Source organism: Benincasa hispida, chromosome 7 (assembly GCF_027475165.1).
Source record: "Benincasa hispida cultivar pf3 chromosome 7, pf3_genome.v1.1, whole genome shotgun sequence".
Classification (NCBI taxonomy): domain Eukaryota; kingdom Viridiplantae; phylum Streptophyta; class Magnoliopsida; order Cucurbitales; family Cucurbitaceae; genus Benincasa; species Benincasa hispida.
Window position 1 is genome coordinate 20,385,742 of NC_143484.1, and position 144,179 is coordinate 20,529,920.

Here is a 144,179-nt window from a genome sequence, read left to right on the forward strand (position 1 = left end):
AGCTCATAACGTCTTGTGGGTTGGCCGGAAACATCAAAATATCAAGACTGGCCCAGCTTACCCGACAGCTCGACCCCTTTGTGTTGTCCTCATTCTTCAGCCCGATTCCTTGAAGCTTATTCTCCAGCAGCCATACCCTGAAAACTAGACTCTTTTAGCTTTCAGATGGCTTTAAAATCACACCAAATGCACGAGTATTCTGGGAGAACTCCTCGTCCCAAGTTTATACTACTTTCTGACCTTTCAGTCCGACAGCATCTCCCCTCTTGGAATCTCTTGACCAACGCATGGTCTGGCTACCAACGCATGTGTTCCTCCATCAACGCATAGTCTTCTCCCAATTAGTCCTCACACACTCTCTTTTATGTCCTTTGAAGAGAATTTGCGTTCTCATTTGAAGTCCTTGCCCCTATTTATAGGCTTCTAAGATTGCTCCACGGCCGACACTTCCTACTTGGCCGCATGTCCAAGTGTCTTTTCCTCACACCATCAACGCATTCTTATGCAAGCCAAGGTGTCTTTTTCTCCTTTCACCAATGCATAGCCCTCAACTTTGCATGTCTTCTTATGCATCTACCTCTTTTACTTAAGGCTTACGAATTCCTCCTAACAAGCCACATGTTAGGACGACGATCTTGCATGCGTCTATCAACTCTCATATGCGTTAATCATAAAGGCGCCCATCCATTGCTATACCCTACCTATGTCCGGACACCATCAACCGGCGCATGCATCCACAAACCCTTGGATGACCAACGCATAGCACATCACCAACACATAGTGCATCACCAACGCATAGTATTGTACTATCGTGTCCAACGCATCCAACGCATCCAATGCATCCAATGCGTCCAATGCATCCAACGCCTCCAACGCCTCCAACACGTCCAACGCATCCAATGCATCCATCATACAACGCATCCAACGCATCCAACGCATCCATCATCCAACGCATCCAACACATCCATCATCCAACGCATCCAACACATCCAACGTGTCCAACGCATCCAATGCATCCAACGCATCAAACGTGTCCAACACATCCAATGCATCCATCATCTAACACATCCAACGCATCCAACGCATCCATCATCCAACGAATCCAACACATCCAACACATCCAACGCATCCTGTCCAATGCATCCAACGCATCCAACGCATCCAATGTATCAAACGTGTCCAACGCATCCATTGCATCCAACACATCCAATGCATCTAACACATACAACTCTTGGCAATGCCTTTTGCCAATACTTCGGCCAATCATGCGTCCAACCTTACAAATGCATGGCTGTCTTTTCAACTTATGTGTAGTCTTCTAACTCTTAACGAATGGGTCTTTTTGACCTTACACTTAGCCAAATTTCATCAATTAAAGTTTAACTCAAAATTACTCAAGGAAAAATCTATTCAACACTTAGAAATTTCCTTCACTTCAACATAGGATTTAACTTTCACTTAGTTAATTTCCTTAATCACCTGCTTAAGTAGGGAAAATGGAAATCCGGGTTTCACAGTTAGACCAAGAAGCGGGCCTCAAGCTTCGACTGTTTCCCTGCTAGGACCGTCATCCTCAGAAATTCCAGTAGAATATACGGCTATGGCTGCAGCTATTGGGAACGTCGTCACACAGGCCATGGTGGGATAGCTAAGGGGCATGGTGGCCGAGTAGATAGCCCAGCATGTACAGTCACAGCAGGCGCCATCCTCGTCAGTCCTGTTACCACCAGTTCAAAATCAAGATAAGGCCACGAGTCGGACTGTTTCAGGCCCTTCTTTAGAAGCTAGATACCTGCGAGATTTCAAGAAGTATGATCCTCCGACATTTCACGGGTCCCTAAAAGACCCCACAAATGCAGAATTGTGGTTGTCCACTATTGAGGGGATCTTTTAGTACATGAGGTGTCCAGAGGAGCAAAAGCTACAGTGTGCCACTTTCCTTCTCATCAACAATGCCAACCACTGGTGGCACTCGACTAAGAGAATGATAGAAGCCAGTGGAGGCCAAGCCACGTGGGATCAGTTTAAGGAGCGATTTTATAAGAAGTACTTCTCTGCTCATGTGAGGTACAACAAGCAGGTTGAGTTCAAAAACTTGAAGTAAGGGACCATGACAGTAGAAGAGTATGAAAAGAAGTTTGACAAATTGTCTTGCTTCGCCCCTGATCTAGTGCCTACCGAAGCAAATAGGGTTTGTGCAAGGACTCCGAGATGGGGTGCAAGGCATTGTGCAAGCTTTGGAGCCTCCCACCTACGTCGCAGACTTTCGAGCAACAGCACGCGTGGGTTGTCCTTCAGGGATAGAATTCCTGAAGTCCCTAACGGAGGAACCGACCCCCGGCCAGAAAAGGAAAGTTGAGCAGAAAGCTCCGAGACCTCCATAGAAGGTCCAAAGTACAAGCAGGTCAGTAGGGCATGCCTAACGGCAGGCTACTACTTCAGGAGGAGTTTGAAGGGAAAGGCCGGTGTGCAAGTCATGTGAGAAGCGTCATTGGGGACACTGTCTGATTGGCATAGAGACTTGCTTCAGATGTAAGCAGATAGGGCATGTGGCAGACCAATGCCCTAGTAGTGGTTCCAGAAGTACGGGGGGTCAACCCCCGAGTTCGCATCAGGGTAGTTCAAACCGACAACAGTAGCAGGGTCAGGTCTATGCCACCAGTCGTCGGGAAGCTGAGCACTCGGGAACAGTGGTGATAGGTACGCTCCCAATCTTGGGGCACTATGCCTTGATGTTTTTTGACTCTGGCTCATCCCACTCTTTCATTTCTTCATTGTTCGTAAAGCATGCTATGTTAGTTTTGGAGCCTTTGGGTTATTTTTTGTCAGTGTCTACACCGTCAAGAGAAATTATGATAACAAGTGAAAAGATAAAAGCATATCAGTTAGAAATAGCAAACCGCACCCTTGATGTGACTCTGATAGTATTAGACATGCGTTATTTCGATGTAATTATGGGCATGGATTGGTTGGCTGCCAACCATTCTAGTATTGACTGTGCTTGTAAGGAGGTGAATTTTAACCCCCCTAGAGAAGCCAGCTTTAAGTTCAATGGGGCCGGTACAGTAATTTTGCCCAAGGTGATTCAACGGTTAAGGCCAAGAGATTGATTAACCAAGGTGTCTGAAGTATCTTGACTAGCTAGTTGACATAGGAGAAACCGAGGTTGCACTAACCTCTGAACCAGTTTTGAGAGATTATCCCGGTGTATTTCCAAAAGAACTTCCAGGATTGCCTCCACCAAGGGAGATTGATTTTACGATTGAACTAGAGCCAGACACTATTCCTATATCTAAAGCTTCGTACAGAATGACTCCAGCCGAATTGAAAGAACTGAAGGTTCAATTGTAGGAACTGCTTGATAAAGGGTTCATACGACCCAGTGTTTCTCCATGGGGTGCACCAATGTTGTTTGTGAAAAAAAAGGATGGGTCGTTACGTTTATGCATAGACTACAGGGACTTGAATAAGGTGACCATCAAGAATAAGTACCCGCTTCGTAGAATCAATGACCTGTTTAACCAGCTACAAGATGCTACCTTATTTTCCAAGATTGACCTACGATCAGGTTACCATCAACTGAGGATCAGAAACAGCGATATCCCAAAGACTGCATTCCGATCCAGGTACGGGCATTACGAGTTCATTGTAATGTCTTTTGGTCTAACCAATGCTCCAACGGTATTCATGTATTTGATGAACTGGGTGTTCAGAGACTTCTTAGACGCCTTTGTAATTGTTTTTACTGATGAAATTTTGGTATACTCCAAGACAGAGACGGAACACGAGGAACATCTTAGGAAGGACCTAGGAACACTGAGGGAAAACAAACTGTATGCAAAGTTTTCTAAGTGCGAGTTCTGGCTATGGAAGGTGTCCTTCCTTGGGCACGTGGTGTCAAAGGATGGGGTTTCAGTGGATCCAGTTAAGATTGAGGCCGTTACTAGTTGGTCCCACCCTACAATGGTCAGTGAGGTGCGTAACTTCCTGAGATTGGCTGGATACTATCGTAGGTTTGTAGAGAATTTCTCCAGCATGGCCATGTCGTTGACTCAGCTAACAAGGAAGGGAGCTTTGTTTGTTTGAAGCAAAGCTTGTAAGGACAGTTTTCAGGACCTCAATCAGAGGTTGGTTTTAGCCCCAGTTCTCACCGTTCCAGACGGCTCTGGGAACTTCGTGATCTACAGTGATGCTTCTAAGAAGGGTTTGGGTTGTGTGCTTATGCAAAATGGTAGGGTGGTCACCTACACCTCCTGCCAGTTGAAGAACCATGAACGCAACTATCCTATCCATGACTTGGAATTGGCAGCGGTAGTGTTTGCCCTGAAGATCTGGAGGCACTACTTATATGGGGAAAAGATCCAAGTTTTCACCGACCACAAGAGTCTGAAATACTTCTTCACCTAGAAAGAGTTAAACATGAGGCAGCACAGGTGGCTCGAGTTAGTAAAGGATTACGACCGCGAGATCCTCTACCACCCAGGTAAGGCGAATGTGGTAGCCAATGCCCTAAGTCGAAATGTATTTCATTTGGTCGCCTTGATCAATAAGCAGGTTCAGTTGTGTAAAGATCTAGAACGAGCAAAGATTGCGGTGGCAGTGGGGGAAGTCACTTCACAACTAGCCCAGTTGACAGTGCAACCAACCTTGAGGTAAAGGATTATTGTTTCACAGTAAGGTGATCCCGACCTGGTTCAGAAGTGTAGTCAAGTAGGATCGAGTCAGGCAAGTGAATTTTCTATGTCAATGGACAAGGGTCTTTTGTATCAGAGACGGTTGTGCATCCCAGCAGATGATGCCTTGAAAGGGGAACTATTGGCAGAAGCTCATAACTCTCCATTCTCAATGCACCCAGGTAGTACCAAAATGTACCAAGATGTGAAGCGGTATTACTGGTGGCCCAATATGAAAAGGGAGATAGCTGACTATGTCAGTAGATGTTTAGTCTGTCAGAAAGTGAAGGCCCCGAGGAAGAAGATAGTAGGCTTGTGCCAGAATAAAAATGGGAGAGTGTGGCTATGGATTTTATTACGGGTTTGCCCAGGACAACGAAGGGTTTCTCGGTGATTTGGGTCGTGATAGGCAGACTCACCAAGGTAGCACATTTTATTCCAGGAAAGCCCACGTACGCGGTAAGTAAGTGGGTTCAGTTATATATGAAGGAGATAGTAAGGTCGCATGGTGTGGCAGTATCAATTGTGTCCAACAGGGACTCTCGTTTCACCTCCAGTTTTTAGAAGAGGCTCTAGGCAGCTTTAGAGTCGCAGTTGAACTTCAATATAGCTTTTCACCCCAAAACTGCCGGGCAAACAGAACGTCTAAATCAGACATTGGAGGACATGTTGCGCGCTAATGCGTTGGAATTCTAAGGGGGTTGAGACTCCCATTTACATTTGGCAAAGTTTGCTTATAATAATAGCTATCAGACAACCATTGGCATGTCGCCATTTGAAGCTCTTTATGGCAGAGGTTACAGGTCTCCTGTTTGCTGGGGTGAGATTGGGGAGAGGAAACTGGTGGGAACTGATGTAACGACCCGACCCCTAGGACTTAAGTTAGGCCGTTACTAAATACATGCATGCATGGAACTCAAAACGACACTCGGTTATGGTGAAATAAAAGCTAATTAAATAAGGTAAGTTCAAAAGACTTTCATTAAATTCAAATACTAAATCAATAGTAGGTTACCCATAAATCATAAAGGATAATAAATAAATCGGAAAAACGATTCTTAAAAGTAAGTTTTAAACATCAAAACTAAAAATTAAAATAAACATGAAAAGAACTCTAAATCTAATGATGCGGAAGCGTAAAAACTAGTCCCAGTGGCTCGATCACGAATTTTGCTTGTCCATCGCTGGTGTATCTCTACCCTTACCTGAAACAACAACATGAGAAAAAATGAGTATAAAATACTCAGTAAGTAACCACGCTACTAGGGTCAGGCTGGGCATCTATGTCCTCTAGATATCCACCTCTGGTGAAACATATAAACTGCTCTAGTCCTCATGAGACACATATGCACATGAAACAAGAAGGAGACTAAGTCCTATCCTACTATAGTTAAGTATGCTGGTGAATCCCGAAGGAGACACAAACTGGTGAATCCCGAAGGAGACACAAACTGGTGAATCTCGAAGGAGACACAAACTAGTGAATCCTGAAGGAGACACAAACTGGTGAATCCCGAAGGAGACACAAACTAGTGAATCCCGAAGGAGACATAAACTGGTGAATCCCGAAGGAGACACGAACTGATGAATCCCGAAGGAAACACAAAATTTAATGGGCATCTAACTAATCAGTAAGGACATTTGCACAGTCTCAACATCATAATCATCACTGTACGAATCTATGACATACATATAAACCTCAACATCATGGCTCTACAACATACACATATACCTCAACATCATGGTTCTACAACATACATGTGTACCTCAACATCATCAGATCAAATACAACCATATGGAAGAACATACCATCTCATACTAGCATTTAAGTGTCTATGTGCATAAATAAATAATTCAGATCTTGTACAGAATATACTTTGATCATATTATACTATCAATCTTTCATGCTGTCATTCTGCCATAACCTTCATTTAACATGCTAGCATACATCTAATGCGTGGCTTGTGGGCAGTTCCAGTAGTAAGATTACTTACATTGATATTAGGTCGAACCAAAAAGCAATTGAATCTTTGTGAAATTCTTGAATCCTTAATCAAGCCTAAACATAAACCAAGCTTTAAAATTAATAGTTAAGGCCAAATTCCAAACAACCAAATATTACAAAATATTTACAAATAACCTTACCTAAGGTGTGGTCCAATTCGAATTTACCTTCCAAACCTCCAATTTTAAGCCCAAATAATTAGCAAACCAAACTCTTCTTCATCTTGAATGAAATTCTTGAATCAACCCCCTAATCATAATTTGAAATTAGGCTTACATGATTAAAGCTTGAATCAAATACATACTTCACTACCAATGTCTCAAATAAATTATCCATATATAGTTTCGTCAAAAAAATCACTTCTAAATGACTTTACCAAAATTTCTCAACAACCAAAACTAATCCACAAGAGGCTAATCAAAGCATAAAACTTACCAAAACTCGCTAAAACAAACTCCAACTTCACTGAACAACACCTCAATACCTTCACAAACTTGAATCCAAAGTTGAAACACAATGGGTATTAACCAATTGATACCAAAAGTAAATGAGTATTCAGGAATCAACCGAAAACAAACCTAAATGACAGAAATCTTACCCAAATCGATAGATCCAGTGATGGCAAAAGCGAACGACGCTTGAGCAGTGGTGGACGAAGGTCATGAAGAAGAAACTGACGCGGCGACTTTGGGCGACGTCGAACGGGCTCACGAACGTGAGGAAGAAAACAAGGTGGGGTTTGACTTTTTATAATAATAATAATAATAATAAAACAAAAAAGGAAATAAATATAATTACATTTAATTCCTTTCCATTTTATACTCTTAAATTCTTTTCCATTTCAAAAGAAAATTAATTCCTGCCATTAATTTCTAATTTGAATAATTTTACGCCAACAATTAAATTCCCGCACTTACACTTGAAGTCCAAAATTCCAAAAATGCCCTCCAACTAATAACAATTACTGAAATTCCAAATAATAAAGTTAATGAAATTATATTATTACTAAAAAAATGTGCGGGGTGTTACATTCTTCCCTCCTCAAAGAACTTTCGTCCTCGAAAGTTCATTCTTGAAAAAAACTCTAAGTACTAGGCCTTCATCTCATCCTCTTGCTCCCAGGTAGCCTCCTTGAACTAGTGATTCTACCACAGGACTTTCACAAAAGCAATTTCCCGGCAGCACAATGTTTTTACCTCTCTGGCGAGGATCTCTATAGACTTCTCCTTATAGCTCAAGTTGTCATTCAACTGTAAGGGCTCAAAGTCAACTACATGGGACAGGTCTATTACATACTTTCCCAGCATCGAAACATGGAAGACATTATGAATTGAAGAAAGTGATGGAGTCAATGCCAATTGGTAAGCTCCAAGAACAATTCGCTCCAAGACCTCGAAGGTCCAATGAACCTCGGGCTCAACTTCCCTTCCCTTCCAAACCTCAAAACACCCTTCATAGGTGCCACCTTTAACAACACTTTATCATTAGTCTCAAATTCTAGGTCCTTACGTCTCACGTCGACGTAGCTTTTCTGTCTGCTCTGAGCTGTTTGCATACGAGCCTTGATCTTCTATATTGCCCCATTCATGGCTTGCACTAGCTCAAGTCCTAGAAATTTCCTCTTTTCTACCTCATCCCAACACACAAGAGACCTGCAACTCTTCCCATAGAGGACTTCAAACGGTGACATGCCAATGGTAGCTGGATAATTGTAATTATGCTAATTCCATCAAATGCAAGTGAGAGTCTCAATTCCCTGAAAACTCTAATGCACAAGTGCACAACATATTCTCCAATGTCTGGTTCAAACATTCTTTCTGACCATCAGTCTGTGGGTGAAAAATGTATTAAAATCTAATCGAGTACCCAATGCTAACTGGAGACTCTTCCAAAAACTAGATGTAAAACGAGAGTCACTGTTTGACATAGCTGAAACTAGTATCAAAAGAGGTGTGACAACCCCTTCCATATATAACTATGAAACTTAAGATGCTGAAAACCAACAATACTTTAACATGCTCAAGTTGAGAACTATGAAAACTGTCATGAGCTTAAGAAAGACTTAACCACTAAAAACATATATCTGAGCTAACCATTCTGTCATAGGGAAAACTTCATATGTGTAGTGGAGAAACTGGTCATGCTATATAATGCATCATCTGAAGATACGTATCAGAACAAATTTGCTTAACTGAATACTGCTTCTACTCTAGAAGCGCCGACTGTGATGTCTCTCTTAGGGTCTACTTTTCTGAGAATAACTCGGTCTAATTAAGTCTCACATTCATGAGAAACTCATTATGAGGCTCTATACTGTCATGGGCTATAAAACTTGCTTGAGTCAATCCTCATATTATTCTTTAGCCTTAAAACAATCACATATCATTACTTAGACCCCGTTGCGGATGAGTCTAAAATTCCCTCTGAAAATGAGGTTTTGAAGTCCCTAAATGCTAAAGCATCAGTCAATTGATAACACATTTCCATAACCTCGTAATAACTGTAATTGATCCTTGAAGTCATTTTTTTAAGGATAAAACCTTCTTGATTCATAAATCCTAGCTTGGATTACTCGCACTCCCTAACGCTAGTTAACTCATTGCCCATGCAAGAGAATACATACTATCTTGTAATGCTTCAAACCCACTTTTAGTAACTTCTTACTATCAACTCAACTTTATTGCCAAGTCTATCCCTTATACTAATGGTTATATTGGAAGATCCAACTTAATTACTTTTGTGCATATACCATTATTGTCTACCTCGAGTTGGATTATTTTCTTTTCTCAATCAAATTGATGGTCTTGCTAGTTCATGTTTCCAACACTTGCACACAAAGTCAAAATCCTTTAAATCTTACTAATGCCCTCAATGTTTTACATCTTAACTAATGAAGCCTCAACATACCATATCAATAGTTCTCGAACATCTATTGTTACTAGTAACTCCATTTTAACTTATCCCTTTTCAACCTTCTGTTTCGGTAACAGATTCTTGTGTTAAAATAAAGTTCCATACCAATCATCTAAATAAGCTATCTTTCCATCTAACACATATTGTCCTAAAGTCTCACATGATAATGAGGTATTCTTATTTTACACCAAAACAAATACCTTGTAAACCCTCTTATCAAGCCTTCAAACCATACTTAGCTAGGAGTTTCGAACACATTAAATTTCTTTCTCTTTCCAAAAGAGTAAACTTTCTTGGATACTTTTCTCTCATTCACACTTATCTCTGATCAAACCACTAAATTCAAGACACCTCCTTTTTTTTTCCACTTTCCATTTGGAACATAATCTCTTTACTAAATTATATTTTACTTAACTCCTCTATAAATCTTATCTCTCTCACTAAGAATTCCATCTGATAGAATTCCTCTTTGCCAATTTGCATACGTTTAAACTCCAAAAGACTTTTGTTCTTCAAATCTGTCTAACTTGGATCTCCTTAACACAATAAAGCTTTGGGTTTAGTCTAGGTATACTAAAATAATTCTTCAACCTAAACAAATAACACCGTGCTTTAACCCCTTTAAGTCCAAGGTCATGTCCAACTATTTTAGCTTCCTTTAGTGACATCTACCTAGCTAGATATTCCAAAAGAATTCTTTATATCACTACACATACTTTACCTAGTTCATCAAGTTGTAGTATTACCCAAATGATTATGACTTATGAATCCTTTCTAAAATTCTTCTCGAAGTGTTGGGTTTTTAATATCTCAAAACCTTTAATAAATCTATAGACTCTTCTTCTTTTCCTCCTTATTCATAAAACAACTTTTAACCTTATACTTGAGCACTGGCCTGTGTATTTATCCTACCACCGATTGCACTATCCAACACAAAACATAACACTAGTCCTTGATCGATTCTTGTCTTGAAAATTTTATTCTTTGGCTTAAACATTTAAATACCTTCATTCCTAAATTATCATAACTCTACATAGTTTCATCAACCTTTAACATTGCTGAACTAAGGTATATATTTGTTCGTTTCTAACATAATTTCCATGAGATTAACTAGTGCCAAGTGACCTCATAATTTACTCTATTTTATTTTTCTCCTTTTGTAGTGTCGTACCTGATAATCCTCTTATAATAACTTCTAACGAGTCACTAACCTAGCATTAGAACATAACTGATGCATTTAAGCTAAACAAATATTTTAATGCACAACTATCATAAAACTGGTAATTGATAAGACGTACCTAGTGATGACGAGGAATCCATTACTGGGCCACAGGGACTATCTAGACTTACGTAGTAAGTCAGTCTACAAAACTCAAAACATGAGCTCTGATACCAACTATAACGACCCGATCCCCTAGAACTTAAGTTAGGCCGTTACTAAATACATGCATGCATGGAACTCAAAACGACACTCGGTTATGGTGAAATAAATGCTAATTAAATAAGGTAAGTTCAAAAGACTTTCATTAAATTCAAATACTAAATCAATAGTAGGGTACCCATAAATCATAGAGGATAATAAATAAATCTGAAAAACGATTCTTAAAAGTAAGTTTTAAACATTAAAACTAAAACTTAAAAGAAACATGAAAAGAACTCTAAATCTCATGATGCGGAAGCGTAAAAACTAGTCCCAGTGACTCGATCACGAATTCCGCTTGTTCATCGTCGGTGCATCTCTACCCTTATCTGAAATAACAACATGAGAAAGAATGAGTATAAAATACTCAGTAAGTAACCCCACTACTGGGGTCATGCTGGTCATCTATGTCCTCTAGATACACACCTCTGGTGAAACATATAAACTGCTGCTCTAGTCCTCATGGGAAACATATGCACATGAAACAAGAAGGAGACTGAGTCCTATCCTACTATAGTTAAGTATGCCCACTACCTCCAGTGAATCTCGAAGGAGACACAAACTGGTGAATCCCGAAGGAGACATAAACTGGTGAATCTCGAAGGAGACACAGACTGATGAATCCCGAAGGAAACACAAAATCTAATGGACATCTAACTAATCAGTAAGGACATTTGCACAGTCTCAACATCATAATCATCACTGTACGAATCTATGACATACATATAAACCTCAACATTGGCTTTACAACATACAATACACCTCAACATTATGGCTCTACAACATACAATATACCTCAACATCATGGTTCTACAACATACATGTGTACCTCAACATCATCAGATCAAATACAACCATATGGAAGCACATACCATCTCATACTAGCATTCAAGTGTCTATGTGCATAAATAAATAATTCAGATCTCGTACCAGAATATACTTTGATCATATTATACTATCAATCTTTCATGTTGTCATTATGCCATAACCTTCATTTAACATGCTAGCATACATATAATGCGTGGCCTGTGGGTAGTTCCAGTAGTAAGATTACTTACTTTGATATTAGGTCTAACCAAAAAGCAATTGAATCTTTGTGAAATTCTTGAATCCTTAATCAAGCCTAAACATAAAACAAGCTTTAAAATTAATAGTTAAGGCCAAATTTCAAACACCCAAATATTACAAAATATTTCCAGATAACCTTACTTAAGGTGTGGTCCAATTCGAATTCACCTTCCAAACCTCCAATTTTAAGCCCAAATAATTAGCAAACCAAACTCTTCTTCATCTTGAATGAAATTCTTGAATCAACTCCCTAATCATAATTTGAAATTAGGCTTACATGATTAAAGCTTGAATCAAATACATACTTCACTACCAATGTCTCAAATAAATTATCCATATGTAGCTTCGTCAAAAAAATCACTTCCAAATGACTTTACCAAAATTTCTCAACAACCAAAATTAATCCACAAGAGGGTAATCAAAGCATAAAACTTACCAAAACTCGCTAAAACAAACTCCAACTTCACTAAACAACACCTCAATACCTTCACAAACTTGAATCCAAAGTTGAAACACAATGGGTATCAACCAATTGATGCCAAAAGTAAATGAGTATTCAAGAATCAACCGAAAACAAACCTAAATGACAGAAATCTTACCCAAATCAATATATCCAGTGACAGAAAAAGCAAACGACGCTTGAGCAGTGGTGGACGAAGGTCATGAAGAAGAAACTGACGCGGCGGCTTTGGGCGGCGTCGAACGAGCTCACGAACATGAGGAAGAAAACGGGGGTGGGGTTTGACTTTTTATAAAAAAAAAAAACAATAATAATAATAATAATAAGGAAATAAATATAATTACATTTAATTCCTTTTCGTTTTATACTATTAAATTCCTTTCCATTTCAAAAGATAATTAATTCCTGCCATTAATTTCCAATTTGAATAATTTCACGCCAACAATTAAATTCCCGCACTTACACTTGAAGTCCAAATTTTCAAAAATTCCCTCCAACTAATAACAATTACTGAAATTCCTAATAATAAAGTTACTGAAATTACATTATTACTAAAAAGTTATGCGGGGTGTTACAACTGAGTTAGTGGAGTTGACAAATGAAGCCATGCAGAAGATCGGGGCTAGAATGATAGCAGCGCAAAGTAGACGGAAAAGTTACGCAGATGTTAGCGTAAAGATCTGGAGTTCGAAGCATGTGACAAAGTGTTCCTGAAAGTAGCGCCGATGAAGGGTGTCCTGAGATTCGAGAAGAAGTGCAAGCTAAGTTCGCGTTTTATAGGGCCATTCGAGAATTTTGGAGCGGGTCGGCTCTGTGGTTTATTGTTTGGCCTTGCCACTGTCTCTCTTTGCGGTCCATAATGTATTTCATGTCTCCATGCTGAGGAAGTATCTAATGGACCCATCTCATGTGGTGGACTTTGAGCCCTTGCAACTAAATGAAAACTTGAGTTACGAGGAGAAGCCTACGCAAATTGTGGCCAGGGAGGTGAAAGTTTTGCACAGCAAGAAGTACCACTGGTGAAGGTTCTGTGGCAGAACCATCAGTTTGAGGAAGCAACTTGGGAGGGAGAGGACCAGATGAGAGCACTGCATCCAGAGCTCTTCGAGGATTAGAACTTTCGAGGACGAAAGTTTATTAGGGGGGAAGAGTGTGACACCCCAAAGATTTGTTCTTGTTAAAAAAAGAAAAAAAGAAAAAAGAAAAGATTGATGGTTAATTTAGGAAAAAAAGAGAAGGCAATTAGGGTTATAAAGGATTTTTTGGGGCCTCGAGTTGCATGCAAAAAAAAAAAGAAAGAGAGAATTTTTTTTTCTTTTCCCTTCTTCTTCCTCCTCCAACCGCACGCCCCCTCCCTCTCACCCCCAACTGTGCAGTCGCCACCCAGAAGCCATCTCCTTGTCCGTCGAACCGAAGTGTCCAACGATGAGCCGATCACAAAGCTTCGTCTGCCGCCCGCCTCCTCGCGCCTCAGCCCAGCGCGTTTCGACCATGAGTCTTCAACTGCTCGACCGTGAGTCTCCAGCCGCCTCTGTTCATCCATCGCGCGTCAGACCGTCGATAGCCGAAGCCCAGCGTGCGTCGGTTTTTCCATCAATAGTTGAAGCCCAGCGCGTGTCAGATCGCACACCTTGTTCGATCGCACACCAGAACAGTGCTGGTTGTTGCCGAATCGTGGTTGGTTCTGCCTAATTCTTCTGTTCGAGGTAAGTTTTGGTTCCCTTTGGTAGCCCACTGTCTTTTGAGATTCTTGGGCCTAAGCTAACCTTCACCCATGGAAATTGTGATTGGTTTCAGGAACGTGTGGCAGTGAAGGAAGTTTTCAAGTAGAGTAAGGTTTCGTTTTGGGACAGTTCGTTATCCTGAGGTAAGTGGTTTACTACCAGTTTCGCCCTAAGATTTTGATAAGCCTGCTGAAAATTTTTTATGTCATATATGAGTAAACTGTGATGAAATCTGTTATGGGCAATTGTGCTGAAGTTGACGTATGAGAATACTGTGATAAAGTTGGACGTAAGGGTAGACTGGGATACTGTGATAAGGTTTGATGCATGAGTAGGCTGGGGATAGTGTGCTAATGTTGATGTATGAATAGACTGTGATAAGACTTGATGTATGAGTAGACTGTGATAAAGTTGATGTATGGGTAACAGTGTTAAAGTTTGATGCTGATTCATGGCCTTGATTACATAGTTCTAGGATTCATGTTTGTATACTTATGTCTGAGATTTTAATGACTGTTAGTCCTTGTGCATTTTGGTCCAATGGAAAGACTAGCAGATCACTGAGTGGGTCCAATAATGGGCTGCTTACTGAGTATATTTTTATATTCGCTTTCTTTCTCACCCTTTTCTTTCCCTATTTTTCAGATAAGAGTAATGAGCGCATGGCAAGAGAGATCCGTGACCTGGCCATTAGGACGATTTACTGCTTCCGCACTTAGTATCATGTTTAGAAGTTTGGTTTAGGAGTTAAGCGTTTTACACTCTCATGAAAAATTTATTAATTTTATTATTTGACTATTCAATTGTCTTCATTTTAAAGTTGGGTTTAGGGGTACCCCGAACGATAAATCTTTATTTTAATTTATTTTTGTTTTAGTTTATTTATTATTATTTAATTATATTTTCTTATCTTTACTCATTTGAGCATTATTAAATAAAATTCGACTTTTATTTGATGATTTAAAAGAAAAAATACGATTAAGCCTATGCATGCATGAAGTAACGTCCTAGAATTAAGTAGGAAACTGAGGTCGTTACATATCAACATGTTGATTGGTTTCTAATTCCATTAAAGTCTATCAACATGTTTGTTTAGAAGGATATCTATCAACGGTCGATTTAAGGTCGAAAGATAAAACAAGTCAAAAATCGAGATCTCAATTTATAAGAGTGTATGTTTGACCGTAGAGAAATGAATAGTTACAAAATATACATCAAAGTTGCAAATATTACATGATCGTGGATATGAATAACACAACATTTCAACAGTAACAAGTAAAGATCAAAATGTCAAGTATCTTGTACTAAAAGAATGTCATTCAAATTAAATATCCTTCTAAACAAACATGATTATCTAAAGATTTTGATTGTCTATATTCTCGAAAAGTAGACCATAAAATTAAATTACATTTTTGTAAGTGCTAATAGGTTAAGATGCTTAGAGGATCAACAATGAAACAAGAAAGAAGAATGATGCCAATAAATAAAAATTTTATTCCCATTCAATTGAGGATTCTTGTACAAAAAATTTCACCTCACTGTAAATCAATAAATTAATCTTATGATCATCAACAACAAAGAGATTACAAAAGTTATGGCAGATAAAAACCACCACCAATAATATTACAAAATTCTAGATTCCACCGACAACAAAGGGAATACAGTGAATTACACAACAAACAATAAACAACAATGTCAATGTAAAATAATAATAATAATAATAAATCAAAAGTGTTCCAAATTATATGGTTTAGTCAGATCCTGTAAGCAAAAGAAATAGCTCCTCATCGGTTATTGCTCCCATTTCCATTGCTCTTTCTAACGCACTTAATCCTCCACAATCTTTGATTGATGGTTTTGCACCTCTGTTTATAAAGTTAAAAAGAGGTAAAAACACAGGCAATAAATTTGTATAAGAACACCAATATCAATGCAATTCATATTTATTGATAGTTCTTTGTTTCGAACTATACCGATTTTCAAGACCGGAGCTATCAACCACCCGGCCATCTCCGAAAGATAATTTCTATTTGATTTATACTCCATCCCATCGGATAGAACATTGACATATAAGTTGCTGTCATTATTGTCTATACTATAGACAAAAGTCTATCTATATATATATAGATATATATGATCCAGTATACCCCTTTTTGTGAAGTAAAAAAAGCTTACCCTCAATCCATCAAATGGTATATTTTGTTGGTAGATTGGAGGATTAGAAACATGACTATTGCTTTCCAATTGGCTGTTTTTGCATTAATTGTTACTTCATCAATCTTACTGATTAGTGTGCCATATACACTTCTAGTTTGATTCAAGCCACTATATCATCAATTTTCACCTTATTTTATAGTATTTTTTAAGATCCCATTTGGTAACCATCAGATTTTCGATTTTTAGTTTTTGAAAATTAAGCCAAAAATTACTTTCTTGCTTTTGTTATCTATTTTCTACCAATGTTTTCAAATACCAAATCAAGTGTTAAAAACTAAAATAATTAGTTTTTAAAAACTTGTTTTGATTTTTGAAATTTGGCTAAGAGTTCAACTCCTTTACTTAAAAAAGATGAAAACCGCCCTAAGAAATTGAAAAGTAATAAACTTCATTTTCAAGGGAACCTATTTGAGTTAATAGTCGTGTAAAGTAGTTCTGGGAGTACCAATGTCGACATCAGAAAACATTCTAACCACATGCCAACTGCCCAAGTCATAAAAAATTGAGTACGTTAAAACTTTGTTTATTATATGATGGAAAAAATGAAGAGTTAGTCCTCCATGTTTATGAGAAATTTCTAACTTCATCCTGTGCTAGATAAAAGTTGAGCCTTATGCTAATGAATATTGATAACTAATTGTTAAGCCTTATGCTAATTTTCAAGTCCAAAGTACAGGAGAGTGTTAAGAGTATTGATATAATTTATAAGATTAAATTTATTGGGACCTATAAGCTAACTGGGTTGAGTGGGGTGATCTAATACCTATGTGTTTTGAACAAAAGGGTGTTTCTTCAAGGTAGCAACAGCACCCCCACTAAACCCCCCACCACCACAAATACCAAACAGTATCAACATAAAGAAAAAAAATAATATATAAATAAAATAAATGTAACAGACAGAGAACATAGTGTACCTTCTAAGTAGCAACTTAGCCAACTTGTTGTTTTCCTGGGAGATGCATTGGTGCAAAGGCGTCCTTCCATGAGAGTCGCACACATTTATATCGGCACCAAATTGCAATAATAGTTCAAGCATCACTTGATTGCCATTTTGACAAGCGAGATGCAATAGTGAGCAACCTTGAAGACTATTCCTTGACTCATTAGAATCCCAACCTCTCCTGAACGATGATGGATTATGTGATTCTCGATTTCCCAAGGGTTCCTCGTCCAAATGTGGGCTTGAACTCACACTGACTACATTATCATAAGTTGTGTTGACAATCGACACGGTTGAAACTGCAATGAGACGGTATGCTTCCCGCAAGTCATTTGTTTTGACAGCTTCCCAGATACTTTTTGCATAAGAAATGTTGCCGGGTGCTTCATTATCCTTACCCACAAACTGTTTCTCTACATACTATTTAAGGAACAGAAGCTAAAAGTCATACACTTGAATGAAAAAACTTGTGAAAAAGAACTGTAAGCTAGGTGAGAAAATTACAGTATGAAAATACAAACATATCCCAAGAATAAATCCATGGATGTAAGTAGTCTTAAATGGCCAATAATCACAATAATGTTGTGCGGTTGCTGGCAAGGAATTATGAATAATTAAATTAAAATATATATGAAAAATAGGAAATGGATTTCAGACCTTATATATCAAAAGCAAATGTGAAAAACGCAGAGGAAAAGTCTCTTCTACCTTAGCCTGAATGTATCTCTCCCTAAGCTGAATGGCATCCTTGGGACTTGGTTTCGGAATTGAAGTGGCTACGGCATGTTGTGTATTATTGCTGCAAAAGTTCTTGCTTTTAGAATTCGATTGTAAATACTTGAAATTTCCTTATCAGTCAGCAGCCTATAAAACGGTGTAAATATCTACTATCTTGAGAATAAAGATAAATTGTAGGAATATTTTGCTATATTCTGTAAAATATGTACGAACAATCAAATTTTAAAATAAACTCAAAGCACCAAATGACCAATACTCAAGGAAATATTACCTTCCCGTATCTGCAAGAAACAATCCCTCCCAAATAGAGTTACAATAAGCATTGCCCAAGTTCCTAAACAAGTCCAGTATTGAAGGCTCCCAGACTTTGACATCTAATATTATTGATCTCACCTGCAAGAGCAGGAAGATAAGCCCATCAGTTTTTCTTTTCACATGATTAGGTTAATATTCTTTTCCAGACTCACACAAGTTACAATGGTCGTAATTCATTTTCTTAGAAAAATTGGCTATAGATCCTGAAGGGAAAAAAATTTACATCTGGCTATATTTGTTACTGGAGAGAGATTCTTTCAATTCTCTTTTTTTCTTAAGAAGAAATAATTTTATCACTAATTTAAACTAATAGGTGACTTTTAGAAGATATTTTTTAGTTCACTTTTCAAGAGCATGTTGTTAATTAAATTAATCATCCTTGAGCTCTCAAATAATCCAATTTAAGTACTTGCAGTTAGATTCATTCTCCTACTTCATAATGCATAAAAGAACCTCAACTCCTGCCTCGACTCCCGGTTGAAAAGTACCACATTCCTTGTATGTATATAAAACAGATTCCCCCCCTCCAAAATGAAAAAGAGACCTCTAATTTGATCCATTTATGAAACCCGACAAATGTGTGTAGAATAATAAATAACAAATAATAACAGCAAATATAAGAGTAGATGCAATGTATATAGGAATATATAGATGTCTCAAGAAGGAAGGAAAGATAAACAAGTAGCTTTTACTGCTCAATGGGAAAAGAGCACAATCTCATTTCCTAAAATTTCTAGAATTGTTTCGGGCGAGTGCCCAAAGTTCCCCACCATTTAATAGTACAAGGACATTAACATTCTCATTTCCTACAATTTGTACAATTGTTTCGGGAGGATGTTCAAAGTTCCTGTTAGGAACCAAGGTAGTATAGGATGTCTTTGTCCCACATTAGTTAGAATGGGATGACCAATGTGGTATTTAAGTTGCTTGGCTCTTCCACTCCAATAACTGGCTTGTAGAGTGTGGGTCTCCAAGGTACTTATGTACCTAACAATGGTATGTGGTATCAAAGCTAGTTGTACACGTTCTGGACTGGAACTGGCAAAGGGTTTTGACCGGATGTGGCTGAGTGAAGTACCGCCATAGTAGTCAATAGAACATCTACTTTCTGGGATGGGATATTGTTAGGAACCAAGGGAGTATGGGATGCCTTTGTCCCACATTGGTTAGAATAGGATGATCAATGTGGTACTTAAGTGGCTTGGTTCTTCCATCCAATAGCTGGCTTTGGGGTTTGGTTCTTCAAGGTGCTTAAGTACCTAACAGTTACCCTCCATGTGTTTCATGTAGATATTGGGCATGACATTTATTTTACTAATATTTCTGTCACAAACATGTTCCAAACTTTAGAATTTAAATATAATATTGCTGTATTATTAAGCAATATTTTCCAAACCTAGAAAAATATATAAGTAGGAAAGCCCAAACCCACCAGCACAAAAATCAAAATCCATAATGATAACAAGATTAAGCTTGATTCGAATACCTTCGAAATATGGACACCAAGATTACGGTGAACACCAGAGCATTCTATGCACAATAAAATGCCAAGGTTCAGAGATGCCCATTCAGGTTCTGGAGTGCCGCACTCTGCACATAGATTATTTCCAGCGATTTCTCTTAGTATCTTAGAAACAGAATCTACTTGGCTGCCATCTTCTAATCTTTTTTCAGGTAGTGTCTGAACATTATAATCGTCGCAATTTTTTTTGTCACACTCGGGATGTTTTGCTTCCAGGAATGGCTGCAGAAGATTCAAAAGGCTATCAAAAGCATCCATGCTTTGATCCTTTGTCACTCACACACATATACACACGCTAAATAAAAGTAAATAAATAAATAAACAATTATTGGGACCAAACCTGTTGAAGAAAGTAAAAATTGAAAAGAGATGCAATAGCCCCCGTGATTTTATTGATCCAGTCCATCCTATCTGCCTCATTTTCGGCCTAGCCCAAAGAATAAGACAGTATCAATAAAGTTTTTGTTGAACCAAATGGTGTTCCATTCATTAAGAGAGCCCAAGAGTTTAAATAATAAGTACAAGTGGAAAAACTGAACTCCAATTTTTTTTTTCTTTTCTTTTTTTTTTTTTTTTTGTTTAATTTACCCTCCAGGTAAGATAGAGAATTGAAGAAAGCTTGGTATTGGGAACAGAAAATTCAAAATCCTCCCAGAAGGGTTGCGAAGATAAAACCGTCCGCAATATTTGGGTTTTACGCCAATACTGTTTTGAAATGTTTATTCGAAACAAAAAGTAGGAAATTTACTTCTAACATTTGCATGTCTACAGGTGTAAAATTGCTTCTTCAATGCATTATGTCCATACTTCTTAATGATGCAGCATACTACCCAAAAAATATGATCCGATCATGTGACAGTAAAGTACAACACTTCTCCCTAAAATTTCATATTCATATTTGATGTTTTAGCAGAAAGAAAACTTTTCACTATTTTCTACTAAAGTCTACCAGTTTCTATATTATAAAAAGGAGACTAAAAATAAAAGGTAAACTACCAAATTTAACCCCTAAACTTTAAGGAACAATGAATGTATTAAAAGGATATTATATCTAACACTTTTATAATGTTATTTACACTAGAAAGAGCAAGGCATGGTTGCATGCGGTCCCTTTCTCTCTTAAAAATTCTGTGGGATACACGAAAAGCTAAGCCACTAATATCGTGGTGATGGTTATACCTCAAAAAGCCAGTAAAGCTAAGATTTTCGGTGTTTATTATATCCTTCCAATCAAGAAATAACTTATAAGGGCCGTCCTACATTCAACTTTGAAAGAAGTTGAAGAGAAAAAAGAGCGATAAGGAAGTGAGAGAAGCTTGCAGAAGTGCTTCTAGATCTCTTGGAATAAGGCAAAATTTTGAACTAAACTTTCTTGTTTTCATAGGGGAAGAATTGTGGAGATGAAATCCTTATTACATTTAACGCATACAAAATTGGAAGAAAAGAAGGATAGTGTTGAAAATAAGGGGATGTTATGTATTAGCCCTAAGGGCTTTTAAGTATTTTTACTTTGCCCTATTTTTCCTTTTCTGTATTAGGGTTTTCTACAACCTATTTATATCTTGGTCCTGTCTAGTACGAGTGCAAGTAAAAACAATAATAAAAAGAGTTTTCAGTCGTGATTTTTTCTCCCTGTTCTAGGATTTTCCACGTAAATCTTGTATTTTCTTCTTCTATCTTTCAATATGGTATTAGAGCATGGTGACGAAACCCTAGCCGTTCTTTGACGAAAATCAACCTCAGCCGTCGTTCCATAATCATCACCAACGACCTTAGCCGACAACAGGACCACTGCCGAAACAGTTGCTGCCGCTGCTGGTGTCACTGACGATGTCGCCGCCAACATCACCTCTACCGCTGTTCAAGCGACTGTCAATAGATACCTTCAATTGCTCCACCTCGGCTCGACGCAGACACCGCCCTCACATGGAATCCAACCACCCAACAGCGCTGACGCACGGAGACACTGACGCTGATGCTTCCTTCCTCGGTGCTGTTGCCGGCGCCTTCTAGTGTGCCAAACCCCATCACTGGTGCTGCTGTCGGCGCTTTCAACCTTCCCAACATCGGCCACCCGAGCAACGCTAATGTCGACGGCTAGAAGTACGTGTTTGAAACGGGAGAGTCGTCATCTTATCCTAGTGGACAGCAACCAGCCGCATTAGCCACGGTCCGTCACGTGCAATTACCTCCAAGCCTTTCTCAACATGTGCCAACCAGCCATGGTGCTTCGGGTTTGATGGGTCTATCTCCAATGGTGGTCCAACAACAATTAGCCAATCTACAACAACAAATTGCTGCTCTCAGGGCAGCCCTTGGGACTACCACAAATCTCTAATCGAACCCCGAAAATTCAGATTTATCTTTTGGTCTACCGATGTATTCAGAGAATCGGGTAACCGCCTTCTCTACTTTACCTACGACAAATTTTTTATCTGGATCTACAGGAAACTCTACAGGTTTCTTAACAGGGGAGAAGCTAAATGCCCAGAATTATCTCTTGGTCTCAATCCATCGAGATGACCCTCGAGGGGCGTCACAAGTTTAGGTATCTAACTGGTGAGATACCGAGACCTAGACCCGGAGATCCTCAAGAGCACATTTGGAAAGGAGAAGACTCCTTGCTTCGCTCTTTGTTAATTAACAATATGGAACCAGAGATAAGAAAACTCTTACTGTATGCTGCAACTGCTCGAGATATTTGGGATGCAGTATAGAAATTGTACTCTAAGAGGCAGAACGCGTCACGTTTGTACACTTTGCGCAAACAGGTTCATAAGTGCAAACAGAGAACAATGGATGTTACTTCCGATTTCAATAAACTGTCTCTAATCTGGTAGGAGATGGATGTATGTCGTAAAATTGTCTGGGATTGTCCATGTGGTGGAGTTCAGTATTCAAAAATTGAAGAAGTTGATCGCGTTTATGACTTTCTTGCTGGTCTGAATTTCAAATTTGATATAGTGCACAATCGAATACTTGGACAGAGACCGATACCGTCTCTCATGGAAGTTTGCTCTAAGGTTCATTTAGAGGAAGATAGATCGAGTGCTATGAACAATCCTATTGTCTTTACCATTGATTCTGCTGCGTTTGGTGTAAAATCATCTGGGCTTGATGGTGACAAGCAGAATGGTAAACCACCTCCAATGTGTGAACATTACAAAAAACTTTAGCATACTAAAGATCAGTGTTGGAAGTTATATGGTCAACCTCCAAATGGCAGACATCATCCCCCAAACGATAAGTCAAACCTTGGCCAAGCACTTGTGAGTGATTCTACGAATGGTGCTTCACAATCTCAATCTCAAGTGAATAACCAGAATGACCGTGGTATTGTTGGGGTCGGTGCTATTGCCCAATCAAGTACTTCTTAGTCCTTCAGTCTCCTTAGTATTAATGATAAGAAACCATGGATACTAGACTCAGGAGCTACAGATCATTTAACTAGCTCGTCTGATCAGTTTCTCTCATATTTTCAAGCACTGATAATGAGAAAATTCGGATTGCAGATGGGTCCTTTGCTCCTATTGCGGGAAAGAGTCATCTCTCTCCTTTTGAGGGCTTAATTTTACAGAATGTGTTGCATGTCCCGAAAATATCTTCCAATTTACTATATATTAATAAGATAACTAGAGATTTGGACTGTCAAGTTATTTTCTCACCTGATACTATTTTCTTTCAGGACTTGAGGTCAGAAATGACGATTGGCACTGCCCGACACGATAGGGGACTCTATTTCCTTAATGATGATGCTTCCTCTAGGAACTATTCTAGGACTAGTTTGTTATCTTCTTGTTTTTCAACTTCTAAAAAAAATTATATGTTATGACACTTTTGTCTTGGCATCTAAATTTTCAATATATGAAGTATTTATTTCTTCATTTATTTCATAATGTTGATATCTCTTCTTTGTCTTGTGATGTGTGTATTCGTGCAAAACAACATCGGGTCACCTTTCTATCCCAACCCTACAAACCTTTCCAACCATTTACTCTTATCCATAGTGATGTTTGTGGTCCTTCAAACATGACTACCTCTTCTGGGAAACGTTGGTTTGTGACATTTATTGATGATCATACTCGTCTTACATGGGTGTTTCTTCTCACTGATAAACTGGAGATACCTTCGATATTCCAACAATTTTATACTACAGTGGACTCAGTTTAACACCAAAATTGTCATCCTTCGTACTGATAATGGCCATGAGTTCTTTAATCACTCTTTTCATGAGTTTTTGGCTTCTCAAGGCATTGTCCATCAAAGCTCTTGTGCTTATACCCTCAATAGAATGGGGTGGTTGAACAGAAAAATTGTCACTTTATTAAGGTTGCATGGTCCCTCATACTTTCTACTTCTCTTCCCTCTTATTTATGGGGGATTTCGTTCTGACTGCAGCCCATCTTATCAATCGGATGTCTTCCCGTGTTCTTCAACTCCAAACACCTCTTGAATGCTTCAAAGAGTCTTATCCAACCACGTGTCTTATTCCCGATCTTCCCCTTCGGGTGTTTGGGTACACTGCCTTTGTCCATAGTCATGGTCCTAACCACAATAAATTTATCCCTCATGCTCAGAAATGTGTCTTTTTCGGGTATCCTCTTCACCAACGAGGTTTTAAGTGTTTTCATCTGTCTTCACGGAAGTACTTTGTTTCTATTGATGTAACGAGATAAACCTTTCTTTCCTATTAGTCCTCTTCAGGGGGAGAATACTAGTGAAGATACTAATTGGTCCACATATCCGATTCCTACAGACTTTCTTCCTGAACCTATCTTGGGCACGAATGATACTGTCCTACCTACCAAACAAGTTTCATGGATAGTACTACAAGAAGAATCTCAAAAAGGAAACAGTGCGACCTGTTGCTCCCCCGGCTACAATCCATGAATCGGAACCAGCACCAGCTCAAGCTCAAGATACTCATATTTCTGATAATAATGATGTTTGTGTTGAGGGTGATGTGTGATGTGGTTGAGAGTGACAAAACTGATATGATAATTCCAAAGAATGACAAAGTTGTAGGTAGCAATGAGTCATTAGGAGAAACACAGGAGGGTGAGACTTTGCCGCAAGTAACTGAGTGTGACCACCGTTCTCTTACTGATGAGGGGTCAGGCAGAACAAGGAGTTATGATGCTTCTCTTCATATACCCATTGCTTTGAGAAAGGGTGCCAGGTCATGCATTAAGTATCCCATGCATAGTTTTCTATCTTACTATAATTTGTCTTCTGAGTTCAGGGCTTTCACTACTAACCTGGATACAGTAACAGTACCAAACAATATACATATGGCCACAGAAGTTCCTGAATGGAAGGTTGCGGTCATGGAAGAGATGAAAGCTCTTGAAAAGAATAATACGTGGGATCGTATGGCTCTTCCTAAAGGGCATAAAACAGTTGGGTGCAAGTGGGTGTTCATCATAAAGTAAGTCTAATGGAACTCTTGATAAGTACAAGGCCAAATTGGTAGCTAAAGGGTTTAATCAGATTTATGGAATAGACTACTCAGAAACTTCTTCTCCTGTAGCGAAGCTACATACAGTTCGAGTCCTTTCTTTTAGTGGCAATTAACAAAGACTGACCTCTCCACCAACTTGATGTAAAACATGCTTTTCTAAATGGTGAATTAGAGGAAGAGGTTTATATGAGTCCTCCTGGTTTTGAAGCTCAATTTGACCATCAAGTTTGTAAACTCTAGAAGTCTCTGTATGGTTTGAAACAGTCTCCAAGAGCTTGGTTTGACAAGTTCACTACCTTTGTTAAGTCCCAAAGTTTTACTCATGGGCACTCTGATCACACCTTATTCACAAAAAAGGTCAGTATCAGGGAAAATAGTTGTTCTAATTGTGGACGTAGATGATATTGTTTTTTCAGGAGATGATGTTGCTGAAATTATCAAGCTCAAAAAGAAAATGGTCGATGAATTTGAGATTAAGGAACTCTTGGAATGGAGGTGGCAAGATCAACAGAGGGGGTTTCTGTTTCTCAACGGAAATACACACTTGATTTGTTGAAAGAGACAGGTATGAGTAGATGTAGACCTGTTGATACCCCTGTAGAATTCAATGCTAAGCTGGGAGATTCTATTGACAAAGTTCATGTTGATAAAGAGAGATACCAGCGTCTGGTGGAAAAATTGATTTACTTATCTCATACTAGACCAGATATATCTTACGTTGTCAGTGTAGTTTGTCAGTTTATGCAGACACCTTACAAGGAACATATGGAAGCTGTAAATCGGATTCTGAGATATTTGATAACTACTTCAGGTAAAGGTCTGATGTTCAAGAAAACTGATAGAAGATGCATTTGAGGCTCACATCGACTCCGATTGGGCAAGATCTGTTATAGACAGAAAGTCAACTTTTGGATACTGTATGTTTGTGTGGGGTAATCTTGTTACTTCGAGAAGTAGCAAGGTGTGGTTGCTAGAAGCAGTACTGAAGCAGAATACAAAGCTATGAGTCTAGGAATATGTGAAGAAATCTGGTTGAAGAAAGTTCTATCTGATCTTCATCAAGACAGTGATCTATTTATGAAGCTCTGTTATGATAACAAAGCACCTATAAGCATAGCCAACAATCCTGTGCAACATGATAGAACAAAACATATGGAGATCGATAGACACTTCATCAAAGAAAAACTGGACAGTGGCAATGTTTGTATTCCTTACAACCCTTCTAGTCAACAAGTTGCTGATATTATCACCAAAGGATTACTCAAGCAAAGTTTTGATTCTTGCTTTAGCAAGTTGGGTCTAATTGACATCTACGCCCCAACTTGAGGGGGAGTGTTGAAAATAAGAGGCTGTTATGTATTAGCCCTAAAGGCTTTTTAGTACTTTTACTTTGCCCTATTTTTCCTTTTCTGTATTAGGGTTTTCTATAGCCTATTTATATCTTAGTCCTGTCTTGTATGAGTGCAAGTAAAAACAATAATAAAAAGAATTCTTCTGTCGTGGTTTTTCTCCCTATTTTAGAGTTTTCCACGTAAATCTTGTGTTTTCTTCTTCTATCTTTCAATAGATAGAAAAAGGCAACATAACAAAGGGCCAAGCATACCTTTCATTCAAGAACAGGATGAGGCAACAGTACTTGTTGCACATACTAGTGCCAATTAGAAAAAACTACTCAACTCTATGTATGCCTTTGGTTAAATGGGTTAACAGAGTAAAGGTCAACACACCTCTGGTCCTTCTATTAGAGTGATAACGATATTGAAGATGTCCAATTAGTCAACGAGGAAAGGATGGGCCTCAAGGTGGATAAAACCATTTAACACTTCTGCTTTTTCGGGGAATGTACACAAAAAAATCATGCAACGAGCACTCGTGCGGGTCCCAAGAAAATCAGAGGGGGAATGAGACCACGATTTGAAAAATCAAGGTCAAACTGGAGAGGGAACCTTGAAGGGCACCCAACAACATCGATATCAACTTCTCGTATTAGATTATCTTCTTTAAAGTTACAACCTAAATAAGACCTCAACAAAGCAAAACCAAATTCGACAAAAACCAACAAATGGGTGAGGAGAGAAGAAGGGAGTATGGGCTACGAAATATTTCATCTAGCGGCTCAAAGAGATGACTCAACATTTCCATGAGGAACAGGTAGCTAGAATCCAGAAAATAAAATCTCGATACTATAAGACAAAAGGAAAAACCTCCAACTCAACTACATCCATTCCATTTAGTTATAGTTTCACTAATGAAAAGAAATAATATTAAAAAAATAATAATAATACCAAGATGTAGGAATTAGATTCCAGTTAGCTATGTGATTGCCATTGAAGAAAGAAAATATAGGTCAGGAATCTGTCAACAAGAAACATAAACCACATTCTTTTATCTATTACTATTCCTTTGACTTTTTTACTTTTCCTCTTGTTGTTGCAAAAATCAAAGTATTCATTTATATTGCATTCAACTATCTGTTACGCAGAAAATAATGTGATTTATGGTCTCCGACATTCAAGCGTAGATGCTAGAAACAAAAATAGCTGAGAAGAAAACTGAAAAGCTAGGATGAACAAAGCTAATTTGAGAGCTTAAAAAAAAGAAAGTCACCAGGATAGCTAAGTCAACTAATTACCTGCAAAGTGAAGGTCTTAGAGGGAGAAATTATTCTGAAGCAAAGTCGTAGATCTGAATCCTCTGCATCCATCTTTATTGTAGACGTATGCAGGTTAACTGTAGAACAACGCAAAATTTCTTCATTGAATGACAATGCCCTATTGTGCCTCGCACGGAATCTACCAAACATACTGTTGTTGTGTTCATCTGGACGATTGAAACTATGAGACTGTTGGCCCTGAAAGAGATATTAAACACGTTAAATTTACCAAAATCCATAGATCAGTTCTCAAGGATTTATTTACTTTTATAATTATTTATATTTATGTCATCATAATCATTGTCTAGCGTACTGCAAATATAAATCATACACAGGGAAATGCTCTAGTAAAAGGTTTCCACCTAGAGCAGAAATAAAACGACAAAATAAAAGGGCAATTTGAATTCATAAAGTCCCTAAGATAGTAAGCATATAATCCACAGATTGACCTTTCAAGCAAAAATAATAGCACATAATAACATCACACCAGCAGTTGAAAATACGAGAACACTTACAAATACCCAAGGAATCACCTCCAAACACGTCTCAAAAGATATTTTTATTTATTTCAACAACAAATTTTATGATTAAGCACAGCAACAAAAATGAAGAAGTTTTATCTCCACGAAATTTGAGCTTCTTAATACAAATCCCATTAAAAAAGGATGTCCAAAATAGAGTTCCAAAAGAGAATCTCATCCATTTCATTTTTCCTTAATTCACAGTAACTTGGAATTTCATCCCACATAGATGATAAATTGTAAATTCTCCAATCATACCATAATATCATTTTTTTTATGAGAAGGCATACCATGATATCATTAGTGACACTTCCCTTGGTTTCTTACAAAATCTTGGTAGGGTACCATGGTTCAATGACAGAACAAAGAAGTCAAGGCCGAGAAACCCAAGCAACCACCCCCCCTACATGCTGAACTTTGAGCTATAAATTGATCCATCATCCACAACCAAAGTGGTAACTTTGGAGATTTTTTATCCATACCAAATTCCAAATTGGAATATTTTTTTAAATGGAAACAATTCATTAATTTAAGAGAATATCGAGCAAAAGCCCAAAGTACAAGAGGATTATACAATGAGCTAAATAACAACTGAAAGCCAAAACGGGCTAGCGCACCCGGACATCTCAACTAGGTTGACACCCCCTTAGTGCCCTCATCATATCGAATAATTATCTAAGATTAGCTTAAAGCAGAAGCATAACTTCTTTACATTCCCAGAAGGACAAACAACGGGGATAATAATTAAATAATCATTCTGAAAAAAACAATGAAAAACTAAGAAAACCACTGGATGCTGAAGAGACTAAATCCCGTCACTTGGGAGGGAGGCAAACACCCTCCAATTAAGATTAAACTCTGATAAACTGTAGGCATTGAAGTGCTTGGAGAGGATACAACAAGAAGAAGCTAGCCGACGGGTTGATTCGAACCGATCTTGACATCCAAGCACCTTATCATGGAACACCCTCTGATTTCTTTCAAACCAAAGGTCAGCCAGCAGTGCCTTTACTGCATTCAACCATAGAAAATTGCTGGGTTCGTGAAGGTTTATACCAACTAACAGCTGCTGCAAGTTGCCCTTAAAGTCATTACACATAACCCATGAGATGTTGAAGAAGGACAGCAACTTATTCCAACACCAAGCTGAATAGGAACAATGAAAGAAAAAGGTGGAGGGAGTCTTCTGACCAATTTAGACACGAAGGACAAATTGAAGGAGAGATATTGTTGGCTGCCATCTTACTTTGCAACACCGAGGCTACGTTCAACTGCCCACTAAGCATTATCTAGACAAGAATATTAACTCTTCTTGGGCTACAAGTCTTCCATAGGGCCGAGAATAGAGATTTATCCATTGGGGAGGAGTGGGAGAGGTATGTTCTAAGTGAGTTGACCGTAAAGAGATCTGAGGCTGAGATAGACCATACCTTGCTATCAACAAATTCTGAAACTTTCCTTGTTGCAATGACCCCAAGCAAATCTTGAAAGGAGGTGATTTCATCATCTTTAAGCAATCGGCGGAAGGTGATTGACGCTGCCAAATTAGTGTCCCAATGGTCAGCAACCGAACCGTTTGGTAACAAAGATATTCGGAAGAGATTTGGGAATAAGGAACAGAAAGGAGTCGCACCCACCCAAGGGTCCAGCCAAAAAGCAATTCTTCTACCATTTCCAAGCTTAAGAGTAGCCAACGATTCAACTTTTAGCCAAGATTTAGAAATACTAATCCAAGGGCTTCTTAGACTTCTACCCCCTTTACCTGCCGTGTGCCAATTGAAAGGGTCCGTGCCATGGATGCTTCTGATAACTTGCCCCCAAAATGAGCCTTCTTCTTTGAAGAACCTCCAGCCCCATTTAGCAAGTAGGGCTTGGTTCATAAGTTTGAATCCACCAAGGCCGAGGCCTCCATCTATCAATGGTTTTTGAACCATAGCCCACTTCACCAAATGATTTAGCTTGCTGCCATTGTGCCCTTCCCAAAAGAAATTTCTTGTGATTCTCTCCAATTTCAAAGCAACTCCTTCCGGCAATATAAATATGGACATGAAGTGTGTTGGGAGGTTGGATAGAACTGACTTGCATAATGTGACTCTACCTCCTCTAGAAAGATTGAAACGCTTCCATTTATCCAATTTAGCTTGGAAGTTGTCCAAAACTGGTTGCCAAAAAGATAGCTTCTTCGGTTACCCTCCTAGAGGCAGCCCAAGATAGAGGATTGGAAGCTGATCAGCCTTACAATTTAATGCAGCAGCCATTGAAAGCAACTCTTTTTCATCCACATTTACACCGTAAAGGGCTGATTTATCCCAATTTACCTTCTGCCCTGAGCACCATTCGAAAAACTCCACCGTTTGCTTTAGTTTTGCAAGTATACTGCTGTCATACTTACAAAACAAGAGCATATCATCCGCAAATTGAAGGATGGAGATCTGGATTTTATCTTTGCCAACCACAAAACCTTCATATAGACCGGCTTGAATGATCTCAGTCACCAAAGCACTTAAAACTTCACTTACTAGAAGGAAAAGGAAAGGTGAGAGGGGATCACCTTGCCTAATGCCTCTAGTGGCAGCCACTCTTCCCCTTGGTTTTCCGTTGATGAATACAGAAAACATTGGATTTTTAACACAGCCCAGAATCCAATCAATCCATTTCTGATCAAAGTTTTTACTTTTCAACACCTTTTCTAGGAAATCCCAATCCACACGGTCAAAGGCCTTCTCCAAATCAAGTTTGAGGATCCATCCTTTCTTCTTTTTCACTCTATACTCTTCTACAACTTCGTTAGCAATGAGAATGGGGTCTAAAATTTGCCTTCCTTCAATAAAAGCACTTTAGGAAGAGACTATAATGCTAGGCATTACCAATTTTAATCTTTCAACCAGCACCTTTGCAACAACCTTATATATCACTGTAGTTAAGCTAATTGGCCTGAAATCACTTACTTTGACTGCTATTTTCTTCTTTTGAATAAGACAAATGAAGTTTTCCTTTATGCATGCATTTAGCTTACCATTCTTATAAAAAATCTTCAAAGGTGGAATGCAGATTATCCTTGATCAAGTGCCAAAATTTCAGCAGAAACTCCACTGTGAAGCCATCGGGTCCTGGTGCTTTACCTTTTCCTAGTTTCCTTACAGCAACCTTGATTTCTTCAGGAGAGAACTTGGCTTGTAAGCTTATGTTCTGAGTAGCCTTGATACAAAACCAATCAAGGTTCAATGGAAGATGCCTTAAACCCGGAGACTTCAGGAATATGTTGTTGTAAAAATTCAAGATTAGATGTTCAATCTCTTGAAAAGAAGTTGTTGGCACCCCTTGATCATCTATTAATTCAGCAATGAAATTTCTTCTCTTTTTTGCAGCTAAATACTTATGAAAAAACTTGTATTTTCATCTCCCAACTTCAACCAATTCAGCTTACTTTTCTGAATTAAATTAATTTCCTCCAGTCTGTAAAGAGACATTAAATCTGACTTTAAAGTGGATCTAAGTGCCAATTCACTGTTATCAAGGGTAGAGCAATCAGCAAGAGCATCCCATTTTTCAATTTCTTTTAACAGCCCCTCTTCTTTGCTTCTTTGATCTTCCTGAAATTTAGTGTACCACTCCTTTACTGATGCCTTTACACCTTTCAATTTCTGATTAAGGGAAAAACCAGCCCACCTTTGAATGCTGCTACTAGACCAAGCTGATTCGATGATTTTGGCGCACTCCTTATTAAACAACCAGCTGTTACAAAATCTAAAAGGGGAAGGACCCCAGCTGAACAACCCTGCTTCTAGCAAAATTGGAAAGTGATCCGAGAAGGATCTTACTTGTCTGTTGGCTCTAGAGTTCTCAAACAACTCATCCCACGTTTTGGTGATGAAAAATCGATCTTGAAGCTGAAACTCCTTCCCTAGACCAAGTGAAGCTGCCATTTCCCAACCGTATCTCCAAAAGATTGGCTTGGTCTATAAAGTTGTTAAACTTCCTCATTCCTTTAGTGCTTCTACCCAATGGATATCTTTCATGTGCCCATCTTGTGATATTAAAATCTCCCCCGATGCACCATGCTTCTACACAATAAAATAAAAGAGATAAAAGCTCTGGCCACATGAATTTTCTCTCTTTGTAATCATTTGGTCCATAGACATTAGTGATCTAGCAAGTCTTATTGCAAGCAGTGATGCATTTTACTGATAACGAATACCCCCCTTCAAAGTTTCAACCACCGAGATCAAATTCTTATCCCATAGAGTCAATAATCCACCTGAATAACCATAAGATTCCACAAATTCCCAGCCAATATCTTTAGAACTCCACAAGCTTTTGATGACACTCACTTCAAAGCTGTCTTTTTTTGACTCTTGAATTAGAACTACTATAGGGTTAATTTTCTTTAGAAAACGCTTGAGAGCTAACCTTTTGTTAACATCTTTCAGGCCTCTAGTATTCCATGACACAATTCTCATGATTGAGACTTAAAACAAGGATTGTAGCCTCAATTTTTAAACATTAATCGAGGATGAGATGGCAATCCTTGACAATTGAGGTTAAATGAGCTGGAAGATCACAAGGAATGGTTGGAAAAATTGAACCAACAGCCTCTAAAATAGTGTCATCCTCCGTCTGAAACAGGGGGTTCAAATCTTGAACTATAGGGTCCTCTTTACTTTTTTCTTCTGAAAAACCAACTGATTTTGCCCAAACCTCTTCTTCACTACTCACACTGAAAGGAAAATCAATGAGGACCTCCCCTTTATCTGCTGGAAACTCCCCCGGATGGGTTGTGGAACCTCTCAAGAATGTAAGCTCTGTATTAGGTACTGAAAAAACAGAGTGTACAAAGAGAGTTGGGAGAGGAGAAAGGGAGCCTAACCTGGAGCATTGAGGCTGTCCTTGAATTTGGGTGCATTGGGCTTCTAATAAATTCGAGTTGTGAATTGCCACTGACTTGGCTTTAAAGCTTGGTTTCTTGGATGAGTCCTTGCCTAACTTTCTTCTGATGAAATGATTAGGGAATGATTTAAAAAGGCAGGGGAATGCTTGAATTTTTGCTGACGTCTAGCCCCTGTTTTGCTTGCCTTTGGCGCTTGTTTACTGCAGGGAGGGAGGAGGAGTGCCAAGGAGGGGGCATGGACTTTTGGGGCTAGCTCAGGGGCCGGCTGAAGTAGAGGAGCCGGATTTTTAGTGAAAACAGGAGAGGGAGACTTACTCGGACTGGAACAGAGGAGCAGAGCAGCATCCTTGGAAAACGAAGTGTCAAATTTGCTGCTTGAGAAAATTACTGTTGATTGCTTCGAAATACAATTAACTTTATTTCCTATTGACTTTTCATTTTTTTAAATAGGTGACTGTTCAGATTCCTTGGCCAAGGGGCTGGATACCCCATTAAAGGCTCCCTTCTCTCTCTTCTTAAAGGCTCTAGGCACCTTTTCAACTTTTTCATTAAAGTGCAATGACTCTTCAATTTCTTGCACACTAAACTTCTCACTTGCAAAGGGCTGGCCAACTTCCTCGACAGTAAAGAAGGTAGGGGTGGTTGGACTCTTTGTAATTAAACTCCTTGCAAGGGGGGAGTGAGACTTTTCGACTTCCTCTGTGTAAATTTCATCTCTTTACAGGGGTTCTTGAACCGGATTTGGGTTCCTTGAAAAGGTGGGTTTGGAATGTGAAGAGACAAGGAAATTCCATTCCGAAATATCTAATTTGAAATTAACTCCTTCATCTTTAATTACATCATTTAACCTAATAAGGTCAATAGGATTAAAGAAGTCCTTAAATAATAAATTCCCCACTGCCTTAGAAGGACCTTCTAAACATTCGACATCTCCAAAATTTAGAAAAAAATTCCCACGAATTGCATCCTTTATTTCGATTGTGGCTGGCATAAATCCACATAGGTTTCTTCTAACTTGAATTTTGGCTTCCAAACAATTAGTTAGGTTACGAGTTTCTAAGGCAATTGATTCCAAACCCCCAAAATAAGCACCTATGGCTTCAAAGGTCTTTCTGCCCCAAAAATCCAGTGGAAGATTCTTGATTGAAATCCAACCACCAAAACCTTTCATCACAGAGGCTCTTCCATGCATTTTGGGATTCCACTTTTCGAACAGCAAGTGAAAAGGACCAAACGACTGCCATTTGCACGGATTTGATATCAAAGTGGCCAAATCACCATTGCTGACTTTGATTAAAGCTTTATCTGCAAACAGAGGATTGATAATGACACTGGTTTTAAAGGCCTCACTCAATACCTTCGAGATATCCTTCCAATCATTGAAGACTAAAATCCTTGAGATGAGCCATAAACTACTAAAATCTTCTTTGAGAACTTCATGATCTTTTTGAATCCAATAAGAACCCTTTTCTTGATTTAATTGACCTTGACTACAAGATTTTTGAACTGTAACATTCTTAAACTTTGAAGGCTTAAGATAGGGTTGAGAGAACCTACCTTTCACCACTTCTAAGAAACTCTTCACTTGAGGGGCTTGCTGAGCTGAATTATCTTTGAAGATATGGATGTTGGCTTCAATCATTTCCTTGAACTCTTACCAGCCTGAACATCCAACCCCATAAGGAACATGAATATTCTTTCTTCCCCCTGTGGTAGGCCACACTGCACATTCTACAAACCAATTGTCTTTGACTCTAAATTTGGCTAGACGTATGAAACTCTCATCTACTCTTTCTTTTAACAAAAAGAACTTGACCATTGAGGCAAACAAAAGTCTTTTGAAGCTTTCTTTTAGCCAAATGGCTGCTGCTAAAGAGAGGAACAAGGACCGTCCTTTTTTCAAATCTTCCACTATGAATCCTAGACCCTCTTGCCACATACAAAAGAAATGACCCAATATGTTGCAGCTTTTAATCTCCATGACCGGAAAGCACTCCTATCAAGGAGTCGAAAGCTCTTTACACAAAATGCTCCCTTTTACTCGAAGCAGCAAGGGTTAAAGACAGGGCTGGAAACAGGGCAAGAAACAAGGAAAGAAAGGGGATCGGGGGAAGTGAAAGAGCCGGAAGAGGGGCCGAGGGAGGGGGGTAGAGGGAGAGAGGTGGGAGAGGTGGTTAGAGGAAAGGAAGGCTAGGGAGAGCATGGTGAGCTCCGGTGGGGTGGTCGGGAGGGGGGGGGGGGGCAGGGGAAGGGAGAAAAGGAGGAGAGAGGGGAGAGCAATTGGAATATTGGTTCAACAAAAAATAGAATCAATTATTTTTTACTTTTGTTTTATTTTTTAGGGGAACTTTTTTATATTTTATTTGTTGTAATCTTTTTTAACAAGGAACAATCTAAGCATTAATAGGTGCAAAGATAGAAAAATGTTCAAGCGTACAAACTTTCTATATTTTGATTTTTTTCCCCCATTCTATTACACTGACCACTCTTTTACACGCTACAATTGTTTAGTATTTCATATGACTCCCTTTGCATAACATTAGTTATAAACAAAAAGGCCGCAGATCGTATTCTATAAAAACTTAAACCACCAAAAATGGCCCATTTATTATGCTACAAAGAATTATTTAATTTACAAAACAAGTGCACAGGATCCACAACAAAGGAGATTGATGAGATACTGTTAAGTCTTTTTTATCTTAAAAAGATTATGAGGGTTAACGCTTCCTTGGCCAATAACCAAATAAAAAGATTGATAATAGATAGAAGCCCTTAAAAAAAATCACTGAAACTAATATTTTTCTATTGGAGAAATGTGAAAGGAGATCTTTTTTTCTTTCTTGTTTTTTGTTTTTTGTGTTGTTTTTTTTTTTTAATTTTAATTTTATTTTATTTTTTTATTTTTTTTGTGTTTGTGTGAAAACTTTCCAGCTAATAAGTAAAAAGTTCACACACAAAGTGCATTACAGCAACAAACCTTGGGACTTAAGCAGGAAGCACAAAAGAACATGGGGACTTTTCCTGTGAAGCGCTTTTGTATATATAAACACATATTCTACTAAAACGTAATTCCTAGGACAATTTGTTTAGTCATGCCTTGCTGGATGTCAAGGTGCTGAAGGTGCTATGTTTGATAATTTGATTTATATAGAAGATCCCTAACAATTCTACCAATGTAACAAATAAACATACCACATATTTGCTTGCCTTGTTCTTATAATAATAGAGAGCACCTTGACTATCAAGTACAAAAAACATCCTTTTCCAATCCCCCCTCGAACCTGAAGATCGTTTCAAGAGATAACCTTGTTTTATTGTTTCGACCTACAATACAAAGATGGCAAGAGAATGGTTAAATGATATTGCTGGAGAGATGAAATCTTTTTAAATTATTGTCACAAGAACGAAGTAAACACAAAATGCTTATGAAGCAACAACTTATTTATGATAGCCTTATTAGTTATTACTTTATTTAGAGTATATTAGTTTTCTTTTTTCAATTAACATATATTCATGTTTATTGTCCTCATCTGGAACACCATATGAATTATAATGTCCAATTTGTTGCCCGTTAATGTCCTCCAGCATGCACATCTATTACAATATTTTGCTTTGGCAAAGTGTGTGTTTTTTTCTTAATTTAATAGAAACAACTACTTTCATTCAGAAATAATGAAAGAACACAAGAGCATACAAAAACCAATCCCAAAAAGACCCTACACTGAAGTGAGGACCTCCAACTAGGAGTAAAGTTACCTAGTGATATCGAATTCTAAAGAGAAACTTGAAATTTCACCAAGGACCAAATAGCATTAGGGTCCCTCTCCATTCCCCTAGAAACTTTGTTATTCCACTCCCCTAAATATCCAATAATAGAGCATACCCCCTTGCAGGTCACAAAAAGCGGCCCAATCGAAATATCCTATTGACGCGATAACACATAACCGAACTCTTGAAAAAAGCAATTTCCCACAAATCTCGCTACCTCACAACTCCAGAGTAAGTAATCCAAGGTATGAGAGCCTTCTGGCAAAGAATAAAGTAAGAAGGACCATGAGGTTAACCTCCTTGACATTCGATCCAACGTGTTCACCCAGCCTAGAAGAACTTATCAAGTAAAGAACTTCACTTTCTTAGGGATCTTAATACTCCCAAGGATATCACGGACCTATTCGCTTGGGGCAAGGGTTCAATAAGTGCCAAAAAAAGGTCTAGAAAGAAAGGCCCCTCCAGGTGCGAAAGTCCCTTCTCCATATCCTAAAAGTAACCTGTTGGATAAAAGACAAGAGAGAAATCACCTACATTGTTTTCCTATCAGACAAAGGACAACGAAAACCAAACAGAAATGAAACAGAGTTCAAGACCACACCAAAAAATCATAGATCAAACGGTTTTAAGAGGAGAAAATATGGCATGAACGAGGAAACACAAAGCATAAGAGACTATCCTCCCCAAAAGTTTGTTTCCTTACCTTCCCTACCACACAACGAGCAAGATGGGAGAAAGAGGAGAGCTCAAGAAAAATATCCTTCCAAGGATTCCAATATGTGCCTTTAACCCCATTCGAATACCACTCTAAGGGATGAGAGTCGTACTTACTCACAATGATCCTATGCTGAAAACATTCGGGCTCAGAGGGGAAATGCCAAAGCCACTTAGCCATCAGAGCTTTGTTCTTGATTCCCCTATCCCCCACGGGTTTCCTTCACTAGGTAAGAACCTTGAGATAAAAGGAGAATTCTCTCCAAGAATCAAGATTGTTGATCTTTTATTAGAATGAATAATGTGTTTCATACAAGAGGGGAAAGTTCCTATTTATAGAGTTATACTACAAGTAGAGGTAAAAAGGGAATTAACCTAGAATATTACTATTGGAATTTCTACATTTGAATAGGAATATCTTTTCCTTTATTGTCTTTATGTTTATTTTTCCCTTTATTGTCTTCATTCTTTCCATATTTATAAAAGGTCTATCTCCTATATAAGAAGACCTAATCTGCACATATTGAATAAGAAATAAAGGAGATTAATATTTCTATTCCTCCAATTTCTACATGGTATCAAAGCAAGGAAATCTTAAAAACCCTAATTTTTTTCCTTAAACCTAAATAAAAAATAAAACTGCAAAGCCTAGCCGCCGCATCATTTGTTAGTAACCGGCGAAATCCATCAATTTCTGGCAAAATAGGTCTGTCCCTGACCAAGTCTTTCGTGTGTGGGTTCCAAACCACGCGTCCATCTTCGACTAAATCCCTCGCGTGTGGGTTTCAAACTGCGTTTTTTTGTTAACGTGAGTAGATCTGTATCACCGCATGTCCAGTCGATTCCAAAGATCTCGGTTCGCGTAACGTCGTTCGCGTTCCCTCGCCTGAATTTATGCAGCCGTGAGTTGAAGTTGGAGCCGCCATAGGGTCTGTGTTTTGCAGCAGTGTGCATCGTCGGTCTCCGGTTTGCAGGAGGGCGTTTCGGGTGCTTTAGCTTCCACTTCAGCGTTCTTTCTAACAATTGGTTCAAATTCTGGTTTGGTTTCACCCTAAAAGGCCTCATACCAATGAAGATAGTTGTCCTTCCTTATATACCCATGATCCTCCTCTTATCTAACCAATGTGGGACTTTGGTCACATTCCCAACAATCCTCCCCTCGAACAAAAGACTACTAAGCCTCCCCTCAAGTAATCATCCAACTGTCTAACTCATATCTAGGCTAGCTCCTCTTCACCCAAGCACACACCGCCTATCCAATAGAGTTCAACCACGGATCATACCATGACTACTTCCAAGGCTCCATTATACATCTTTGTTCACTCCTGGTTTGGGTTGCTTCTATTGGATTTGGTTTAAAACCCTTTTTTTTTTTTTTTTTTTTTTTGTGGATTTCTACTATTTGCTAAATCTTCTACCATGTTACAAAAGCAAATTCATCAAATCCTACCATGGTCAACCACCAATTTTTCATCTAATAGTTCATGCGTTTCTTTGACTCACACAGGTCCCAATACATTCTCGTGTAGTAATTCATCTCCGTGGATTATTGATTCCGGAGCTTCAGATCACATGACTAGTTCTTCGTCTTCTTTTAATTCGTACTCTCCATTATATTGCAATGAGAAAATTGGAATTGATGATGGTAGTTTTTCTTCTGTTGCTGGAAAAGGAACTATTAAATTGACTAAAAAAATCTCTCCAATCTGTCTTACATGTTCCAAAATTAGCCTGTAATCTTTTATCCGTTTCTAAACTTTCCAAAGATTCTAATTGTCGTGTTACATTCTTTGAGTCTCGTTGTATTTTTCAAGATCAGGATTCGGGGAGGATGATTGGGAGTGCTAGGATGCTTGATGGTCTCTACTACTTTGATGAAGGTTCTTTTAGCAATAAAATAACTCAAGGTCTTAGTAGTATAAGTTCTCTTTCCGTTTATACCATGGCATCATAAACTAGGGCATCCTAATTTTCCATCATAGACTAGGGCATCCCAGTTTTGCCTATCTGAAATATTTATTTCCAGATTTATTTAAGGGAATTGATTGTTCATTTCTTAATTGTGAAAGTTGCATTTTCGTAAAGAATCATCAGTCCACATATTTTCCAAAACCTTACAAGGCTTCAAAACCTTTTTATTTAATTCATACCGATGTTTGGGGTCCTAAAATTACGACTCATAGTGGAAAAAGATGGTTTGTTACTTGTATTGATGATCATACTCGTTTATCTTGGGTTTATTTAATACAGAAAAAATCTGAGGTGAAAGACATTTTTAAACATTTTTACAATTTGATTGAAACTCAATTTAAAACCAAAATCTGCATTTTACACTCTGATAATGGAACTAAGTACTTTAATGAGTTTTTTGACGATTTTTTGAAAAACAAAGGTATCATTCATCAGTTTACATGTTGAGATACTCCTCAACAAAATGGGATTGCTAAAAGAAAAATAGGCATTTACTTGAAGTGGCACGTGCTATAATGTTTTCTATGCAAATTCCAAAATATCAATGGGGGGAAGCAATCCTTACAGCTACGTATTTAATAAATGGAATGCCTAGTAAGATCTTGAATTTTAAGTCTCCCATCGACTGCCTTAAAAAAGAATTTCTAACATCCCGCATATATTTTGAATTCCCCTTAAAAGTTTTTGGGTGAACTACTTATGTTTACATACCCGATCAATTTCGGTCCAAACTTGATCATAGGGCTGTTAAATGCATTTTTGTGGGTTACTCTTTAAATAAAAAGGTTATAAATGTTTTAATTCTCTAACAAAAAAAAAAAAAAAAACTGTTTGTGAGTATGGATGTGTCTTTCTTAGAAAATCAACCATATTTTCCCCAAAATTCTCTTCAGTATTACGTCTAGGGTTTTGTGGAGGGGCGAGTTTACACTTTTACTAATAGTCGCAGCCATCATTTCTTCTTGCATCTCCAACAACACTAATTCTAGCCTCTGACCATGATCCATAGCAGAAACAATACTCCCAAGAAAGAACGGCTCTGATTCTTCTCTTCCTTCATCCACCCCTTCCCAAAGGAAAAGCCTTGTAAGCTTTGCACTTCTTTTACATCCTATGAGCTATAACTTATAAGTTCCTTGATCCACGGTGTGATGATTAGGTGATTGTCTTGTGAGACCAAGTATAAGTGAGCATAATTTACAGTTATTGTTAAAAGAAGTATCCATAACTCAATTAGTTCCCAAGTGAAATATGGTTAAGAATATTTGAGGAGTTGGGTAGATGGTATTGTGAAGAAACTGAAAAGAAAAAAAAAACGTTATTTACCTTCCCATTGACAATCGACTGAGGAGCTGTTTCAACACTTCTGTAGGAGCTAATACCACTACCATGAATGCCATCAGAAACCAAAGAAGGATCTAGGCTATTGGAAGCTTGCAAATTGTCCAGCTGTGCCTGTGTCCTGAATTCCTGAATCCTTTTTGCAAGTTTATCTTGTTCAATGTTGGCCAGTTCTTTAGATTGTTGTGCATATGTTAGAACCTTGAACAAGATGAAAAAGGTTACAAGGAAAAAGCAATTTAACTTGTGCAAGATTTTTCATATAGGTGGATATAGCTTATATTAGGAAATACTTCCGGTTCTACTACAGCACAGAAATCTTCTATATACGCCATTAGTTTTTAGCCATGCCACAGAGATTAAAAGTTATGTAAAACCTACTAAATAAGAAAATAAAATTTGGTCATGTATATATGAACTGAAATAGTTCAGAAGTTGGATTCATGGAACAATTTTTTGTAAATTTCTGCCGCCAATTCAGATTAGAATAAGGTTGACTACAGATTTCAGAAAAGAGAGGAGGAAATTTGTCCCAGCCGATAGTGACGGACAGACTTAGACTCCCAAGAAAACAAATGAATTAACCAGCAAATCATGATATTGGTCAGTTGGGTCGTATGCATACTAGAGTAAGTGGAATACAGTGTTAGCATTCGGAAGTGGTTGAGATATATCCGTGGCGTACAATATTGATATTGGTATTTCAATTTTATGGACATAGACGACAGATATATTGATAAAATATTGGTCTTGATGAATATTTTTTAAAAATTATAAAAGTTATTTAAATTAATAATTAAGTTGTTTTCACTTTCAAACTAAACTATACTATACATCTTGAAAATGTATTCATATAAGGATTAATAGATAGAGATATTTTTTTATTTATATGTATATAAAGGAGATATTGATTAATCTTTTATATCGAATCAAACCCTAAAATTTATAGATATATCGGCTTGACAAATATTTTCAGTCCTTGGATATACCTATAAACCATATACAAAATAATGCAACAACTCCAACAGAAATTCAATCTCTACCGTGAATATTTTTACACAAGAATGATTTGAAGCCCATCAAAAGGATACTTGATGCAAAAACATGTCAGATAATCAAATGAAATATTATTTTACCCCAATCTATGGCCCACTCTATCATCTCAAATGTCCCACCAGAGGTAGATTAAACTCGATGCGCTCTATCATCTCAAATGTCCCACCAGAGGCAGATTAAACTAGATGATTGCGTTAATAATGTCTACATCTCTAATTATATTGATTTATGACACAATTCCTCACTCAAGAAATTTCAATGTTTTGGATATATAGGAGCGTACCTGATGAATGAAAGGTTCCATCTGGCCAAATAAGTCAAATCCCTAGCTCATAAATAAATAAACACTGCTTAGTCCACATAATAGTAAAAATATTCAATCATGAAGTAACATCATTAAATAATTTAAAGATCATACTAGCTTAAAATATCTCAAATGAGCATCCATCAGAGCACTTATAGATTCTAAGAACTCATACTTCTTCTTTGCTTCAACGTTCATGAGCGCATTCACCTACCACCCTCAAAACAGTAAAAAAGTTAGTTAGCAAAAAGCCTAAAAGAGATCAGAACAGCTAAAAGCAATGTAATAGTTAACCTACTAGATTGAAGCGGCTTTTCTCAAATGCGGACTTTGAATTCAGGAGGTTCTGAAATAAGACTGGGAGGTCATCAATAAAATACTTCAAAAATATTATATAAAACTCATAAGAAAATAGATCTTCATTCTCCAAAAATGAATAAGAAATTCCAACAAGGTAACAGGGAAGATATCAATGACACACTTAAAAGTGGCTGCATATGTATTCTTTTTTCCCCTTGTGTGTCAGTATAACTATTGAATGCACGACTTTTGAAATCATGGTTCGACTTAACCAAGCCATTAACAACTCCGCAAAGTTAATTGACAATTTTTTTTTCTTTTTTTTTTTGGGAAAAGAAACAAATTTTATCAATGAATGAAATAGGAGCATAAAAGACTTCCTAATGCAATCAAAGTCATCCTATCCGAAATTTAGTTAGGAAGGACTTTACATATTTTTCCTTTTGTAATAGTTGTTGAACTTCGGATATTGGCTATTTTGGATGTTTTGTTTTGTTTGTATTTCTGATTATGGACATAATGAGGGTGCTAAGAGCATGCCAACCTAGTTGAGATGCCTGGATGCACCTCCTGATCCGCTAGATATATATATTTTGTACCTTGAGAGACTTTGTCTCTTTTCATTAATTCAATGAAAAGTGTGTTTCCTTTTATTTATTAAAAAAAGAAAGAAAGAAAGAAAGAAAAAAGGCCTTCACATATTTTCAAGATGAGTTTCTATCTTGGTCCGAACGTAATAAAATTGCTTGTGCTAAAACTTCTTCTTGGTGCTCAAATCTCCAAATTATTTGCAGATTTTTTCATCCAAGATATTTGTTTAAACTGGACATCTCTTCACACCAAGTTATTTTTTAGCTTGGTTTTGTTTAGTTTCAAGTGTATCTAGCAAGCTTTATTTGTTTCAACATTTGTACTTTGAGCATTAGTCTCTTTCATTATTTCAATGAAATTATTGTTTCCGTTTAAAAAAAAAAAAAAGTATAAAACACTTCCTACATCAAAAGTTAACTTACCAAAGGTTCATCCAATTGGAAATCAAAGAAGAAAGACTAATATATACAAGGGTGTTTTTGTTTACACCAATACAAAACATGAAATAAAATTAAATCTAAAAAGTAATCAAATCCTCCACAATTTGGAGGCTATGATGCCTTTCTCTCGGGGGAGGGGTTCCTTACCTCTCTGCCCTTCGGCAGTTGGTGCAATACCAAAAGACTAATTCTTGAATGAAAATATTCTCTCTCAAAATACGAGAGAATGATCTTATTTATAGAGGAAATTAGTTACAAAATGTTTAACTAACTATCATAACAACTAACAATTAGCAATTAACTAACTTCTATCATTTTTAACTAGTTATTTACAAAAGGGCCCTTTTTGCCTTACACCAATCCACCCCTCCCAAAATCAAACTCATCCTCGGGTGAGCTAAGAAGCTAAATGAAAGTCATTTGAGGCATAATATGGCTTCAAATCTGCAATATTGAAGACTGGATTAATATGTAGGTCATAAGGCAACTCAATGCAGTAACTTGGTTTGGCCATCAATCTGCGAATGAGAAGTAGGGCATAAATGCAATCTTCCACTCATCCTCGGCCTTATTCGAATTTGGTGGTATTCACTCTTCAAGTCCACTTTCGAAAAAATCAAGGCTCTTCCAAATTGATCAAGTAAATCACCTATTCTAGGGATTGGGAAGCTATACTTCACTACAATCCGGTTGATAGCTCTACTATCAACCTACATACTCCAACTACCAACTTTTTTAGTCGTGAGTAGGGCTAGCATTGCACATGGGCTAAGAATTTAGGTTGAATATGTCCCTTTTTAACAATTCTTCAATATGTCGGTGGAGGATCTCATACTCCTTAGGGCTCATCCTATAGTGAGGAAGATGAGGGTTTGTAGCACCCGGAACCAAGTCAATATGGTGTTGAATATCTTCACAGTGTTTTCTGTCTTTTCAGCAACTACAAGGCCCAATATATCGGTCTCTCGCTCTAACAAACATTTTGCAATGTATTTGAGCATTAAAATCTCCTTTGGGAGCAATCGACACCATTTGGAGAACACAAGACACCCTATCACCTTCATCCATCTCAATATAATTGGCTTCTTCCTCATCATGTTCACTGCATCCAGCCGACGAATCCTCTTCCTCATCCACATATACTACTGTTTTTGGTTGGGGACACTCATTAGACAAATGATCCACTTGACCACACCTAAAACACTTGTCCAATGTAGGCCAGTTACAAGGATTTTGAACTTTCTTCTTGTAAACAGCCTTTGTTTCCTTCTCACCAACCTCTTCTTGCTTTTCTTTTTCCTTTTCCTCAGTTGCAGTTGGTGGGGAAGAGTGATTAGTAGAAGCATAATTTGAAGTACTAGCTTTTCTATTAAGGGAAGCATCCCAAGGAACATTTTTTGAAATTTTCTTGGAGCGAATTTCATTTAACTTTTCTATTGTTTCAGCATAAGAAATTGCATCAGCTAACCAATGAAACTGTTGAAGCTTTACCTTCTCTTTGATGTCCATTCTTAGCCCGCCAATGGACCATGCAATTAGGTTTTGCTCGTTTTTGGCCAAATTAGTTCTAGCTCCCAAATGGTGGAATTCTTCCACAAAATCAGCTATTGTTTGAGGCCTTGCCTACAGTTTTGATATTGATTATACAATGTTTGCTCATAATTGGGAGGAAGGAACCTTTTTTTCATCAACCTCTACATTTTTTCCCACGTTCGGATAGGCCTTTGGCCTTGTCTTTGCTGATTGACCTCCAATTTGTCCCACCAAGCGGAAGCTCCCCTTTTCAACTTAAATGCTACCAAACGTCCTTCTTGTGATCCAGCGTGTCCATGTAATCGAAAAAATTCTAAGTGTTTTTTATCCAATCAAGAAATGATTTGATGTCGCTTACCATTGTAGAATGGTAAGTCAATCTTCATTTTGTAGTTGTGTGGATCACCTCTAGCTTCATATCTTCCATCTCGTCCTCTTCTTGGAGCATAAAACTTTTCTTCTTGATCATACTCACTTGAAGAATCCCAATCTTGGAATTCTTGTTGCCATTCTTGCCTATTCAAACGTCTTCTTGGATTTTCTTGGAGCTGCCTACGCAATCTTAGAGCCCTTTCTTGATGAATTTCTTGCTGGAATTGGAAATTTCTTGGCTGTCCAACACCATGTCTACCTCTTCTTCCCTAAACTTGATTGAATGTCGGGGCATTTTCATCATGTTGAGGCGGTAGTCAATACATCCAACCTTCTTACAAGCGTTGCCACCGTTTCTTGAAGGCTGTTCAATGATCCATGAATTCCCTCCAAAGAATCTTCAACGGACAGCAAGCGAATCGTTGTAGTTCTTGGAGAGAGGGTGGGGGTTTCTTCCACCTCTTTGTCTTGCACTTGAACATCTCCTCCTCTCGGTGGGCAACCCTTCTTCCAGCCATCAGTTCGGAATCTTGGAGTGCTATGATACCAAATTTGGTGCAATACCAAAAGACTAATTCTTGAATGAAATGATTCTCTATCAAAATGGGAGAGAAGATCTTATTTATAGAGAAAATTAGTTACAAGATGTTTAACTAACTATCATAACAACTAACAGTTAGCTAATAATTAACAATTAACTAACTTCTATCCTTTTTAATTAGTTATTTACAAAAGGGCCCTTTCGGCCTTACCCCAGCAGCTCTTTTTTTGTAATTAATATAGTTTCATGTTTCCTAAAATTAAAAAGAGGAGAAAAAAAAACCTTGTTTTTCTTGTTATCTACTCCGTTTCTAAATATTATACTATATACAAAAGAAATGAAATACCTTGCTTGTCTTGTTATTCTACTTACCGTTTTAAATATATATATATATATATATATATATATATATAAAAGTACATCAAAACAACTGAAAATTAATTTAAAGGTCCAGTTGCAGAAGTTTGTATATCAACGACCTAGGAAGTGTGGAAGTGTGAAAGACTATCTTGGAGAAACTATTTAAAATTCAATATATAGAAAAGCATACCTCTTCAAAATCTGCAACAATGTCCCCTCGTGTGTTCTTTTTCAATGACACAAATTTTTCCCGAGCCTAGCAATGAAGTTATGTTTCGAAAATTAAAGACAAACACGGAAAAATTACATTTATATATTGTACACACATATTTAAGGCTTAGGCTCCATCCAATCTCAAAATCCCTCCTATAAGGATTTCAGTTTACGGGGAAAACCACCAATTCTACCAATTTTCAGAAACATGCATGCGTCATCTGGGAAGAAGGCTTCAAGCTAAGGACAAACCACGAAAGCAAGTATATACAAATATAATACTCGATCATCAATTGTTATTGTGAATGATATGCAACACCTGATCATACTCATGCATAGCTTTATCGAAGCGTTGACGAGAGTCCTGCAAAGCCAGAAGAATATTTTAAGAACAAACTCAATAATCCTAAAAAGAAGAGTCTCGAATGCTTACAAGCCCGCTGAGAATAGGCCTCCATGGTCCATTCAACGGTTCTAGGGGAATTCTACAATTAACAAATCTAGAGCATATGGTCATGGCCAAGCTCCTCAAATGCCTATTTATGAAAAACGTACCATGGAGAAAAAAAGTACTAGAAATAAGACTTCCAGTTCTTTTTTTTTTATAAGAAATCAAGTGTTCATTAAAAGAAGCGGAAGGAATGTACAATTACAAGAACATACTAAAGTAAAAGCCCAAAAAAAAAAAATATTCCAAAAAACTATAGAAAATGACTCCAAAGGTCCAAAGTCATAAAGAGGCATTAAACCTGTTAGATGATATAATATTAAACTGACTTTCACCCATCAACTTAAGCTTTTGGGTCAATCGACGATTTAAGATAGTATTAGAGCAGGTGATTTGAGGGAGGTCTTATGTCCAAACCCCTACAATGTTATTTCCTCCCCAATTAATATTGATTTCCACTGGTTGGGCATCATTTTTCAAGCCCCATAAGAAAGGGGGTTGTTAGATGATATAATATTAAATTTAACCTCAACTTAAGCTTTTGGGTCAATCAAAGATTTAAGAAAACCTAATAACCTCCCGTTGCTCCCGTTTAGATCTATCCACACATCTAAAAAGTCTAGCATTCTTCTCAAGCCAAATACCCAAAAAAGAATGAGAAAAAACAGACTGACTAGAGAGAAGGGCATGCGAAGGGCTAGCAAAACCTCCATCATCACCTAGCAAATCCTTATTGTAGACCAACGAGAATCCAAACGCATTCAAGAATCTGGATCATATTAAATGAGCATAACGGCCACTCCAAAGCATAAGGTTATTAGATAACACGTACATAAGATTCCATCATAAAACTAATTGGTAATGAGAAGAGTAGTCCATAGTATCTTATAAACATCGTGAGGTCCCTTGATTTTTCTAATGTGGGATCCTCTACATGCCCCCTTGAGAAGGTGCCTCTTTGGGTTCACCATTTTTAGATCAGATTCCAATTCCTTTTTTGTTATTGAATACCTGTTTAAGCTTTATGGACTCTAATGTCCTATTAGATAACATAAAGTTCCATCACAAAACTAATTGTCAATAAGGGTAGCCCATGGTATATTATAAACATTGTGAGATTCCTTGATTTTTCAATGTGGGATCCTCAACAAAGGTTAAGATTCTCCGAAACATCACTACGAAGGTAACATCACCGAGGCCCCAAAAAGAAAGAAGAATGCCTTTGCACGCAATCTAAATTGTTGTTCAGTCTTCCATGCACGGCCGGCTAGGAAAAGAGCTTGTAGACCATGACCCTGACCTAATCTGCGGCGGTTGTGGCCTCAACCCCACGAGACTCTGACGTCCATCAATAGGTCAAGCAAGAAATTGACTTTTTTGAAGGCTACCCACTGTCCGTTTTGCCTCAAACTGAATCACCCATAGTTTAAGGAGGTTAGATTTGCGAGTTCAAACCCATTCGATCACCTTTCAGCAGCATTTTCTGTCTATTTCTGTGAAGTTTGGTGGGAATTTTGGGTTGAAATCCATTCTCTTTGTGGATATCATTTGGTTTCTGTTCAATCTCGTCAGTTGGGTCGCTCAATCTCAATTGATCAGTTTTTCACGTCGTGTCAAGGTAGACTATTACATGAATGGTGAAAATGTTCAAGCAGAAACGTCACTACTAAGTAAATAATTGGTAATGATTAGCTCAAGCATTAAATGAGTTTACTTCCAAGCTAAGCTTCCCAATAGAGTTGAAGAGTTGCATCATTTCATGCATCAAAAGGCAACTTTTCATCCAAAAGTCACAATGGATCTAAAAATTCAGATTCATTCACATCTTTACTGAATTATGTACCAATTTAATTTCATGCATTTATATTTATGAGGTAGTTGAAAGGGTGATAGATGAATTTAGACAATTAGGTGAAAGGGTGTGTCCTTTCAAAGTGTCTTTTTAATTTGAATAAATACTTGTGTATTTTTGTCATTTTGAAACAAGACTTTGAATTTGAATGAAAATTTTCTTAGAGTTTAATCACTCAAGCTTTATGCTTTCTTTGTATTCCTGTGTTTAGGATGCATGTTTGAGAACTCCTCTTATTCCAAGTGAACCACGGTCATAAGAATAACCCCCAATAAACAAATTGATAACAATCCCAAGAAAGCTAAAACAAATTTGGCTTAGAAGATTGATCAAAGATCAAGAAGCTTCAAGGTATTTACATTTATGAAGGTTCATGCATGAGATGGAAGATTGATCAAAGATCAAGAAGAAAGGAGAACTTGTTCCTAACTTTAAGATTTCGAACTCTCCACAATCTAATTATTTTGAAAGTTCTAAAACAAGCATTCTAAACATTAGGTACAAAGAAAGCATAAAGCTTGAGAGATTAAACTCAAGAAAATTTTCATTCAAATTTAAAGTCTTGTTTCAAAATGACAAAAATGCATAAGTATTTATACTAATTGAAAAGACACCTTGAAAGGACATATTCTTTTACCTAATTGTCTAAGTTCATCTAACACCCTTTCAACTACCTCATAAATATAAATGCATGAAATTAAATTGGTACATAATTCATTAAAGATGTGAATGAATCTGAATTAGATTCATTGTGACTTTTAGATGAAAAGTTACCTTTTGATGCATGAAAGGATGCAACTCTTCAACTCTATTGGAAAGCTTAGCTTGAAAGTACCTCAGTTAATGCTTGAGCTAATTATAACCAATTATTTGCTTATCAGTCACCCATAATCCCTACCAAATTTCTGCCTTGATTAAAAATGTGCTTTGCAGTACAAATCAATTTCACCTCGTTCTCCATCAGTTAAAGTCTAGCTAGGAGGTTTAGTCCAGGAATAGAACTAATATTGTGGATTTCTCGTGATCTTGAGACTAAGCCTTACTGTTTTTCTTTAGAGAAGTTGTGTTATTTTTCCTGGCAGTTGCAAGTTTGGAAGCAACAGTTTAGCTGTTGATTTGTTCTATGGTTTGGAACGGTCACTTTTGGTCTTCAAGGACTTCTTTCCTCATCTACTCGATGGTCTTTAGTTGGCTTTGGCTTGAAAGTTTGTGTTCTATTGCTTTTTCTTTTCTGAAGTTGGTTTGTTAGGTCTAAAGAGTTTGGTTGGTTTGTTAGGTCTAAAGAGTTTGCTTTTCGGTGTTTTCTTTTCATTGTATCTCAAAAGTATTGTCTTCTTTTGTTTTTCTCAGTTTCTCATTATCTCGCCTCTTGAAGGTTAATATATTTTTTTTAGCATTAGTCTCTTTTTATTTTTTTTAATGAAAAGTTTTGTTTCATTTTCAAAACAAAAATGTAAGTCAGGGTGTTAGTTCTCGTGAGCACAACTATCCAAGAGAACCTAACCTTCCTCTAAATAGAGATCTTAAAAAGCTCAACAAATAAAGAAACAAGAATTTGTGGAGGAAGAAGGATGATGTTAAATAAAACATAAAATAAATAAATAAAACCGTTGAAATTAGGGTGTTAGCCCTAGGGGCAGTTTTGTCTTTTCATTATACCCTAAGATTTCCCTGTTTTCTATTTAAGTATGTAGTCTCTGTGTATCTGGTGTATCAAATTATAATAAGAAAAACTCTATATCGTGGTTTTTTCTCCCTGTATTAGGGTTTTCCACGTATACCTGTGTGTGCTTTTCTTCTTCCTTCTCTTTTTATTTTTCATCATGGTATCAGAGCAAGGAGATGAAACCCTAGCCACCATCGAGGAAAATCAAACAAGAGAATCACAAGTGTCATCTGACACCACGGATATTGCAGGCGTTGTACAAACAGCTATAGAACGATACTTCCAGACCATGTTACCACACCTTCATCAGTTGATTGAAGCAGCCCAACCTGGAGGACAGGTAGCTGACTGGGTAAAAACTTAACCAACCCAGCCGGCTAATTGGGTCGACCACTAGACAGGACAGATCGGAAGCTAGCCGAAAATCAGATGGGTTTGTGCCAGCCATTCTACGAGCAGCAGCCACCAGTTCGGTCACGCCGATCCCTCCACGAGCGGCGGCCACCCGATCGATGAAACCCAACCGAGCGGCGCTTTCTGGGTTGATTCCAGCCGAGTGCAGCAACCCGTTCAACCCCAGCCGCTGCTCGGCTCAGCCGCCAAAGCAATCAGCTTCAATCCTACAATCCCATCCAGCCGAACCGCTTCAGACCCGAGCCATCCTGTCTTCCCAGCCGCGCCTGCAAATGTTTCGTTTCTAGCAGTTTCCTTCTTCCAGTTATTTCAGCCAAAGACCTCCCATTGGTGACAAATTGGAGATGGGTGGATCATCCTCATATCCGGAACAGAAATTTGATTATATTCAGGAACAGTTTGCTCAACTTCAATACCAGATCAAACAGCAGAATGAGTCAGTACAGCAACAGATGGCCACTCTCGGAGAGGTGCTTGGGGCTACCTCTAATGGGCAGTCAGAAATTCCCTCTAGCCTTCCAGCTTACTCAGGAAGCCCAGTAACCTCTTTCCCTGCTTTATCTACGACAAATTTATTTTTCGGTGCAATAGGATTGGCTCGTGCTGGAAATGGGTTCCTCGGAAATATTGCTAGCTGTATTGTAGGGGAAAAACTAAATGGTCATAATTATTTTTCGTGGTCCCAATCCATAAAAATGGCCCTCGAGGATCGGCATCAATTCGGATATCTGATAGGAGAGATACCGAAACCGAGATCGGGTGACCCTCAAGAACGTATATGGAAGGGAGAAGACTCCCTACTGCAATCTATTTTAGTAGGGAGCATGGAGCCTCAAATTGGCAAACCCCTACCGTATGCAGCCTCCACTCGGGATATTTGGGAGGTCATACAGAAACTGTACTCCAAACGGCAGAATGCTTCCAGGCTTTACACCTTACGCAAACAAGTTCATGAGTGCAAGTAGGGAACAATGGACGTTACAGCGTATTTCAACAAGCTATCTCTTATCTGACAAGAAATGGATCTATGTCGAGAGATGGTCTGGAATTGCCCATGTAAGGGAGTTTTACATTACCAGTCTAAGGAGACTAACCAAGTTTATGATTTTCTATCGAGAATGAATTCTAAGTTTGACGAGGTAAGGAGTCGGATACTGGGAACTCGTCCGATACCATCTCTGATGGAAGTTTGTTCCGAAGTCCGCCTTGAGGAGGATAGGTCGAGTGCTATGAATAATCCACTGGTCTCGTCAACTGATTCAGCTGCATTTAAAGCATCAAGTTTTGCTAATGATAAGCAAAACGGTAAGCCAACACCGATATGTGAACACTATAAGAAGCCCTGGCACACTAAAGATCAATGTTGGAAGTTGCATGGTCGTCTGCTGAATGGTAAAAGACGTCAGTCAAGGCCTAGACGAGCACTGGCCAGTGAATCAACAACCGAAGGTTCTCAATCTCAGAACCAGGAAACCAATCAGACTAGCTATAGTACAGTGGGTGTAAGTGCAATCGCCCAATCAGGTACACTTCAATCCTTTGGTCTTGTTAGTATAACAGGTAGCAAGCCGTGGATTCTAGATTCAGGGGCTACAGACCACTTGACTGGTTCTTCCAACCAGTTTATTTCATATCATCCAAGTGCTGGGAATGAGAGGATCAGAATTGCTGATGGGTCCTTCACCCCTGTAGCCGGGAAAGGCCGCTTGTCACCCTTTGAGGGATTGATTCTTCAAGATATGTTGCATGTGCCTAAAATATCTTATAATCTGCTATCTGTTAGTAAAATTACAAGGAATCTGAGATGCCAGAGTTACTTTTTCACCTAATGCTGTTGTTTTTCAGGACCTGAGCTCAGGGACGACGATTGACACTGCCCGGTATGATAGGGGGCTCTATTTCCTCACTGAAGATGCTTCTTCTAGGATATGTGATAGGACTAGTTTACTTTCTTCGTGTTTTTCTACCTCTGAAACTGAATATATGTTATGGCACTATCGTCTTTGACATCCTAGTTTTCATTATATGAAATATTTGTTTCCTCATTTATTTCGCAATGTTAATCTGTCTAATTTAAATTGTGATGTGTGTGTCCAAGCTAAACAACCACGTGTCTCACTGAAGCCTCAGCCTTATAAGCCTTCCAAACCATTCACTCTCTTCCACAGCGATGTGTGGGGTCCGTCACCTGTTACTACCACTACAAGCAAACGGTGGTTTGTAACCTTCATTGATGACCACACTAGATTAACTTAGGTCTTCCTTCTTACCGACAAATCTGAAGTCGCATCTGTTTTCAAACAGTTCTATAGTTCTATAGAAACCCAGTTTCATGCAAAGATCGCTATCCTTCGTAGTGACAATGGTCAGGAATTTCTTAATAACTCCCTTGGGGAATTCCTAGTCTCCAAAGACATTGTCCATCAAAGTTCATGTGCGTATACTCCTGAACAAAATGGGGTAGCCGAGCGAAAAAAACCATCATCTGATCGATGTTGCTCGGTCTCTTATGTTGTCACTTCTCTTCCGTCCTATTTGTGGGGAGATGCGATTCTAACAGCAGCTCATTTGATAAACCGAGTGCCTTCCCAGGTCTTAAAATTCCAAACCCCCTTAGACTGTTTCAGAGTCTTATCCTAATAACCGACTCATCCCTGATGTTCCGCTTCGGGTGTTTGGGTGCGTTGTGTTTGTTCATACTCATGGCCCTAATTGAACCAAATTTACCCCCCGGGCCCAAAAGTGTGTCTTTATGGGATATCCACTGCATCAACGTGGGTACAAATGTTACCATCCTTCTTCCCGAAAGTATTTTGTCTCCATAGATGTGACCTTCTTTGAAGATCGTCCCTTTTTTCCCCTTAGTCCTCTTCAGGGGGAGAGTACAAGTTAAGAGACTAATTATGGTCTGAGTCTGTCAGTCTTACCTGAACCAATTCCTAACATAAGTGTCAACAAACCCATTCTGCCCACCGAACAAGTCCCATGGATCATGTACTATAGGAGGAATCTCAGAAAGGAAATAGCGCCGCCTGTTACTTCTCCGGCTCCAATCCATGAGTCAAAACGGGTGTCAGTTCCAGGTACGAGTACTCCTATACCTGATAATGGTAACATTTATGCTGACAATGATGCTTGTGTTGAAAGTGACGTAAGTAAAGACAGGAAAGACAGTGACAGTACTAAGGACTATACTGACAATGTAATTGATACAGGTGGTGGTAGCTGTGAAGAACCAGTCCTAGCAAAGAACGTTGTTGACATTGGAGGAGATCCCTTAGAAGATAAGACACATGAACAGAAGGCTGAATGTAGTAGGGAGCTAGAAGAGAAGAAAGATCATTATGCCTCTCTTGATCCTCCTATTGCCTTAAGGAAGGGTACAAGATCATGCACGAAGTATCCTCTACAGAGTTACTTGTCTTATAGCAACTTGTCTCTCGTATTTAAAGCCCTCACTACAAGCCTAGACACAATTACAATACCGAGTAGTATATATGCAACAATGGAGATTCCCGAATGGAGAACTGCAGTAATGGAAGAAATGGGGGCACTTGAGAAAAATAACACGTGGGACCAAGTCATTCTTCCTAAAGGACACAAAGCAGTTAGGTGCAAGTGGGTGTTTACCGTTAAATATAAACCTGATGGAACAATTGATAGATACAAGGCCCGATTAGTTGCAAGAGGCTTCACTCGGACCTTCGGATAGATTATTCCGGGACTTTTTCCCCAGTAGCAAAGTTAAACACAGTTCAGGTTCTTCTCTCAGTTGCGGTTAATAAAGACTAGCCTCTCCACCAGTTTGATGTGAAGAATGCCTTCCTTAATGGGGAATTAGAAGAAGAAGTGTACATGAGTCCATCTTTTGGATTCGAGAAATAGTTCAATCACTGGGTATGTAAACTGCAGAAGTCCTTGTATGGGTTGAAACAGTCTCCGAGAGTCTGGTTTGGCAGGTTCACTACTTTTGTGAAGTCACATGGGTACAATCAGGGATATTCAAATCACACCCTCTTTACAAAGAAATCAGTTTCTAGGAAAATTGCAATTTTGATTATGTATGCAGATGACATTGTTATTTCAGGTGATGATGCTCCAAAAATTGACAGATTAAAGAGGAAAATGGTTGAGGAATTTGAAATCAAATATCTCGAGAAGTTGAGATACTTTCTCGGAATAGAAGTGGCTCGATCGAAAGAAGGCATTTCGGTGTCTCAGCGAAAATACACTCTGGATTTACTTAAGGAGACAGGTATGACGGGCTGTAAACCAGTAGACACTCCTATGGAAGCTAATGCTAGACTCAGTAACTTGAGTAACATCGCTCTGGTTGACAAGGAGAGATATCACCGACTTGTTGGGAAGTTAATCTATCTCTCCCATACCAGACCAGATATTGCATATGTAGTCAGTGTAGTTAGTCAGTTCATGCAATCTCCTTACAAAGAACATATGAGAGCAGTAGAGCACATTCTGAGGTATTTGAAAACCTCTCCGGGCAGAGGGTTGATGTTCAGAAAGTCCGACAAACGATGCATCGAGGCATACACGGATGCCAACTGGGCAAGTTCTGTAGTAGACATAAAGTCGACATCGGGATACTGCACCTTCGTGTGGGGTAACCTTGTGACGTGGAGGAGTAAGAAACAAGAGGTTGTTGCCAAAAGTAGTACCGAAGCTGAATACAGGGCCATGAGTCTAGGGATATGTGAGGAAATTTGGCTGGAAAAGGTCCTAAGTGATCTCGATCAAGATCATGATGGACTGATGAAACTCTACTGTGATAAAAAAGCCACAATAAGTATCGCAAATAACCCTGTACAGCATGACAGAACAAAACATGTGGAGATTGATAGGCATTTCATCAAGGAACGACTTGAGAGTGGCAAAATATGTGTTCCCTATATTCCTTCCAGACAGCAGATTGCAAATATTCTCACAAAAGGGCATCCCAAACATTTTTTCGACTCGTGTATTAGCAAGTTGGGCCTCATTGATATTTACGCCCCAACTTAAGGGGGGTGTTGAAATTAAGGTGTTAGCCCTAGGGGTAGTTTTGTCTTTTCACTATACCCTAGGGTTTCCCTTTTTTTTATTTAAGCATGTAGTCTCTGTGTATCGGGTGTATCAAATTATAATAAGAAAAACTCTGTATCGTGGTTTTTTCTCCCTGTATTAAGGTTTTCCACATACACTTGCGTGTGCTTTTCTTCTTCCTTCTTTTTTTACTTTTCATCAAAACAATTAACAAGAAAATATGCCAAATGACTTGGGAGTCCATACTCTTCCATCCCTAAAGTTCAAGCATCAAATACATTTGATGAGGAGGAGGAGGAGATGACGAAGAAGAAGATATATACATATATAATAAATAAATAAAAATAAAAATAAAAACTAGATAACGATGAACAAGGAACAAGGAACTGACTTCCCCCACAAGAATGATAAGGATAAAAGAGAAGATCTCATTGTCTAATACCACCAGCCATCAAATTTTATCGTTAGTTCATATGCTACTCATATCTCGTAAAAAGATGACTTGGATAATGAGACAAGTTTTCATCTTTTTACTAAACTCACCTTTACTCCTTGTAAATCCTCATTCAGGAACTGCATCAGCCGATCTGTTAATACATGTTCTACCTGCAAAAATATTTTTATATGAACATGAAAGATTACAAAGAAAAGTCCATATGAGCAACACTTGTCTTCAATGCTAAGGTCAATCAGACAGTTGCATTTTCTTTGCCCTTATTTCCCAAGCCAAAAATTAATCAACCTTAAACTCTCATACCCTCAGCACTAAAAAGATAATTTATTAAAAATAAGAACTTTTTAAGCATCCCATATAGACGCTCTAGAAATAACCTGAGAACGCAGTTGGTCTTTGTATGTAGCAAGTTCACGAAATGCAGTGATAAACTTGGATATAACTGGACCTGGAACAAATTAATCGTGCAGATAACAAGTCATACTTTGCCTTAATATGCTTCTAGGTTTCTAATAAAAGTACATCACAAATAAATATAAATAAAAACACTCTGGCTCTTTTCATAAATAAAACAAGTTAGAATCTAACGTGCCTACTATCACTATAGAACCACGCTGTCTAATTGACTATTTATACCACATACAAAACATCCTTTCAAGACTCAACTGGGGAAGAAGATCGGGTTCAGCAAATGAGATAGGAAAGGTTCAGTTAGGACACAAGTTTGAAATTCAACACTGAACTACTCTATCCAACAAAAAGCTAAGCGCCACTCTGCCAAAAAATTAAATTTATTTCTTAATTGGACTCTTTTGCGTGCTTTCCCTCTAGTTGACCAACCTAGTATTATGACCCACGAATTATGCCATGCTGGAGGGTTGCTGTGTGATTTTTTTGTCCTCTTCCAGTAGGAAACGATTTCATTTATTTATGTATGGAATTAACAAAAGAAAGAGAGAGGTTGTTAACAATTTTATTGGTGTATCAAAATTTACAAGAGAGAATGAGTTGCAAGAAAATTCTGACAATGTGTAGAGAAACTAAAAAATCAAACTAGTGAAGATAATTTACACCAAGAGATGGCTAGCTAGATAGACTATAGGATAGAAAGACCTATCAGAAGCTTGTTATTTGTCACTAGAAACCCTTTGATTCCTTCGACATAGCCTAAAAGAAGGGTATCATGACGTGCATCCAAAGAACCTTCCTGTGAAATTTCATCTTCCAACATTTGTTACCTAATGTCTGTCATAACTTGTAGGAACAAGCTAGGGAGTCCCCATAGATATCATATTTTCCCAATTGATCTTGAGACACTATCCTATTTCGAAAGTCTTTATTGTTTTTCTTATCAGTATGTTAATCATTGCATCATCATCTTAAGATGAAATAATTTCAACCGCAAGCGGTAGAAACAAGCACTTCATTAAGAACTTGAAAGGTACAAAGGACAAGGAGCTACAATAAAAGTTCTCCAGTTGGTCCGTATATAAATAATAAAAAAATTTATTGTAGCTCCTTGAAACTTATTAACTTAAAAATAATAAAATAAAATAAAAAGACTCACGGAAAAATTTTGACCCAAGAGCCCACACACCCATAAAATAGATAACATTGCCCCAGAGATGGTCAAGGTAACTTTCAGAATTGGAGAAGATGAAGTTGATGGAAGGCTTGAATTAACTCTTTTCCAACTATAAATTCTTCAAAACACACCCTTGGTAGAGATATTTTTCATAAGGCTACTCACAACATGATTTAACTGTCCCGTTGTCGAAAGCTACAATTTAGCCCCTTGGTTTCTAAGAACTAGCTAAACTAATCGTCAAATCTTTTCTTGACAAAAATCAAGCTTATAGGCTTCTTGCAACATGTAAACATTCTTTATCACCTAAGGGTCAATTAGGATATCACCTTGTCCTGCAGTAATAAATAGAGTACCATCTATGGTAAAAATTTTCTTGTTGCTGGGACAAGAAATATAAACATGAAACTAGCACTTCTTTCATATGATCTGTGGCTCTGGAGTCCACGATCTAAGGATTTAATGACAATTGCAAGTAAAATTATAAGTTTTTGTTAAGGAAACCGCACCTTTATTGAGGAAAAATGAAAGAATACACAACAAAAGGAGTCTCTAACTTTAACTACAAAAAGGGACTCCAATGCAAAAGTACAAAACCAAGTTTCATAACTACAAAAAGACAGTGACCAACAGCCGCAAGGAGGCATTAAACTTAGTCACCTCCTCACTCGATCTCTCGATCTCTTTTTTTGAAAAAAAAGGAAACAAGCCTCTTCATTAAGATGATGAATAGACAGTACAAAGAGAGAGGAACTACATGAAGAGATAGGTCAAACAAATCAAAGCGAACGGATCAGTGAGTGCATCTAGACATCTCAACTAGGTTGACACCCCCTTAGCACTCTCATCACATCCAAAAGGGAGCAAACCAAGGACAGAATCCCTAAAACTCCTTGCGACCCGAACTAATCCAGAGAACTACAAAGAAAAAAGAAGACTAGCTCAAAAATAAAACCTGAATATAAACGGCATAAAAACTAGACACAACCAACTAAATAACACAAAGATGGAAAGATAAATGCAAAAACAAAAGCAATCTAGCGAGGTTGAAGTCTTGAATGTGGAAAACAAAAGAAAAGGGTCTGTGTTTCTGATGTAACGACAAATATTTACAGAGCCATCGATGCAAGGTGAGGGAAAACCGTGAGCTTATGCTGTTCATCGCAAATGACGATGAGAACTACAAGGAAGACGAATCGGGGGAAACAGCCACTGAAGAAACTCCTTAACTACAATCGATAGAACTGGTGGAGGATGTGGAAATATCAATGCGTTCGATGATGGGATTTCCAAAGAGAGGTACTATGAAGTTGAAGGGTATAGTCAAAAGGAGCAACGTGATCGTCTTGATAGATTGTGGGGCCACCCACAATTTCATTCATCAGAGGTTAATCGATGAGTTGAGATTGCCGATCACTCAGACAACTAAATATGGAGTTGTAGTGGGAAATGGAGATGCTATCAGAGGAAAGGAAATCTGTAAGGCAATAAAACTCCGTTTACAAGATCTGGAAGTCACAGCCAATTTTCTCCCAATCGAGTTAGGCAAGATGGACGTGATTTTGGGAATGTAGTGGCTAATTACAATTGGTTTCATGGGTGTTTATTGGCCTTCGGTGACGATGTGCTTTAAGGAGGGAGAGAAAACTGTGATACTAAAAGGGGATCCATCATTGACACGGGCTGAAATTTCTTAAAAGGTCTTGGCAAAAGAATGGGAGGAGGACAACCAAGGCTTCTTGATCGAGTTCCAAAATCTAGAATGTGATGAAGACGAGGGAAATGTGAAGAAGGGTGAGAGCGTACCAGAAGACACATTGCCAGTAATGATCCAAGCGTTGTTGCAAGAACATGAAGACATCTTCAATCCACCCATTGGACTTCCACCAAGATGAGCCATCGACCACCAAATAATTTTAACTGAAGGACACCCATCAGTGAACATCAGGTCCTATAAAGATGGCCATCATCAAAAAGAAGAAATAGAACGGTTGGTTAAAAAAAATGTTACAAGCAGGCATTATTAGACCAGGTCTACTCTAGTCTGGTACTATTGGTCAAGAAGGACAGGGGATGGAGATTTTGCATTGATTACAGGAAATTAAATCAGTTGACCATAGCAGATAAGTTCCCGATTCCTGTCATCGAAGAATTGTTGGATGAACTTCATGGATCTGCCGTCTACTCTAAGCTAGACCTTAAGTCGGGATATCATCAAATCAGAATGAAAGAGAAGGATATTGAGAAAACGGCTTTCAGAACTCATGAAGGCCATTACGAATTCTTAGTCATGCCTTTCGGATTGAACAATGCCCCGACCACGTTCCAATCCTTGATGAATCATATCTTTCGACCATTCCTATGAAGGTTCGTTTCAATCTTCTTTGATGATATTCTTATATATAGTCCCGATATATCAACTCATGAAACACACTTGGCCATTGTCTTCAATGTCTTGCAAGATCACAAGTTGGTGGTCAACAAGAAGAACTATTCCTTGTGCCAGCCTCGGATTCAGTACTTAGGGCACTGGATTTCTCAAGAAGAAGTTGAGGTGGATGACGAAAAGGTGAGGGTTATGATTCGATGGCCAATACCACAAAGCATAACAGAGTTAAGAGGATTCCTTGGCCTTACGGGGTACCATCGAAGATTTGTCCAAAACTATGACCACATTGCTGCCCCGTTAACATAGCTACTTCAAAAGGACAAATTCCACTCGACCGTGCAGGCAACCCAGGCGTTTGAGGAGCTGAAGAAAGCAATAAGGACGATACCAATTTTGGCCTTACCTGATTTTTCTTTCCAATTTGTGATTGAAACAGATGCCTTAGGATTTGGCTTGGGAGCTGTGTTGAGTCAGAATGACAGACCTATTGCTTATTTTAACCAAAAGCTATCTCCTCGTGCTCAAGAAAAGTACATTTATGAGCGCGAATTAATGGTTGTGGTCTTAGCAATACAGAAATGGCGCCATTATCTGCTAGGGAACAAATTTACAGTTATTTATGATCAAAAGGCACTGAAATTTCAGCTGGAACAGAGGGAGATTCAACCATAGTTTTAACGATGGTTAACAAAGCTCATGGGATACGATTTCGAGATATTATACCAGCCAGTAATCCAAAACAAAGCAGCCGACGCATTGTCCCGATTACCTGCTGAAATTGAGTTGTTTGTATTAACATTGCCGGCGCTAGTGGACGTGGAAACTGCCTTGCAAGAGGTCGAGAATGACGAGGAATTACAGAAAATTATCATGATACTTAAAGAGGACCCAGACGGCAAGTCAAAGTATCGATGGAATCATGGGAAACTTCTATAAGGGTCTGTTAGTAATCTCAAAAAACTCATTAATCCTCACACTCTTACAGATATTCCATAACTCGATCTTGGGAGACCATTCGGGGTTCCTTAGGATGTATAAGAAGATGTCAGGGGAACTGTTCTAGCATGGAATGAAATCTGATGTGAAGAAGTATGTTGAGCAATGCGAGATATGCCAAAGGAATAAAACTAAAGCTCTGAACCCCGCCGGATTACTACAACCATTGTCGATCCCGAAGCAGATATGGGAGGATTTAACAATGGACTTCATTGAGGGATTGCCCAGATCTGAGGGATACAACTCCATTATGGTGGTGGTGGATTGCCTGAGTAAATACGCCTATTTTATCCAACTCAAACATCCCTTTTCTGCAAAACAAGTAGTTGAGGTATTCATTCAGGAAGTAATAAGGCATCGTACAGTTCCTAAATCAATCATCATAGATCGGGACAAGATCTTCCTTAGTCATTTTTGGAAGGAACTCCTCCATGATGGGTACACTCTTGAAGAGGAGCACAACATTCCATCCACAAACGGATGGCCAAACGGAAAGAGTTAAAAGGTGTCTTGAAACTTATTTACGTTGTTTTTGTAATGAACAACCCTCGAAATGGAGCAAGTGGATCCCATGGGCAGAACTATGGTACAACACCACCTTCCATACATCAATCAACACCACCCCTTATCAGGCAATATTTGGAAGGAAGGCACCACCGTTATTATCCTATGGAGAGAAAAAGACATCCAATGACCTGGTGGAACAAAAGTAATGGCTCGTGATGCAGCATTGACAGCCTTGAAGGAACACTTGGAGATGGCCCAAAATTGCATGAAAAAACAAGTCGATCTCCATCGAAGGGAATTACAATTTGATATCGGTGATGAAGTCTTTTTGAAGTTAAGGCCCTATCGACAAAAATCTTTAGCACGCAAAAGCTATGAAAAGCTAGCTCCAAAATATTATGGGCCTTATAAGATCACTGACAATATCAGGTTGGGATCTTATCGACTCAACCTTCCACCAGAGGCAAACATACATAACGTCTTTCATGTTTCTCAACTGAAGAAAAAGTTAGGACAAAACACTCAAGTTCAACACCATGCCCCAGCTTTAACTGAAGAATTCGAGTTACAACTGTCTCCCAAAGTGATCCTTGGGGTTCGTTGGAATGGGGAGTTAGCTTTGAAGGAATTGCTAGTCAAATGGCAAGGATTGCCAGAGAGTGATGCTACTTGGGAAACAGTGCACGTTATAATGGAACAATTTCCTGATTTCCACCTTGAGGACAAGGTGCACTTTGAGGCGGGTGGTATTGTTAGACCCCAATCATCAGTACTTATATAAAAAAAAAAGGGAGGAAAGGGACTCATGACCGTTTGGGGTTGGCTGGTTATGTTTCTATTCTTGGTTATTTCCTTGTTGACTTCTTGTTCTTGTGCATCATCTTTTATTGTATCTTCTTCCCTTGAAGTAAATAAATAAACGTATCTGAAAGCATTGCTCTATTTCTTGGGAGATTGTCTTGTTGGGTATTTGTTTTCTTTCTATTTGCAAATTTGGATACCTAACAGATTCTTGGAGAGAATTCTCCTTTTATCTCTTTAGGCTACATCACCTACGCATCCTTCTGAGAAGCATTTCAAGCTCTGGTACCATGACAGTTTTAGCTGACACTGTTTAGTTCCAATAAAGAAGAACAACAACAATAAATAACAAAATTAGAACTTGGAAAAGGAAAGTCTATTCCTCAATCATTGACCTTAAATCAAGGGCATTATTTACAGAAAAAGGTTAGACTTTCCTATAAAATATACAGCCTATTAAAATAATTATATAATAAATTAGATTAAAGTATAATGGCAGTATATAGGGAATGTTATTAGGATATTTGTATTGACATAATGGTAACTAAGTAGGGATTTGGGTTATAAATAGAAAGTAAGGGTGATGGAAGGTAGGCAAAATTTTCAGAATGAGTCTATTCTGAGCCTTGAGAAAGAGACTACTGTTATCGACATTGCTATTTGATAGCGTTGTTTTCTTATTATAGTGATCCTAACATATCATTCATGGCCGATATAAAACACAACTTTTCACTTTCCTTCTCCCACGGTAATGCAACAAACTAAAATTAGAGGGATGTTCAGTTGACGATCGGAGAGTTCCTCCTTCATCCGCCTTTCAGAGAGAGAGGCCGATTTCTTCGGTCCACTCGGGTGTGCGCTTCATTGTGAGATCTTTGGGGGGAGAGGAACGATGGAGTGTTCCGAGTAGTGGAGAGGGACCATAGCAAGATTTGGTCTTTGTTGTAGTTTCATGTATCTCTTTGGGCTTTGATTTCAAAGGCCTTTGAATTACTCTCTAGGCATTATCTCTTCTAGTTGGAAACCCTTTCTTTAGTAAGGTTCTTGTGGACTTGGTTTTTTGTATGTCCTCGTATTCTTTCTTTTTTTTTTTCTTTTTTCCTCAATAAAGCATTTGTTTCAATAATTAAAAAAAAAAAACCCTTTTAAATCAGAGACAATTTATAGATACTGATTAGGACTTCTCTTCAAAGAGATGTTACTTAGACGGTCTGCATGGGCTCTGGAAATAGGGCCCTTAATAGATACCTATGGCTTAGACTCTTCATTAGCTGAGGGAAAGATAATGAATAGCATAAAGATATCATTACAACCTCCAATGGACACGCTGACAGGATCATCTTGCCCACCACCGAACCCCTCCAAAGAATCTGCAAAAGAAATGTCTCCATTACTAGCTTCTCCAAGAGTTTCCCTACAAAAGTAGACATTTTCCCAAACAAAAAATGAATAAATACTACTGAGAAAAAATATGATATGTTACATGGACAAGGCAACAATATTATTCAAAAAATTGAACCCAGACATTAGCAGGCAAAAAAAATGGAAATAGTACCCTTTTGGTCCTTGAGTTTTCAGTAATATGTCACCGATCTCCAAATTTTCAAAATATCCACTTAATCCCAAAGTTTAAAAACAGAATTGTTAATTCACAAACGAAAAGCTACCTAGGCAGTTAACATAGTAGGTTGAGTTGGAAAAAAGAAAAACTTTATTCTAGTCTCTTTCTAGACTCGAGTCTTCCAGTGATGCTCCTCACCCTCCCCTTCCCTTGCCTTTTGGCAATTTCGCGATCAATCTCCTCCTCCCTTTTCTATCTTCGGCCTTCTCCCCCTCCTATTTTGATACTCCCTACCTCTTTCTAGCTTTCTCTGAGTATTGGAAAACCGGGCAAAAAGTTTACAAGGTAGGGTTTGATGATTGTTGATTGTTTGAAGGACTGTTTTCTGCTACTTTTAGATTTTAAGGTGGCTCAGTTGGCAAACTTGAAGGATGGATTTTTCTGCTCTCTTATAGTTCTTGATGGCCTTTATCTAATTGGATTTGTCTCTTTTTAAAAAAAAGGTAAGAATAACTTTCCTTGAGAAAAATGAAAGAATACACGGGAATACAAAAATCTAGACCACAAAAGGGGGACTCCCTCTACAAGAAAGGACTCCAACTATACAATATCCCCTCTACAAGAAAGGACTCCAACTATACAATATCATGTCTATAGAATAATTATAAAAATCCTTTGAAATCAAAGCCTAATGAGAAATATGAAAAACGAACAAGAGATCATGTTTCTCTAGCTTCCCTCTCAACCCCCTAAACACCCAGCTATTCCTCTCACCCTACAACACCCAAACAATAGCACAAACATTAGCAAGCCAGAGAAAACGGTCTCTCTCCTCAAATGGCAGATTGAGGAGGAACTCCTCGATCATATATAATTGGATTTTTGATCCAGTTAATTCGTTCCCCTCCTACAACATTAGTTTTATGGTTTGTTGGTTTTTTTTTTTTTTTTTTTTGGAGAAAAGGAAACGAGCCTCTATAATGAAATGATGAAGTGAGACTAACGCTCAACGTACATACGAGAGATACAAAAAACAATAGGACTTTAGGATCAGAAGCTGCACCCGGACACTTCAATTATGTTGAGACCCCTTTAACACCCTCATCATATTCAAACACACTAAACAAAACATACCATAATAATACCAAGATAACACGAACAATCCAAGCCCAATACTCAAAACTGTCATGTACAACTATGACAAAACAGATAGTGCAAATAGAGCAGACTACTTCTAAACAAGTCCCAATACAATAGGAAACAAAATAAGATCAACTAGACGACAGTAGCTAATAAGCTGGAAACATGAACACCCTCCAATTTAAGCTTAGATCTTGGATGGAGAAATCAGCAAATGCACTCGAAAATGTGCACCAAGAAGAGGCATTGAGTCGGGCTATCTTAAATCGATCCAACTAAAGTTGTAGTTGGCTTTCTCTCCTTTGTCTTCATCACATGGTGTTTCTTCTCATATCACCAAACAAAGAGGAATATCCATATTAGTCATTGGAGACGCTGCAATTAGATGCATAGATAATGACTTAACCGAGAATCTAACCGAGGAGTCCAAAGACCATCTTCTTGAATCAAGAGAAAGATGTAATCTGTTTGTGGACTAAACAAGTCAACAAAAGCTGAAAATCTGAAATTTCTTCTTCTTTGTTGTATTCAATAGTTTCGGAGAGAATAATGATCTTATTCACTTAATCAGGCTGAAGATACATATATATATAGACAATTAAGAAACCCTAATTTAGGAGATATAAAATTACGATAAAAGATAACTGATTATAATCACAATATAAATACATATCATAACACTTCCCCTCAAGCTGGAGCAAATATGTCAATCATGCCCAGCTTGTTGCACAGATAACTTATTCTTGCTCCGTTTACTGTTTTAGTAAGGATATCTCCCAATTGATCATCAGAAATACTGGGTTGGATGTAATATCAGCTTGATTATCACACCATAGTTTAGTTGGCGCAATAACATATCAGACAAAAGTTTATGTATCATTTCACACATAGATTGTGCCATCGCTCTATATTCTGACTCAGTACTCAAACGAGAAACTACATTTTATTTCTTACTTTTCCACGACACTAAGTTCCCTCCTACAAAAACACAATATCAACTCTTCTTGTATTTTCTCGCGAATAAAATGACATTTCCACTTCAATATGTTTAGTTCGTTCATGAAATACTGGGTTGGATGTAATATGAAGAGCAGCTTGATTATCACACCATAGTTTAGTTGGCGATAAATAACACTAAAGCCCATCTCAGACAAAAGACTAAACTTTGCACGAGGATGTATCCACACCATTTCACACATAGATTGTGCCATCGCTCTATATTCTGACTCAGTACTCATAAATTTGAGCAACGAGAAACTACATTAACCTTTATTTCTTACTTTTCCAAGATCCCAAGTACCATTATCATCCAAAGCAATCATCTTCTCAATCATTGAACTACGCCACCCAGGATGAGATAAAGCTTCATTGACAGATTTAGGGATAGAGGTGGAATCAAGAGATGTAATAAAGGAATAAGTGGGAGAAGTCAATTAGTTATACGAAACAAAGGAAGAAATAGGGTAAGTACAAGTGTGTTTACCTTTTCGAATGGCAATGGGAAGATCATCACTCGGTCCCGGATCAGATGTCGAAGAAGCCAGTGGAGGAGGACATGGGTCTAAAGGTGGCTGTGGAGGACGTCTGGAATAGACTCGAATAACCGGAGGGTCAGAAGGAAGAGATACAAAGGAAGGTGAAGGAGAGGATGATGTAGAAGATGTAATCTCATAGATAAAAAGATCTTCATCCTCCCTCGAACACGGACTCAACGGTGATGGACTAAAGGGTATATCTTCGTAGAATGTAATATCAGGAGATACAAGATACCTATTCAAAGTAGGACAATAACAACGATAATCCTTTTGAACATGCAAATAGCCTAAGAAAATGCATTTCAAAGATTTTGGATTCAATTTGGTACAATTTGGACGAATATCCCGAACAAAACAAACACAACCAAAGATCTTAGGAGCAACAAGAAACAAAGATTTCATAGGAAAAAGAGTACGATAAGGAATCTCTCCATTTAGTAGAGAGGAAGGCATTCTATTAATCAAGAAGCAAGCAGTAGACACAGCATCATCCCATAAATGCTTTGGAGCATGCATTTGAAAGGATAAGGCACGGGCTGTTTCAAGGAGGTGTCTATTCTTTCTTTCAGCAACCCATTTTGAGATGGAGTGTCTGCGCAAGAAGATTGATGAATAATGCCATGACCACACAGGTAAGATCCAAGAACATGAGAGAAATATTCACCAGCATTATTAGTTCGCAAGGTTTTGATGGAGACATTAAATTGATTTCGAATCTCGGCATGAAAAGCACAAAAATGAGACAATAACTCAGAACGATTTTTCATTAAGTATAACCAAGTTACACGAGAATAATCATCAACAAAAGTAACAAAGTAATGAAAACCTGTTTGAGACACGACAGGACAAGGACCCCAAATATCTGAATGAACTAACTCAAAAGGAGCACTAGCTCGTTTATGAACCCAAGGACTAGAACTAAGACGATAAAATTTAGAAAACTGACATGAATCACAATTCAAAGACGATAAGGAACGAAATTCTGGATAAAGTTTCTTCAGCACAAACAACGATGGATGACCCAAACAACAATGAACGTCAAACGAGGATGTAACTCCAGAACAAGCCATAGCTCTCGGTATCTAATTGTAAACAATGTAAAGACCGCCCGACTCATGTCCTCTACTAATAATCTTCTTCGTCATACGATCCTAAAACAAGCAATTACGAGGAAAGAACAAGACAAAACAATTAAGGTCACGAGTAAGTTGGCTAATAGAAATTAAATTAAAAGACAATTGAGGCAAATGTAAGACAGAGGACAAAGAAAGTGATGGAGTGAGAGAAATGATGCCGGATCCAAGAACAGAAGAAGTTGATCCATCTGCCAAAGTGACAGACAAAGATGAAACAAGAGATAGAGGCATAGAAAATAAGTTAGAATTATCTGTCATATGAGCAGTGGCCCCAAAGTCTATGACCCATTTGGTAGATGATGTAAGAAGACATTTCGTATTACCTGTCTCGACAATGGTGGCAATAGGATTTGATGAAGAAGATGCCTGCAAGGATTCTTGGAATACTTGAAATTTAGCAAAGTCGTCAGCAAAGATGGTAATAGACTTTTCAGTCATATCACTGGTGGAAGCTATCTGAGCATATTGAGATCATTGAGTCTTATACAACAATTTTCAACAATCACGTTTCATATGCCCTGGTTTACGATATTAGTGACATACGATCTCCAGAGAATCTGATCTTCAATTATCATAACTAGGCTTCTGAAAATCAGTAGTCATCCCTGAAGTACCACGGGAGGTACTATTATTCTTACTCATAAGAGCACTATTCGGTTGAGAACCATGCAAAATGGACTGAGAACTCTCAATATGAAGAAGACGACTGAAGATTTCCTCTAATGATGGAATTTCAGAATCAGAAAGAATCTATGTTTTACCCATTCCAAACTCAGGTGAAAATCCATTAAAAAAATATCATAACAGCCATCTTTTCTCGCTGAGCTTGTTCAGGACTAAACGACAATAGTAAAGCAAGTTCAGCAACTCTCTTCTTAAGCCTCATAAAATAACTTGTAACAAATTCTGCTTTCTGTTCAGCTCGGAAAAATTGCATACAAACATCAAACATTCTATGAACGTGTTCTTTCTCAGAGTACAAAAATTCTAAGAATTCTAAGAGTTCGTTCACAGAATCACAATGATCTACCAAACCAACAACCTCGCTTTCAATAGAATTCTTAATTTGAAGGTAAAGTCGAGCGTCATCACCAAGCCAAGCCTTTTTCTTTTCAACTTTTGGTGTCATGGATTTCATCAAAGGGTTTACCCAAGTTTAAAGGGAAAGATTGAGTAAGCATAGCCATGTTATTGCTCTAAAGCATCCATTTTCAACTAAAAAACTAGTTGAGGTTTTTGTCTAAGAGGTGGTGTGATTACATGGTAAGTGTCTTTAGAAATATCCTTCCACATATTTTATTAAGTGTCTTTAACCCCATTCCACTTAAAGGATGAGGACCATAATTGCTTGCAATCACCTTGTGCCAAGGAGAATTGTGTTCAAAAGGGAAATACTATCCACAAATTGAAGATGGGCGGGGTAAGTTACCCATGCCCACTTTCAAGCAATCCAACAAATAAAGGAGCACCCAATAGATGAAGGAGTTGTTAACACTTAACAAGGGAGACCCAAGACCAATATAGAGGAGATACTACCTCAAACAGTCAAAGTTTGTGAAAAATGAGATAGAGATAATAGAGACAAAGGGAGAGATATCAAAGAATCAAGAGAGAAACTAAGAGAAGATTTAAAGAGATGATTGTTAGAAGCTTAGGCATTTTTTCAATTAAATCATTATCTAGATCATTAGTGGCCTCCCGCCCTTTGTTTAAAGAGATTTTTTCTTCATTATGGAGATCTAAATGCACAAGAGAATTACGATCCTCAAGTGGAACATTTTTTTGAAAAGGAAACAAGTCTCTTCATTAATAAAATTGAATGAGACTAACGCTCAAAGTACAAGAGAGTAATACAAAGAGCATAAAACATAAGGCCTATGGATCAAGAGGCACACCCGAGCATCTCAATTAGGTTGACACACCCTTAGTGCCCTCGTCATTTCCTACAAACTAATCTCAATATAAAATGGTCCAAGGCTAAAACACAGCCCTCACAAAGGAGGAATAAAGATACAAGGATGACAACAATCAGGCAAAAACAATACAAAAAACCACAAAATACCATAAATAGAGCAACCAAAGTACAACTTAAACCAATACAAGAAGCAAATATCATGCTTAATACTATCCTCAAGTGGATCATGATCAATGGAAACCTTAATACTTCAAGTTCATATATCCTTTAAAGGAAGCTTCCATCTAATTATTTAATGTCATCAGTTTGCTCTTTGTGTTTTTGAGTTGCTCCTATTCTAGGGCTTGTTGGTTCAGATTATGTTCGGTCTTCAACATTTTAAGGCAAACGTCTGTTCAGCTCCTAATTGGCCCCACATTGTCTCCTAAGGCTAACCTTCCATGGGTGGTTAACACAGGCATAACCCTTTGATCTAAATTACAGAAGGAAAGGAATCAAAGGATTTTTCATAACAAGAATCTTCCTTGGCTCAAATCATCTTGAGTCCTCAAAATTGAAGGCTTCCTCCCAGTTTTCTCTTTCTAAATCTTTTGTTCATTTTTCATACATGATACTTGCTAAACTAGAATGCTTTTATTTTCCCTTGTAATCCTTTTAAATTTTTTATTTTCTTTTCTCCTCTGTGGAGTTTGTATCCTCGGAACATTAGTCAAATGAAAATGTATCAACACAAAAATTAAGAAACTATAGCAGTAAGAAAATATCAATACAGTCACGAATAAATTAATGATTAGCATGATAATGAAGACATTCACATATTTTAAAGATGAGCAAAAGCGTGCTTCCATTCCTCCAGACTCCATTTTGAACAACCTTAACCAGGATGGTGGAAAAGAATAAAAATGAAGCACTTACATAAACATCCTACATCCACTTTGTAGCCTTCTGCATCGATCTTCCAACTCATCCGTTGTTCGTTCTAGAGAAAATATCTATAAATAGTGGAAAGATAAAATAAAGGTAAGGAAAGTTATCTGATGACCAAATAAAGTAAAATCTAACTTTTAGAAGAACAGCTTCCAAAGAGGACCAAAAGATGGCTTCCACTCAAAATGTGCAACACAAGATGATAAACCAGTTATAAGCTCCAAAAACAAAAAACGTAAATTTGACACATGATTGGCACTTACCTGTGAGAAGCAAACGGAGAACCACAAATGTTTTCTTTTTCTCTCTCTACTCCTTAGGTACCATAATTCTACATAAGAGCTATTTAATAAACTTGGTTTTTTGTTTCTTTTATTTTTTTTTTTTTTTTTTTTTTTTTTTTTTTTTTTTTTTTTTGCTTTTGGCATGGGAGTGGTGTTTAAGGATTTCTATTAAGTGATGAATCTTTGTTATTAGTCTCCTTTTGTGAATTCTTTTTTTTTAATGCCCTTGTATTCTTTCTTTTTTTTTCCCGCCTTAATAAGAGCTTGGTTTCTTTTTCTTTTTCTTTTTTTTTTTAAAGGAAACCGCCTTTATTATTTATTATTCATTAAAAGAGAGTACAAGAGATGTGTACATGAAAAATAAAGGCAAAAGACTAAGAGTTACAACCAAAGGATCAGGAGGCGCACCGGGCATCTCAACTAGGTTGACATCCCCTTAGCGCCCTCATCATATCCAACATTACAAAGGAAACCTTATAAAGCTACCAATAAAGACTATGAACTACCAAACGAGAACTTGCAGAAGCTATTTAAACTGTAGCTACAAAACTCAGAAATCAAACCAAATACAACAACAGAGACAAAAATTCTGAAAACACGACCACAAAATTCTAAAAAGCCGTCCACTGACTTCTGAAACTAGCTGCCCAGTTGAATGAATGCCTGCCAATTTAAACTTATATCTTGTAAGGAGTAGGCTTCAAAAGATTTAGCTAGGGAGCACCAAAGAGAAGCATTAAGCTTTGCTGCCTCAAACCACGCAATCCAAGGAGTTTCCTTATCATGGAACACTCTTTGGTTTCTTTCAAACCAAATCTCAGCCAGCAACGCTTTTGTTGCATTAATCCATAGTAAATTTGAACTTTTCTTTAGAAATGGTCCAAGAAGTAGCTGTTGTACGATGCTTTTGAAGATGTTGTCGAAGACCCAACAAGTGGTGAAGCAATTGAAAAGTGCTCTCCAGCAATTAGTGGCAAAAGTACAATCAAAGAAAAGGTGTTGGAGGTCTTCCTCGCCTGATTTGCAAAGAGCACACCAATTGGGGGAAATATAAAGGGAAGACAGATTCTGTTGTAACACAGAGGAGCAATTGAGAGCTCCAAAAAGCATTATCCACACTGTTATATTAACTCGCCGAGGACTGCTGGATTTCCAAAGAGCTCTTTGAAGGCATGGTAAAAGTGGTGAGGCCGAGGAGAGGTGGTTTACCAATGATTTTACTGAGAAGGAGCCATTAGCTTCTAGGGACCAGATGCGAGTATCTTGGCTATTATTAACTTCCTTCTTGACCACCAAGGTTAGCAAATTTTGGAACTCTAAGATCTCTTCTTCCTTTAATAATCTTCTGAAGTTGATGGACCATGAAGAAGTTTGAAAATCCCAATGGTTTGAGACTGAACCGTTTGGGTTGGTGGTTAAACCAAACAAGGATGGGAAGCTGTCTTTAAGAGGAGTATAATCCAGCCAAAGGTCTTTCAAAAACGAAATTTTGTTTCCATTCCTAACTTAAAAGCTGCCAATGCCTCCACTTTCATCCACGATCTTGAGATGCTGATCCAAGAGCTACGAAGGCTACATTTTACCTTACCGGAAGTGTGCCATCCAAAGAGGTTGTTGCCATGAATACTCGTGACAACTTGTCTCCACAAGGAAGTGTGTTCATGCATAAACCGTCAGCCCCACTTGGCTAAAAGGGCCAAGTTCCTAGCCTTCATACCTCCCAGCCCAAGTCCACCATCTTCTTGTTTTTTAGATACAATCTCCTATTTCAATAGGTTGTTTATCTTACCACCTTTGTGATCTTCCCAGAAGAAGTTTCTTGTGATTCTTTCTAAGGCTAAAACCACCTTTTCAGGCATCAGAAAGGAGGACATGTAGTATATTGGTAGATTAGAGAGGACTGATTTGCAAAGAGTAGCTCTTCCTCCTCTTGATAAATTATATCTTCTCCACTTATCAAGTTTATTCTGTACTTTGTCAATAATCGGCTGTCAAAACTCCATTTTTTTTTTAGTATCCTCCTAGGGGGAGGCCCAAATATAAGAAAGGAAGGTGTACTAATTGACAATTCAGCCTTGAAGCTACTGCCCTCAACTTGTTTTCTTCTATATTGATCTCACATAGGGCGGATTTTTCCCAATTAACCTTCTGTCTGGAACACCACTCAAAAAGTGCAATGGATTTTCGAAGAATATCTAGCATGTCATCATCATATCTGCAAAATAGTAAGGTATCATATGCAAATTGGAGAATGGAGATCTGAACTTTGTCCTTTCTAACCACAAAGCCTTCATACAAGCCTCTTTCGCGGACTGTGCTGAAGTGGTATTATTTAGTTTGTTTGGACTTTTCAATGACCAATGAAGGGGGCCATTTAGAAGTTGAATCGTTTGCCTTTTTCTCTCTCCTTAAAACAGATGTCTCTTCGGCTTCCTCTGAGAGGAACGTGCCTCCCACATGAGGGTGCTGCTTCGAATTTTGTATCTCTTCTAAAGGGAACCGTTCAAATGCCAATGGGGAATTCGCGCCAACCAAAAGTGGCCGTTTTGACTTCTGCAGCCTCCACGGGGAAAACTCTTTAACTTCCTTAGAGAGGTGAGCACCAACTTTTGAAGATGAATTCTTCATCTTCCCGTGTGACTTTTGTGGAGCCTTTTTCAGAAATGCATAGGGATTCCTTGAGAATTCCGGTTTAGGCTGATTGGATTGAAGAAAGGACCATTCGGCTTTCAATTCATCGACTGCGATTCCTTCATCCTTCATTACTTGAATTAATCGGATTAAATCTATTGGATTAGAAAATTTGTATACAAATAACTCACCTTTAGTTATTGAGGGAGGATCTAAACACTTTATATCCCCAAAATTCAAATAAATATTGCCTCAAGTCTCATCTTTTATTTCTAACGTTACTGGCATGAAACCACACAGATTCCTAGCAACTTGAATTCTTGCCTCAGCACAATTAGTAAGATTAAGAGTGTCTAGTGCAATATTCTCAAGCCCTCCAAAGTAAGCTCCAACAGCTTCAAAGATGCTTCTATTCCGATAGTCTAAAGGGAGATTTTTTTATTGAAATCCAGCCCCCAAACCTCTCATAACCGAAGGCCTACCATGTTTTGTTTTGTTCCATTTTTCAAAAAGTATATGGTAGGGACCGATTGATTGCCATTTGCCTGGCTCTTCGATCAGCTCTTCTAGAGTTCCTTGATTAACTTTGATTAAAGCTTTATCTGCAAACAAAGGATTGATAATGACATCCGATTGAAGGGTTTCAACACTTTTGTTATCTCCTTCATTCATTGAACACAAATAGCCTCGAGATGATCCATAAGTTGTTAAAGTCTTCCTTGAACACTTCAGAGTTCTTCTGAACCCAAAAGGCCTTCTTGCTCTGTTTAAACGAGGATGGAGTTGGAGGCTGCATCTGTTTGTTGTCACTCTTGGTTGATGATTCTAGGGTTTTGCACTTGAGGTCTCCTTTTCCTTTTACCACATCCGCAAAACTTGTTCCATTTTCGAACTGGGGAATTGGCACTGATGTAGCTTTGGTGGAATAAGCAGGGGCTTTTGATAACAGACGTAAATTCTCACTTTTCTTTAAAAAAACCTTAATCATACCAATGTAAGAATGCCAACCTTTTTGCTTAGGACCTTCTAGGACATGAATAAAAAACCGACCTCCAGTTGATGGCTAAACACAAATCTAAAAACCCAACCAGAGAGATCCCTAAACTTGGGTATCCTTGTGGCTCCATCGCTACTTCTGTCATTGCTGAGAAAATAGAGTTTACTCGAACTTACTAAAAGCTTGGAAGCTTGCTCCACAAACCAACTCAATTGCGCCCTTGTGAGGGACAGCACCCTACAAGCTTCCACATCCTCAATGTAGAACTGATCATATTCGGTCCAAATACAAAAGAAGTATCCATTCACGTTACAGCTTTCTATTTCCATAAGGTAGTATCTTAGGCAGTATATCTCCGATGGAGGGAATGATGGTAAGGAAGAGAGAAAGACACCGGAGAGTGGCCAGGAAGAAAAGGAGGGAAGAGAGGAGAGAGCAGAGAGAACTTACCTCCGAGCTTGGTTTCTTATTAAAAATAATTAAATAATTTTTAAAAAATATTGTTATTGGCCTTTGTATTATCCTCTTTTAATTGTTTTCCACTTCATTCGGTAACTTTTTTTTGTTGGATAGAACAACTTTCATTAAAAAAAAAAAAAAAAAAAAATACAAGGGCATATAAAAACCAAGCCTACAAAAAAGGGACTCCCCTAACAGAAAGTCTTAAATCATTGATTGACCCAAAAGCTTAAGTTATTGAGTGAAGGCAAATTTAATATTATATCACTAACACTCCCCTCAACTTGTGGGCTTGAAATATGAAGAAGACCCAACAAGTGGAAATCAATATTAATTGGGGAGGAAAAAACATTGCATGGGTTTGAATACAGGACGTCCCTAAATCACCAACTTCGATACTATCTTAAATCACCAATTGATCCAAAAGCTTCTGATGGGTAAAGGTAGATTTAAGATAGTATCAACGCGGGTGGTCCAAGGAGGTCCAATGTTCAGTGGATTGAACCTTCTTCTAGCATAAAACTTAAACCTGGGATTCAGATCATTAGGATCTTTTTGTAATATTTCTCCCCCTAAAGGAACTCCAGCTATGCAAAATGTGCCTATAAAATAATTACAAAAGGTGTTCGAAATCAAAGCCCACAAAGAAACATGAAAGCAAACGAGGGACCAAACCTCACTAGAGTCCCTTCCACCCCTCTAAACACTCTACTATTCCACTCCCCCCACAAAACCCATAAGGTTGCACACATCCCAGCCATAAAAAGCGACCCTTCTCCTGGCGACGCAAATTGAGGAGGAACATGTTATAACCCAAGGTAGTATAGGCTACCTTTGTCCCACATCAATTAGAATGGGATAACCAAGTGGTACTTAAGTAGCTTGACTCTTTCATCTCAATAGTTGGTTCTTGGGTGTGGTTCTTCAAGGTAAACAAGTACCTAACAATGGTATCAGAGCCGATTGTTGACGTTCCAGAGAGGAGCACCGGCAGAGGGTTCTAACTGTGTGTATCAGAGTGAAGTACCGTCAGTCTAGCCATCGAGACATTGACTTTTCAAGGATGAGGTATTGTGAGGAACCAAGGTAGTATGGGCTACCTTTGTCCCACATCGGTTAGAAAGAAATGACCAATTTGGTACTTAAGTGGCTTGACTCTCTCATCTCAATAGCTAGCTTTTGGAGAGTGGTTCTCCAAGGTGTTTAAGTACCTAACAAAACACCTTGATCATATCACTAGTGTTAGTGTGCCAAGCATTCAAGAAACTAAATGTTTGGGGAAAAAAACGACTTACCCCAAAGCACCAACAAAATCGTCACTCCTAAGGGAGAAGGGTCGAGCAAACTACGAAAGAACGACTTACTCAAGAATCCCTCCAAAGGATTGGACGTTCCAGAGAGGAGCACCGGCAGAGGGTTCTAACTGTGTGTATCAGAGTGAAGTATCGTCAGTCTAGCCATCGAGACACTTTTCAAGGATGAGGTATTGTGAGGAACCGAAAGTATGGGCTACCTTTGTCCCACATCGGTTAGAAAGAAATGACCAATTTGGTACTTAAGTGGCTTGACTCTCTCATCTCAATAGCTAGCTTTTGGAGAGTGGTTCTCCAAGGTGTTTAAGTACCTAACAAAACACCTTGATCATATCACTAGTGTTAGTGTGCCAAGCATTCAAGAAACTAAATGTTTGGGGAAAAAAACGACTTACCCCAAAGCACCAACAAAATCGTCACTCCTAAGGGAGAAGGGTCGAGCAAACTACGAAAGAACGACTTACTCAAGAATCCCTCCAAAGGATTGGAACTACAAACCCTCACATCTCTTCTCCCACGGTTAAAGGAGTGGCCCTCGAGCAAATAAAGAAGATAGGACACATGCATCACTTTCCTAATGGAAAGAAAGCGACGAAACCCAAAAGAAAAAGGATAAGAGCACCTGGATCATGCTAAGAAGTCACAAACAAACGATTTTTTAGGGAAGACCGGTGTTTTAAAAATCGTTAAAGGTGCACGCCTTGAGGCGAGGTGGCTCCTTAAGCCTCAAGGCAGGCGATTGTGTTTTAAAAAAAAAAGTGGGGGCTTACGCCTTTGTCCAGTAAAGGCGTACGCCTTTGGTCAAACGCGTGAGGCTTATGAGGCTAAAGCCTCAAAAAATTTGAAGGATAAAAGTTAAATGGACTTGGCCCTACCACTGAAAGCAATTAATTTTGCTCTTGCAGGTGTCTAAAACATTGAAACTTGGGTGGAAGTGGAACCGACAGCCTCAACAACAAAAGTTTTTTTAGATGTGGAACCGACAAGCAAAAAGAATTATTATTAATTGAATTTTAAAATGAAAACTAATTTAAAAGCACACTAAAAAGGGGTGGGGCTAAACATAATCAATCGGTGGAGTGAGGGAGTTTTCATCCATTTGCAGAAAATTCTAGTAGTGGTGAATATAAAAGAATATAAAATCACTTTAGTCAAAAATAAGAGTCAAACTTCCAAGTTAGTATTTTTTTTTTTTTTAATCGAACTGTTTTTCCCCAATTAGTTATTGTCCAGTTGATTTAGAGAAGTTTTTTCCCAACTTTTACATGGAATATTGAGATTTTTCCTTTTTTCGTGATTAATTATTAAGATTTTTTCTGTCATGATTAATTTTGAGTATGTTATGTGTATGTAAGCAATATTATAATGTTAAGAATATATAAGATCTTATGTTTTATGATTTAATTATGTTTTCTTAATTTAAAATGAGGCTTATGCCTCATACCGCCTCAAGGCCGCCGTAAGCCTTTTAAAACATTGGAGAAGAGAAATGATGAAGACGAGGAAACATGGAGCAAATGGTCTCTTCCCCACCCAATGATCTTCCTAAAGCAAGTATCCCTCCAATTCCCCACCACAAAATAGACCAAGTGGACAAAAGAAGGGAGCTCCTTAGAGATATTTTTCCACAAGTTCCAATGAGTGCCTTTAAACCCCTTCGTCCACCACTCAAAAGGATGAGGCTATGTTTACTTGCGACAATCCTATGCCAAAAGGATTGCTCTCTCCGTGGTGTGTAACAATTGAGGAACTTTCACTAAAAAAAAAAAAAAAAAAAATCATAATGAACAAAACATTTTGATGGACTATCAAACTGTTGGATGCTAACTAGGGGTGTTTGTCCATAGTCGGCGTCAATCTTGGGCTCAAACTAACATCAAAAACTAACATATCAGTTTTCTTCACCAAAGATCATCAGCTTTGGAGGGTTATGTAATGCCACACAAGCCGTCAATCAGCTTTGGCCAAAATTGATGTGAAGGCTCAGGCAAACTAAAACGAAAAAAAACATGGAAAAGAAAAAGAATAAGAAAGAAAGAAGAAAAGGTGTCTCCCTTGTTCTTTTTTGGGGGAAAAGGTAACAAAACTCTTCATTGATATAATGGAAAGAGATAAGTGGATGAGAAAGGAGGAATGGAGGGTCGATGAAACTAAGAAGTAAAAAATAAATCAATGTGTTTATCTTTCAATATATTAATATATTATATTATAGCTTAACATAATATAATTTTATTCTGGAAAGAAAAATATAATATTTTGTTTACCAAGATTTTGTAATGTGCAACATTGAAAGAACTCTAGGGCGCATTAAAGGGGACATCAGTAGTGCATTAAAGAAGCATCTTTATCGTTTCATTTTTGTTTAAATAATACAGTCAGTCAATTCAATTGGAAATATGAGTTTTGATGTCGTTGACCTATTGATAAATCGACCTAACCATCAACCACACCTACCGACCGATGTAAGTTCAATCGGTTTTGGTCCGTTAGATCAATTTTTTAATGTTGTTCGCTCACTTCTAATCCTAAGAATGGATTCCCCATAGTGATTTGCAAGAGGAAGCATTTATGGAACTGTTGCCTAGTTTCGTTGATTCTAAGCTTCCAGATCAATGTGTTGTCTAAATATGACACTCTGTGGGCTTAAACAAAGTCCCCTGAGCATGGTTCCTTAAACTTTGTTTGTGTCTCGCTAACTAGGATTTTCAAGCATCAAAATCAAATAATCCATATTTTACTTTCAAAAGAACTCCACTATCTTGATTATCCTCTTTATGTCGATGATATTATCATACTCAGTAGTGATAATTTTGTACTCTACTCACTTATTTCTACTCAACAAAATATTTTTGTCAAAGGATCTTGATCCTTTATCTACTTTCTTGAATTCAGGTGTCTTATTTAAGTGATGGTTTGCATTTATCTCAAGATATATATTGTTGATCTATTGGAGAGAGCTAAAATGTTTGAAAGCAAGTTATGCACCACACTTATGAGCTCAAGTACCACCAAATCCCACCGTGCTGGTGAGACGCCTCACTAATATGACTGAATGTTGAAGCATTGTTGATGCGCTACAATATTGTAAGATCCCTCACCCAGACTTAACTTTTGCCATCAATAAGGTATGTCAGTTTCTCCATGCCTCCAGGACGGTGCATTGGAATGCTTTAAAGTTTTTTGGCAGCAAGGAAAAAGAAAAATGTAATCACTGAATTGATAAATAATCAAGGGGAGCCAACCAAATCGTTCCACAAAATGGAAAGCCTTATTTTGGGTTTTTATGATGCTTTATATACTTGTACTCCTGGAAACAGATACTTACTGTTACTATTAAATTGGTCATTTATTACCCCATCTCAAAATGCCTCACTAATTGCACATTTTTCAGAAGCTCAAATTTATTTTGCCCTAAAGTCACTTGGCAAGAATAAAGCCCAGGACCGGATGGATTTATAGTAGAGTTTCGCTCTAGGTTTTGGTTTTTGGCCAAAGAGAATTTTAAAGAACTATTTGAAGACTTTCACGAGAATGGAAGACTAAATGCGTGTGTCCGAGAAAACTTCATATGCTTAATCCAAAAGAAAGATGATGTGGTTTTTGTAAAGGATTTCAGACCAATCAGTCTCACTACCTTAACCTACAAGGTAGTTGCAAAGGCACTCGCAGAAAGATTGAAGAAAGTGATGCACACCATAATTGGCCAATCCCAGAATGCTTTTATTGAGGGTAGACAAATACTAGATCCGGTGCTAATCGCTAATGAGGTGGTGGAAGATTACCAAGCAAAAAAGAAAAAGGGATGGATTCTTAGACTTGATCTGGAAAAAGCTTTTGACCATGTAGATTAGGGCTTCCTAGAAAAAGTAATGTCTTCAAAAAAACTTTGATCCACGATGGATCTCTTGGATTATGGGATGCATAAAAAATCCCAAATTCTCTATAATCATTAATAGAAGGTACTTTTGCATCTAGGGGAATTAGGCAAGATGATCCGTTGTCACCATTCCTTTTCCTCCTAGTCAGTGAAGTGTTAGGGCTCTTCTTGATAAGCTTTATGGAAATGGTCTGTATGAAGGTTTTGTAGTAGGAAAGGAGAAGATTCATGTTCCACTACTCCAATTCGCAGACGACGCCCTAATTTTTTGCAAATATGATAACTGTATGTTATTGAAACTAAAAGAAGCCATTGAACTATTTGAATGGTGCTTAGGACGAAGGTGAACTGGGAAAAATCAACCTTAAGTGGAATCAATATAAATGAAAATGAGCTGCTGCTGGATTTCTAAATTGCAAGGCAAAATTGCTGCCTTTTCTTTATCTTGGTCTACCTTAGGTGGGTACCCAAAGCAAGCTTCATTTTGGCAGCCAGTGATTGATAAGGTTCATAAAAAATTAGATAAATGGAAGAAGTTTAACTTGTCTAGAGGAGGGAGGCTACTTTGTGAAATTTAGTTCTCTCCAATATTCCAATTTATTATATGCCCTTATTTGCAATACCTGATTCTTTCATTAGAAAGAATTATGCGAAATTTCTTTTGGGAAGGACATAAGGGAAGCAAAATAAACCATTTGGTGAAATGGGACACTGTTACACGTTCCTTAAATGATGGAGACCTCGATTTGGGAGGTCTTAGAAACAAAAATATGACTTTATTAGCTAAATGGGGTTGGTGATACATGGAGGAGGAAATTTCCTTAGGAGGCAGGTGGTCAGAAGCATTCATAAGAAAGACCTTTTCAATTGGCACACAGCTGGGAAGCCTGGGAATAGCTTGAGAAGTCCTTGGATTAGCATTTCGAGATTTTGGTCAAAAGTGGAAGCTTTGGCTCCTTTCAAACTTGGCAATGGTGCTAGAATTGCTTTTTGGACCGACCTATGGGTAGATGCACTCCCTCTGAATATTCGGTATCCAAGACTTTTAGGATTGCTTTGTTACCGAGGGGATCCATAATGTCTCATTGGGACCATATGCTAGCTTCTTAGTTTATTGTTTTTCGTTGGTTGCTTAAAGATGATGAGATAATAGAGTTTCAGGATTTGTTAACTCTAATTTCAGGTAAGAGAATTTTGGAAGACTCTGAAACAAGGACATGGTCCCTAGAAGTTTCAGGTGTTTTCTCAGTCTCACTACTCATCTCTCCCCTTCATCCCCTTTGGATAAAAGACTATACAAGGCTTCGTGGAAGACCAAAAGTCGAGGAGAGTTAATATTCAAATCTGGATAATGATGTTTGGCCTTCTAAATTGTCCTCAATCATGCAGAGAAAGTTCCCCTCGGTCTGTTTGTTTCCTTCTATTTGCCCTTTGTATGGTGAAGATTTGCAGCATCTATTTTTCAATTGCTCATATTCAACAAGATGTTGGTGGAAATTTTTCTCCATTTTTAATACTACTTGAGTGTTTGGAGATAATTTCAGAAGTAACGTTCAGCAAATTTTAATGGGCCCTTCACTTAAGAAGCACTCGAGGTTAATTTGGGTTAATATGGTTAAGGCTCTCCTTGCTGAGTTGTGGTTTGAAAGAAACCAAGAGTATTCCATGATAAAGAAGCAAGTTGGATGGACCGGTATGATTTAGCACGAAGAAATGCTTCATCCTAGTGCACTTTATGCAAGACCTTTGAAGATTTCTCCTTACAAGAATTATGTTTAAACCGACTGGCCTTCATATTCCCAAATTTTTAGTATTTTGTCTCAATCTTGTTTTATTTGGCATAATATTCTTCTTATTTTGTATTATTGTGTATTGGTTAGTGACTTGTTTTGGGACCTTGTTGTTCTTTGGTTTATCACCATGTTATGTTAGTATGTTAGTTTTGTATGGATATGATGAGGGCGCTACGAGGGTGTCAACCTAGTTGAGATGCCCGGGTTCGCCTCCTAATCCTTAGGATCTTTTGCGCTTTGTATAATTCTCTTGTACTTTGAGCATTAGTCTCATTTCATTTTACTAACGAAGAGGCTTGTTTCCATTGCAAAAAAAAAAATGTATCATATGATATTTAAAGGGTACAAACAACCATGGTACTTTGTACCCTTTAAATATCACTCAAACCATGGTACTTGGGACATAATTTCATATCATACTCACCTTCCAAACAAAAGATTGTATCTCGTCCCAAACCTTAGTCTGAGTTTGTGGATTAGCAAATGCAGGAAAACGTTTTGAGTGGTATCTCTTCTTTAGAAGTCGGGGTTCAAACTAACATCACCACACACTCTACTTTGCGATAATATTAGTGCAACCTATATTGCCACCAATCCAACCATGCACCAACAACAAAACATATTCAGATCAACCAACACTTGACCGTGTGCGCATTCTTGGAAACAAACTTGCAGTATGTCCTTTCCAGTAACCAACGTCCTGATATCATGACACAAGGGTTACTTCCACGCATTTTCAAAACCTATGTGTCAAGCTTACAATTCTGCATCCCCCAGTCAGCTAGTGAGGGGAAGTTAAAACAATCAGTTTAAGGATTTTTATTTAGTTATCAAGATCTCTGTTATTACTTGTTACCCTTTCTGTTATTCTCTGTAACCCATTGGCTCTTTAGTCAGGTGTAGGGTTTTCTTCTTCGCATATTTGGGACTCTACTGTGCCGCTTTCCTCTTTTGGTGAATACAATTTTACAGATTTCCTCTCTCTCTTGGATTCTCTCCCTTCCTTTCTACGGCACAGAAGTGGTTTGCAATAAAAAGAAAAGCCCCTTCTAACTATCATCCACAGTCATCAAGGAACTTCTAACCTAACCATAATTCGCCATCAGGTTTCAATTTTAGCAGAGCAGTAGCTGTCCAGATTTTTAGCATTACAACGCATTCGCAACTGAAAGGAGAAATCAGTTTATCACTGATCCTTATTCAATAAAAACAAGAAAAAGAATAGGCAAGCCCCTTCTGATTGTTTTACACATTGAAAGGGACACGGACGCCAGACAAATACAAAAAACAAGTTCAAATACAAACAACCGGATTAAATCTTCTCAAAGTATAAAGAAATGATTCCAACTGCACACATAACTGCAAACAAGCTCAAAAATGAAACAAACTCATCGCTAACAACAAATCCAGAAGCCAACAGAATTCAACAGGAACAAACAAATAAAGTTTGCGCAATTCGATCATAAAAGGAAGCTACCTGTTTCAAGAACATAGGAGAATCCTCGAGTTTGATAAATGCCCCCATTCCGTCGTTCGGTTGCGTATGTGAGGGCGCAAAATTTTGCTGCGTATGTTTTTGCGTCTTCGTTCCTCAGCTGAGAGTTTGAGATTCAGCCATGGCGATTGGGAAGAAATGAGGCTTCCATTATTGTGCACGTGGGGGGCTCCTTGGTCATTATGGCTAACACAACAAAATCCCAGCTCACCCAGCCAAATGTCCTCTCCTTCCCATGATTTGTCAATTATTTTCACTTTGACCAAAATACCCCTCTACTTCACCAATAAAAAACCATCCTCCCTCAATTTAAAAATTCCCGACCCTACAAACTTCATCATAGTTATGTGAACCTGTAATATCAACTTCAAAATTTGATTTTCAAACCCCTGCATCAAATATAGTCCAAAAAAATCTCCTTGTGTTTTGGTACCACTCATATATGAAAATGTAACATATCAATTATATATCTATGTGTCGAATAAATCATTTGTTGTGTCGTAGAATTACCACTGTCTTGAATGTAATTGAAAAATTGTCAAAAATATGATTATTTTTAGGGATGTAAAGAGATTTGGGAGGGGTTTTTAAAAAGATGAATTTTAGGACAAACAAGCATGTGAAAAGTCCATATTGTCCTTAAGTTAAAAAATCCTAAAAATCAACTTTATGTAATTTCTCTTCTTCCCTCTCCTTCCGCTCTTGCATTCAGCTTCTCCTCCTCGTTGAACAAGGAAAATCGAATGATGGCCACAGATTCAAACAGTGGCGCACGAAGAGACGAAAGTGGAGACTCGAACAACCCGCGAACCATCGGATGGAGGCAAAGACTTCGACACTGTCGATGGTGTTTCGACGACTTGGACGACAATTAAACCTCAATGGCTAATCATCCTCAAACTTCAACCTTTGTAAGGAACTTAAACCTTTATTTTGACTTTAGGAAAAAAAATTCTAACACTTGGATTGCTTATTGGTTTTTGTTGTTTGCTTTTACAGTATATCTTGGCTTCCAAAATAGAAGAGTTGGGTTTCTTTTTGCTTTACTTCTTGAGAATACAGTTGTTGGTTGATTTTTCTTTTTGTAAAACCGAGAGGTTCTCCACATGTATATACTCAACATTCTCATTTGGTTGTTGTCTTGTATCTTCTAAGACTCGCACCGATCTTCCAACACAAAAACTTGCAACCACTACCAAAAACTTGCCAATGATCCCTTTTAACTCATTATGACAATTTGTATACATGTTTAAGTGATTTGGGGTAGATATAGAATATGTTAGGAAGATAGAGTGTTTTTAAGCACTGTCTTTTATCTTGCAACCATCTCATAGACATCTTGCAATGATTCACAACTTGCAAACTATCCTGAGATGTTCTGCATGCTTCTCGTATGTTTTAGGTAATGTCAATATGACATCTTTTACCAAATAGGTAATGTCAATATGACATCTTTCACCAAATAGGCAAACTATCCTAAGATGTTCTACATGCTTCTTATGTTTTAGCACTGAAAAACTTGCAAACTATCTCACAAACATATTGTTTTATCTCACAAGCAAGCATGCATATTGCATACATATGCTAACAATCTTTCACCAAATAGATATCATGTAACTTCAGATCTTTACGTGCTTAATACAACTACTGCTACGAACAGTCCTAAAGTCACTGTAAGGTTGGTTGGGAAATTACACTCATGCTTCTTTAACTAAGATTTGGACTAGCATAAGAAATCACTCTTCCCTTCCTGGCATAAACCGGAACATAATCCTAGACCCTGTATTGAGGTATCATCAATATCTATCTGCAATCATGTTCTCTTTCCCTACTTCTAACATCATTCAAACTTATTAGTGTTTTTCTTTGTCAACTTTGTCAGAGTGACGTAATTGCTATCCGTTTGAGAAAACCCTTCTATCACATGGTTGTACATCATTTGCTTAGCAACTTTCTAAATTTAACTGTTGAAATTAAACATGTAGGAAGAATATTTCTATCACCTTTGAATACCACTTCAGCTACACCGAGTTTCTTGAATATCAATTTCTTCTTATAACAGTCTAGTGATGCATGATTAGATAAGGAATTCCAAAGGTCTATTAAGTTAGCCACACAACTATAAATTTTACTAACTTTTCTTACAATATTGATCATCATGGGTTGTATGTACATCTACTTAGCAACTTTCTAAATAATCAAAATTAAACATGTAGGAAGAATATTCTATCACCTTTGAATACCACTTTGCACACCGAGTTTCTTGAATATCAATTTCTTCTTATAACCATATGATGCATGATGTTTAGATAAGAAATCCATTCCCAATATGACATTAAACTCTAACAATTCCAAAGGAATTAAACCAACTATTAAGCTTAACCCTTCAATCTTAGCCACACAATTCCTATAAATTTTACTAACTACCAGGACATTATCAATAGGAGTAGAAATATGTTGGGTTGTATGTCCTAAAACTCATAGTTTGTAATGTTAAACGTATTCTATTATCAATAAAGATGTTATTGATGTTTATTCAATAAAACTGTTATTGAATATGTGAATTGCACTTGTAAAGTCTAAATCCAATAAACTAAAGATTCATGGCTATTATATGAATACATGAAATTTATGTGGAGACATAGGAGTGGATCAAGTTTAGTAAATAGCCAAAACGGTCTATAGTATACGAATAAGGTTGGGTACCTTATTCTGGTAACACTATCGGATGCGACCCATTATGTAGTTGTTACAATTTGTTGTAAAGTGCTACGAACGAAGTGATCCTAATTCGTTCATGTATTGACATGAGGAGTGGGGGCGTCCTATGCAATGAGTTTGGATAAGATCAGACCAAGAATTAAGTCACTCTTATTTTATAACATTGTTTACTGTTTAAGACTGACTATTTCAAAGCGATGACCTAGGAAACTTGACCTTAATCCTGAGCTAACTATGAACTTCTATTTATTTAGGATTATCCTTAGATTTTCATGAGTGATAATTGGCTCAACAGCACCGGCTCAATAAGCCTCCCATTTTAGGGGTAAGACCGGGTAGATAGTTGGGGACATAAGGTGTAAGACAGAATTCACTCCTACCTGTTTTAGGGATAATAGAGAGGGTTTTCCCTTAAGTGCTGACTTTGAGTCTTGAACAAGGGGCTCCACTCTCTCATTGGCCCAAGAGGGACTCGGTTTAGTGATTGGATCACAAACCAATTGTTCATTAGAGGATCAGTGGGACGTAAGGAGCTAGATGTAATCTTGGGGGTAAAACAGCTTTTGACCCAGCCGTTATTACGAACAATCTGTGAAGGGTTAACTTACTAACCATGGTTATATTGAGTGGACATAATATATCTACAGTGAGGAGAGTGCAACTGCTAGGTTTTAGTGGAGTGACCCGGTAGTTAATGAATAGTGGTCAATTAGGTTAAAGAGTTTAGTCGGTTAATCGTGGATCATTGGAGCCCATGATCTGTAGGTCCATGAGGTCCCCCTACTAACTTATATCGGATTAATTCTTAGAACAGTGTGATGAATGAATTTGAAGTGTTCAAAATTAGTTTTAGAGCAAAGCGTTAAATATATACGATATATTTAACCTAATGTTTAATTGTGAATTAAACATAAAGAGAGAGAAAATAAGAGATATTTAAATAAGATTTAAATATCAAAATTATGGATATAGATTCATATAAATTGGGATTAGTGTTGGATTTAATATTAAATTAAATTAATTAAAATTGATTATTAGAATTAACTTTTGAAATTAAATGAATTTGGTCAAAATTGCATTAAAAGTCAAATTGTTGACTAGGTAAAAAATACAATAGAAGTCAAATTGTTGACTTTTGATTTTTGAAAGTCAAAAAGTCAAATTTGTTGACTTTGGACTTTGAGAGTCAAACTTTGACCAAGTTAGTAGAAAGATCCAACATTTGTGAGTGGGAAATGCCAACTTTTGCATGGCTAAGTGTTGTCTTCATTTGAAGACACTTGTCCCACTAAATCCCACTTTTTGAGTTACTGGATTTTTTAGTGTCAAATTCTCATCAAACTCAAAGTTGCATGTTTAATGCTTTTGAAGAACTCTTGACCATAGTGGGTTTAGATGAGATTATGTGATAATCTCATCCCTTTTTCTATCAAAGCTTCAACTTTTTCCTCTCTAAATTAGTCATTCACCGGATTCCACCATCCCGTTCTAAGGCTAAAGAATAGTCGGGAAGACTCTCATGGTGGTCGACGAACCGTTCATGAGGAGATTGGAGCTGATTTGGAGAAGATTCAAAGACTACAAAAGTTGTATTCTTTTCCCCTTTTACTTGTTTGATTGCATGCATGCTTATCTTTATAATTAATCTAATTAGAGTGTTTTAGATCCATTTTTCTTCTGCAGCACATGTGCTCCTTCCATCAAAATAAACAACTGATCAGGCATAAGCTCTGACATTCTATCAATACTTAAAGCAAACATGATAAAAATGAATGAATGGATGGCTCCTAGATCCATCAATGCATGAGCAGGCTTGTTACAAATAAGTACTGTACTAGTAACAACTTCTGGTGCAACCTCAGCCTTCTGCTAAGTCATGGCGTACACCTTCCCCTACTGACGAGGCTATCCCAGAACACCTTTCTACTTTACACCACTAGTGCCTTCACCTACTGTTCCCTTTACTCTAGGCCGACTAACTGTCTGTGAGATAACTTTCTGCCTTGTCTGGCCCTTTTGTACCAATTGTAAGCATTCTCTCTTGAAGTGATCTGCTTGTCCAACTGATAACAGATGTTTACTCCACTATAACACTGTCCCCAGTGGTTCCTACAACAATTAGCACATAGGGGTTTCTTGGTTGAACTAGCTACATATTCACCTACTTGCCTCGATTTGGATACTCCAACTGAAACAACTGGCTGACTAAACCTCCTCTGCCCTCGTCTCCAATGATTTCCAGCTACGATGCCTCCGGAAGTAGACTGCCACCTGAGACGGGGCTTAAAACTTCTTTTACCTGACACACTTGGAGTAAACTTCTTCCAATCACCTCTGCCTGGCTGATCTTTGAAGCTACTTTTGAATGCTTCTTTTTCTTATTTCTCTTTTGCTAGGCTTTCTTTAACCCTCATCGCGGTCTCTACTAACTATGAGAAGTCTATCTAGTTAGCAATAGTGGTCACTAGAGTATGAATCTATTTTTGGAAATCGTTCTCAAATATTTTGCACCGATCTCTTTCCTCTGCAATAATAGTTTGAGCATGCTTAAATAGCTTTCTATACTTCTGCTCATATTCTGCAACTGTCATCGAGCCCTGAGTTAGCCTCAGAAACTCGTTCCTCTTTGCATCTTGAAAAGAACCTGGGTAGTACTTGTCTTGGAAGACTTTTCTAAACTCTTCCCACCTCATCTTACCTGTATCGCCTCTCTTGGACTGTAGGACTCTCCACCAATCCTTTGCTATTTTTTGGAGCAAAAGTGTAGCCAACTTAACCTTACGATCATTGGACACCTCATCACATGAAAGCACTTATCGATCAAAGTTAACTATACTTCGGCGTCTGTCGGATTTGTCCTACCTTCGAGCGTGGTGGCACCTAGTGCCTTCATCCTCTTGATGTCATACTTTTTCTCAGGGTCTGCCAGAACAGATCTTACACTAGTTGCTAATCTATGGGTTATTCTATCAAAAACCCTATCTTCCAAGTTAGGGTTAGCCCTATCTTGAGGGTTACTAGACTCCACCTTTAACACTACATCTTATACTACTGGATCTCTGGTAAGGTCTTGATTCCCATCTGCCATTCGCTTACTCAGTCTGCCACTTCCACAGGGCATGGTTCCTATAATATAGCATAGCATTAAGCATATTATATAGTTTACATACTTCTAATCTATATGCATGCTCCTATGTTTCCCCCAAAACCTTGGCTCTGATACCAACTTGTCGCCTTCTTAGTATTGGGTTGATGTCCTAAAACTCGCAGTTTGTAAAGTTAAACATATTTTATTATTCGACATTACTTTGATAAAGTTGTTATTGAATCTATAAATTACACTTATAAAGTCTAAATCTAATAAACTAAGATCCATGGCTATTATATGAATACTTGAACTTTATGTGGAGACATAAAAGTGGATTAGGTTTGAGTAAATAGTCAAAACGATCTATAGTATACGAATAAGGTTGGGTGCCTTATTCTGGTAACACTATCGGATGTGGCCCACTCTGTAGTTGTTACAAGTTGTTGTAAAGGTGCTACAAATGAAGTGATCATGATTCGTTCATGTATTGACATGAGGAGTGGGGCGTCCTATGCAATGAGTTTGTGTAAGATCAGACCAAGAAATAAGTCACTTTTACTTTATAATGTCGTTTACTGTTTAAGACTGACTATTTCGCTTAGATGACCTAGGTAACTCGATCTTAGCCTTAAGCTAACTATGAACTCCTGTTTATTTGGGATTATCTTTAGATTTGCATAGGTGAGGGTTGGCTCAAAAGCACCAGCTCAATAAGCCTCCCATTTCAGGGGTAGGACCGGGTAGATAGTTAGGGACATAGGGTGCAATAAGGAATTCACGTGTACCCGATTTAGGGATAAAAGAAAACTTGTTCTCTTAAGTACTGAATCCATGTCTTGAACAAGGGGTCCCACCTTCTCATTGGCTCGAGAGGGATCCAGTTTAGTGATTAGATTACAAACCAATTGTTCATTAGATGATCGGTGGAACTTAAGGAGCAAGATGTAATATTGGGGTAAAATAGCATATCGACCCAGCCGTTATTACGAACTGTGAAGGGTCGACTTACTAATTATGATTAAATCAAGTGGGCACAAATATATCTACAGTGAGGAAAGTGCAACTATCGAGCTATAGTGGTGTGACTTGATAGTTAACGATACTGATTAATTTGATCTAAAGAGTTTTAGCTAATTAATCTTAAATCATTGGAGCTCATGATCTGTAGGTCCATAAGGTTCCTTTACTAGCTCGTAAAACATGAACACCTTAAATTAATAAATTGAGTGAATTTGGAATGATATTAATTTGAAGTGTTCAAATTGAAATTAGGGTTTGAATTTGAATAGTTCAAAATTCAAATTAGGGTTTATATAATTATATTTGATATAATTAATTAATGTTTAATTTATTAAAATTAAACGAAATTGGAGAGTTTATAATATTTAAATATTGATTTAAATATTAATTACATTAATAGGATTCATGTTTAAAATTAGGTGTGTGATTAATTTAATATTTGATAATAAATTATGATATAATTAATTAAATATGTTTAATTAATTAAAATTAACTTAATTTCTCATTTTATTACAAATTTTAGAATTTGAAATTGTGGTTTTGATTTTAATTAATTTTGAAATTAATTGAAATTTAAACTGAGAAAGTTGAAACACCTCACCTTTCACAAAAAGAAGGTGTTTCCTCCTTGGATCACCACCTAGCCCATTATCTTCATCATCTTGGTGCTGGCATTTAGATGGTCGAGAAATGTCTGCATGAAAGAGCTGAATAAAGACTCTTCATTTTGTTGACGAAGGAGAGTTTGGCTGCTGGAAATAGGTTTCCTACAGAAAGCTTGTTCATCATCTAAAAAACTCATATTTTCCTTCACAAATTCACTCCAATCTGAGTTCCACCATTCAAAATTCAAGGCTGAAAATAGTAGAGAAGATCTCTTGGTGGTTCACTGTTGAATTGGAGTTGGAATCACGTGGACAACACCTTGAAATTGGGAGAATTCATCAAAGGTATGCAGTTTAGAAACCCTCTTCTGAAGTTTCTGTTTAAGCATGCTTTTAGAACTCAAATTAAATGTAATTAGAGTGTTTATAGATTCTGTTTGCTTCTGTTGCTTGCTAGTAGATCCCAACATTTAGGCCACCTTTTTAATCTAAAAAGAGATGTGAAGACAACATATATCAATCCTCTTATGACACCTATTGCCCAACTAAGACCTGTAACCTGTTTCCTCACTCTTGGATCACCTGATAGACAAACATATCGGAATATAGTTCATGCAATCTAACTCAAACTTCTAAGGTAATCATAGAACATTTCATAACAAGTGGCTAAGGTCCATAACATAATTACAAGCTTAGGGTTTTACATTCTCCAACTATATCTACATGAGTTTCCAAAACTACTAAAGACATGGTCAAGACCTAAGTAACTTCAGGGCCTATCAGCGATCTATTGTTTTGTGGCAGTCTGGCAGCTGTAAGCTAGGCTCTAGGACTTCGACCGCTACTTGGGGAGGAAAACATTTTGAAAAAGTGAGCTTGGATGCCCAGTGAGTGACTATTTTGAAACAAATGTTCATAAACATAGTCATACTGAAAACTTATAAAATAATTGTCAACTGAAAATGCTTTCATAGTTCAAGGTTTAACATATTTAGCTTGAAACTCATTAATTAAACATCAGAACATTTCATAAGTACATTGAGAAATCTTGAAAAACATATCATATCTTACACATATCATATAAAACATTCATGTTGAACTTTGTACCCCTAAGCCTTAGTTAGGCAGAGCTCCTTTTGCTAGCACTCCAAATGTCGATAACCTTAGCTGAGGTGGAATTACTACATCAGCATCGATGTCGATAATAACCATACATGCACGTAGATGTCCTAAAGCTAATAACATCCTAACACACGGCCCAAAGCCTTCACGTGTGCTAAAGTGGGTCCCAAAGACCTTCCCTAGATATGTTCGTCTCCTTTAGCATCAAGGTATCATGTGAGCCCCAAATGCCTTCGTCTCCTTCAGTATCAAGGTCTCGGATACCTTCATCTCATTCAGTATTGGGTATTAAGGACCAAGGTATTAAAATCCTTCTTTAAATAACACATACATTGTGTATCATTCCTTGGAAAACATAGCATCAAAGATAGATAACATTGTGTTAAAGCTTTCATGAACATAATAAGAATGCTTGCTTCATTGAAATATACTTTGAACATCATATAAAACATAGCATACAACCTTCCTTTATAAGAAATTCATGTTCTGAAAATATTGAAGCTTATAACTTTTCAAGAGGACTCATGCTTGATAAATCATCTATTCAATATAACTCATGCTTTGGCTAAATCAAGCTTTGAAAGCACTTAAAGTAAAATAATCATAAAACATAGGCATGGAAAGCATTCAAAGAATAATAAAACTTGTCACTCATTGTCACTAGGCTCACCCCCCAAAGGGTTATAGGCCCTTGCAATCTCCATTTGATTTGTCACATAAATAAATAACCCTAGGTTAATGATACTTGCTCACCTTTTAAGCTTAAATGACTTACTTAGCCTTTTAGGTCATTTTTCCTTTAACTTAAGTAGGCCTTGTATCCTTTTTAGAGTCCTTATTCATGTATCTTAATAGATTAACATCCATACCATTGCTTAAAGAACTCAACAATGGCTTATCAACACCAAAATTCCAAACTAGGCTAATGCCAAGCTTATGTCAACCTAGGTACACTGATGAACTGGTTAAAATAGGTGCACGCATACTGAGACTAGGTGTGGGAACTGAGACACGCACATGGGCCTACAGTCACGTGCATAGGCAATCAGGTGGCCCCTCATGGATGACAGTCATACACACAAGCGTGCGGGGTGAGTGGCGTGATCAGCAGCAACGCGGGCTAACTGAGCGTTAAGGGTGTGCAAACTGCGCGATGGGCGACTGGCTAGCTAGGCGATGAGGGTGGTTGCTCGCCTAGCGGTGTGGGGCGTGCGATAGGCGCACGAGCGACAACCTACCAACAGCCTTAGTCGCTTATCTACTCTCTCAGTCCTTGGCTAACTGCCTACTTCTTCAACCTATGCAGCTACCTCCTCACTGAACAAGCTTCACTTGGGATGTAGAATATCCCCTTTGGCATGAGTGAAATGGCAAAACTAATCTCCACTTTCAAGCCCTTATTTATACTTGTTCTTGCATGGCTAATTTGCCTAATCAAGTGACACCTCATGCCACTAATACAAATTAAGCCTCTAAATATACCATCCAACCCACTAATTAGGCTGATTAAATTGGTTTCCTTAGCATATCAATGCCTGGAGCAGCTTGGTCTTCGCACTTTACTTCCTCTCAGCCCTAGGCTTTCTTCACCACTCCAGCTACCACCTTGGCCATCACCTACAACTTCCAACCTTCTACCTCTTGCAATCTCCTAACACTTCCTCGCCTAGGCCTTTCTTGTGACCTTCCTTGTACCTTAACAAGCTCCCCATGGCTTGCCTACCAAAGTCCTCTCCTAGAGTTTGCCAACATCAAGTTCCCACGCCTAGCCTCCTCCTTCTCAATAACTTCTCAAAATTTGACTAAGTGTTAGATATTCATATTTAGACCAGAGAGCTTATTTTCTTATACTTTAGAATATTTTTGAACTAAAACTTAGTTCACCCTTTATGAAGACATGAACACTTAGAAAAATTTGTTTTCTTTTATTATTTTACTTACTAACTTCAAATTTAATCAAATAAAAACTAACTCCACCACATACTTAGATTAACTTTAAATTTAATTAAATAAAACAATAGCAGCCACCACCACAACAACAACATGAACTTCCAAGCATGCTATTTAGGATTTCAGGTTTGGGGGTTTACATTACAAGTGTGTTAGAACTATTTTTAACTTTCCCTAAATTAATAAAATCAAATAACTTTATAATACTATTCATGTTATGTTACTTAATTTAAGACAAAGGTATTAGTTAATGAAATAGTATTTTGACACATACGCGCGCACACACACACATACACTAGCACACACACACGAGTACACGCACATGAGCACACACACACATACACACACGAGCACACCCCACACATACACACACGAACGCACACATGAGCACATACACATACACAAACACACACTCACACACACATGAATTGGTATATTTTACCAACTCACCTAATTCACCAAACTCTCTATTCTTCCAATGTTCTCAATGGCTCCACTCTTCAGCTACTATCGCTATCACATCTTGAGAATTAACTCCAGGCTTCAATAACCACCTTCAATGATGACTCTAGGAACTCTGGACTCCGATAACTACCTTTGATGAAAACTATGGCAAACAACTTTGCGCTTCGACATCCACCTCCGATGAAACTCCGACGACCAACTCCGAACTCTGACAACCACCTTCGATGACAACTCTAATGATCAATTTCGAGCTCTGACAACCACCTCTGATGACAACTCCGATGACTAACTCTGGTCTCCATACAACCTTCACACGACCAACTTCAACGTCCACCTCCGATGATAACTTCAGTGACCCAACTCCGACAACCACTTTTGCGCATCCAACTTTGATGACCAATTTCAGGCTCCGACAACAAACTCTGATGACCAACTCCGACAACTACCTTTGTAGGCTTCGACAACCACCTCCAACTTCGATGAAACTTTGATGAAAATCACCTTCGATGAGCACCTTCGAGTGAGCAACTCTGATGACCAATTCTTCGATAACCACCTCTGACAACAAACTCAGGCAACCAACTCTAATACCACCTTTCTATGAACAATTTCAGGCTTTAACAACCATCTCCGACTACAAACTTCGATGAAAATCATCTTCGATGAGCATTTTCAACGACCACCTTCGTGTGATCAACTCTAGGCTCCGAAAACCACCTTCGACGACCAACTCCAATACCACCTTCATGCGACTAACCTCAAGCTTTGACTACAAACTCTAGCAAAAATCATTTTCGATAATCAATTTGACAACCACTTTCGATTATTATAAGACTGATGACTATTAAAATATGTTGTAGGGTCATTAATTATATTAATAACAATATTTTGTCTACATTAAGTGTAATATCTATATATAAAAATTGTAAAATATATTTTTATTTAATTGAATTCACATATCAAAAGAGTGTTAAGAATATTTAGACAAAAAACATATATATAGTTGAAAAGTATATAACATATAACAAAAAAAAAACATAAAAAGGAGGATTTTTTTCTTGGAACAATTTTTAGCAAGAATTAGTGAAAAATGGAGATTTGTTATCTGATGATCCTCAAAATTTAGAGGAACTGAAAGTGAAATTATTGAAAAAATGTGGTGACATTTCATTGACTGCTAAGATGATGGGGGATATTCAATTAAAAAAATTTGATGATAAAGTAAAAATACAGAGCAACAATACGAAGAAGAAAAAGAAGAATACGATAATGAAATTCATGGAGAAAAATTAGGAATAATTTTTTTTTTTATTTGTCTTTGGTTTTTCATTTTATTTAACCATATTTCTTGAAGAAATGTAATGGGTTAATTATTGTTTATTACCCAAAATAAAGAAAGAAAGAAAGAAAAGCTTTAAAAATTAAAAGAAAATTGCATATTTTATTCAAACAAAGATGGGTAGAATGATTTGAATAAAAAAGTTTCAAAACAAAAATAGTAATCATAAAAGCAGATTATTTAGAGTTAAAAAAACTGCACCAGATACCCCAACATATGAACTCAACTCTGCATCTCAAATACAGACGTATGAACCCAGACCAAATAACTTTACACCCCAAATACAGATATATGAACTTTACCGACATATGAACTCCAGACATCCTATCTCAACTCAGTGCCTCAAATAACTCCTAAGTAATAATGATATGTTAGAGCCATTATTTGGTTCTGAAAATTATAGAAAGTCGGTTTTTATTTATTTGGTTTATAAAAAGTGTAGTATTCATATAACTCACTACTTTGCTATATAATTTTAGCCATAATTTCTTACCTATTCTGCTTTGAGTAAATGTTTATATCAAAGTTAATAAGAGAAAGTCCCATATTGCATAAATTACACTTTTCCCTCAATTTTAGTTAAAACATAATTGTAAAATATAAACTATTCCATTATCTTTTTTTTAGAAAACTATTCGCAATAGTTAGAATGTATTGTTATTATCAAATATGCTAATTCAATTGGTAACATTTCGAGAAAAAGTTTTCAAATGAAATATTTTTAAAAAGTTTTAAAGTATAATAAAACTGAGTTTTAGAAAATAAAATATAATATTCATTAAAAAATAATTAGAATAAGGATAAGTTTTTTCCCCCCAAAGTTATAAGGTGATGATTATTTCATATAATTTATGGTGGAAAAAAGGTTCACCATTTTCGTGGTTGAATAACTTATAAATAAAAAATGTATTTGATTATTCGAAATATAACACATAATATCTTTTTATGAAAATAAGGTTAAAATAATATGAATTAAAGCTACATTTGTCATTGAGATAGCTCCATCAAAAAAAGTTATTTGGAAAAAATCTTAACCGTTTTTTGCATAGGGCAAACATATTCAAACTAATTCGGTTAAAATCACGTTAATTTCACGTCGAGTATTCTTCAAGCTTTTAGATGCTCCTAATCTTATAGAATTTTTAATTAATATTTAGTTTTTGTTTTTATACTTTAAAAAGAAGATTTATTTTATATATTTATCTATTTCTCACTCAATCAAATCTATTTTCCATTTTTATGAGTTAAATATATCATTTATTTAAGTATACCATATTCATTTTTAAATAACTATCAACAATTATTTTAAAAACTACAGCAATCCCAAACAAAACCTAAAACTACATGATTTCAGTTATGCCTCTATATTATAATACCAAAATATTAACCTGTTTATTTTAAATTTTAATTACTAGCACAATTTTTTACTTTGTATTTGATATAATTCTTTTAAAATAAAAAAAAATGATAATATGAAATCACTAAAATAAAGATTGTTACATTATTAACTTTTAAAATAATTTGTATTTGATATAATTCTTTTAAAATTAAAAAAATGATAGTATGCACTAGAAGAATTTCGGGCTTTAACGTCGGTTTTAAACCAACATTAAAGATTTTTTAATGTCGGTTGCAACCGACATTAAAGCCCTTTAATGAAATTTGCAACCGATATTAAAGCCCTTTAATGTCGGTTCCCGACATTAAAGCCCAGAATCTGTCTGTTTTATCAATTATTGTCCGCCTTTTAATTTTCGTTGCCGAATCCATTTTTGGTCAAAAAGTATAACATGACACATCATCATCGAACGTTGTGGCTATGACATATTATTTATGTATGGATTGCAAATCTATTACATTTAATCCACAAATTCTGCTATAAAATTATAATTTAAAAGGTCGTATAATAATTCAGCCCTTGAAAACACAAATTACAAGTAATACAAACATTATGATTTTACAAATATTATGAGTTTACTGTCCCTTTCCACTTGGTAAGTATGGATCCCTTCATATTTCTTCTTGAACAGACCCCCCAGCTTCAGCAGTGTCTGGTTATAGGCATCTTTGTCTGACCACTGTTGTTCAAAGGATCACAAACAAAAAAGGTTTAAGACAAAGGATTGAAAGTGAAAATGTGATCAGAATTCATATTCAACTAACCGTGTTTATTAGGAATGTGTATAAATGGTACATTCAAGGCAAAATTCTTTACTAAAGTTCCAAAGAAAAAGCATAAAGAGGTTGCGATACCAAATCTTTACTCTTTTATTGCACCTGCAAAACAAGAAAACTCAATAGTTGAATAAATGAGAGAATCTTCTTTTTAAAACTGTGAGTCATCAACTAAAACTTATTAAAACTGTGAGTCAAACATTCTTTTAGTGTATTAAATTAGCATAATGCACATGTTCTCAAGCCAATCAATCGTTTAGTTTCTGCATCTATCGCTTAGCTCCAACGGTCCATCGTGTAGCTTAATCGTTTAATAAATGATCTCGCACATAGGCTATCGTTTAGCTACCACACCCATCGTTTACCTCCATTGTTTAGCGCTGACGCCTTATCGTCTAACGCATTCGCCTATCGCTTAGCATTCTGCCTATCTGTAGCGCATCTACTCATCGTCTAGCACAACACGGTTATTGTCTAGCGCTCATGCCCGTCGCATAACGCCATCGTGTAGTCTATTGCTTAGCACCCGTGCATCTGCTATACGATCGTCCAACGCCCGCCTACATGATCGATGATCGTCCAGCGCCCGCACATATCTACACCATCGTTTAGCGCATCGTTTATCTCCACGCATCTACTATATGATCGTCTACCTCATCGTTTAGCTCCCCGCATTGCTACACAATCGTTCAGCACCCATCTACACGATTACCTACCTCATCATGTAGCGCTACCCAGAGCCTTGTGCTCAACATTTCGCTTTTACTGCTCTTGCTCATGCATACCCAACGCAGGAGCAACTCTTGGCAATGCCTCTTGCCAATACTTCAACAAATGTATCATGTACAACAAAACCATTAATCAAATCAAATTTCAAAGGCCATATACACATAAAAAGTAGGCCCAAATCTAGGAGCAGAGAGACATACTGAAGTGAAACCGCAGCTGGCTTTCATTAAGACATTTACACAAACAGTTGAGAGGCGTAACATAAGAACGAAAATTGCTGTGAGTTTAAGAGAAAAAAGAGAAGAAGAGCATACTGATCTGGACGAACGACGAACAGCGAACTTCAGATCTTTAGATCGAATGATGAACGGCGGCACACGGATCGACACGTTTGCTCATCGTTTAATGCAACACGGCTATCGTCTTGCGCTCATGCCCATCGCGTAGCGCCATCGTATAGTCTATCGCTTAGCGCCTGCGCATCTGCTATACGATCGTCTACCTCATCGTTTAGCTCCCCGCATTGCTACACGATTGTCCAGCGCCTACTTCATTGTTTAACTCCCCGCATTGTTACACAATCGTCTAGCGCCCGCCTACACGATCGCCTACCTCATCGTGTAGTGCTACCTATTTGGTACACGATCGTCTACCTAGCGCCTTGCGCTCAACATTTCGCTTTCACTACTCTTGCTCACGCATACCCAACGCAGGAGCAACTCTTGGCAACGCCTCTTACCAATACTTCAACAAATGTATCATGTACAACAAAACCATTAATCAAATCAAATTTCAAAGGTCATATACACATAAAAAGTAGGCCCAAATCTAGGAGCAGAGGGACATACTGAAGTGAAACCGCAACTGGCTTTCATTGAGACATTTACACAAACAGTTGAGAGGCGTAACATAAGAACAAAAATTGTTGTGAGTTTAAGAGAGGAAAGAGAAGAAGAGCATACTGATCTGGACGATCGACGAACGACGAACTTCAGATCTTCAAATCTAGACTTCAGATCGAATGATGAACGGCGACACACGGATCCGGGCGACTGGGTGCGACAGGGCAGGTTGCACGACAAACAGACCTGCACGAAAGCCAGATCTACACCATGACAGACCTGCACGGGTTACGCTACCCATTGGCAAGGGTTTGGAAGAGAGAAGTGAGAAAGAAGAGGGTCTGAAGAGGGAAGTGTGAGAATGAGAGGAAAAATAAAATAGGGGGAGGGTGAAGAGGGAAAAATTAAGCGGGTCTTTAATGTCGGTTTTAAACCAACATTGTAGAGGTACCTTTAATGTCGGTTTTTCGCTTTTTTAAGAAAAACAAAACCAACATTATACACCCGATTTCACTTTTTTCAACCGACATTAAAGCCCAAATTTCTTGTAGTGATGAAAACACTAAAATAAAAATTGTTACATTACTAACTTTTAAAATAATTTGGTAATTATTGGGTTATACTGTCTTATGTAGGCCCAATTCAATCAAGATCAATCTTGAGTTGGTGAAAAAAAGGCTGAAGAAAGCTCTGTTTCTTCACTGAAGTCCTCTTTGTTTTTCTCTGTTATTCGATAAGCATTATTATTTCCTCGATGAGTATCTACTTGTTGATGACTTTCTACTCGTTACTCGATGGTTTTTTTCTTCTTTCCTCACTGAGTTTCCGTTCTTTCCTCGATGGAATTAGATGAGCATTAATTTTTACTCGATGCTAATCGATGAGAGAAATTCTTGACTCGATGAGAGAAATTCTTTACTCGTTGCAACTCGATCCTCTAAAAACGTTGTGATTTGATTATAAAATCGTGTTTTTGTTGATTTTCAGAGAAACAGATGAAGATTGAAGAATAAGATAAAGAGAAGAAGAAAGAACACACAGAGTTACGTGGTTCGGCCAATAAACCTATGTCCACGTATAGATTATTTTTCTTTCTCACTTGAAGATTGCTTCTAGCAGTTGTAGTTTACAGAAAAATAGAAAGTATGATGAATTCTATATTGTTTTGTTCTAATTAGTGGTATTATAACACATACCATCTGACCGTTACAAGATATAAAGTTTGTTAAACTAAACTAGCTGAAAAGCATTTGAGTCACTGTTTTTACGAATTCTCCACCTTGACTCTAATGCCTGCAATCTTCTGATCTTCTTGATTCTGACCATTCTATATATCCTGTGTCTGGAAGTTCAAAACCAACTGGTTCTAGACATTTGATTAATTTATGTTTTGATACTGGCTTTGTCAATATGTCTGCTGCGTTCTCTGATGTGTGAACTTCTAAGATTTCTATTTCACCTGTCCCAACTTTGTCTCTGATGAAATGATACTTTATATCAATATGTTTTGTTCTAGTGTGGTATTGTGGATTTCGGGATAAATGTATAGAACTTTTGTTGTCAAAGTAGAGTCTTACCACTGTTTGACTTAATCCAAAATCTTTCAGTAATCCCTTAAGCCACAATGCCTCTTTAATTGCTTTAGTTAATGCTATATACTCAGCTTCTATTGTAGATAAAGCCACTATAGGTTGTAATGTGGCTTTCCAGTTTATTAGATTAGGATCATAAAGAAATAGGTAGCCTGTAAGGGATCTTCTTTTGTCTAAATCACCAGCATAGTCTGCATCCACATACCCATATAGCTCTAAGTTTGGTTCAGCTAATTCTTGGTAGACTAGTCTTGAGTTTTTAGACCAAACTAAGTATCTTAGGATCTATTTAGTGGCCTCCTAGTGTCTCTTACCTGGGTTAGACATATACATACCAATAAGACTAGCCAAGTATGAGAGATCAAGTCTGGTAGAAATCATTAAATACATTAGGCTTCCAACTGCAAGACAATAGGGTATAATAGACATCTAGTTTTGATGTTCTAGGTCAGAATCTTTAGGAGAGTTGGCTAAGGATAACTTGAAGTGCTGAGCAATAGGCAAGCTTACAGGTTTAGCATCATTTAGGTTGAACCTTTTTTGGATCTTCTCACAATATTTAAATTGGTTGATGCTTAGGATAAACTCCTCCCTGCTCTTTAGGATCGTAATTCCTAGAAATTTGCTTGCTTCTCCCAGGTACTTCATGTCAAACTCTCTTTTTAGGAGGTTTTTAACATGAGTTAAGTTTTCCTTGGACCTACCTACCAGTAACATGTCATCCACATATGTGAATAAGTAAACCATGTCCTTGTAGGAACTTGTATTTACATAAACACATATGTCATAGGAACTTCTTTTGAATCCAATGCTAGATATATAGTTACTAAACCTTCTATACCAGCACCTAGGTTATTGTTTTAGCCCATGAATTGTCTTGTTGAGTAAGCAATAGAGATTCTCTTTCCCTTTAACTTCAAATCCCTTAGGTTGCATCATGTAGACTGCCTCTTCTAGATGTCCATGAAGGAAGGAAATTTCACATCTAATTGTTACAATTCTAAGTTATTTTGAGCAACCAAGGATAAGAGAAGCCTTATAGAAGTTTGTTTGACAACTGGAGATAAAATCTCTGAGTAGTATATTCCTTTCCTTTGTGTAAACCCATTTGCAACCAACCTTGCCTTATACCTGGATTTCTGATCATAGGATGCACCTTCTTTGAGTTTGAAAACCCATTTGGAAGCTATTGGTTTACAACCCTTAGGTAGAGGAGCTAAAGACCAAGTATCATTCACATTTAGTGAATGCATTTCCTCTTTCATGGCTTTTATCCAATTTCTTGCATTAGAACAACTTGTTGCTTCTTCAAAATTTATTGGTTCTTGGTTAGTAGGAGCCACAACAACATTTAAAACTAAATTCATATAGTTCATTTCAGTATACCTTGCTGGAGGGGTAATGGTTCTCCTTTGTCTATCCCTTGCTAAGGCATACTGACTCAAGTCTAGCTGCTGGTTAACAGTCTTCTTTTATTCCCCTGCTTCTTCTTCAACTTCTTTTGTGTCACTAGGTAAGTTAGGTTCTATTGGTTGCTTAGTAGTTAACTATGAAGGAACTCTAACAGGAAAGAACCTTGCGCAGCAACAGATCGATCAAATTCCATTTTTGTTGAATACAAAGTTTACAGTAAACAATAAACAAGATATGCAATTAATTCTAAATTACAGCATGCTTTAGAAAGGGTTTTAAGAAATCTCACCTTTAAAGACCTTTCTTCACGTTTTCCCTCGAACATATCATGAACAACTTGAATACTTTCTTCAAGTTTAACCTCGAGCAAGACCGAACACTACCACAAATGTTACCTTAGTATTCTCAGGGTGAGAACCCAGAAGTGGTAGGCTTTGGCTATTTTGAATTTTGAGGGAAAACTTAATGTAGAGGAGGAAAGCTAGAGAACTCTCTCAAAAACTCAAAACCACAAAACTCTTCTCTTGTCTTTCTCTCTTTTTCAATCTCGATTAGCCAACCATGAAGAAGAAGAAACATTTTTCTTTTATTATCCTTGCCAAAAATAACCATCATCCACTTACGTGGGTGGAGAGAAAAGAATGGGAAGGGAATTGTAACTCCCTTCCTTATTATTAAAATAATAATAATAATATAAATATAAATATGATAACTAACTTATCATATATATATATATATATTAAACTATATGTTATATCAAATATAACATATAACCTACAGTTTTAATATTATTTATTTACAATATAAACTATAGTTTCTTTTCTCTTTTATATGACATTTAATATAAATTTTATTTATATTAAATTTAACAACTATGAATCTAATTCATAGAAACTATATTTGCATTTCATTCAAATATTTATTTCCTCCCATTAAGCTATAATATATCAAATACATTATGACAATTATATCACATATAATTGAAACAACTTAATTATATCATATATAATTAAATCCCTCTATTAATTTAAACAATTCAAATTAATCCAAAAACTGATTCTCAACTAAATCCTATTAAGCTACCAAAGGGACCTTATGGACTTATATCTTGAAGTTCCAACAGTACATGAATAATTAATTAAACTCTTTAATTACATTATTCACCATTCGTTAACTGTCGGGCACTCCACTAAAGACTGACAACTGCACTCATTGCACTACAAATATGCTTCTTTGTCTATTTGATATAACCAATCAACAATACGATGACCCTTCACAAATTGCTCGTAAGTACAGTTAGGCCAAATAATCGTTTTGCCCCTGTAGTTACATCTAACTTCTTAAGTACCACTAATCCTTCTAATGAATAATAGATCATAGTCCAACTATGACTAAACCCCTCTCGGGCCAAAAGAGGGTGTGGCGCCACATTGTTCAAGATCCGGAATCAGCCCTTAAGAGAGCAATTTATCTACTTACCTATGCCTCGAGGAAGAAGTGAATTCCATCTTGTGTAGCTGTGTTCCTAGCTCCTCAATCAGCCAAATCCCCAAAATGGTAGGCTTGTTAAGTAGGCGATCTGGCCAGTCTCACCCATACAAATCAAAGGATCGCACTCATAGGCAGGAGTTCACAACTCACTTAGGATTCGGGTCATGTTACCTATGGTCATCCTGGTGAAATGTAAGTCTCTATTATGAACGGGCTTATATAATGAGACTAAACATTTATGGTCTAGTCTTATACAAACTTCTTTGTATAGAATATCCCTGCTCGCATGTCTATACATGAAAATCAGGATCATATCATTTGTAGCACTTTACAACAATTATAACACCTACAAAGTGGGCCATACTCGTAGTGTCACCAGGATAAGGTACCCAGCCTTATCCATCTACTACAGACCATTTAGGTTATCACTTAAACATGATTCACCCATATGTCACTACATATATGTTTAAGTTACAAAGATAACCATGGGTGTTAGTTTACTAGTTTTTGGTTAATGCAACTAAAATATCATATATTTTATAGACAATGAATAAAATATAATATATTTTATTAAATACATAATGAGTTTGTTCAATAATGTTTACAAACTATAGGACCCTATGAGATTTAGGGCATCAACCCCAACAAACTCCACCTCAATTCCTGTGGTAGATGTCTCAGCTTCATCCTCAAGCCTCTTCTCCTTTTGTATAAACATCTACTCTTCTCTAAAGGTGACGTCTCTGCTAATTATGAACTTCCTCTCTATTGGATGCCACATTTTAATATTTTTTGATATATCTGTAAAGCCTATAAACATGCACTTAGCCGCTCTGGCCTTCAACTTTCCCTTATTTTGATGAACAAACCCTACACACCCAAAAACCTTAAGGTTCTCTATATTAGGAGGATGATTAGTCCATTTCTGCTCAAGAGTAAACAACTCTAGAGATGTGTGAGGGCCCTTATTCAAGGTGTAAACAACGTAGGCTGCAACTTCTACCCAAAAGTTTTCACTTCGAATAGCATCAGAAAGCAAACCTGTTACCATTTCCATTATAGTTCTATTTAACCTCTCAGTATCCTAATTCTGTTGAAGTGTGTACCTTACAGTCCTATGTCTAGTTATATAATTCTCACTACAGTATTTGTCAAAGTCCTCATTACAAAATTCAAGCCCATTGTCAGTAAGTATTTTAACCTTTTAGATGTTTGTGTTTCTATTATAGCTTTCCATTCTTTAAACTCCCTAACTTGGTCCTTAGTTTTAAGGAAGTGCATCCAACTTTTCCTAGAAAAACCGTTTATTAAGGTTAGAAAATATCTTGAGCCACTAAGACTTGGTGTAGGAGGTGGTTCCCATAGGTTAGAATGAACATAGTCCAGTATTCCTTTGGTGGTATGATGAGATTTTGTGAAGCTCTATCTGGTAGCTTTCCCTAAAATACAATGTTCACAGAAGGAAAAATGCTCACTGATCCCTTTGGCTAGTTTACCTTGTTTATACAGTGCTTGCATCCCTTTTGCACTGATATGGGATAGTCTTTTATGCCACAAGTCCGCCTCTGTCAAATTTTCTGTTGAAACAGTGTAGACACTAGTCATCATCTCTACTTCTTTTACTATATAGAGATCATTATCTTTTTCACCAACCAAAACTACCTTAGAGTCCTTAATCACTTCTAGGATTCCATCATTTCCTCTGCACTCATACCCAATGGAGTCAAGCATACCCAGAGATATCAAATTTCTCTTGAGTAAAGGTACATGTCTCACATTTTAAGAAGCTTGATTGATCCATCCTTTAGCTTTAAGGATACTGAACCAACCCCTTTGATTTTGCAGGCTTCATTATTCCCCATGTACATAGATTCTCCATCCACATTCTAGTAGGTATTAAACCAAGGTCTAAAAGGTGTCATATGATAGGTACAGCAAGGGTCAAGTACCCAGTCTAAAAGAGTTAAACAACATGTTGTGGAAGTATCAAGGATCCATAAGCTTTCTAATTCACTAATTTTAGCAAAAACTAAAGCATGCTCTTCTAAAAAAGTGGGTTTTCAGAAAATACCTTTGATGAACTCTCCAAGAAAACGTCTATTCGGTTGTTGTCTTCACTTGTTATCAACGTGAACCACCTCAATTCAAATTCTGGATTTTCGAATTGAGAGAGATCAAGAATTCTCACTATTTCTACTATGCTCTTGGAGCTTTAGGCAGAGTTGTAGGACTCAAGAACAACTTGAAGATGTGAAGAAACCAGAAAAACTCACAGCAGCACAACTGAAGAAGACAGTCTCTTCTTCTGAAAATTTTCTCTCAAATTCCGTATTCTCTCTTCTCCTCCAACAACTCCACTCTTCTTTATATATAATAGATGAACATGTAAAGAGATGGAGTGCATGGCTTACAGCTCATGCTTGGAAAATCAAAGTAGAGATGATAATGCATTTTGTGAACCATACAATCGAATTTCCATTTTCTTTTTAAAACCAAAAATGATTTAAAATCATTTTAATTCAAAATATGATTTTCTTAAATTAATTTAAAAAATTAATATCAAATATTAAATTAATTTTTTCACAATAATCATCTTTATATATTTAAATCATATTTAAATATTTATTCTCTTATTCTATTTAATTTGAATGTTTCAAATTCATTTCTCAAGCTACCCTAAAGCTTATCCATTTACAAGCTAGTAGGGGGACCTCGCGGACCTACAGATCATGGGCTCTAATTATTTGAGATTAATCGGCTAAACTCATTAGTCTGATCTAACCCCCATTCGTTAACTAATGAGACACTCCACTATAGCCCATAGTTGAACTCCCATCACTGTAGATACATTATATCCACCTAATAACCATAATCAATAAGTCGATTCTTCACAGGTTGTTCGTAATCACAGCTAGGTCAAAGATACCGTTTTACCCCTGTGATTACATCTTGTTCCTTAAGTTTCTATTGATCCTTTAATGAACAATTCTGATTCATAGTTTCCATAAATCAAATCCTTTCTCTATCATGAGAAGGTGGGGCCCCGATTGTTCAAGACCTGGAGTCAGTACTTTAGAGAACAACCTATCTGCTAACCCTAAATAGGGTAGGAGTGAATTCCATCTTGCAAGGCTATGTCCCAGCTATTCATTCGGTCTTATCTCCAAAATGGTTAAGCTTATTGAGCAGTGTTTTTTACTGTTGGACTACTCTCACCATTTTTTTATCAAGCCTAATGCTCCCAAGACCACATCGCTGCATGCCCCCCTCGTCCCATCAATCACCCAACCCTCTCTTCCCCCCACCATATATTCACAACTACCCTCTCCCCAGCTCCCTACCGCTCGCAGCCCCAAAGCCAAGCCCACCATAGTTCTAAGCTCCCCAAAGCCACCCACACGACCCTCAGTGCCTAGCCAAATCCCCCCCTAGCCGCCCAACGCTAGAGAACACCCCCAGCCCCATACCCCCCCTCCGCACTTCCCACAGCCCAGCACGAACCGGCCACGCCCCTCCACCACGCCCAGCGGCCCTCCCACCCTTTATGTCCCATCTAGTATCTAAGATATCCAGTTTTGCTCAAGGACACCCACTTCTTCTCCATTACTTCCCAAGCAGCCAACCAAGCGCAGCCGCCTTCGCATTTCCCTACCCAGCCACCCTACCACCAGCTAACACACAGCAACCCACAAGCTCAGCCCCCCTACACAACCCTTCCAACACCCACCCTCCCATCACCCAAGACCCTCTCAAGCAAACATACTATTCCCCCTCCCCCATCCGCCAGCAGCCACACCTAGCTCGCGACCCCCACACTCCATCCCCCCCCACTCAACTCCAACCACTCCTCAACCCCCACGGCTCCCACAACACCCCGACACAAAGCCTAAGTACATCAAGCCTCGTCCCACACACCAAACTCACGCCCTAACACACACAGACCACCCCAACCCCCACTCCCACCCCACATATCAACAGCAGATCAAAGGATAATCTCGAAAAAACAGGAGTTCATAGCTAACTCAGGATTAAGATCGAGTTAACCTAGGTTATATAATAAATGAAATAGTCAGTTTTAATAGTAAACAGTCGTTATAAAGAAAAGTGACTATTTTCGTGTCCAGTCTATATGCAAACTCATTGCATAGGATGCCCCTACTCTCATGTCTCAACATGAACGATTTGTGGATCACATTGCTTGTAGCATCTTACAACTTCTTGTAACAACTATAGAGTGGGCCGCATCCAATAGTGTTACTAGGATGAGATACCCAATTTCATCCATGTACTTATTAGACCATTTAGGCTATATACTGTCAACTTGATCCTGTTTATGTCACTACATAAAGTTATAGCATTCAGACTATAGCCAAGGATGAGTTTATTGGATTTTCATAATAAGATGCAAAATCAACAAGTCATTGTTATTGATAAAATAGAATGTTTAACACAAATTACGAGTTCTAGGACATTCCCAACACAGTCATGCTTCCCAAGAGGACTTATTTGGTTGGTTTTGTTTCTGGTAGAGGCTAAAGCATCAAAGTACAAATAAGACCCTTCAACCACTGAGTCTTCTGGCTGTTTTCCTTTCTGATCCTTCGCTTTTTCCTAATTTTTCCATTTTAAATTGTAGCAATCCCTCATTAAGTTTCCTTTCTTCTTACAGTAATTACATCTCAATTTGGTTTTTAGTTTACGCTCTTCACCAGACTGATTCTTAGTCCCTTTAGAATGATTGCATTTGTTCTTGCCCTTGACAAATAGCCCTTCTGCACTAGGTTGATCCTTTTTTATTGTATGAAGCTCAACTCCCTAGTTCTCAATGCTGGAATAAGGCATCAGGCTTCGGGTAGAGAGTTCAACAAAACAAAGGCTTCATTCTCATCACCAATCTTTTCGCCAAGGCTCTTGAACTCATAAACTATCTTTTTAAACTCATCTAGATTGTCTGATAGTGTTTTAGCAAAATCCATCTTAAATGTGAAGAGCTTTTTTCTTAAGAACATCTTTTTAGGCAGATCCTTAGTTGCATAAAGACCTTCTAGCTTGACCATTTTGTAAGTCGTGTTTTGATCGATCACCTGTCTCAAAATGCTATTACTGAGATTAAGAAATAAAGTTCCATAGGAAGTAAGTTCCATATCTTCCCTTTCTTAAGCTGTTAACGTAGGTGGCAGAGTAAATGGGTCTAAAAGGGCTCTGTGGGCTTTCTGTTGTCCAAGAATAGCCTTGATTTTTGGCCTTTCACAGACCAAAATCACACTTTCCATCAAAATTTTCTATCTTAAATCTAGCAACAGGCATCATTAACCTAGAAAGAATGCTTAGAACGGTTTTCTCGAGTATCTTGATGCTTCAAGAATGTTGATCTTGATGATCTTTAAAGACTTTGATACCAATTTTGTTGGGTTATACTGTCTTGTGTAGGACCAATTCAATCAAGATCAATCCTGAGTTGGTGAAGAAAAGGCTGAGGAAAGCTCTTTTTCTTCACTAAAGTTTTCTTTGTTTTTCTCTCTTATTCTATAAGCATTGTTATTTCCTCGATGAGTATCTATTCGTTACTCGATGAATTTCTACTCATTACTCGATGGTTTTTTTTCTTCTTTCCTCGATGAGTTTTTATTCTTTCCTTGATGAAACTAGATGAGTATTAATCTTTACTCGATGCTACTCAATGAGTATTAATCTTTACTTGATGTTACTCGATGAAAGAAATTCTTGACTCGATGCTACTCGATGAGAGAAATTCTTTACTCGTTGCAACTCGATACTCTAAAAACATTGTGACTTGATTATAAAATTGTGTTTTTGTTGATTTGTAGAGAAACAGATGAGGATTGAAGAAGAAGATAACGAGAAGAAGAAGGAACACGCAAAGTTACATGGTTTGATGAATAAGCCTACGTCCACAGGAAGATTCTTTTTCTTTCTCACTTGAAGATTGCTTACAGTAGTTGTAGTTTACAGAAAAATAGAAAGTACTATGAATTCTATATTGTTTTGTTCTGATCAGTGGTATTTATAACACATACCATCTGACCCTTACAAGATATCAAGTTTGTTATGGAAACTAAACTAGCTGAAAAGTATTTGAGTCACTGTTTTTACAGTAATTATAACAAAACTATGTAATATTTATAAAATACTAAAAATATTTGTATATTTTAAAATTTTTAATTAATGCTACGAGATTTTTGTGCATTACACATGTTTCTTAACTAGTTCCCCTTAAAGTTGGTTTGACGTGTTTATCCTAAACTAACTTATTTTATAAACTCATTTTTTTTTTTCAAAATTCATTTTGAGTGGTTGCCAAACACTTAATTTTTTTTCTTCAAAATGACATTTTTTTAAAAAAATAATCACTTGAAAATGCATTTTAAACACACTCTTAGTCATCGAACTTTAAGAAGCAACAATTTAGTCATGTACTTTAGAATTTGTAATGATTTAGTCATTACAATGAAAATTATTATTAAAATTTAACGAGTTTTTTTTTACCCATGCCAATCGATAAATTGATTGAGAATCAATTTTTGTATAATCGTAAAGATTAAGTTGTTACATGATAAAATTGCAATGAGGAGAATTAGGATAATTAGTATATTTTAGTTAATTTTTAGTTGGGTTGTTTTTCAAATAAAGAAAAATGGGCCAACTTATTTATAAATGTAGTAAAACGTCACTCTCCATCGGTGATAGACCGAGTGATAGAAGTTGTCGTGGTTTATCATTGATAAACAATGACATCTTGCTATACTTGAAAATATTTTCAGCAGTTTTACCATTTAAAGTAATCACCCTATTTAGTTTATTTGTTAATTTAGATTAATTACTGTTTAATTAGATTTAGTTTATTGTCTTGTTTTATCGTAAGGCTAGAAATAGCCAATTTAAGGTTGTCATAGAAAGACTTTTAGTTATCATTTTAATCTTAACATAAAACTTTTGTTCTTTAAGCGTGTCTCTTTAGGGATGTATTTTTTTGCTTCGTCATGGGTTTGGTCCAATACCTAATCTCACAACATCAAATTCACTTATAATTAAATTTATCTTCATACACTAGCTTAAGCTTTTGGATCAGTTGGTGATTTAAGATGGTACCAGAGCATGTGATTATCATTTTCTCTCTATTTTATATTGACACTTAAATTTGAATGGATTTTCCATAATTGAGAATAAATGGTTATACTTTAAGGTAAAGGACTAATTCGTTATAGATGTTATGGATACAAATTTTTTTGATTTTTTTTTGTTTTAATTTAACCTAAAATTTTGATTTTTTTTAAAAAATAATGTTATTTAAATAATTATTATAAAAAATAGGGTTAGGCTGAAAGTTTTGACAAAAATAAGGTAGTGAAATTGTGGACCCGGTACACGATTACTTAGTAAGTAGCTAAATCCTGGATGGGGTCTATGACTTCCTTTCGTATCACGTGAATCTGGCACCGGACTGCCACATGTATGATATGCAACATTGACTAGGTAATCGTGGACTGGGTCCATAACTCCCTAACTCGTGTACCGGGGTACACGAGTTAGTGGTCCCAAATCCGTACCCCACAACCTCTCTCTCACTTTCTTCCCCATCTCAAATCCTTTGCCTTTCTACCTCTCTCCTAGCTGGCTATCCACCCAGGTTCGCCGTTCGTCGTTTGTCGTTCTCCCTATCACTGTCGATCGTAGGTAACTTTTTTTTTTTCTTTTAATATATGAGATTGTGCCTTGAACATCTGTAAATCTAGCATTTTATTTAGATGCATGCATGAAAAACTAGTGTTTTGAACTATTTTGGTTAAAAATTTGGGAGATATAGTGTGTGAAGATTGTTTTGTCTATGATTTGAATTGTCCTTTTTTTTGTGTAGTTTAATATTATAAGTTGGACCGAAGAATTGGACTGATATGAGGAGTCTAAAAGTTTCTATGATTTGCAGTTTATTATTGTTTTGTCTATGATTTGAATTATGTTGGATTGGGTTGTAGTTGTTTTTTTTTTTTAAAAAAAAAATAATGGAAAAGATTTGGACTATTCTTGTATTTAAGTTTGGACTTTAGTTGTAAGTTTATTATTTAAGTTTTTAAAAAACAAACCTTTTGGACTGATCATAAAATAGAGTTTGGATTATCTTTTGGACTGATGTTGGATTGGGCTGTTAGTATTAACGTGTTAAGTTAGACTAATTTTTTTTTTTCAACTATAACAGTTGTAAACATTTGAGTAAATATGTCGATTTGTCCTGAAGATTTAGTTATTCTTGAACTTGGAAATATTGGGGACAATGATATTGATGTAGAACTTGATGAATTATTTGGAAATGATAGAAGTGCATAACATGATCTTGAGTTACTATCGTCAGAGATGTTCACCCAAATAGATTGGGACATTACTAATTCAACTTGTGAACGAGGGTCGGCATTGGAGGAAAGGAGTAGATGTGTAGATAATTTTAGTTTAATACACAAGGAATGTTATTTGACACTAAAGAAGATCTACAACTGGTAGTAAAAAAATATTGCGTGACAGAACACTATGAGATTTTCGTAGTAGAATTGAACCAAGATGTTTGGTATGTGAGACACAAACAATGGACGAATGGTTGTGATTGGAGTTACGAACTTGTCGGCATAAAACTCATGGGATGTTGAAATTACTAGACTTGAAGGGGAGCACTCATGTTTGTGCTCAGAATTAACACAGGATCATTCACAACTTGATTCAAATTTTATGAGTATTTAAATCCAAAATATGGTTAGAGCTAATCCTGGGGTTCTTGTGGCTTTACTCCAAGAAGAAATTGAAAAACAATTTGGATATAATGTTAATCATAAATGTGTGTGGCAAGCAAAGAAAAAAGCAATTATTGACCGCCTTATCTATTGATGTGAATAAGCATATATTTCTCCTTACTTTTGCTATTGTTGAAGGAGAAAACTCGTCCAGTTGGTCATGGTTTCTGTGTGCATTGTGTAAATATGTTACCGAACAAAATGGTATTTGCTTGATTTTTGATAGACATAAAGGCATTCTTGCTGCAATAAACAATGCAAAAATAGGTTAGAGTGAACCTAGAGTGTACCATCGATATCGCCTTCATCATGTTGCTAGTAATTTCAATACGAAATACAAATCAAAACAACTAAAATATTTGTTGTTTAAGGTAGGAAATCAACACCAAAGGCACAAATTAATTTGGTGCATGAAAAGTTGAAGCAATTGAACCCAGTACCTTGAATACTTTTTCTAATATTGACTATATTAATATATGTTTATACTCTTTCAGTGTTTGTGCATCATGGATTCTAATCCTTCTAATCTTGTGTAATCATATCAACCAAATACCCATCGTGCACAATCGATATGAGATAGTTCTTCTACTGTTGTTTTGGGCTGTCGGAGAAGGAGACTACTGGGGTTGATGCCTTAAATCTCGTAGGGTCCTGTAGTTTGTAAACATTTGTATGAACAAATGCTTTGTGATTTATAAGATGAGATATTTTATTCACTTCAGTCTATGAAATATGAGATATTTTAGTTGCATTAACCACAAACCAATAAACTAAGATCCATGGTTATCGTTGTAACTTAAGCATGTACGTGGAGACATAAAAGTGCATCATGCTTTAAGTGATAACCTAAATGGTCTGTAGTATATGGATAAAGGAGGGATATCTTATCTTGGTGACATTACGAGTGTGGCCCACTTTGTAGGTGTTACAAATATTTTAAAGTGCTACAAATGGTCTGATCCTGATCATTCGTGTATTACACATGGAAGCGGGGATGCTCTATACAAAGGAGTTTGTATAAGACCGGACCATAAAATGTTTATGGCAACTGATGGATAAAGAAGAAAAATAGTTTTTCATGATTCATTCCATCCCACACGAAGCAAGTGATCAGATTACTTGTTGAGAGAGTAAATGATAGGCATCAAGTTTACTATACGATAGTTACTCGCTTACTACACGATCGAATATCAAGTCTATATGATAGACTTCTTCTTCTTCTGTCACATACTCAATTGTCTACTTCCTCCTTCCCTCTACCCAAATCCATATAGAGCCCACAACTCCTAGATTCTCACACTGAGAATACCAAGGTAACCTTGTGGTGGTGTCGAGTTCTGTTTGAGGATGAGGATCAAGTTGTACTCGCGGGTGATCGAGGATCTTTCAGTTGCTCGTGCGTTCGTGCTATTGCATGCGTTGCTAAATGATCGAGGGAAATACGTGAAAAAAGGGTTTTTAAAGTTATTGTAGTCGAACTTTTGTATTTTGATTAAGAAGCATGCTATAAATTATTCCTTAACGTATAATCTATTTGTTTGATTATAAATGTTTATGTTCTTTCACAATGGAGTTTGGAACAATCCGCTTCCGCTCACTGGTTCTCTAGTTTTAGAGTTCCTTCAGAGACATCTACATAACGTACTATCCCATTTGATTCACGTATTATGCCTCAGGTTGGTTTTATTGGGGTTGCACAGATTTGATTTATCCAACTGGATTGGCACCCCATTACTGCTTTAGTAGTGTAAACCCTATAACTTAACTCTCTACTAGATTGACACTTCATCGTTCACAATAACATGCTTGAGATTTGTGGTTGTTGTTGTTGTTGTTATTTTTATGTTGTTGTAAGGTGTTCTAAAAGAGTGTTTGTGGAGTTAGATTTATTTGGTTAATCAAGGTTAGCAAATGAGGTAATAAAAGAGGAGATTTTTCCAAGTGTTTAAACTTCCAAAAAGAAAGAACCAAGTTGTAGTTGAAAATGTTGGGTTGTATGTCCTAAAACTCATAGTTTGTAAACTTTAACATATTCTATTTGCAATAAAGTTGTTATTGAGGTTTATTCAATAAAGTTGTTATTGAACATGTAAATTAAATTTATAAATTACTAAATCCAATAAACAAACGAACTCATGGCTATAACATGAATACTTAAACTTTATGTAGAGAACATAAAAGAGGATTAAGTTTGAGTATATAGCCAAAACGGTCAATAAGAATAAGGATAAGGTTGTCCTGGGGACACTATTGGTGCGACCCACGTTGTATATTGATACAAACGATGTGATCCTAAAGTCTTTCATGTGGAGACATGCGAGTGGGGGCATCTTATGCAAAAGATGTTTGCATAAGACGAGACCACGAAATAGTCACTTTTCTTTATAACGTCGTTTACTGGTTAAACTGACTATTTCAATTCAATAACCTAAGGTAACTCGACCTCAATCCTAAGCTAACTATGAACTTCTGTTTATTCAAGATTATTCTTTAATCTGCATAGGTTAGAGACTCATCATCATCTCTCAATAAGTCTTCCATTTTAAGGGTAAGATCGGGTGGATAGTTGGGGACATAGTTTTGCAATATGGAATTCGCTCCTACCCGTTTCAGGGTTAGTAGACAGGTTGTTCCCTTAAGTACTGATTCCTAGCCTTGAACAAGGAGCCTTGCCCTCTCTATGGTTGAGAGGGACTCAGTTTATTGGTAGGACCATAAACCAATTATTTCATTAGTGGATCAGTGGAGACTTAAGGAGCAAGATGTATTACAGGGGTAAAACAGTAATTTTGACCTGGCTGGAAATACGAACAACATGTAAAGGATCGACTTACTGATTATGGTTAAATCAAATAGATAGAAATATATCTATAGTGAGGAGAGTGCAACTACTGGACTTAAGTGGAGTGTCCCGGTAATTAACGAATATTGATTAATTCGGTTAAAGGAGTTTAACCAATTGATCTCAAATCGTTGGAGCTCATGATCTGTAGGTGCATTAGGTCTCTCGACTAGCTCGTAAATGGATTAAACCTTAGAATAACGCGTTAAGAGAATTTGAAATGTTCAAATTCATATTAGGGTTTAGATAATTATATATGATATAAATAGACGTTTAATTTTCGAATTAAACAAATTTGGAGAGTTAAAAGTATTTAAATTTGATTTAAATATTATATGAATAGAGATTCATATTTCGATTAGGTGTTTTACTAATTTAATATTTTCTATTAAATTAAATGTTAAATTAATTAATTAATTGTTAATTTAAGAATTTGAGAATTTCAAATTTAAAATTGATTTTCTTTCAATCTAATTTGTTTTATGTCATTTTAAATTAAAATAGAAAATAAAGATAAAAAAATGGAAAGTGGGTTTTTCCCACATTTTCTATTTTTCCTACACCTAATCCATATTATTAGTATATTATTTAGTATCAATTTGTGGTTAAAACGAATTGCATGTAAATAATCTACAAACGAGTTAGATTAAATTTGATTAAATCTTCATGCAAACTTGAAATTCTGAAGATATATTTATTTTTCATAATTTCAGCTCACTTCAGTCACCAATTTAATTTTCTTCTTCAAATTCTTATCAATTTGGATCCCACTATCCAATCTAAGGCCAAGAGTTTATTGGAGAAGTCCTTTTGGTAGTATACTTCAAGAATACAAGAAGAATTTTATAGAAATTTTGAGCAATTCAAGAGTTCTTCAAAGGTTATTTCTATAAACTCTAAATTCTGAAAATTGATGAACATGCATGCTAATTCGCTTGCAAGAAGGCATAGGCGAGGAGAATGGTGAGTGGTAAGCGATGGCATGAAGGCTTAGGCGATGGAAGTTGGTTATGGCCATGAGACTTAGGGTGTAAAGCTAAGCCATTCTAGGCATTGGTATGCCAAGGAAACCAATTTGTAAGCCTAATTAGTGGGCCAAGTGGCACAATTAGGAGCTTAAGACAAGAGTTAGTGAGGTATCACTTTATTATGCAAAGTAGCCAGGCAAAAAGGAAACGACTTTTCCATTTTGCTCATGCTAAAGAAGAGGGTTTGCAACCAAGTGAAGCTCAACCAGTGAGGAAGAAGACCTAGGGTTGTTGAGAGAAAATTCTCACGGATTGATGTTAGAATCTTGAAGAAATTAAAGAGTATTCTAATCTCTAGACCATCCGGAGAAAGATGTGAAGATTGGTAGTTTTTGAGCTCATCAAGAGAAATTAGAAGCCTAAATTTTGAGGTAAGGTAATCTAAAGAAAGTGTAAGAAGTTCATAGAAGGAAGTTTTGAGTTTTGATGAATAGATTTTGAGTAATAAATTTTGGAATTTGAAATAGAGTTTTGGTTGAGCAAGCAGGTAGCTGCACAAGTTGAACAAGCAAGCGGCTGGCCTAGGTAGGAAAAGGCAGGCGATCACCCTAGGCAACTGAAATGCATCTCAAAAGTGCATTTTCTGGGCTTAAAAATTAGTTAGTTTTATGCTTAATTTGTGATCTTTAATGCGTTTATTTTTAATGTTTGGAAATCGAGTAATTGGATGAGAACAAGCAATTTTGGAAGATTAATGACCAAAATACTCTCAAGAAGGTCAAAGTTTTGACCTAGAGTGATGATCAAAGGAGAAAAAGGAAAGAAAATGTGAAATTCAGAGGCAGGGCAGTGCTGAACAAGTGTTGCAACGCTGCCCCGTGATGTTGCAAGGCAGAAAGCTCGTAGAGATAGGGTAGCATTGCAACGCTGCTTGCAGCATTGTGATGCTACGATTAGGAGAGGTGCACTACGGATGATTTAACGTCAGTGTTGCAACACTGCCTTGAAGCGTTGCAATGTTACAATGCTGGCTATATGTGCAGTTTATGCCTGAGATGATTCGATGAGGCAAATGGAGGCACATTTAGGGCTATTTTGAGAGCGTAAAGCAATATTTCAGTGAGGCCTCCCTAAGGAGTGTAATTCTGGACTGAGGCGGAATCTCGGAGGTTCAAAGGATCGAAGATTTGTAGAGATCGTTGGGTTGCGATTCCGAATTCGAGGGCGAGAGTCAAGAACATAGCTTGCAATTTCTTCCCTCTTTTATTTTCTGTCCTTAATGTTTGGAAACCTCATGAATAGTCTATGTTTTTGTTGTAACCATGAGTGATTGATTTGTGTTTCTAGGGTGTTGATTTAGTTTTATGGATTGTGAGAACTGAATTAAGTGCTTCTTGGATTGAATGTATGCATAATTATTTTAGCATGTTTGTTCTTATTGCTTTTGATTAACTGACCATTAATTGAATGTTCTTTACTTAATGTCTGTCTCAAGAGAGAAGGTGTTGTGTTGGATCTAGCATGTTAAACTGTTAATCGAGTATGCACGAGAGTGATAGGAGATTAATATAGATTATTGATGGAGGAACTTAATGCTATGGCTAGTCAAGTGATAGGAGAGATTCAGGTCGATGGTTAGTCATTAGAAAGGGTTGAGCTTGAGATAGGATACCTGGATAAGAGACTCTTAGATCTATAATTTACATGAATCAATCTATGGCCAAAGTAATTAATTTGGTTAATCCGTTTAACGAAATCATACCCTAGAACGTGTCTTTGTCTAGATTCATCCCAGTTTTATCTTTTCTTGCTTTTTAGGATTAGATTAGTTAGGTTCTCATCATAGTTCAGTCCCTTAAATAAAATTAGAAGAATCTATGAATAGCTAAAAGAATCAAACCAATTCTTCAGAGGACGAAACTCGGTCTTTTGACCGTTTAACTATATTACAATTTGATATGTGCGGTTGCACTCACCAACAAGTTTTTGGCGCCGTTGCTAGGGAATTGTGCTTTGATTTCTTTTAATATTTAAGAGGTTTGACTGATTTAATTTAAGGTGTATATTATTTTATTATTTTTTTTATTTTTTTCATTTATTTTGAGTCTTCTCTTGTGTGATTACTTGTGGTGTTTACTTTATCATGTCTTATCATAATTTTGGGTGGCCTTATAGGTTTTACCAACCTAATCTAGGTCCAGAACCACCACCACCACCAATGTCTTTTAACCCATACCTATATCCCATTAGTTACCCATCTTATGACCATCGGAGTTTTTATGTTTATCCACCCCCAGTAGAAGAGAAACCTTCTTTAGAGGACCTGTTAAAAGATTTTATCGTAGAGTCCCAATTTAGGAGGTGTTGTATGGAAGGAGAAGAGTAGGATTGATAGGATAGAAGCCTAATTGGTGGAGAATGAGGCAGCCCTGAAATGTTTAAGAGATCAACACAGTCTGATGGTTGATGCATTTAAAGCCTTGTATGAGAAGCATATTTCCAATGCCACTGAGGTAGGAAGGTCAGTTATTGTAGATTCTGATGATGGGAATGAATTGAAAACATTAGAGTCATTCCAAGAGCTGGTTTGTGAGATTGAGAGAGAAGATGTGCCCAATTTAGATAAGGAAGTTCAAGTGATTAAGGTTGAGGTTGAAGAGCCTTATGTTCCATCACTTAAGAGTCCTTTTGCCATTGATCTTTCTCTCCCATATTCTTATGAGCCACGTCAGTTTAAGTCTGTTTTTAATTTTCAATCTTTTTATTTTCCAAAAATTAAAATACCAAAAACAATGTTCTGCTTTCAGGTACCTTGGGAAAGAGGGAAAGCCTACAAGACTTTGTAGGTTATATTGATTCAACAAATGGGAGAATTTTCATGTACCTTGACGGACAATCACCTATGTCGTCTGGCTTAGACGTTAAACTCAGTGCTTCTTGGAAGGTAACCTAATCTTTTATTTTCTTGTTGCTATTTTAGTTTATTTTATATGTTTTTATTTTTAGTTCAGCACTCATGGTTTTAACTCTTATCTTTTTCTGGTCTAGATTTTACAGGAGCCCTCAAATTAAAGCATGGTTTGCATGAAGGAAATTACAACAGAAATATCCATGAGCAGCAAAAGTGGATCGTTCCAAATTCCATTCAGATTGAACACAACAATTACAGTCTAACCGGAAACGAACAGATTATACATCAATAGAAATTACAGCATGCTACATGAGAATACAAGGAATATAGTAAGCATACCTTTGAAGAACAATTCTTCAAGTATCCCTCGATCAGTCTCCAATGCGTCCAAAGCAACACTTGAAAGCAACGAATAGAACACCAATAACACGAACGTCTAGATACACCTCGAACCCAATCAAGTCTAACTCAATCCACGAACGGATTTACAACACCACCACAAGTGTTACCTTGGTATTCTCGGTGTGAGAATTTAGGAGTTGTGGGCTCTGTATGATCTTGGATTGAGGAAGACAGGAGGTGTACGATCGAGTAGAAGATCGAGTAAGTGGGAGATATGAACACTGTCTATCGTATGGATGATGTACTCGATCATTTAATAAACGGAAACCTATCGCATAGACTTTGCTACTCGATCGTGTAGCAATGATCAATAAGTAACTATCGTGTAGTCCACTCTTAAACGATCATGTATGCTCTCAATGGCTACCGCTTAGTAAAAACTCTTTTTACTTGATAGCCTTTTCCCGTGAGAATTTTTTGGATGAAATCAACTACTAATTTTGGAAAACAATTTTCCTTTTATCTCACGGTTACCATAAAGTTTCCAATAACCTCCCACTCAAAACGGTTATTAGAGACAAAGAATTAAGTATCATATAATTAATATATTATAAATAAATATGATAACAAACTTATCATATTATATTTATAACCTATAGTTTTAATATTTCATCATATGAAACACATAAACCATAGTTCTTTCTTTATTTTATGGTACTTAATATAAGTCATATTTATATTAATTCCTCCAATTAATGTATCTAATACATCACATCAATTATATCACATAATAATTGAATTTCCTCTTGTTAGTTTGAACACTTCAAACTAACCCAAAATTTTATTTTCAACTTGAACCCATTGAGCTAAGGGGACCTCATGGACCTGTAGCTTGAAGCTCCAACGGTACGTGAATAACTGACTAAACTCTTTAGTCACGAGATCCATCATCTGTTAACTATTGGTCACTCCATTAAAGACTGACACCTACAGTTTTCACACTACAGATATATTTTTGTGTCCATATAACCAATCAACAGTATAATAACCCTTCACAAATCGCTGATAAGTACAACTGGCCAATTTACCATTTTGCCCCTATGGTTACATCTAACTCCTTAAGTACCAATGATTTCTCTAATGAACAATAAGTCGTAGTCCTACTATGACTGAGTCCTCTCTTCCAAAGAGAGGGTGTGGCCACTAGTTCAAGACCAGGAATCAGCTCTTAAGGGAGCAATTTATCTACTTACCTCTACTTCGGGGAAGGAGTGAATTCCGTCTTGTGTAGCTGAGTTCCAGCTCCCCAATCAGACGAATCCCTAGAAAGGTAGGCTTGTTGAGTTGGCAATCTGGCCACTCTCACCCATACTAATCAAAGAACCGTTCTCATAGGCAGGAGTTCCCAACTCACTCAGGATTTAGATAATGTCACCTATGGTCATTTTAGTGAAATGTAAGTCTCAATTATCAATGGCGTTATAAAGAGACTAATCATCTCGTGGTCTGGTCTTATACAAACTCTTTATATAAGACACCCCCACTCGCATATCTCCACATGAATGGTCAGGATCAGACTATTTGTAGCACTTTACAATACTTGTAAATATATACAAAGCGGGTCGTATCCGTAGTGTTACCAGGATAAGGTATTCCTCCTTTATCCTTATACTACAGACCATTTAGGTTATTACTTAAGGCATGATATGAAGGAAATCAGACATGAGGATTTTCATGAGCAGCGAAATGATCATTCCAAATTCATTTGTATTTGAACATAAACAATTACAATCAAGAAACGGAAACTTACAGGTCATGCACAATATGAAATTACAACATGCTTTACATAAGATCAAGGGATAAAATATCATACCTTTGAAGACTCATCTTCAAACTCCCTCGATCACGAGCGCTCATTCAATCTCCAAGACTGCAACACAAGAACGCTCGAACACAGCGATTGCAACATAGTACAATCACAACGACCACCACACGAACACCACGAACTCAATCAACGGCCTCCAAAACCTCGACTCAGTCGAGTTGAGTAAGACACCACCACAATGGCTACCTTGGTATTCTCGTTGTGAGAATCCAGAAGTGTGGGCTTTGTGTGGACTTGATTAGAGGACAAAACCGGAGGAATAACAATCGTGTAAATGATTGAGCATGTGGGAGATGACACAAGTCTATCGTATAGATGATGCCCAATCGTTTAGAAGATGGCAGGCTATTATATAGAAAAAGCCCCACAATCGTGTAGAAGACAATTAGCTGAGTGAACTATCATGTAGTGTCACTCCATGATCGTTTAGTCTCTCTTCAACTATCGTTTAGTGAATCATATCCACTTGACATCGATTCCGTGAATCTTTTTTTTTAGAATGGAAAATCTTAAAATTACTTTCTTGAATGTGTGGATGCTTGATGGTTGGTGCATGAGTTAGAGTAGGGGAAAACTGGAAAAGCTCTCTTGAACCTAACTTTAGTTCTTGTGTTTTTAATTAAATGTGACGTGCATACACACACATGGGAGATGATGAGATTTGGCCTTGAAATCTTTTAGTGTTGGGACGTGCTTGAAAGTTTCTACTAATGGATCTAATATGCTTTTTCTGAAAGATGAGGTTTTGAATCATTTGCATGCTTGTGTGAATTTCCTTATAATCTTGTTCTTTCTTTGCTTGGGACTAGCAAAGTTCTGGGGTAATTGGATGAGAACAAGCGATTTTGGAAGATTAATGACCAAAATACCCCCAAGAAGGTCAAAGGAGAAAAAGGAAAGAAAATGCGAAATTTGGAGGCAGGGCAATGTTGAACAAGCATTGCAACACTACCACGTGACATTGCAAGGTAAAGAGCTCGTGGAAACACGACAGTGTCGCAACGTTGTGATTAGGAGAGGCGCACTATGAATGATTTAACGTCAGTGTTGCAACGCTGCGACTACTTCCTATATTCGCAGTTTATGGCCGAGACAGTTCAAGGAGGCCAAAAGGAGGCCAATTGAGGCACTTTTAGGGCTATTTTGAGAGCGTAAAGCAATATTTTGGTGAGGCCTCCCTGAGAAGTGTAATTTTGGATAGAAGCGGCATTTCGAAGTTTCAAAGGATCGAAGATTTGAAGAGATCATTGGGTTGCGATTTCGGATTCGAGGACGAGAGTCAAGAACACAGCTTGCAATTTGTTCCCTATTTTATTTTTTGTCCTTTATGTTTGGAAACCTCGTGAATGGTCTATGTTTGTGTTGCAACCATGAGTGATTGATTTGTGTTTCTAGGGTGTTGATTTAGTTTTATGGATTTTGAAAACTGAATTAAGTGCTTCTTAGATTGAATGTATGCATAATTATTTTAGCATGTTTGTTCTTAATTCTTTTGATTAACTAATCACTAATTGAATGTTATTTACTTAATGTATATCTTGAGAGAGAAGGTGTTGAGTCGGATCTAACATGTTAAACTATTAATCGAGTATGCACGAGAGTATTAGGAGATTAGTAGAGATTGTTGATGGAGGAACTTAATGTTGTGGCTAGTCAAGCGATAGAAGAGATTCGGGTCGATGGTTAGTCATTAGAAAGGGTAGAGCTCTAGAGAGAATACCTGGATAAAAGACTCCTAGATCTATAATTCGCATGAATCAATCTAATGTCAAAGTAATTAATTTGGTTAATTCGTTTAACAAAATCATACCCTAGAACGTGTCTTTGTCTAGATTCACCCTAATTTTATCTTTTCTTGCTTTTTAGGATTAGATTAGTTAGGATTTCATCACAGTCTTGTCCTCTAAATAAAATTGGAAGAATCTAAGAGTCAAACCAATTCCTTAGAGAACGATACTCAGTCTCTTGACCGTTTTACTATATTATAATTTGACGCGTGCGCTTGCGCTCACCAGCAGCAACAGTTAGAGTGCCAATTATCACAATTGAAAACTTCCGAATATGGGACGGGCGATTGTGCGACACTTGTTCTAATCTGACGAGCAAGTCAGTCGTGTAAAAATTGAAAGTCACGGACAATGTCGGTATGTGATGTAGCCTCCCTTCATGTTTTGAGAGAAAATGGTTTTATAAAATATGAGAGAGAAAAAGTATTGCTACCATCATTAAAGAATGCATTGAAGATTGACAGTTGCAAGAAAGCTTTGATTGCGAAGAGTACATCAATACATTGGTCGGGGAGTTGACTAGTGGGTTTCCTCTATAGTACATTCTAAGTAATTTCTAATATTCCTAGCTTGCATATCAAAAGTGGCAAGTGGTCACTTGCATGCAAAATAACATGATATCAAAATCAACTTGCTAAGCTAATTGTAAGACTTAAATATATAATGGTTGAAGATGGTCTGGGACATGCGACCATGGCTAACATTACCCTTGACGAGCATGCCCAAGACATTCTCCCCCACTTAAACAATTGACGTCCCTGTCAACTGACTTAGCTCGAACTCGACGATCTTTTGCTTCTAAGCTTTTAAATCTTTGAGATGTTCTCAACTTCTTTCTTCCACAGGGAGGTTCTTCCATGTAACAAGATATTCGTGGACTCTCTGAGTGGGTCTTCTTGCCTTTCTGACTCTTTCAGCAAGAATCTCTTCTACATCATTGTCTTCCTTCAGCTTTAGGTTAATACTCGATCGAGCGGTCACATTATGACGATCATCATCAGGATCAAGATGATAGGGTTTAAGTTGCTTACATGAATTACTAGGTGAATTTTCATCCATGCAGGCAACGCCACCCTGTCGACGAGCTTGGACAATTGAAACAAAACCAGGCTATGTCAAATAATTGGACTTAATTTTCGCGGGCATTGACAAAGTGGCATAAATATTCCTCCAGCAAGAAATTGAATCTCTTTGTTTGGCCATCAGTTTGCAGGTGTTAACTTGAGGATATGTTCATGCTCGCCCCCATGAAAGCAAACAATTCGGTAAAAAATGTGTCAATAAATATGCTATCTTTGTCGCAAACAATACTCATTGGAACTCCCCACAACTTCACTATATGTCTGAAGAATAGTTGGGTTTTCAACTCAGTGGAAAATTTCTTTGAAGTGGGTATAATGGTGGCATATTTTGAGAACAAGTCAATGATAACCAAGATTGCCTCATGATCTTCCACCTTCGGAAGATGGAAGATAAAATCCATGAATACACTTTCCCCTGGTCCGGTTGGTATAGGTCGTGGCTCGAGGAGCCCAGAAATTTTTGCTTTCTCAACCTTGAATTGTTGGCAGATAAGACAAGTCTTGGTATACTGCATGACGTCGTCTCTCATATTGGGCCAAAAATAGCCCTTCTTCAATAATGCATAAGTTCTCTGCCAATCCAGGTGATTGGCCCACAAGGTATCATAGCACTCGTGTGACAATTTCTTCCTTAAGTCTCCCATTTTGGGAACATACAATCAATTCACTTTTGTCGACAACAAATCTCCTTCAACCCATAACTCTTTAGCTAGAGCAATGACAACATGGGTAGAGGAGTCCTTTCGTAAGAACTCTTTGATGATGTCGCGCATTGACCTGTCAATCTTACTTGCGCGAATGTGGGTTAACATGCACCGGTTCACATGCTCTCCTTTTCAACTCAGAGCGTCGGCTGCTTGATTACTTGTCCCATTCTTGTGTTCAAACTTAAAATCAAATTAAGCTAGGACTTCTTGCCATCATGCTGCTTAGAAGTCAACTTAAGTTGTTCGAAGAAGTGACATATGTCATTGCCATCGCGCCTGCTTATCGGTCTTCACTATGAAAGAAGACTCCAATAGATTGTCTCCAGGCCCTCAGAGAATGGACCACGACCGGTGTTTCCTTCTTAGAGACTGTATATCTTCTCTTGCCATTGCACTTGCTTAGAAGTCAACTTAAGCTATTCGAAGAAGTGACAGATGTCGTTATTATCGGACTTCACTACGAAATAAGACTTTAATAGATTGCTTTCAGGCTTTCAGACAATGGACCATGACCGATATTTCCTTATCAGTGCATCATTTTCATATAACTCATGAAAAACACCCACTACACAAAAATTAAACCAAATTGAATGCTTAAATGATGCTTTGATACCAATTGTAGGAGTATATCAGCATGTAGCAGAAGCAACAAGGATCAATAAGCATTCTAATTCATTAATTTTGGCTGTAAATAAAGCATTCTCATACAATAATAAGAGGGTTTTAAGTCATACATTTGTAGAACCTCTTGAATCTCGAATTCAGCTACAAATCAGATGGAACATGAGACATGTGCAGCAGAATTAGGATCTAATTACACTCTAATTGCTCTTAAATTAAAGGAAATAAGCATGCATCATGAAGGGAAAAACAGGGAATTAAAAGTGTAGGATACTACCTTTGAAGCTCCCGAAAACTGCTTTTCCTCATTGAATCTCGATCCAAACTCTTTCGGACCACCACTAGAGTTGACCTACTATCCTCTGGACTCAGAACCGAGTTGTGGGACCCGATGGATGAAGAAAACCGAGAGAGAGAAAAGAGATGGAAAATAAGATGGAATTTGGGTAGGTTTGGGTTTTTCTCTTTTTTTCAAAGTTGTGATTTTTCTAGCCCAAATATGAAAACCAATTTCCAAAATTGCAAAAACTCTTTTCATTCAAAATGAAAGCCCAATTTATAGAAAAATCCATGCAACAATTGCATGAACTAAATGCATAAAAAACCCAACACCTATATTCCACTATCTTAGTGGGCTTAATGTCTCCACTATAAGCCAACACCTAGCCCACTATTTTGTTAGTGGAATTATCCAACAAAAGTTTGGATTTTCCCACTAACTATAGTCAAAGGGCAAAATAGTCATTTGGTCAAAGTCAAACTTTGACCAAAAAGTCAACATTTTGACTTTTTATGATTTTTCCCGTGTTGACTAATTTTGACCTCTCGAGCATGAATCCGCATTCATTTTCTCGAAATTCAAATCAAATTTGAATATAAGGTCGGTCAAAGTTTGATTTTTCAAAGTCAAAAATCAACTCTTTGACTTTTTACATCTTTGACCATTTCCATCATTTCCGAGCTTCCGAATATGAACATTTTCATATTCTTGACATTTAAATCACATTTAAATATTAAAGCTGTATCTCTAAGCTGAAAAACCCGACCACTATATCACATATACTTGTCGGTTTCTCTCTCTACATAATTCGAACAATTCGAATTATTCTATCATACTGTTCTAAGTTTATTCCATATGAGCTAGTAAGGGAACCTAGTGGACCTATTGATCATGGGCTCCAACGATCCGAGATTAGCTAGCTAAACTCTTTAGACGGAGCTAATCAACATTCGTTAACTAACGGGTCATTCCACTAAAGTCCCCTAGTTGCACTCCCCTCACTATAGATATATTTGTGTCCATTTGATATAACCATGATTAGTAAGTTAATCCTTCACAGGTTGTTCGTAATCTCGGCTGGGTCATAAAAACCGTTTTACCCCCAAGACTACATCTTGTTCCTTAAGTTCTTCTGATCCTCTAATGAACAATTGGTTTAAGGTCCAACCTATAAACCGAATCCCTCTCGGGCCAAGGAGAGGATGGGGCTCCTTGTTCAAGACCTGGATTCAGTACTAAAGGGAACAACCTATCTACTATCCCTATAATGGGTAGGAGTGAATTCCTTCTTACACCCAATATTCCCAACTATCCACCCGATCTTACCCCTGAAATGGGAGGCTTATTGGGCCAGCGATATTGAGCTGCCCTCACCTATGCAGATCTAAGGATAATTCTGAGTGAACAGGAGTTCATAGTTAGCTCAGGATTAAGATTAAGTTACCTAGGTCATCAATTAACGAAATATTCAGTTTTATACATAAAACGGCATTTAGAACGTAAAAAGTGACTATTTCATGGTTCAGTCTTATGTAAACTATTTACATAGGATGCCCCCACTCACATATCTCTATATGAACGATTCGGGATCACATCGTTTGTACTAAGTACAAAGTGGGCCGCATCCATAGTGTCCCTAGAATAAGATGCCCAACCTTATTCATATACTATAGACCATTTTGGCTATATATTTGAACTTGATCCATCTTTATGTCACTACATAAAGTTCAAACTACATTAAATAGCCTCAGGACCTTAGTTTATTGGATTCAAGATTACAATTTCAATAACAACTTTATCAAAAAACAAAACAGAACATGTTTATTAATTTACAAACTACGAGTTTTAGGACATAAAATCCAACAAAATCTTCTCCAAATCTTCTTGTGAACCACCTCAAGGTCTTCCCTACTATTCTCTTGGAGCCTTAGATTGAGTTGTGGGACTTAAAATAAGCTTGAATGAAGGAAATTTGGAGAAGAAACTCACTAATGCAACTTAAAGAACACTTCTTCAACCTTATATGTTTTAAACAAAACTTCAGCAAGTTCATTAGCTTTTGCATGCATGATTTCCATTTCAATCTTCTCTATTTATTGTAGGACAATCATGCAATGAAGAAGGTTGCATGAAGGGCACCTCATGCCTGGAAGATTGAATCAAGAAATGGTGGGAAATTGAGTGAGCTACTAGATGAAGGTGAGTGGAGTTTTTCAGCTTTTCACAAATTTGTGTTTTTCCAATTTTTCTAATTTCAAAACTAAAAATTTTATTAATTTTACAAAATTAATTTCATAAATTAACTTTCTAATAAAATTAATAATAATTAAATAAATAATTTAATTAATTCTAATTAATTTAAAATCAAATATTAAATTAATTTTACACAAATTCCACCTTCGTGAATCCTTATTCATAAATTTAATATTTAAATCATATTTAAATATTAATTAATTCTCCAATTCCGTGTAATTCCAAAATTAAACGCGTAATTATATCACATATAATTACTAATTCCCTTAAGTCTAATTTGAACGTTTCACATTAACTTATCACACTACTCTAAGGCTAATCCATTTACGAGCTAGTAAGGGGACCTCGTGGACCTACAGATCATAGGCTCCAACGATTCGAGATTAATTGGCTAAACTTTTTACACCGAATTAACCTCCATTCGTTAACTAATGGGTCACTCCACTAAAGCCCATAGTTGCACTCCCCTCAGTAGAGATATATTATGTCCACTCGATATAACCATGATTTGTAAGTTAACACTTCATAGGTTATTCATAATAACGGTTGGGTCAAATGTCTGTTTTACCCTCGAGATTACCTCTTGTTCCTTAAGTCTCACTGATCCTCTAATGAACAATTGGTTTGTGATCTGATAAAAATCGAGTCTCTCTCAGGCCAATGAGAGGGTGTGGCCCTTTTTTCAAGACCCGGAATCAGCACTTAAGGGAACAACCTCTCTTCTATCCCTGAAAGCGGGTAGGAGTGAATTCCATCTTGCACCCTATGTCTGTAGCTATCTACCTGGTCTTATCCCTGAAATGGAGGTTTATTGAGCCGATGCTGTGTAGCCAATCCTCACCTATGCAAATCTAAGGATAATCTCGAATAAACTGGAGTTCATAGTTAGTTCAGGATTAAGGTCAAGTTACCCAGGCCATCTCTTTGAAATAGTCAGTCTCAAACAGTAGACAACGTTATAAAGTAAGAGTGACTGATTTCATGGTCCGATCTTGTATAAACCCATTGCACAGGATGCCTCCACTCCTCATGTCATAACATGTACGAATTAGGATCACATCGTCTGTAGCACTTTACAATTCCTTGTAACAACTATAGAGTGGGACACATCCCATAGTGTTACCAGAATAAGGCACCCAACCTCATTCATATACTATAGATCATTTTGACTATTTACTCAAACCTGATCCACTTTTATGTCTCTACATAAAGTTCAAGTACTCATGTAATAGTCATAGCTCTTTTAGTTTATTGGATTTCTAAAACGAAATAAGCAATTCATATATTAACAACAACTTATTGAATTTTTAGAATAAGTTTTATTATTTACAAACCACGAGTTTTAGGACATAAAACCCAGAAAACTCCCACTTGGACTAAAACTCCTGGGGGTAACTTATATATTCGGTTATATAAAACCAAGTTTTTGAGTTTTATTGAGAAATACAATAAACTAGGGCATTCTGTACCCATGGTTTACCATTTGGTATCCCATACCCAGCTTTTCTCCCACTTTCCCTAGGTTATTCATTTGGTATTTCTAGTCTTACTAGGTGATTCTCTAACACTTTAACCAAGAGAATCATTGTAAACATGTTAGTGTACAATAGATTTCTTATTAAACTATATGGGGAATGCATCTTATTCTCACAACCCTTATTTCTCAATAATTGCTAGGAAGTCATACTGTCCTCCCACTACATCGAGGTACTCTCAACTCTTTGAGTAAGATGCATCTAACTTGTCTAAACGATGCATCTAACTTCTCTAAACAACTCTTGTTTGCAGTATTAATACAATAACTCTTTATTGATATATGTAAGCTTTTTATGGAAACAAATAATACAAGGTGATCTTGAACAATATTCCAATAATTGAAATGATGTTGAGAAAACAATCTAAGGTAACTAGAAAGTTTGTCACTGGATTTCATGTTCTATCAAATAGACCTAGCAATCTTAAACTTTCTATACTTTTGATCCAATCAGAACATTTCAGTTTTATTTTACTAACAAGTTTTGTACACTCTAAACTTTTCAAGTGTTCTAAACTTATCACTTAGGTTAAATAACTACTTGCCTTAATTGATTTCTAGTCGTTTTAAATATCTGAATATTTACAAATGGATTTTAACTAGGTTGGTTCTTAACAGAAATTGCTATGCGATAAAACAAACATAATTTTCACAAATGAACATTTCATTCACAACAAATATATACAATTTGTTCTTTTACATACAAGATAAACTAACTTTTATTACAATAACAAAAGCTGGTAAGATTATCTTTAGATAGCAACATCTTCTACTAGTCAATCTGAGGACAACTAGCAATCTTCAAGAACTAATTTGTCTGTTTTGCTTTCTCTGATCTCTTCTCTGCAAGGTATTAAGGGAATTTTCTTTTCCAGTGCCCATCCTCGTTATAGTGGAAATACTTTCCTTTGTCTGCAGTGTTAGCCTTGCCTTTTCTACCAACGGTTTTCTTCTTCACCTTGCCTTTTCTACCAATAGTTTTCTTCTTCCCTTTCCCTTTACTCTTTTTAACAGGAATACTCTTATTCTGTGAAGAGGAAGCAATATCAGGCTTTTTGGAGGACGTTCCTCTCTTCTCAGCGGTAGTAACGTGTACTTTCAGTTCCTGACCTTTAGCTCTTATCATAGTTTGGTAAGCTTGTAGCTCATTTAGAAGAGTAGTCAAGCTGTATTCGATTTTATTCATAAGCGCGTTCGTGCATAACTGCTGAAAACTCTTCAGAAGAGATTTTAGAATAAAATCGACTTGACTTCTCTCATCAATGAAAACCCCATTTACTTCCGCCACATTGAAATGGACCATCATGTCCAGGACATATTCTCTAACAGAGGCCCCTTCTTTCATTCGGTAGTTGTAAACATATTTAATAGCATCAGGCCTTAGGGGCAAGGACGGTTGTTTGAACATCCCTCGTAGAGATTCCATAATCTCTTTGGCAGTACCTATAATCTCATGTTTCTTCGCCAAAACATCAAATATGCTAGCGAGGATATAGGCACGAGCTTTGTCATTCACTCTGATCCATCTATCATACGCATCCCAAACAGTTCAATTTGCGTTAGAGCTTGGAATAGGAGGAAAATCCTCCGTTAAGATGAATCATAAATCGTTATTTAGATTTGATTTCCAAGTTGCATAATTATCCCCAATCAGTTTATCAGATGCCAACAATTGTACTATTGCACTTCTCATTCTGAAAAATATAAACAAATTTTATAAGAGAATTGCTTTTAAACCCAATCAATTTTTAGCAAAGTAATAATATACTCAAGATTATTTTAGCAATGATACTACAACAAGACATTCTTGACTAAATACTATCTCTAGAATAACTCATATTCTGATAGTTATTTAGCTACCATTTTTGGTCAGAAATTACTAACTCTTTAATAATTATGTAAGTGTAAACCTCTGTTTTCATACCTCAAAAGTCTGATCCCAACGATGCTCCCGAAGTTGGAAAGTCAAAGTTGAAATCGACTTTAGAAATTCTATCCATTTCTGAAGTTTGAGTTGTTCCGAATCCTATGTTAAAACCCTCCGAGGGGATAGCCGTCGTTAAATGACCATCGAGGCCGACTTAAAGGTGACAAGCAGGCGCAACATACGAATCTTAGGGTTCAAACCAATAAAAGAGATAGTAGGATATGTTGACACATATCCTTCACTCACTTACTATGAACTACTTCCCTCATTCGCTTTGATCTTGACCACGTGATAAACACTTTCCAAATGGAGCAGTCGAGGTATAATCAACACGACGTGTTGCACGATCTCATAGTGGGAATTATCTAAGGACGTGAGAATTGAAATCAATATATCGTATATTTGATTTTCCATTGAATAGCTTCCCCTCATTCACCATGATCAATTCATGCAAACACTTTCCGAATGGAGTAGTCGTGGTATAATCAGAGTGAAGTGTCGCATGAACGTTTCGGTGTGAACATCTTTAGAATGTGAAAATTTTAAAATCAAAATATCACAATTGATTTCAAGGCAAACAACTTCCCCCATTCACCTAAATCTCGATTCATGTAACCACTTTTTGGATGGAGCAGTTGAGGTATAATCGACACGAAGTGCCACATGAATTTCGATCGTGAACTTCTTAGGGGCGTGAGAGCTAAAATAATCATATCATATATGTTTATTAATCTCCCACTGAAGGTTCTAACATATTAGATATATTATTTGATGTTTACTAAAGTGTGCTAATAGCATATTATTTGATGTTTACTAAAGTGTGCTAATAGCATATTATTTATGTTTACTAAACTCCCACTGAAGTGTTCTATCGATTAAACGGGGTATTCGTTTCTTAGGTTTGTTTCGGCTAATTAAACAACCTAAGTTTTTAAATGTTTATCCAAGTATAACGTTTATAATTGGATTTAACTTTATGATGTCTAGATGATAAAACAGTTTTAAAACCTCACATCGCTCACATATTGCTCATAAAACTAGTTGACAACGTTCAATAATTTGGCCATAATCACCAGGTAGGAGGTGTTCCGTAGACCATCAACTTAAATACCTCCAGCCTTCGACAGGATTATATACCGGTTGAGTTTATAACTCGAGTTTTATAAGTTTAACAACCTATTTTAACTATTAAAACGAGTGGTTAACTTACATGAGCATGCAACTGTTCTTTGTTATGGATTTTAAATGTATAACCCAATTTTATAACAGCTTATAAAATTTTAGACATGCTAAACATCCACAACATACATCAAAGGCATTCAATATTTAATATAACATTTATATTAAATAAAAGAAACCCTAAACATGCATACTATATATTATAACACTTTATAACATACTTTCAATGCATGTAACATGCTTCCTATGGTGAGATTTTAAATCTACATGGCATACTATATGCACATTCAAGATTTATTTCATTATAACATACATCACATGTACAAATAATTAAATACATACTGATATGGTTTTAGTTTTGGCATTTTCAAGTAAACAAAGGCCTAATTATTACAAAAACAGCAAAAAACAGCTCCAAACCACTTTTCGACCGCTTGAACCGCTTCAAACCGCTCCCGGACCGCTCGAACCGCTTCTGGACCGCTCGAACTGCTTCAAAACCAAACCCATATAGCTTGAACCGGATGTGAAACACCTGAAATGGACTAGCCAAAGCCCTTTTTAAAGCTGAACCAGATCAGGTTTGAAGAAAATCGATCAAATCGGTCAATCCTTGATGGTTAAAACTCGGTCAGCGGTTCAATACTCGTCAAATTGGTTTAAGATCTTGCTGCTGAACCGGAATCTCACTCACTCGATCAAAATATCGCTTGGAAAAATCTCACTCTCGCTTGTTGGTTTCGTTGAAACTCACTACTCGACGGCTGGAAGTTGAACTTGCTTCTCGCTCCTCGTTGCAGGCTACTCAATCCTCGCTCAACTATGAGCAGTGTTGCGACACTCAATGGAAGCATTGAAATGCTGCCTGGACAGAAGCTTGCGATCTGGTTTTTGCAACTTGGCCTTGTTCACTTTTTTCTTCAATTACAACTTAATTTCAACTCTAATGACTCCAAATAAATTACAGACTCTTGAGCACACATATAAGCTCATCAAATAAGAGCCAATTACAAATTTAATCAAGGAATCCAAGAGAATTTAAATGCCAACACTCAAAAAACCATTACAGTGCACCATTTTCATATAACTCAAGAAAAAACACCCACCACACCAAAATTAAACCAAATTGAATGCTTAAATGATGCTCTGATACCAATTGTAGGAGTATATCAGCATGTAGAAGAAAGCAACAAGGATCAATTTGAAGGAACTCTTGTACAATAGTACCTTTGAGCGGAAGCGGATCTTTCCAAAACATTGTGACAAATTACCTCATTTACATTCAAACAAACAGATATGCATCAAACCATTAAATTACCGACATGATTTAAGAATAACAAACATGAGAACAAGAAAACTTACCAGTTAAAGACTCTTTCTTCTCGACAAATCTCGTTCTCTCTACGAACGGATGCTCTCGCTCTCGTTGGAATGGCAAGCTATCGTTCAGCAAAAAACCGGTCGTCTACCACGAATGGCCTCCACACGAAAGACGACTTTGGGATGACACCACCACTTGGAACCCTTAGTATTCTCGGTGTGAGAATCCAAAGAGTGGGCTCTGTTCGAATTTGGTAGTGGTGAGGAGGAATGAAGATTGTATACAACGATCAAGCAAGTGGAAGAAAGGTGAGTCTATCGTATAGACAAAATGCTTGATCGTTTATGTGAAGTACACGATTGTGTAGGAAAAGGCCAGCGATCGTCTATACGATCATTTAGTAAGAGCTCAGGCGCTAAGCGATCGTTTAGTATAAGGTAAACGATCGTTTAGAAAGAAGCACGTGCGTATAAGCGATTGTCTAGTAAACTCGAGCTATTGTATAGTCTCTGATTTACTAAGCAATAGGCAACAAACACCTTTGTGAGCAATTAACCATATTCCTTGCAAAATGAAAACAATTTTCATTTTATTCTTTAGTTACGAAAACCGAATGGAACTTCCTACTAACGCATGATTACGGAGAAAATGGCGGCCAATTATCCTATAATTGTCCAATTAAAAAAAAAGTAATAAATATAATCATATTATATTCAATAATCTATAGTTTAATATCATATATCAACCATAGTGTTTTCTCCTCCACTAGATATAAATCATATTTATATCCATTTTCCTCAAAATTAATGTATCTCATACATAAAGTCAATTATATCATATATAATCGAACTTCTTCTTATCAATTTGAACATTTCAAACTGATCCAAAAACTAATTCTCAACTTGAATCCATTGAGTTACCAAGGAGACCTTATGAACCTATGGCTCGAAGCTTCAACGATACATGAATAGCTGACTAAACTCTTTAGCCACGAGATCCACCATTCGTTAACTGTTAGGCATTCCACTAAAGACTGACAACTGAACTCTCCTTACCACAGATATATTTCCGTGTCCATCGGATATAACCAATCAGGCAATCATCAGTACGATAACCCTTCATAGATGCACGTAAGTACAGTTAGGCTAATTTACCGTTTTGCCCCAGTAGTTACATCTAACTCCTTTAAATACCACTGATCCCTCAGTCCTACTATGTGTAGAAACCTCTTGGGCCAGGAGAAGGTATGTGGCATCACATCGTTCAAGCCCCGAAATCAGCCCTTAAGGGAGCAATTTATCTAATTACCCCTACTTCGGAGAAGGAGTGAATTTCATCTTGTGTAGTTGAGTTCCCAGCTCCCGAATCAGACGAATCCCCAAAGTAGTAGGTTTAAATCGGTGACCTAGCCACTTGCACCCATGCAAATCAAAGGACCACCCTTAATGGCAGGAGTTTCCAACTCATTCAGGATTGAGGTCATGTTACCTATGGTCATCCTAGCGAAGTGAAGTCTCTGTTGTGAACGACGTTATATAACGAGACGTTAACACTTCGTGGTCAAGTCTTCTACAAACTCTTTGTATAGGACTCCCCCGCTCACATGTCCCCACATAAATGATTAGGATCAGACAGTCTGTAGCAATTCACAACACTTGTAACTATTTTACAAAGCGAGTCGCATTCGTAGCGTTACCAGGATAAGGTTTCCCTCCTATATCCCTATATTACAGACTATTTTGGTTATCACTTAAGACATGATCCACTTCTATGTCACCATATACATGCTTAAGTTACATAATGACAACAAAGGATTTTAGTTTATTGGTTTGTGGTAAAGCAAATAAAACATCCAATGTTCAAAGTCAAGTAGTGAAGAAAATATCATATATTATACATCACAAGCGTTCATACAAAATGTGTTTACAAACTATAGGACACAAGACCTTAGGGCATCATCCCCAACACAATAAGTATTTTAATTCATTAATTTTGGTTGTAAATAAAACATTCTCATACAATAATAAGAGGGTTTTAAGTCATGCCTTTGTAGAACCTCTTGAATCTCGTATTCAGCTGCAAATCTTCTCCAAATCTTCTTGTAAACCACCTTAAGGTCTTCCCTACTATTCTCTTGGAGCCTTAGATTGAGTTGTGGGACTCAAAATATGCTTGAATGAAGGGAATTTGGAGAAGAAGCTCACTGATGCAACTTGAAAAACACTTCTTCAACCTTACAAGTTTTCAACAAAACCTCAGCAAGTTCATCATCTTTTGCATGCCCGATTTCCACTTTAATGTTCTCTATTTATTGCAGGACAATCATGCAATGAAGAAGGCTTCATGGAGAGCACCACACGCCTGAAAGATTGAATCAAGAAATGGTGGGAAATTGAGTGAGCTACTTGATGAAGGTGAGTGAAGTTTTCCAACTTTTCACAAATTTGTGTTTTTCCAATTTTTCTAATTTCAAAATGATTTCTAAAATAAATTTGATTTTCATAACTAAAAACTTTATTAATTTTACAAAATTAATTTCATAAATTAATTTTCTAATAAAATTAATAATAAATAAATAATTTAATTAATTCTAATTATTTAAAATCAAATATTAAATTAATTTTACACAAATTCCACCTTCATGAATCCTTATTCATGAACTTAATATTTAAATCATATTTAAATATTAATTAATTCTCCAATTTCGTTTAATTCCAAAATTAAACGCGTAATTATATCACATATAATTACTAATTTCCTTAAGTATAATTTGAACGTTTCAAATTAACTTATCACACTACTCTAAGACTAATCCATTTACGAGCTAGTAGGGAGACCTCGTGGACCTACAGATCATAGGCTCCAACGATCCGAGATTAATTGGCTAAACTCTTTACACCGAATTAACCCCCATTCGTTAACTGATGGGTCACTCTACTAAAACCCATAGTTGCACTCCCCTCACTGTATATATATTATGTCCACTCGATATAACCATGATTAGTAAGTTAACCCTTCATAGGTTATTCGTAATAACGATTGGGTCAAATATCTATTTTACCCTCGAGATTAGCTCTTGTTTCTTAAGTCTCACTGAGCCTCTAATGAACAATTCGTTTGTGATTCGATAGAAATCGAGTCTCTCTCAGGCCAATGAGAGGGTGGGGCCCTTTTTCCAAGACCCGGAGCCAGCACTTAAGGGAACAACCTCTTTTCTATCCTTGAAAGCGGGTAGGACTGAATTCCATCTTGCACCCTATGTCTACAACTATCTACCCGGTCTTACCCCTGAAATGGAGGTTTATTAAGCCGGTGCTGTTTGATGTTAGCTGCGACTACCATGGGGTTGTTGCTTGTAATGATTATACACTTGCCAAGAGCATGGGATGACATTATGTTTCAAGGAGAAACTCCATTCTGAGCATAATGTCAAAGTCATCCACGCGCACAGCAACAAAATCAACATTTCTAGATCACTCGTCCGTTTTTAGAGATACCCTTTTTGATATCCTCACAACAAGTAGGGCTTCAGAGTTAACAACTTTCATCTTGCTTGTGTTTTTTTCGATCTTCAATCCCAGGCGTTGAGCCTATAATAGTCCAAATTCCAACAAATTTCATTTATTTATCTTGAAGTATTCGGGCTTGAATTACAAATTTTAGAGATTTAGAATTTGTTAGTTTAGTTAAATCAATTTAAATTAATATTGGTAAAAGACGTGGATTTAATTCAAGTATTGAGGATTGAATTTAATTTTGATTTTGGAATGGGTGGACATCATTTGGGATTTAATTGGAGTATTGGCGGAGATTTAATTCCTTTTGGAATTTGATTTGTTGGGGTTAAAGTGACGATTTTTTTTTATGAAGGTTTTGGGGGAAAAGAAATTTTTATGTTTTCATATTTTGGTTTAGGGAAAATGGGGGGAAATTAAGGTTTTAAAGAGATTTTATTTATATATTAGGGTTTCCTCGATTTACGTGCAAAAGTAAAGAAGAAAGATGAAGAAAATAAAAAATGGATTTTTTTCCTTTCTTCTTTGCTGTCCAACGTTGTTGGAGTCTGATTGTGGTAAGCTTTTGGGTAAGAACTATAGTCACGAACTAGCCATTCCTTTGGTAAATTATTTTGGGTTGATTGCCTGGATTGATGGATGAATTGGACCCTAATGGTTGAAGTGGAATTTGGATTTTGCCGTAGGTTTTGATTTGAGTATCAGTATTGATTGATTGTTTGGAAGCATTACTTGGGCATAAATCGAGGTAAGCTACTTACTGCCAATTCGCCCTCGAACCTAAATGGTGTTAAATATGTGGTTTATTCTGTATGCTGGATTGAAATGCTATGACTTACTGTGTTGGGTTGTTAAGGTGTGATAGGGGTTTATGTTTATGCCATGGAAATTATGATGACATGTGATTGATGTGGTGTTCGAATGACGGATGGACCTTGTGATTGTTCTGAAAACCCCTAAGCATGATTTAAGTTTATGATTGTATGCTTATGACTATGTTAGACTGATAGTGACTGTTAATGTTTTTATCTGGCTATGCACATCGCATATTGTGAGCCTTTTAATGTTTTTATCTGGTTATGCACATCGCATAATGTTTTTAATGTTTGCATCTATGTTTCGGTGCTCCTTTGGGATCACTGCTCATGCTTATGATTGTGCCCCTCTAAGGTCACTACTTACGAAAGGGTGCCTTTAGGTTTGCCCCTTATGCTCATGCCTATGCATATGCCTACGATGTGTACTGTGCACTCGAGTCCCGATAGGAAGACTAATAGATCACCTAGTGGTCCCATTATGGCTTGCTTACTGGGTATATTTATACTTATTCTTTCCTCTATATGTGTTTTATGTAAAGGAAAATACCAGATGGTGAATGACAGGAAGAACCCGTGGCCTGATCATTGGGACTTGGCCTTGCTTTCACACTTAGGTTTTCTTTTAGTTAGACATGATTTGGTTAGGATCTAGTATTTTAAACTCTTGGTTATTTCATTTATTCATTTGTTAATTTGTTTCTCGCTTGATTTATTCTAAATTTGGGTCAGGGGTACCCTGAACAGTGTTTTTTTTATTTTATTTTTTTTATGAATCAACTATTTCAGAGCTTTATTCAATGGAAGAAAAGTTTTATCTCTTTAAATTAAATTCTTCAAGAAATACATTGTCAAACTTATGCGTGCATATAATAGCGTCTTAGAAATGTTTTAGAAAGTTGGGTCGTTACGGGGCCTCCTACTCCGAAATGAAGTTATGAGTTGCCTCTGAATCTACTATGGTGCCTTTTGCAGGTTTGGAGCTGATGACTACCTTAATGACCATAAGTCCCCTTTTTGAAGCATCTTTGTGACATGAGGCTTTCTTCTGGATTTTTGACAAGAATTTTAATGCTCCCATTTGAGGAGTTTCCCCATCTTCTTCTTCCTTTCAGCTCCAGGTTCTGCCTCTGTTTCATTACTATATTATACTGAGGCTTGTAAGGTTGTCAAGGTAGCTCGATGCAGGCACTCTACAACTCGATGAGGGCTCCTTGCACATAAAGCAAGAGATAGGGCTTTGTTGATTTGGTTTTGCTTGATAGAACATTCGAGAGGGGCCTACACCCGTGGTTTGTGGTTTCTTGTTATTCACAAAGTTCTTAAAGGGATTAGGCTTGGGAGCCTTATTCTCTTGATTTAGTGGTTGTACATTTTTCTTTTGGGGAGCTTGTTCATCATTATAGTCAAGTAATCTCTCCGCAGTGGCCAGGGTAGAAGCAAGATGCTGAACTTTCTATTGGTATAATTTAGTTCTCGCCCATGGCTTTAGTCCTTCAACAAAGTTGAACACTTTATCCTTCTCAAACATGTCCCTGATGTCTACATGATAGTTGAGAATTTTTTCACGTAGTCCTTAGTGGTCCCTGTGTGTTTAAGTTCTCATGGTTTCCTCCTTGCAATAAATTTGATGTTCTTGGGGAAGAACTGAGTCGTTAGTTCTTTCTTGAGATCTTCCCATTTATCAGTGGTGCTTCTGAATATCATTCAGTTTGGACCTTTGCCACAACTTTGCATCATCAGACAAATGCATAGAGGCCAACGTCACCTTTGTTTCTTTGATGACGGTTCCACTTGCTTTGAAATACTATTCCATGTCAAAGATGAAATTCTCAAGCTCCTTAACATCATGGTTCCCACTGAAAGCGTTGGGCTCCGAGATCTTGAATTTTCTCAATGTTGGGGTTGATGCCCAAAACTCTCGTTGGGTCCTGTAGTTTGTAAACACCTGTATTGAACAAACGCTTGTGATGTAATAATATGAGATATTTTCTTCACTATTGTCTATGAAACATGATATGTTTTATTTGCATTTACCACAAACTAATAAACTAAGATCCTTGGTTGTCATTGTAACTTAAGCATGTATGTGGAGACATACAAGTGGATCACGCCTTAAGTGATAACCAAAATGGTATGTAGTATATGGATATAGGAGGGAAACCTTATCTTGGTGACACTATGGATGCGACCTGCTTTGTCGATATTTACAAGTGTTGTAACATGCTACAGATGGTTTGATTCTGATCATTCATGTGGAGACATGTGAGTGGGGATGTCCTATACAAAGGAGTTTGTATAAGATCGGATCACGAAATGTTTAGTCTCGTTATATAACGTCGTTCATGAACGAGACTTCACTTCACTAGGATGACCATAGGTAACATGACCTTAATCCTGATTGAGTTGGGAACTCTTGCCTTTGAGGGCGGTCCTTTGATTTGCATAGGTGCGAGTGGCCAAATCGCTGACTCAAACCTACCACTTTGGGGATTCGTCTGATTAGGGAGCTAGGAACTCAGCTACAGAACATGGAATTCACTCCTTCCCTAAAGTAGGGGTAAGTAGATAGATTACTCCCTTAAGGGCTAATTTCGGGGCTTGAACGATGTGGTGCCACACACCTTCTCAATGCCCGACAGGTGTCCACTCATAGTAGGATTATGATGTATTGTTCATTAGAGGAATCAGTGGTACTTAAAAAGTTAGATGTAACTATAAGGGCAAAACGGTAAACTGGTTCAGTTGTACTTACGAGCATCTGTGAAAGGTGATCGTACTTTGACTGGTTATATCCGATGGACACAGAAATATATCTGTGGTAAGAATAGTGCAGCTGTCGGTCTTTAGTGGAGTGCCCAGTAGTTAACGGAAGGAAGATCTCGTGGCTAAAGAGTTTAGTCAGCTATTCACGTACGATTGGTGCTTTAAACTACAGGTCCATAAGGTCCTCTTGGTAACTCAATGGATTCAAGTTGAGAATTAGTTTTTGGGTCAGTTTGAAATGTTCAAATGGACAAGAGGGATTTTGATTATATATGATATGATTAAACTGGTTCAATTATATATGATATAGCTGACACGATGTATAAGATACATTAATTGGAGGAAAATGATATAAATATGATTTATATCAAGTAAAGGAGAAAAGAACTATGGTTTAAATGTTACATATGATGTGATATTAAAACTATAGGTTATAAATATAATATGATAAGTAAATTATTATATTTATTTATTATTAAAACAATCATGAGACAATTGTTGGTGGTTTCTCCTTAACCGTGCGTGAAAGTAGAAGGTTGTATTCAATTTTCATAACTGAAGGATAAAATGAAAATTGTTTTCATTTTGTAAATCATTGCGTCATTTGAGTACACTGCCCATCGTTTAGCACACGAGAAACTACACGATAGCTTCAAGTGTTTTTCTAAACGATCGTATACACGTGCATTTGTTTAAACGATCGTGTAATATTTTACTGAACGATCGCATACCTGAGCGATATTCTCTAAACGATCATGTAAACGATCAAGTTGTTTTTCCTAAACGATCGTGTACCTGCTGTCTTTTACTAAACAATCAAGCACAAAGTCTATATGATAGATTCTATCCTCTCCCACTTGCTTGGTCGTTGAGTTCAATTATTGTTTCCTTCAAACCTCGACCAAATCCAACAGAGCCCACACCTCCTGGATTCTCACTCCGAGAATACCAAGGTCACTGAGTAGTGGTGTCCGAAAGGTTGCCTGTTCGTGGAGAAGGTTGTACGTGATTGACCAAACAATGCACTAGACGATTGCGTTAATGTTCGTAGCAACAGTGAAAGGTGCTGGTCTAAGACTCCATGAAAGCGAGAGAAAATTAGAAGAAGTGTTCTTCAAAGGTATGTCTCTCATTCCCTTTGTATTTATGTATGAAAGTATGACGCAATTTGTTCTGAAATGCATAACTAGTTTGTATGTTTTTGAATGCTTGTAATTCTGTCACAATGAATTTGGAACGATCTTGCTTCCGCTCATAGGTTCTCTTTGACAATAGTTCCTTCAATTGGTATTAGAGCCAGGTTTTGATATTCCAAATCCATTGATGCATAAGTGTTAAATATATTTGTGGATGTGGATTAATGGAGTTTCTGGGATGGTTGCCTTTGGTTGTTGAATTCTTTTACATTCAAAGTTAATTATAAGGGCCCCTGTGTTTTTGGGCATATTAACTTGCTATCGAGTCTGTAATTCTAGATGTTTGAGTTAGTGTGAGTCGCTCGTGATGAAGCTTCAAGGCAAGGAGTTACATTGTACTTCGAGGAAGAAGAAGACCAAGCATTGGTATGATCATGCAAACGATGGGGGGTAAGCGATCGTTGAGTCTAGGATACTCGACAGCAAGGTGACGCACGCGCCCTAAACGATTGTGTAGCTTAGCAAGCTTCATCACTTAGTCACTGACTACACGATCGTGTAGTAAAAGTTACTTAGCGCTTGTTCTATGGTCATCTAGACGATCGTGCTTCACAGCAACGTTGTCGTCTAAATGATTGTTTAAACTTGTGAGTTTAATATTAGTGCGCTAAACGATTGAGCAACCTTATGCTTCATCGCATTGTAAATGGTACTCGATCGT

General features: G+C 37.2%; 1 protein-coding gene across 9 annotated transcripts; it reads right to left on the bottom strand.

The window, feature by feature from the left end:
* Positions 1-15,734: 15,734 nt before the first annotated feature.
* On the bottom strand, positions 15,735-84,453 carry LOC120081740 (ADP-ribosylation factor GTPase-activating protein AGD4-like). Of its 9 annotated transcripts, none has more exons than XM_039036845.2 (19): positions 84,220-84,453; positions 71,377-71,453; positions 64,488-64,588; positions 57,274-57,344; positions 56,986-57,048; positions 47,342-47,386; positions 47,000-47,065; positions 42,971-43,018; positions 42,787-42,882; positions 42,652-42,693; positions 41,298-41,513; positions 36,726-36,842; positions 28,089-28,307; positions 20,336-20,422; positions 19,960-20,217; positions 18,430-18,551; positions 18,129-18,219; positions 17,395-17,840; positions 15,735-16,128 (listed from the first exon to the last, which is right to left on the bottom strand). In XM_039036845.2, exons 1-19 carry the CDS (start codon positions 84,265-84,267, stop codon positions 16,014-16,016), a joined length of 2,328 nt encoding a protein of 775 aa, XP_038892773.2. In that variant the 5' UTR covers positions 84,268-84,453; the 3' UTR covers positions 15,735-16,013. The 9 variants fall into 9 exon arrangements, with proteins under 9 accessions (XP_038892773.2, XP_038892772.2, XP_090171675.1 ...); XM_039036844.2 differs by having other exon boundaries at positions 36,711-36,842; positions 84,220-84,446; XM_090315549.1 differs by having other exon boundaries at positions 64,488-64,544; positions 84,220-84,441.
* Positions 84,454-144,179: the final 59,726 nt, after the last annotated feature.

Excerpts from the sequence above, each read along its gene's own strand:
- LOC120081740 (XM_039036844.2), bottom strand. The coding sequence starts at position 84,267 with ATGGGGGCATTTATCAAACTCGAGGATTCTCCTATGTTCTTGAAACAG. Across the intron at positions 64,589-71,376 it reads AGTGGATGTAGGATGTTTAT|GGAAACTCTTGGAGAAGCTA; the intron begins GTAAGTGCTTCA and ends CTACTTTTGTAG. Across the intron at positions 41,514-42,651 it reads TGGAACCTTTCATTCATCAG|GTTCTAACATATGCACAACA; the intron begins GTACGCTCCTAT and ends ATCTTGTTCAAG.